At 34.4% G+C, this 120,114-nt stretch overlaps 10 protein-coding genes and 4 pseudogenes across 11 annotated transcripts; 7 read left to right on the top strand and 7 right to left on the bottom strand.

Annotated features, from left to right (window-relative positions):
- The first annotated feature begins 18,687 nt into the window (after positions 1–18,687).
- LOC120156400 lies at positions 18,688–20,064 on the top strand. The gene is made up of 5 exons (XM_039167713.1): positions 18,688–18,832; positions 18,964–19,151; positions 19,236–19,326; positions 19,416–19,541; positions 19,650–20,064. Exons 1-5 carry the CDS (start codon positions 18,730–18,732, stop codon positions 19,931–19,933), a joined length of 792 nt encoding a protein of 263 aa, XP_039023644.1. The 5' UTR covers positions 18,688–18,729; the 3' UTR covers positions 19,934–20,064.
- Positions 20,065–29,955: 9,891 nt separating this feature from the next.
- LOC120156470 lies at positions 29,956–33,129 on the top strand (annotated as a pseudogene).
- A 358-nt stretch (positions 33,130–33,487) lies between these two features.
- On the top strand, positions 33,488–36,161 carry LOC120156469 (annotated as a pseudogene).
- A 330-nt stretch (positions 36,162–36,491) lies between these two features.
- On the bottom strand, positions 36,492–39,989 carry LOC120156413 (annotated as a pseudogene).
- Positions 39,990–45,482: 5,493 nt separating this feature from the next.
- LOC120156430 (zinc finger protein SHOOT GRAVITROPISM 5-like) lies at positions 45,483–47,273 on the bottom strand. Its single transcript, XM_039167740.1, has 3 exons — positions 46,849–47,273; positions 46,368–46,767; positions 45,483–46,287 (listed from the first exon to the last, which is right to left on the bottom strand). The coding sequence occupies exons 1-3, from the start codon at positions 46,958–46,960 to the stop codon at positions 45,639–45,641; spliced, it is 1,161 nt and encodes a 386-aa protein (XP_039023671.1). The 5' UTR covers positions 46,961–47,273; the 3' UTR covers positions 45,483–45,638.
- Positions 47,274–69,044: 21,771 nt separating this feature from the next.
- On the top strand, positions 69,045–71,982 carry LOC120156468 (annotated as a pseudogene).
- Position 71,983: 1 nt separating this feature from the next.
- On the bottom strand, positions 71,984–72,823 carry LOC120156467 (putative clathrin assembly protein At1g25240; the record flags this gene model as incomplete). Its single annotated transcript, XM_039167789.1, has 1 exon — positions 71,984–72,823. A coding segment is annotated over exon 1 (840 nt), but the record flags the coding sequence as incomplete, so codon positions are not given.
- A 444-nt stretch (positions 72,824–73,267) lies between these two features.
- LOC120156466 (zinc-finger homeodomain protein 14-like) lies at positions 73,268–73,783 on the top strand. Its single transcript, XM_039167788.1, has one exon. It carries the CDS (start codon positions 73,268–73,270, stop codon positions 73,781–73,783), a length of 516 nt encoding a protein of 171 aa, XP_039023719.1.
- Positions 73,784–75,356: 1,573 nt separating this feature from the next.
- Positions 75,357–78,446, bottom strand: LOC120156465 (60S ribosomal protein L34-like). Its single transcript, XM_039167786.1, has 7 exons — positions 78,418–78,446; positions 77,895–77,958; positions 76,744–76,885; positions 76,559–76,638; positions 75,760–75,869; positions 75,518–75,653; positions 75,357–75,473 (listed from the first exon to the last, which is right to left on the bottom strand). Exons 1-6 carry the CDS (start codon positions 78,444–78,446, stop codon positions 75,560–75,562), a joined length of 519 nt encoding a protein of 172 aa, XP_039023717.1. The 3' UTR covers positions 75,357–75,473; positions 75,518–75,559.
- LOC120156504 (purple acid phosphatase 3-like) lies at positions 78,435–80,152 on the top strand. Its single transcript, XM_039167813.1, has 6 exons — positions 78,435–78,671; positions 78,779–78,935; positions 79,068–79,181; positions 79,261–79,388; positions 79,472–79,668; positions 79,757–80,152. The coding sequence occupies exons 1-6, from the start codon at positions 78,501–78,503 to the stop codon at positions 79,971–79,973; spliced, it is 984 nt and encodes a 327-aa protein (XP_039023744.1). The 5' UTR covers positions 78,435–78,500; the 3' UTR covers positions 79,974–80,152.
- A 681-nt stretch (positions 80,153–80,833) lies between these two features.
- On the bottom strand, positions 80,834–86,019 carry LOC120156423 (RNA demethylase ALKBH10B-like). Of its 2 annotated transcripts, XM_039167734.1 has the most exons (10): positions 85,896–86,018; positions 85,372–85,862; positions 85,332–85,341; positions 84,527–84,607; positions 84,057–84,151; positions 83,804–83,921; positions 82,423–82,542; positions 82,151–82,263; positions 81,910–82,064; positions 80,834–81,750 (listed from the first exon to the last, which is right to left on the bottom strand). In XM_039167734.1, the coding sequence occupies exons 1-10, from the start codon at positions 85,978–85,980 to the stop codon at positions 81,045–81,047; spliced, it is 1,974 nt and encodes a 657-aa protein (XP_039023665.1). In that variant the 5' UTR covers positions 85,981–86,018; the 3' UTR covers positions 80,834–81,044. The 2 variants fall into 2 exon arrangements, with proteins under 2 accessions (XP_039023665.1, XP_039023664.1); XM_039167733.1 differs by having other exon boundaries at positions 85,372–86,019.
- Positions 86,020–86,617: 598 nt separating this feature from the next.
- On the bottom strand, positions 86,618–89,090 carry LOC120156424 (probable xyloglucan endotransglucosylase/hydrolase protein 28). Its single transcript, XM_039167735.1, has 4 exons — positions 88,757–89,090; positions 88,562–88,662; positions 87,976–88,184; positions 86,618–87,287 (listed from the first exon to the last, which is right to left on the bottom strand). The coding sequence occupies exons 1-4, from the start codon at positions 88,950–88,952 to the stop codon at positions 86,801–86,803; spliced, it is 993 nt and encodes a 330-aa protein (XP_039023666.1). The 5' UTR covers positions 88,953–89,090; the 3' UTR covers positions 86,618–86,800.
- Positions 89,091–97,364: 8,274 nt separating this feature from the next.
- LOC120156406 (probable transmembrane ascorbate ferrireductase 3) lies at positions 97,365–98,618 on the top strand. Its single transcript, XM_039167717.1, has 4 exons — positions 97,365–97,641; positions 97,736–97,784; positions 98,021–98,220; positions 98,298–98,618. The coding sequence occupies exons 1-4, from the start codon at positions 97,468–97,470 to the stop codon at positions 98,553–98,555; spliced, it is 681 nt and encodes a 226-aa protein (XP_039023648.1). The 5' UTR covers positions 97,365–97,467; the 3' UTR covers positions 98,556–98,618.
- Positions 98,619–102,611: 3,993 nt separating this feature from the next.
- On the bottom strand, positions 102,612–105,712 carry LOC120156434 (protein OBERON 3-like). The gene is made up of 2 exons (XM_039167748.1): positions 103,750–105,712; positions 102,612–103,345 (listed from the first exon to the last, which is right to left on the bottom strand). Exons 1-2 carry the CDS (start codon positions 105,611–105,613, stop codon positions 102,756–102,758), a joined length of 2,454 nt encoding a protein of 817 aa, XP_039023679.1. The 5' UTR covers positions 105,614–105,712; the 3' UTR covers positions 102,612–102,755.
- Between the last annotated feature and the right edge of the window lie 14,402 nt (positions 105,713–120,114).

Below are 120,114 nucleotides of genomic sequence, written 5' to 3'. Positions count from 1 at the left end.
ATAATCAGATCCATTGTTAAGTTTGGAGCTGTCTGGGGTGATATGATAAGTACCACCTGAGTCTATAATCCATTTATCCGAGCTAGCAGGTGCTGAAGATGTGTTCTGTACTGGGGTACATGTATTATTATTACAGGTGTAGCAATCAATTTCAAAGTTAGTTACTTGTGTATTGTAAGACTCATGCTTATTAGCCAAGACTCCAGAAAATGACTGATCAAATCAATGCCAAATTGGATAAATTGAAAAGTTCAAAGAATTAATTAAAATGTTTTGTGTAGGAATAATTAACAAAGAGGGAGGAACTAAAGGGGTAAATGAGTCTTTTAATAGGGGAAATAATTAAAATATTAGATGTGGATATTTAAATCCACGTGGAAGGCAATTGGAGAGAAACAAAAAGTTTCCAGATTTCTCTTCTTCTTCACTTCTTCTTCTCCATCGTGAGACCAAGCTAAAGGTAAGTTTTCTTGTTGATCAAATTCTTAATGAATTTAAGGTTGCTTATTGATCCTTAGATGATAACTAAGCTTAAGGAAAGCTTAGATTATCTTAAAATCATAAGATGATGAGTACATGAAGAATTAAAGAAAGGAAGTAGAAAAGTGAAATCTTGGATTAGAGTTCATAATAAGAATTAGAAGTGGGATTTGACTTGTCATAAAGCTAACTAAGAAGTATGAGGTGTTAGAATTAAAATTAGAACATGTTGGAATTTGGGTTAGATTCTTAAATTCTAGATGAAGAATTGGATCTTAAGTTTTAGAAGTATGAAATAGATAATAATTAGTTTAAGTAAGAGTATTCAAGTTAGGGATATAAAAAGAGGGGATATATATAAAGTGTTAAGAAGATTAAGAAGAGATTTTTGTGCTTAAATGACATTTCTGGGCTATATGTATCGATGTACATTCAATGTGCACCGATGCATCAATGATAAATCCCAGAAATTGTTCAAGGTGTATCGATGCACATGAAGTGCATCGATGCACTCTTTTAAAATACAAACATCGAATGCCATCAATGTATCGATGCATAAGAAGTGCATCGATTCACCCCCTTAAATATAAACATCGAATAGAATTTATGCATCGATGCATGGTGTGGTGCATCGATGCATACCTTTATTAAAAGATGAAAATGACTTTTCTTTTAGCACAAGAAATGATAGTTTAGAATACATTAATTAGTATACTGATTAGCATCAATGAATTACTCTGTAGATACCGAGCCTAAACAAGTTTGAGAACAATTGCCTCGTAAGATCGATCGAGGAAAAAGCAAGGAAATATAGGTGAGTGCATATGCATAGCATGAATATGTATTCTATTAAGTTCTAGACTTGTGATAAGTCTAGATTCAATATTTTAATACATGATCGCATTTCATATTATGATACATGGCATGAATTCATACTATATGCATTCAGTGACATGAATATGCAGGAAATGTTATATAAGCTATCTGATAAAGTGATGGAACATGATATGTCTATGTGATAAAGATATGAAAATTATATGTCTATACAATATAAATTATGGGAATAGTGGAAGCCCATGTTATGTAGATGAGAACTATAGGTATAGTTGGCATGCCAAGAGTAGAGGGTCTATGTCCTTCGGGATATATATGTATTCTTTGGAACATGTGTGAGGTCTTTTAAGACACATGCTTGATCCTTGGCATATGTATATGATTCTTAAGGAAATTTTCTATGTGGTCCTTAGGGACAATCTTATATGGCACTACGATGCAATTCTACGCGGCACTACGGTGCAATTCTACGTGGCATTTCGGTGCATTTATACGAGCTGTGGTGACAGCATAGTGCACAACCTCACAGTACTCACATACCTTAGGTTCTCAGTATGGTATCATGGGCCAATAATCTTACTAATATGAATTCATGAATGTTAATATATTATGCTTACATGTAAAGAACATGGTGATATAAACTGCATGGTTAAGCATTTGATTTCATCTCATTCCATTTAATTATGACATTTTCATTACATTTCTTTGTTATCATTATTATTATATTACCTCACTAAGTCGATGACTTAGCGTGTGAGTGTTTCACACGTAGGATCGATAAAGTAGACGATCGAGGTTAAGCAGCTGGACAATATTACTCCTGTAACTATCAGATCAGAACCAACTTAATAGTATGCCATTTTGTTATGTAAATCAGTGTTGGCATGTAATAGAATGTTAAGTTGTGTATGCTCTGAGTATTTTGTAAACCTTGTATAAACCTCTCTCTCTCTATATATATATTTGTATTTTCTTAATAGAAGTTCAAATGTTTGTTATTTTGTAATAAAGGTATTTTAAAAAGGTAATGTGACACCTCGAACTAGTATCTGGGTCGGATACGAGTTGGAGGTGTTACATTTAATGGTATCAGAGCTATGGTTTAGCCGATTCTAGGCATAAACCAGAGTCTATAGAGTCTTTAAATGAATATATGCCAACAAATAGTGAGAACTTCTGATCTGGTATAGTATGAGTATGTTGTTTTGCTAATAGAATAATGTGTTTATTCTTATTAGATGTACGGACATAGTAGCTCCCGAAGTGAAGCGGGAGAAGATAGGCCTGCTGAAAGCAGTAATTCACCTGTCTTGGCCAGGCAAGGTGAAGAACATGCATCTCAAAGAGTGCATGTGCAAGATCAGAATACGTTCTTCAGAACGTTAGACGCTATTCTGACGCGTCTTCAACCTCCTGGTCCACCAACTCAATGAATGAATGAGCAAAGGAGTTGAGAGGTTTAGGAGCTCCCAAATTTAAGGGAGAAGCTGAGGAAGGTCCGGTTGTGGCGGATCTTTGGTTAATTGATTTGAAAATCATATTGGATGGTCTCTACTGTTCTGAAGTGGAGAAGTTAGATGGAGCTGTCTCCCAATTTGTTAAATGGTAAGGCAATATTGACCCCAATTTGTTTACAAACTTGCATCAATGATGCATGAGCAGAATGCCCAATCCTTTGATTCCACAAGTCATACATGTTTATGCTAGTGGCTACATTTACTATTATTGAATTCGACTTCTTGTTACAAGACGCATGATCAGTAGCAAACTGATACAAACCAGCAGTCTCCCATCCTTGCAGCAGCACATCTCTAGTCTTTTCATCCTTCACTAGGCAGTGACTTGCATGAAACTCAAAAAATACTCCATTCTCTCTAGCAAACTTAGAGACAGATAAACGATTATTAGTTACATCAGGAACATGCAGGAGATTATTAATGTAAAGTGCTCGAGACCTGGTTTGAATAAGAGATGAACCAGTCTTATATATATCTAGATTCTAGCCATTTCCCACAACCAACTTATCTGGTCCAGAATAGTCAGATCCATTGTTAAGTTTGGAGCTGTCTGGGGTGATATGATAAGTACCACCTGAGTCTATAATCCATTTATCCGAGCTAGCAGGTGCTGAAGATGTGTTCTGTACTGGGGTACATGCATTATTATTACAGGTGTAGCAATCAATTTCAAAGTTAGTTACTTGTGTATTGTAAGACTCATGCTTATTAGCCAAGACTCCAGAAAATGACTGATCAAATGGATGCCAGCATCGATCCACAGTGTGTCTTATCTTTCCACACAATTGACACTGCACTCCAGCTCTGCCATGGCCTCGTGTACCTGTTCGACCATGGGAGTACTACTGTGACATTCTCTCATTTCCAGTGCACTGCTGATCAGCAGATTGATTAGAGAATTTCCTTTGATTGTTGTTCTGCATATGTGCAATATTGGCACTAAGAAGTGGTTGAGACTGAACTTGAAAGCTTTTAATCTGAGCTTCTGCATCAATTAGTATAGACTGTACTCCATCCACCGTGAGAGCATCCTTGCTTGTTGTAATAACAATAACAAAAGGTTGATATTCAAATGGAAGTCTATTCAGAATTGTGGCTACCTGATCAATATCAGATATAACACTGCCACATACTGCTAAAGAGTCACATACTTCTTTGATTGAAGTGAGAAATGATCGCTTGTTCTCATCTCCTTTCTTGATTGATCGTAACTTACAATCCAAGCTCATTATGCTGGTAGTTGACCGATTTGAAAAGAATTTAAGGACTGTAGCCCATACCTCAGCAGCAGTTTCTGCCCCAACGAACTGTGGAAGTAGATGATCATCGATGGTGGATAATAGCCATGGCGCCAAGGAACTATCTTGTGCCACGAACACATCATACTCCTCATTGAGTACAAGGTTGCCATTTGCATCAAGTGTTCTCGCAGGCGGGGAGCTAAGATCACCGGTGAGCAATCTCTCAAGTCGATGACTTCGAACTGTTAAGAGGACTTGCTGCTTCCATCGAAGAAAATTCATTTCATCAAGCATGATGTTTACGCGTTTATTAGTAAACACCTTGCTAGGCCTTAATACTTCTGAGCCTCCAAGAATATTTCTAGAACCGCCAGATGCCATGACACCTGCTCTCGCAAGACAAAACCAGAATTCTTGCAAGACGAATTATGCAGCAAAAATGGAAATGAAGCTCATCCCAGAAACAACTGAGCGATTGATACCATGATGAAAATCTCTATATATGTAAAAATGAATATTGATTCTTGATGAATACAAGCTACATATGTTACATCCCAAACTACGAGTTAATGACTAAATTGTAAAATTTTAGAATATGGTGATTAAAGTAGAATAGTTAAATAGTTTAATGATTTATGTGGAGATATTTCCTGAAAGTTGTTAGTAAATATTAAATGAGTCAAAGGGCATGTAACATCCTCCATACCGGGTTAGTGATTAAATTGTGAGATTTAAAAATTTAGTGACCAAATTGGATAAATTAAAAGTTCAAAGAATTAATTAAAATGTTTTGTGTAGGATCAATTAACAAAGAGGGAGGAACTAAAGGGGTAAATGAGTCTTTTAATAGGGGAAATAATTAAATATTAGATGTGGATATTTAAATCCACGTGGAAGGCAATTGGAGAGAAACAAAAAGTTTCCAGATTTCTCTTCTTCTTCACTTCTTCTTCTCCATCGTGAGACCAAGCTAAAGGTAAGTTTTCTTGTTGATCAAATTCTTAATGAATTTAAGGTTGCTTATTGATCCTTAGATGATAACTAAGCTTAAGGAAAGCTTAGATTTTCTTAAAATCATAAGATGATGAGTACATAAAGAATTAAAGAAATGAAGTAGAAAAGTGAAATCTTAGATTAGAGTTCATAATAAGAATTAGAAGTGAAATTTGACTTGTCATAAAGCTAACTAAGAAGTATGAGGTGTTAGAATTAAAATTAGAACATGTTGGAATTTGGGTTAGATTCTTAAATTCTACATGAAAAATTGGATCTCTAAGTTTTAGAAGTATGGAATAGATAATAATTAGTTTAAGTAAGAGTATGCAAGTTAGGGATATAAAAAGAGGGGATATATATAAAGTGTTAAGAAGATTAAGAAGAGATTTTCGTGCTTAAATGACATTTCTGGGCTATGTGCATCGATGTACATTCAATGTGCACCGATGCATCAAGGATAAATACCAGAAATTGTTCAAGGTGCATCGATGCACATGAAGTGCATCGATGCACTCTTTTAAAATACAAACATCGAATTCCATCAATGCATTGATGCATAATAAGTGCATCGATGCACCCCCTTAAATATAAACATCGAATAGGATTTATGCATCGATGCATGGTGTGGTGCATCGATGCATACCTTCATTAAAAGATGAAAATGACTTTTCTTTTAGCACAAGAAATGATAGTTTAGAATACATTAATTAGTATACTGATTAGCATCAAGGAATTACTCTGTAGATACCGAGCCTAAACAAGTTTCAGAATAATTACCTCGTAAGATCGATCGAGGAAAAAACATGGAAATATAGGTGAGTGCATATGCATAGCATGAATATGTATTCTATTAAGTTCTAGACTTGTGATAAGTCTAGATTCAATATTTTGATACATGATCGCATTTCATATTATGATACATGACATGAATTCGTACTATATACATTAAGTGACATGAATATGCAGGAAATGTTATATAAGTTATGTTATAAAGTGATGGAACATGATATGTCTATGTGATAAAGGTATGGAAATTATATGTCTATACAATATAAATTATGGGAATGGTGGAAGCCCATGTTATGTAGATGAGAACTATAGGTATAGTTGGCATGCCAAGAGTAGAGGGTCTACGCTGTCCTTCGGGATATATATGTATTCTTTGGAACATATATGAGGTCTTTTAAGACACATGCTTGATCCTTGGCATATGTATATGATTCTTAAGGAAATTTTCTACGTGGTCCTTAGGGACAATCTTATATGGCACTACGGTGCAATTCTACGCGGCACTACGGTGCAATTCTACGTGGCACTTCGGTGCATTTATACGAGCTGTGGTGACAGCATAGTGCACAACCTCAAAGTACTCACATACCTTAGGTTCTCAGTATGGTATCATGGGCCAATAATCTTACTAATATGAATTCATGAATGTTAATATATTATGCTTACATGTAAAGAACATGGTGATATAAACTGCATGGTTAAGCATTTGATTTCGTCTCATTCCATTTAATTATGTCATTTTCATTACATTTCTTTGTTATCATTATTATTATATTGCCTCACTAAGTCGATGACTTAGCGTGTGAGTGTTTCACACGTAGGATCCAATAAAGTAGACGATCGAGGTTAAGCAACTGGACAACATTACTCCTACAACTATCAGATCAGAAGCAACTTAATAGTATGCCATTTTGTTATATAAATCAGTGTTGGCATGTAATAGAATGTTAAGTTGTGTATGCTCTGAGTATTTTATAAACCTTGTATAAACCTCTCTCTCTCTCTCTATATATATATTTGTATTTTCTTAATAGAAGTTCAAATGTTTGTTATTTTGTAATAAAGGTATTTAAAAAGGTAATGTGACACCTCGGACTAGTATCTGGGTCGAATACGAGTTGAGGTGTTACATTTAATGGTATCAGAGCTATGGTTTAGCCGATTCTAGGCATAAACCAGAGTCTATAGAGTCTTTAAATAGAATATATGCCAACAAATAGTGAGAACTTCTGATCTGGTATAGTATGAGTATGTTGTTTTGCTAATAAAATAATGTGTTTATTCTTTTTAGATGTACGAATATAGTAGCTCCCGAAGTGAAGCGGGAGAAGATAGGCCTGCTGAAAGCAGTAATTCACCTGCCTTGGCCAGGCAAGGTGAAGAACAGGCATCTCAAAGAGTGCATATGCAAGATCATAATACGTTCTTCAGAACGTTAGATGATATTCTAGCGCGTCTTCAACCTCTTACTCCACCAACTCAAAGAATGAATGTAGCAAAGGAGTTGAGAGGTTTAGGAGCTCCCGAATTTAAGGGAGAAGCTGAGCAAGGTCCGGTTGTGGCGGATCTTTGGTTAAATGATTTGAAAATCATGTTGGATGGTCTCCACTGTTCTGAAGTGGAGAAGTTAGATGGGTTGTCTCATTGCTAAGGGGTCAGGCGAGGATATGGTGGACGAACGTCACCATGAGGATGTCTAGTGACCAGTTGAATTGATCTTTGTTCTTAGAGAAATTTAAAAACAAGTACATTGGAGATCAATTTATTCGGCAGATGAAGCAGGAGTTTATGTATTTGAAACAGATGAACCGCTCTGTATATGAGTATGAATGCAAGTTTCACAAGCTGAGTAGGTTTGCATCTGAGCTTGTGCCTACTGAAAAAGAGGCTTGTGAATGGTTTGTGGAGGGCTTACACCCTAGATTGAAAGAGATGCTGATAGTATTGAATTTATCCTCGTTCCAAGATGTGATCAATCGTGTCAAGGCTCTTGAAAGAGCTCAGAATGAGAGATTTGGGGACTCAAGAGTTCAGACATAAAAAAGGACGGGTGCTTCTTCTAGCTCAGCACCACCAAAAAAGGAAGAGACTCCGGATTTCGATCACAAGTTAGATCAGAATCAGTTGCATCATCTTCTAGGGGAGCAAGTCAGGCAAGACCTAGACAGACACAGTCAGTGGGATCTAGTACTGGGAGATATAATCAGGGTCAAGTAAGATTGTTTCAGTATTGTGGGAAAAACCATTTCGGGGCTTGTCGGATGGCTGTTGGGACTTGTTTTCGAAGCGGAGATGTCAGACATTTTATCCAGGATTGTCCGTTGATGGTTGGTGAGCCTGCACCATCTGAAAGAGTTGGTTCTGGCTCACAGAGAGTACGAGGAAGAGGTAGAGGAATGAACCAGTCTAAATCCTTTGTTCAACCTAAAGTTCGGTCAACCGCACGAGTGTACAATCTAAATACAAGTGAAAACTGTGATGACCCTGATATTATAGCCGGTACTTTTCAACTGTACGATAAATTAGATTTGGTACTGATTGATCCGGGCTCTAATTATTCTTACATTACAAGTAAGTTAGTAACAGAATTGAGGAATCCCTTAGAAGCTATGAGTAATGAGATTATAGTAACTAATCCTTTAGGCCATAGTGCTCGGGTGAACAAAGTCTGTAAGGGGTGTCCCATAAAGATTCAGGGAATTGAATTCCCTGCTAATCTGATGGAACTACCTTTTGATGAATTCAAGTAATACTGGGAATGGATTGGTTGTTCCATTACTATGGAGATGTTAATTGCAGATCAAAAAAGGTAACCCTGAAGAGTATAGGAGGAACATAGATAAGTGTGAGTAGTGAAAAGTTTAATCCTTTAGTAAATATAATATCAGTAACGTCAGCTAAGAAGCTGTTGCTATAAGGATGTCAAGGATTTCTTGCAAATGTGATAGATTCAAGAGCTAAAGAAAAAGGGCTAGAGGAGATTCCAATAGTTCAAGAATTCCCTTATGTTTTCCCTACTGAGTTGCCAGGATTACCTCCAGATAGAGAGGTAGAATTTCAAATTAAAGAAATGTTAGGAACCGCTCCAATTGCAATGGCACCTTATCGGATGGCTCCGAAATAATTGCAAGAGTTAAAGAATCAATTGCAAGAGCTGTTAGAGAAGGAATTTATTCGACCAAGTGTGTCACTTTGGGGAGCTCCGGTGTTATTTGTTAAGAAGAAAAATGGGTCAATGCGTGATGCAGGGGGATCCGAGAAAGATGATGCTGAGCTGTCAGATTGCACCTTGATGGCGCTGAGATACCATGAATTGGCAGATCAGCGCAAAGGCGGGAATTGATTGTGACATGTTCCTCATTGGGGTCGTTTTGAATATGTTTCAGTCTTTTGGCCATAACTTTGGCTACAGGTGTCAGAATCGCGCATAAGACCCCAATCCGAAAAGCTCTTTTCGACGCGCACGCTCTCCACATCGAGATATGCTCCATGTGGCCTTTTTTTCAACCTCAAATTCTATCGTTTTCCCCTCTGAATCACTAGAATTAGATATTTTTTACTATTTATGGTAATATTTCGATTGTCAATTAGGAAGTCAATTTAAATCAGATTTAGGCCGGATTTTTTGGAGATTGCTTATTTTATTTCGAATTTCAATTTAGAGTGATTTTTGGGATTTTGCTATTTTTGGCAAAATTCGAATAAAGACAATTTTTGGCTATAACAGTCCGGCTTGTGGACTGATTTTGGGATTGTTTGATTTGATAATATTTTATTAAACCCTAGAGACTTTTTTCTCTAGATTTTTTTGGGCGAATTTTCTCTTGTGAATCATCTGTTGGAGCGCTTGCAGGATAATCACTATTCTGTCTGGCGTCAATGCGTCTCTGCATTGATTATCGACAACTAAATAAGGTGACAATAAAAAATAAGTATCCCCTCCCGCGCATTGATGACTTGCTTGATCATTTAAAAGGAGCTTCGGTATTTCCGAAGATCGATCTACGTTCGGGTTATCACCAATTAAAGATTCAGGAGAAGGACATTTCAAATGCTGCTTTTAGAACCAGATATAGTCATTATGAATTCATCGTAATGCCATTCGGAGTAACGAATGCACCTGTTGCTTTCATGGATCTAATGAACAGGATTTTTCAGCCCTATTTGGACCAGTTTGTTGTTGTCTTTATTGATGACATATTGGTTTACTCGAAGTCCATGGAAGAGCATAGCGCACATTTACAAACAGTTTTACAAATTCTTAGAGATAAGAAGCTTTATGTCAAACTATCCAAATGTGAATTATGGCTAAGGGAAGTAATTTTCTTAGGGCATGAGATCTCTATTGATGGGATTCGGGTAGACCCTCAAAAGATAAAAGCTATAATGGACTGGGAAGTTCCAAAGAATGTATCAGAAGTTCGGAGTTTCCTTGGACTTGCCGATTATTATCGAAGATTCGTTAAGATTTTTTCGATGATAGTGCTGCCCTTAACGAAGTTGATGAGAAAGAACGTATCATTGGTTTGGACTCTTAAATGTCAGGATACCTTTGAAGCTTTAAAGAAAATTTTGACAGAAGCTCTTGTATTGGTTCAACCAGAATCTGTCAAGAATTTTGTAGTATTCAGTGACACATCTCATAATGGTTTGGGTTGTGTATTAATGCAATAAGGGAAGGTGGTAGCGTATGCATCGAGACAGTTGAAACTACATGAAAAGAATTACCCCACCCATGATTTAGAAATGGCTGTCGTGGTGTTCGATCTCAAGATTTGGCATCATTATATTTATGGAGAGCGTTGTTACTTGTATACAGATCATAAGAGTTTGAAGTATCTGATGACTCACAAAGAGCTGAATTTGAGGCAACGTAGATGGGTAGAATTCTTAAAAGATTATGATGTGATAATTGACTATCATTCCGTAAAGACTAACGTGGTAGCAGATGCCTTAAGCAGGAAAATGTTTGCACCCTTACGAGCTATGGATGGAATATTATCTTTAACTGGAGACAGTGGTCTTTGTGCAGAGTTAAAACTTAAACCAGCATGGTTGAAACAAATAGGAGAATTGCAAGGTAAAGATGAAACTTGTTTGAAAAGAATTAAGCAAGTAAAGAGCAAAGAGATTAAAGACTTTGAGGTTAAGTTAGATGTAAATCTGTATTATAAAGAAAGAATTGTGATACCCGAAAATGAAGATTTGAAGAAAGAAATATTGACAGAGGCTCATTGTAGTCCATTAACGATACACCCAGGTGGAACCAAGATATATATGGATTTGAAGGATCGATTTTGGTGGTCAGGGATGAAATGAAGCATCACTGAATTTGTGTTTAAGTGTTTAATATCAACAAGTCAAAGCTGAGCATCAAGTTCCGTCTGGATTATTGCAACCACTTTTCATTCCACAATGGAAGTGGGAAAATATAACAATGGATTTGTTTCGGGGTTACCCTTGACTCCAAACAAAAGCGATTTAATTTGGGTAATTGTTGACCGATTGACCAAGTCAGCACATTTTCTTACTGTCAGAATATATTTCTCTATGGAAAAGTACTCGGAGCTGTATATTAGAGAAATTATTAGATTGTATGGAGTACCTGTTTCTGTAGTTTCTGATCGAGATCCTCGATTCACCTCGAGATTCTGGAAATCCTTACATGGAGCGTTGGGGACTCGTTTAAATTTTAGCACAGCTTTTCACCCTCAGACAGACGGACAATCAGAAAGAACAATTCAAATATTGGAAGATATGTTACGAGCATGTGTCATTGAGTTTAAAGGGTCGTGGGAGAAATACTTACCACTGACGGAGTTCGCTTACAACAATAGTTATCAGTCCAGTATTAAAATGGAACCCTATGAGGTGTTATATGGAAGGAAGTATCGTACGTCATTAAACTGGTATGAGCTCAAAGATCGAAGTGTACTTGGTCCAGATTTGATTCAAGATATAGAAGAGAAAGTTCGGGAAATTTAGCATAACCTAAAAGTGGCATTTGATCGGTAAAAGTCCTATTCGGACCTTAAAAGGAATGAGATTGAATTTGAAGTTGGGGATAAAGTATTTCTGAAGGTAGCTCCATGGAAAAAGGTATTACGATTTGGTCAGAAAGAAAAGCTAAGTCCTAGATTCATCGGCCATATGAAGTTGTTAAAAGAATAGGACCAGTAGCATATCAGTTATCTTTGCCACCAGAAATGGAGAAAATCCATAATGTTTTCCATGTATCCATGTTACGAAGATACAGGTCCGATCCTCTCATGTTGTTGCACCAGAACAAGTAGAAGTTCAACCTGATTTGACCTATGAAGAGGAACCAATACAAATTTTGGCTCACGAAGTTAAAAAATTGAGAAATAAATCAGTTCCGTTGGTCAAAGTTCTTTGGAGGAATCACAAGGTAGAAGAAGCCACGTGGGAACGTGAAGAAGATATGCGACTTCAATATCCCCATATGTTCGTACAATAAAAATTCGAGGATGAATTTTCTTAAGGGAGGGAGATTTGTAACATCCTCCATATCGGGTTAGTGATTAAATTGTGAGATTTAAAAATTCAGTGACCAAATTAGATAAATTGAAAAGTTCAAAGAATTAATTGAAATGTTTTGTGTAGGATCAATTAACAAAGAGGGAGGAACTAAAGGGGTAAATGAGTCTTTTAATAGGGGAAATAATTAAATATTAGATGAGGATATTTAAATCCACGTGGAAGGCAATTGGAGAGAAATAAAAAGTTTCCAGATTTCTCTGCTTCTTCTTCTCCATCGTGAGACCAAGCTAAAGGTAAGTTTTCTTGTTGATCAAATTCTTAATGAATTTAAGGTTGCTTATTGATCCTTAGATGATAACTAAGCTTAAGGAAAGCTTAGATTATCTTAAAATCATAAAATGAGGAGTACATGGAGAATTAAATAAAGGAATTAGAAAAGTGAAATCTTGGATTAGAGTTCATAATAAGAATTAGAAGTGGTATTTGACTTGTCATAAAGCTAACTAAGAAGTATGAGGTGTTAGAATTAAAATTAGAACATGTTGGAATTTGGGTTAGATTCTTAAATTCTACATGAAGAATTGGATCTCTAAGTTTTAGAAGTATGGAATGGATAATAATTAGTTTAAGTAAGAGTATGCAAGTTAGGGATATAAAAAGAGGGGATATATATAAAGTGTTAAGAAGATTAAGAAGAGATATTTGTGCTTAAATGACATTTCTGGGCTATGTGCATCGATGCACATTCAATGTGCACCGATGCATCAAGGATAAATCCCAGAAATTGTTCAAGGTGTATAGATGCACATGATGTGCATCGATGCACTCTTTTAAAATACAAACATCGAATGCCATCAATGCGTCGATGCATAAGGAGTGCATCGATGCACCCCCTTAAATATAAACATCGAATAGGATTTATGCATCGATGCATGGTGTGATGCATCGATGCATACCTTTATTAAAAGATGAAAATGGCTTTTCTTTTAGCCCAAGAAATGATAGTTTAGAATACATTAATTAGTATACTGATTAGCATCAATGAATTACTCTGTAGATACCGAGCCTAAATAAGTTTCAGAACAATTACCTCGTAAGATCGATCGAGGAAAAAGCAAGGAAATATAAGTGACTGCGTATACATAGCATGAATATGTATTGTATTTAGTTATAGACTTGTGATAAGTCTAGATTCAATATTTTGATACATGATCGCATTTCATATTATGATACATGACATGAATTCATACTATATGCAATAAGTGACATGAATATGCAGGAAATGTTATATAAGCTATATGATAAAGTGATGGAACATGATATGTCTATATGATAAAGGTATGGAAATTATATGTCTATACAATATAAATTATGGGAATGGTGGAAGCCCATGTTATGTAGATGAGAACTATAGGTATAGTTGGCATGCCAAGAGTAGAGGTCTACGCGGTCATTCGGGATATATATGTATTCTTTGGAACATGTGTGAGGTCTTTTAAGACACATGCTTGATCATTGGCATATGTATATAATTCTTAAGGAAATTTTCTACGTGGTCCTTAGAGACAATCTTATATGGCACTACGGTGTAATTCTACGCGGCACTACGGTGCAATTCTACGTGGCACTTTGGTGCATTTATACGAGCTGTGGTGACAGCATAGTGCACAACCTCACAGTACTCACATACCTTAGGTTATCAGTATGGTATCATGGGCCAATAATCTTACTAATATGAATTCATGAATGTTAATATATTATGCTTACAATTAAAGAACATGGTGATATAAACTGCATGGTTAAGCATTTGATTTCGTCTCATTCCATTTAATTATGGCATTTCCATTACATTTCTTTGTTATCATTATTATTATATTACCTCACTAAGTCGATGACTTAGCGTGTGAGTGTTTCACACGTAGGATCTGATAAATTAGACGATCGAGGTTAAGCAGCTGGACAACATTACTCCTGCAACTATCAGATCAGAAGCAACTTAATAGTATGTCATTTTGTTATGTAAATCAGTGTTGGCATGTAATAGAATGTTAAGTTGTGTATGCTCTGAGTATTTTGTGAACCTTGTATAAAATCTATATATATATATATATATTTGTATTTTCTTAATAGAAGTTCAAATGTTTGTTATTTTGTAATAAAGGTGTTTTAAAAAGGTAATGTGACACCTCGAACTAGTATATGGGTCAGATACGGGTTGGGGTATTACAGGGCAAATGAGTAATTGAACAAGGAAAATAATTAAATAATAATTAATGGGTATTATAATTCCCATGTAGAGAATGATTGAAGAGATAAGCTTCCAAGCAATTCTCTTCTTCATCTTCTTCTCTTCTCCACGTGAAAGCTCAAAGCAAAGGTGAATTATCTGATTTCTTGATTGTTTGTTGATTTTAAGCATGGGTTTTGATCCTTAGATGATAACTAAGCTTAAGGAAAGCTTAAGTTATCTTAAAATCAAAAGATAAATGAGTTATGATAGATTAAAGAAAATGGGTTTTTAAGTGAAATTTTGAATAAGAAGGTTTAAATGAATTTGGAGGATAAATTTGACTTGTCATCTATGAGAATAAGAAGTTAGAAGTGTTAGAATTAAGTTTGGATAACATGGAAAATTTGGTATGATTATTGATTTCTATATGGAGAATAGAATTTTGAGGTTTAAGATGAAATAAATGGATATAAATGAGTTTAAGCATGTATATTTGAGTCAAGAATATGAAAGGGAATGAAAGTTGAAGAATTGAAGTTGAAAGAGTGAATTTTCGTGCAATGAACAGTGATTTCTGGGTATGTGCATCGATGCATTAAGGGGTACATCGATGCATGGATATTTCGATGTTATTTTGTGTACCGATGCACCCATAGTGCATCGATACACTCCTAAAGGAAAAGTTAAAATTTGGTTTATTAAACTAGCTTGAGTTATTAACATCAAGTTATAAGGTTTAGGCTTTTGATAATCATCTTGGAAATTATATTTATGTAGATATCGAGCCTAAACGAGTTACGGAGCAATCAAAGAGTTAGGATTGAATCAAAGCAAGCAAGGCTAAGGTGAGTGCAATTTAATTTGTGCTTATGTTATAGAAGAACATTGGCTTGCGATGAGCCAGTGACGGAGTTACTATGGTAAGAAGTAACTCTTAAAATGTTATTGTATGTGAATGATCTACATGATTATATTATGTAATATGAATGACATGAAATGTATGTATGCTTGATTATATGAGTGTATATGTTAAATGACAGGTGCGAGTACATGTTAGTGTGATTGTGAATAGGTAGAAAGGAAATATATGTGAACAAAAATGATATATATGTTTATGTGAAACCATGCAAAGTGATACGATCTATGTAACATATGAATGAGAAATAAGTTATGTGATAAGGAAATAGAGAATGAAATGAATATGTGATAATGGAATATGAGAATATACGAGAAAGTCATGTGATATAAGATATATGGTTACACATACTATGGTATGTGACAGAAGAAAAGCAATATATGATTATAAGATCAATGATTACACGTACATGTGATACGTGACAGAAAAGAAGAGATATGTGTTTATAAAAGAAATGATATGAATAAGTGATGCTAATATGTGAACTGTATAAATGATAATGCCCATGTTATGTGATATGAGAGCTAGGGATATAGTTGGCATGCCAAAGGTCGAGGGTTTACCTATGTTCTTCGGGACATATGGACTGTTTACCTATGTTCTTCGGGACATATGGACTGTTTACCTAGGTTATTCAGAATCTATGGACTGGTCCTTCGGGACATTTATACGAGCTGTGGTGACAGCATAATTGTGCACAACCTCAATGTACTCACATACCTTAAGTTCTCACTGGTGTACATGGGCTAATAAAGAGTTTAAACAAATATATTGAATGTGATATGTATATGTAATTGGTTATATGAAAGAATATATGTTTTTAGTTATATGAATTGTATTATATGAATTATATGATGTTAATTGTATTTCTTTATAAAATGAAATATGATGGTATATGTGTATGTAGGCATTTTGATACATGAAATGTTTTATGATTTTATTATATGCTTATATGTCTCACTAAGTCAACGACTTAGCGTGTGATTGTTTCACGCGTAGGTTCCGAGAAGAAGAAGATTGGTAAAATTTTTGCAAGACATGTCAGTTTCTCCTTTCCAAGGATCAGATCAGAAAAGAAATGTATAGTATGTATTTTTTAATAAGGATATTGGTTGGCATGTAAATAAAGGTTTGAATACGATATGTTTTAATCAGTTTTGTTAAAATCATATGATAGAGTTTCGTAATATTTTAAACATGTTTATGTAAATGACAATTGTATAGTAATGAACGGTTAAATTTTACGAGTTTCATGAACGTTTTACGAAAGTCATTGTAGTAGTGCATCGATGCACAATTTTGCTTCGAATTTTTAGTGCATCGATGCACTGTAGCACTGTTCATTACTGTTCACGGTACTGTTCATACCGTATTTCACTGTTCATAAATACGTTTTTATCTCAAAATTTTATACCAAACACAATTGAACAATATATGATTGTATTTTCTTAATATAAGTTCAAATGTTTAGTTATTTTACAAGAATAAAGGTTTTGAAATGTTAATGTGACATCTCGGACTCGTATCCGGGTCGGGTACGGGTTGAGGTGTTACAACATAGCAGTTCTTTATATACATGAAATAGTAACCGTTTAACAGCTATAACAACTATAACAGAAAGCAATTATACTGCAAACTAACATCAACTGATAAGCAATGCTAAGCTGAACTACGCTGCACGCTCGTGCATGCTATACTCTATCCAATACATACACAAAATACAATGTGGGTAACACACATATTCAACAAAGTTTTTGGACCATGGAAACTCCATGGAGTGAAAAAGGTTTGGTCCCACTTCTCCACATCAATGGGTCATCATGTGCTTCTCCTCCTTGTACTTATGTTGCTGAAATGTTGCACATTTTTCATGGACCCCACAAGCATGCCTATATGTGGACCTCTATCCCCACCTATCAGACAAAAGTCAATAAACGAAGAAGAAAATCCCACCTACATGGATTCAATAAGAGGGTCAAAGATGATAAAAGAAGCCTCTAACCAACCGGGTTTGATGCATTTTCACAATGTGAACTAAACTTAGATGTTCTTAATTGAATGTGTTTTGAAATACTTTTTGATATTTAAGCTAATTCGAAATGTGTAATGGGGATGAGAAAAAAAAACACAATGTGAAATGAATGATACATCATATACGTGTTTTGTCTCTCGATCAGAAGTTATTCAATAATGTGATAAGTTGAACATATTATATTTAATGAATAAAATTATTATTTTCGTATAATACGAATGTTTAACGTCGGTCATTAGATATCATTTGTGTTTGTTCATTTCATTTTTCAAGCATGTAATCAGAATCTAATCTTTGTTTTTAAAATAAAACACATTTTATGATTAGTTATTTATCTTTTTAAAGAATATTATATAATAAATACAATATAAATATAGAGTTGTAATAAGATTTTATAAAGAGAGAAAAGAAAGACCCCCACAATGGAGAGAATGTGCAAAGGCAAAACCAAATGGAAAAGCTGCCTATAGGAGAAACGGTTGGTAATCATTTCAGAAGGAATGGAAAAAGAAAAGAAAATAAAAAAGCTGGAATTTGAATTATGTCTATCCATGTTTTCTTTTGTCCTTGTTTTTCCAATTTTTACTTTGGGTAAATTTTATTAGAGGTCATCAAACTATGTCAGAATGATCATTAAATTTATTAAATTATTATAAATAATCCTTAAATTTATTAGTATCTATAACATTGTAAGGACTATTTTATAATAATTTGATAAGTTTAATAAATATTTTGTAACATTTAAAAAATTATTGAAACAAATTACTTTGACATAGTTCAGGGACCTATGATGTACTTTACCCTCTTAATTTTCAATCTTCAAACAATGCCTTTGCTTTTACATGAAAAACAACACCAAATATGATATCATAACTTTTGCAATTATCTAGTCCCCCATATACCAAACCCCACATTTATGATTAAAATTCCAATCCCAACCAATTTGCAGAAACCCAAAAATCAATTAAAATTATATTTTCAAAAAAATAAGTTTCATATCCCAAGAAAAAACACACTTTTGCTCCCTCTCTCCATTGCCGTTGACTGAACATGTAAGTGATTTTAATCCTTTTCTTTTCTCTTTAGAACAACCCAATCAAACCTTTCAAATTTACACTAACATGGAACCATTGATGTGTGTGTTTCAGATGTTCATTTAGCTATTTAAGACAGAACCCTCGTCCCCAACATACATGACCGAGTTTCGGATTAACTCTATGGCTTATTACACTACTCCTACTTCCCTAGGTTGGGATCTTCAAAACCTTGGAGTTCTCAACGCAGACATGTCTTTAGGTATAAAAGCAGTGTCTTTTACTTTCTTTTCTTCTCTCTCTTTCACTGTAGTTTTTACTTTTGGTTTGATGTGTTTTTTTAAGTCATTTCTGGTTTAAATTGAGTTTCTGTCTCTGTGTGTGTGAATGCAGTAATGGATGGAGTTGGAACTGTTACTGCAACTGCAACTGCAACTTCCCCATGGTTTCCACATGCAGATTTATCTTCCGGGTATCTCGAAGATGCTTTGCTGGAATTCACCGAACGATCGAAACGAAGACGAGTGTTGCTGTACAATGATGATCATGATCAAATTAATGGTTTCAATGATCATGCAATGGTTATTTTTTTTTGTTTTTGGAAATATTTCAGTTTCTTGTTCTCTTTTAGTATGCTGAGTTAAATTTTTACTGCTATTTTGCAGCAAGGATACTGGAATTATAGCTGCAACTGGGGCCTCTCTGAGGATTTCACCTGCATGAGCCAGTTAACAACAAGCATTAATGGTGTTTCAGGTAATGATTATGAGAATTTTCACCATGCAGAGTGCAAACCAATCCAATCATGTACAATTTTCTAATATGGATATTTTTTAAAAAAAAAGATGAACCAATGAGCACATCGATAAAAACACCAGAAGAGACAATATCAGACAACCCCGAAGAAGCTTTTGATTCATCGTCTTTCTCATACAAACTCTCAACAGAGAAAACCAAGTCATTTTCTTCTGGTAAATTGCAAAGGAAATCCTCACAGTTTTGCTGTTGTTGCTGCTGTTGATGTTATAGTCTTATAGAGAAGTAATTTAATAGTTTGCTGATTGTTTGATGTTTTTAAGGAAGTGATGATGAGACGAAGAAGAAAAGGGTGATAACGAGGGTTGTTTATCCATTCGCATTGGTTAAACCCGGCGGCATCGATGGTGATACGACGCTAAACGACATCAACGAGAGGATACTAATGCCGCCGACAAGGCCGGTGAGGCACCCTGTCGGAGACTTCGCTTGTAGGCCATGCGTATCTGCCGATGGTCCCGGTCTTTCTGGAAAAGCTGTTGTGGCCCTCACCAAAATACACACTCAAGGGAGAGGCACCATCACTATTATTCGAACCAAAGGCTAAGGAAACACAATTTGAACTCTTTGTTGTTGCTTGTTTCTTTACTTGAGCATAGTTCATGCTTTTGTTTGAAAAAATTGTATAGGAGGAAACACATGGGGTTTATGAATCATGCATGAATGTAAAATATCATATCATCTTCCACTTTTGTTACACATTTCTTTTAATGATTTTCACGTTTAAATTTGTTTTGATGTAAAAATAATCATACTCCGGACACAAAATTTTATAATAGGAGATTTTAGAAATTATATATATTAGAAATTTAAGAGTGTGAAATTACAAAATTCGGGTTCAAAATCGTATCATCAGTAAAAAAATACAAAAAAAATATTTAAATTATATAGGAATTTGAAATTTCTATGAATAAAACCACACCCCAACATACCTTCGGTCCATCCCTGACCGTACTAATAGAACTAAGACTCAATTTGGTTCGTGTACTTTTGTGAGACAACGATATGGTGTGCTTTGAATCAAATGGAACGTGCAGAAGAAGAAGAAGCAAGAAGAAAGAAAAGATGGGGTAAAAAGAGGGAAAAGAAGGAAAAAGGAAAAGCTAAGGGAATTATTGGTTTTTCCAAATTTTGTTTAGACAAAGACATCAAACCAAAGCCAATTGTAGCTTGTCCCTTTGATGTCTGAAATTATATCATGAACCTTGACCATGTGTGAACTTGTCCAAATCGAAGCATGTGTTGGGCCTCATAAAGAATCGAAATCGATAAAAACATATCATCATTCAAGTAAGACGTTAATTAAATTAAAACCTGAATATTTATGAAAGTGCAAATAAATATCCAACCAACTAGAATCGACCTATCAATTAGTATTTACTACTTGAAACAATATCGTGGGATATGAGCAAGAATCCACTGTTGTCCTTGCCAACAAACAATAAGCACTACTAAATTCATGAATATGCTCCAATCATTAGTGTAATACATGCCATTGAATATATTTTTTATTGCTCTTAGCACAAAATTTTCAACATCTACCAAATGGCTTGGGATTTGTCTTGTTGTTGCTAGGTCAATACCCACCCATTTTCTACCTCACTTACCTGCAGACAAGAAAAATAAAACTTGGGACCCCAATATATCCACCATATCTTTCTTCTCACCTGCACTTTGAATCAACACCGTTCATTTCCTTTGACTTATCAATGTGGGGGAATTATCATGCAAATCCAACGGTTCTGATGAGAGGTGGAGCAACGAAAGAGAACGAGGGAAAGTAGTTGACCTACGTGGTTGGAAAAATAAAAGGGAGTGGAATGATGGGGAACTAGGGTTTTGAGTTTGTCTCTTTAAAACATAAACACATTGGTTAGGTGAAGAAGATTTTGACCTTTTTAGATTATGTATACCTATCCTCTTTACAATATCATATTTGGTAGGCTCCATTCAGATTTTCCCTAATTATCTTACTAATTTGAATTTTTTTAATAGTCTAGAGTAATTATAAGATAATCTTTATTCAATTTTTGTTTACAACGCACAACCTCCAGACGCAATTGTTTAAATATATGACATAAATTTTATTTTACCACTTAGAATACTTGATGAATTCAGTAATCTGAATTTTAAACTTCATTTATAACGACCATTAATTAGAAATAAAAAACAATATTGAATTCAATAAAGATGCAAGTAAATACAAAAGTTAGAACAACTGAATAAAACTTAGCAAATCCCTTTATATAAACATTATTTAACCAATCCTTTTTACTCATTCTTAATTTTTTAATTTTTGTTCGTATTTCTATGAGAAAAGGGCAAAATATAAAAGAAAATCATAGGTAGACGTGAGAGTATATATCTTACTTTTCTGCCTTTTTATCCTTTTTCCAAATCCCAAATTGTGAGAAATCCTTTATGAGTTTGTTTTTAAAGTAATTTTTAAAAGTTGTTATTTGATATATTATTAATACTAAAAAAATATAAATAATTTTTATACGATAATAAGTATTTTTTAAATAAATTTATTTTTTTATTTAAATTTCGACATACTTTGCATCATTTAAATTTTGATTGTGAAATTATATTTTTCATTATCATGCATGTGCTTAAGCTGTAAATGTATAATTTACACACAAATTATTAACAAATAAAAAGGCTTTGTTTATGTAGTTTCAAGTATGATACAAATGTTATGATAGTAATATTATAATAATTTATTGTTGTGTGTGTAAATCAATAATTTTATGATAAAATTAATGTATAATAAAATCATTGATATTATTCTTATGATATTAACCATTAAGTAATTGATGCAACTAATGAGAAAATATCAATGGTAGAGAGGGAGAGTAACATGTAGCTCACACAAAACTTCTATCAAAGAAGCCCAACCAAAGTAAAGATGGAGATAACACGTAATACATTGGCCCAACAAAAGTAAAGGGGGAGTAACATGCAGTTTACACAATTTCTATCGGCATCTATACGTAGGACTTTAAACGAGATCCTAGATAGTAAGTTAGTTAAGCTTGATTGTTTAAAATTCGATCAATATTTGATTTGAATATACTCAATTTGAGCTTAAGTTCTTAAAGAATCAAAATGAATTATTTGATACTTGGCTCAAAAAACTTTTGAAAAACTCAAAAAAATATTAACATTTTAATTTTTAAATTAAATTGTTAATAATATTGATAATGCTCAATCCCACGTAGAGTTGGAAATACTAGTGGGAATGATATTTAAGGTTTACATTCTCCATTCCCTTGTTGAGTGATAGAGAACACGATGTGGTAATACGTGTCTTTGATACGTCCACAAAGATACTATCGTTTTAGAGAAAATTAGTAAGGAATTTTTCTCCGAAAGATTAAATGAAAAATGTGAAAGATTCATCTGATATTTATAGGCTACTGAGACTGTTAAAGTTCGAATATTTCAGATGATAACAACTAATTATTAGTTGTCTGAAATTAAATAAATTAAACAGTTATTTTTCTAAATTAAATCAAAATTTAAGATGTATCTGGACCGATTTCAAACTTTGTTCATGGGAGAGACAAGCTGTTTATATCAGGAGTTACATGATTTAATTTTAGGAGTTATAACTGTTTAATTTTTATGCAATGAAAATTGACTCTTTTTTGAGTCAGATTCATCAAGAGGAGTTACAAAAGGGTTTAAATTCATAATTAAAATCAAATTTAATTTGATTTTCTTGTTGGACGAATTTACCCTTACTTCTAGCCTATAAATAGATAGCTGAATTCAGCTTCTTAACTCACACCTTTACAATTAGAATTCACTCTCCAAGTGCTTTCTAAAGTTTTTCTATATGTGCTTTCCAATCAGAAGTGCAATACCACCAGCAGTCCACTCTGGTTTCGGGTGTATAGAATTCGGAACGACCGTGTTAACCTCGGGGGCGATCCACCTACTGCAGCGATTACACACATCGGGGCGAATTCGTTTCTAAGGCAGTGGTTAATACCACGACACGATAATCGATTCTTTATTTATATATTTCAATATATATCTTTCATGTCAGTGCTAATGCTCGTTTTGCAGCAGTCTATTTTACTAACAATTTAGAAACGAATTCGAATTGATGCATGATATTTGTAAAAGGAACGATGAAACTACATGTTGGATTCGAGTTTGTAAGTGTGAACTCAAATGTCGGTTTAACCTTGCATCAAAGTGGTACGTACTACTTGATGCAAGTGAATTTTAGTGGTTTCTATGTTTTAATACTTGAATTATTAATATTTATGTGCTTTCAATGTTTTAAATATTAGTTGTTATTTGATGTAACAGTATGCTTAATGATTTTAAAATGGATATACGTTAGGTATATTTGAAAGCAATTATAAATATTTTAACTACAATCAACGTCCTATAATAAATGATTTATAAAGTTTAAAGGATAACAGTTTTATTATTAATTTGTAGTTTTAATGTTGTGTTATAAGCATTTGTGCATGATAATATGTTATCATGATTAATCTGGAACGTTGGTGTTTAATGTACATCGGTTGAGTATGCATTAGTAGTATTTTTTTTAATTGATGATTCATTTGAATTTTAAATGGATTAATATTGAATAAAAAATAAAAATATTCATGTGAGTTGTGAATAGATATTTATTAGAAATTATAGCACTTTAAATGCTATTGTGAAGAATGAATGTACATAAGTTATAAAATTTATAATAGTAACTTATATGAATAAATGTTTTTGACGTTTGCATTGTTTGCATTTATAAATGCATAATAATATATTAATCATGTGGTTTGAGAGATTAATATTATATTAATACATCATCAATTATGATAATCTTTGAATAATATTTACATGTTCTATCATGTGTTAGTTAAGTGAATAGTGATGACTGATTCATGAAAGACATGTAATTATTTATTTATGTATTGAGGAAATTAGTATGACACTTGAAAATCAAGGTGAAATAATTATAAATTATTTTATCATACTAATAATTTCATTTGAGAAATTTATTAAAGACAACATGATAGTTGTAATTTTGGAGAATCACGAAGATGATGATGTTGAATGAGAAGATTCTTCAAACTGAATAGTTATTAAATTCGGGTTTGATTCCATAATTTCTTGAAGATAAGGAACCCAAATCCTAAAGATAAGGAATCCAAATCCTAAAGATAAGGATCTTGTCACTATCAATAAATTATTTTAATTATTGTTAGTAAATTAATTTCGTGACTAACCATGTATATTCTTCATTTGACTTCAGAAGATACAAAATAGATGTTGGTTCAGATGAAGTGATTGTCACGATGGATGTTGGGATCATGCTGATTAAAAATGATGATGCAAAGAATGAAGTAGCATGCATGGTGAGGATGAACAAGTCTATTTGGAAATTATGACTCTACCTACGAGGTCATATTATTTAGACTTGTTGTTTGTTAATTCATGTTCTTTTAAATACATGAATTAGATTGCATGAGCCTTTAAGGTAGTCTTTAAAACTCAGTGGATACTATGAAATGAGATAAAATCACTAGTAAAGACTAAGGTAGTACTACTAAGGCTAAGGTGGTAATGTGAGGCCAAAAATATATATGCTTAATAAGATACTATTGTGAGTAAAAATATCAAGCATAATTCTTTAAGAAAGCCTTAAGAAAGAAAATCTATAAATAATTTATTGGAAAGTAGTGTGATGAGTATGAAAGTGCATGTCTAGGATTGGTTCTATGAAGACTTGGTATTTAAGTGTGCCTAGTGCACCACCTCTCTTTCATAGAAACCTACCTGGTGCATTGTTCATTACTATGCTCACTATTTCAATTTATAAAATACTATGACAAGATGAGAACTCTTTAAACTTAGTGTAGAAGTTAAAAGAGTAAAGATTAATTTGGTTGAGTGAAATACCAAACTTAGTCATAGTAAATAAAATATGTGATGATCTCTTTAAGGCTAATATGTTGAATATCATGAATGAAAATATGATGTACATTATTGCTACTAAGAGTGTGTTGTAGCTATTAAATCTCTTTAAGTGATTTTCCTAAGTAGAGGAAAGAAAAAAGATTATCTATTTCATAATGGTTTATGCATTTTAATCTTAACGATTTGTAACTTCTCAAAACTTTGAGAATATAATTATGTGTAAACAAAACTTGAGTTTGTTAAAATATAGTTTTATGGCTAAAACTCATAACAAACTTTACTCTAATATGATTGAGTATTTGTTTACACGTTTTACAAGACACTTATGGATATCCTAAAATGTTAGAAATGTGGGGTGTCTTAAAATGTAGATTAAATGCATAAACTCAAATAGAAAATATTCTATCCACTTCTTCTAGTATTCATGCTAGGTCTTCTCTAGAAATTGATTTCGAGACTAGAATAAGTAAAAGACTATTTGGACCAAATTTGATCACTTCCTTTATTTCTGAGATAAATGATTTAGACTCTCTTTCTGATCATATAACTTAAATATCATATGAGGATCCTAAAAAAGCTATAAGATCTATCAATGCTAGTTTCTAGAAAAGCGCTATTAATGATGAACTAGAATTGGTAATGTCTAATCATACTTGGGAATTAGTTGACTTGCCTAGAGGATTTAAACCAATATGTAGCAAATGAATCTTCTGGAAGAAAATGAGACCAGATAGTTTGATCCAGTGGTATAAGGCAAGGCTAGTTGTCAAATGGTTCACTCAAAAGTTTGTTTTAGACTACTTTGATTCTTACTCTCCCGTTATGAACATCTCAACGATCCGTGCATTATTTGTAATAGTCTATATTCATAAGTTGCGAGTACATAAAATAGATGTTAAGACTGCATTTCTGAATGGAGATCTAGATGAGGAGATATATATGGGAACAATGGTACAAGAAATTTCATAAAACTATACTTAGTTTTGGTTTTGTTGTGAATTGTTCGAATGCTTTGTGTATTCGAGGATGTTTGGTACTGATTGCGTCATCATAAGTTTTGTATGTTGATGACATGTTGATTTTCAGTTCTAACATTGAGTCCATTAACAAAACAAACAATTTCTTGTTCATTAAATTTGAGATGATGGATTTGGGAGAAGTCAATGTAATCTTAGGAGTCAAAATTATCAAAACAGAAAAGGGATTTTCTTTAGGTCAAGCACACTATCTTGAGAAAGTGTTAAAAAAATTTGACAGTTTTGATGTCGTCTCTGTTCAAACCCTTATGATTCTAGCATATATCTCTTTAAGAATAAAGGAAGTAGCGTTTCCCAAACAGAATATGCTAAATTAATCGGAAGCTTAATGTTCTTAATGAACTATACTCGGCATGATATTGCTTATGTTGTGAGTAGATATACTCAAATCTGAGTGGTGAACATTGGATTACTCTTAAACGCTTACTGAAGTATCTTAAGGGTACTTTGGATTGGAAACTTGAGTTTGTTGGCTTTCCTGTGGTACTGGAAGGATATTGTGATGCCAACTGGGTTTCTGATAATGATAATGTAAGCTCTACAAGCGGGTATGTTTTTACTTTAGGTGGAGCAGCAATCTCGTGGAAATCAACAAAGCAAACTTGTATTGCTCGTTCTACCATGGAGTCAGAGTTTATAACTCTTGACCTAGCTAGGCAAGAAACCGAGTGGCTCAGAAGCTTGTTAGCAGATATTATGTTGTGAGGAATACCGACTCCTCCGATTTCTTTGTTGTGTGATTCACAAGCTGTGATATGTGTACAATGGTAAGAAAAGACACATTCACATAAGTCATGAATCAGTTAGACACTTAATAAATAATGGAGTGCTCTTTAGAGTATGTGAAGTCGGAAAGGAACCTAGAAGATCCTTGGTCATAGATTCATCGAGGGGGATGGGCCTAAAGCCCATTGGTTGAGAAATTCATGGTGGATACCCAACTTAGTTATCTAAGTTCCATGTGGTCAAACGAAACCATGGAAAGACTCATAGTGCACATTCCTACTGCCTATCCCTATGATGAATAATGTGCATGCCCAGGATGAGCTTAATTGCTCTTAATAAATTCATAGCCCATGCTTTGGGTGGTTTTAGTGAGAAATACTTGATGAATTTACCGATTTTGGTTGAATATCTATTCTTAATAAGTTCATAACCCAAGTTGAGTGGGTAGTTCTAATCGCGAAGGACTAGATGAACTTACCGCTTGAGAGGATGAGTTTTATTAAACTCTTAATGAATTCAAACCCAAGAGTTTGGGAGTTCCTAGTGAGAAGGACATATTGAATTCACCAAATTATGAGGTTGAATATTTATTCTTAATGATTTATTAGCCCAGAGTTTGGGTGGTTCATTAATAATGAACTTGAAGAAAGTCACCATACCCTTGTGAGGTTGAGCTATTGTAAAAGCTCTTAATTATTTCATATCCCTGTTAAGGGTGGTTTATATCGAGATAAACTTGATGAAATAACCTATGTAAGTGAGAAGGGTTAGCCACCTTCAATGAAAAATGTTGGGCCATTTTTCTAGCATACTTACTAGAATCCTAAGGTAAGATGGCCAAATATATACTTTTGTATATATATATCTTACACATCGAGGACTCAGTGGATGAAGGGGTTAGTTGTGTATTATGAGTTTACCCCATCTTAGAAAGTTCCAGACTAGTTTCACTTATCTAAGAGAAGGATTGCTCATCATCACTATGTATTAGTTCCAGATACGTTCACTAGTGCTTAAGCAACTAATCTCGCTATTGCTCTTCTGGAAAGATTGTTTTCGAGTTTCATAAGAATTATTTCGCATTAGTGGGGGAATATTGGTAATGCTCAATCCCACATAGAGTTGGAAATACTAGTGGGAATGTTATTTAAGGTTTACATTCTCCATTCCCTTGTTGAGTGATAGAGAACAAGGCGTGGTAATACGTGTCTTTGATACATCCACACAGATACTATCTTTTTAGAGAAAAATTGTAAGGAATTTTTCTCCGAAAGATTAAATGAAAAATATGAAAGATTCATTTGATATTTATAGGCTACTGAGATTGTTAAAGTTCGAATATTTCAGATGATAACAGCTGATTATTAGTTGTCTGAAATTAAATAAATTAAACAGTTATTTTTCTAAATTAAATCAGAATTTAAGATGTATCTAGACTGATTTCCAACTTTGTTCATGGGAGAGACAAGCTGTTAATATCAGGAGTTACATGAGTTATATGATTTAATTTTAGGAGTTATAACTGTTTAATTTTTATGCAATGAACATAGACTCTTTTTTGAGTCAGATTCATCAAGAGGAGTTACAAAAGGGTTTAAATTCATAATTAAAATCAAATTTAATTTGATTTTCTTGTTGGACGAATTTACCCTTACTTCTAGCCTATAAATAGAGAGATGAATTCAGCTTCTTAACTCACACTCTTTACAATTAGAATTCACTCTCCAAGTGTTTTCTAAAGTTATTCTCTCTGTGCTTTCCGATCAGACAATACCACCAGTAGTCCACTCCGGTTTCGGGTGTACGGAATTCGGAGCAACCGTGTTAACCTCGGGGGACGGTCCGCCTACTGCAGCGATTACACACATCGGGGCGAATTCGTTTCTAGGCATTAGTTAATACCACGACACGATTAATCGATTCTTTATTTATATATTTCAATATATATCTTTCATGTCAATGCTAATGCCTCATTTTGCAGCAGTCTATTTAACTAACAAATAATATTAGCATTTATATATATTTTATTCAATATAATATTTTTATGTATTTAAAGTTCATGTTCAAATTTGAGCTTCAATCGAATTAAGTTGAAAATGTTTCGAGTTCAAATTTTTTTCGAATTTGAATCTAACTTCAATTTTTAATTTTTAATTTAAATCATATTTGATAATTTTAAATTCACGAACTTTAATTGAGTCTAGTTTAACTTTAAACTTTTTTGAATTAGAATGAGCTATGAACAATAGATTTACCGCATTTGCTTCATGATCCTGCCAATAGACCGGCAATGGGAGTTGGGCTTCGTGCTGAGTTGTTCTTTCTTATTAGGTTTCAATCTCATTAAGAGGCACTATGATTTGCCTTGCCTTCTTAGTACAAAATTTGTTACATTTCTCTGTCAAATCTCTAAAATGGAAGGACGAATATGGGTTACTGTCATGAACCATGTGATTTGTTGCCTCATCAGACCTTTAAAATGTGCAGTTTTCAGGTTCCATTCCCAAGTATCCTCGGGATGGAGACCTGTGGGATGAGACGAGTTTTTAATTATTTGATTTTAACTTAAAATTTTATAATTTTACTTTTAACATAATTTATTTTAATTTATACTGATTTCGACCCACGTAAAGCATAAACCGACACTATTTTTTTCAAATTACTATTTAAAAATGTTAAAAGTATCATAATAAAATACGTAATTATCATCGATGATAAAGGTGTAAACGAGGTAAGTCCACGAATCCATTCCTGCCACTGGGCCACAGCCGGTGGCCTGCGTCCTCTATATATTTCCCAGTTTGATTGTCCATGAATTCTGATACACACCAAACCCGCCAAAACTGCGTTGTATTTGCATACGGCAATGGATAGGCATTCAGCGGCGGCCGTCGCTCTACCTGGACTTGTTATTGCTTCTGCTTCGACAGCACTCATTACTTGGAACCACTTCAGTTCCCTCACCACAACACCACCGACACACTTGTGCTTCAGTCTTCCAACAAGAAGGTAGTTTTCTCTTACACCCACTTCTCATGTCATGTCTGTTACACGTTTAAGCTTTGGATTTAATCTCTGGGTTTCGAAATTTAATGGATTTTTAAATCAAATTTGTGTGTATGTTGGCCTGATTTTTCTTGAAAAATCAGGAGAGTGGTAAATGGAGCCATCTGTTACTTGCATACAAGACATTAGGAGTTGTATTTGGAGGGCTTGTGACATCCCCATTGTATGTATATCCATCAATGCATTTGAAGTCTCCAACTGAAGAAGACTACTTGGGGATCTATAGCATCATGTTTTGGACACTTACTCTAATTGGGGTTGTCAAGTATGCCTGTATAGCTCTTATGGCAGATGATCATGATGAAGGTATGTGTGTGATTCCTTTTCCAAAGATCAGTGTTTTAAATTCGATGTTCTTGTTTCGCTTGCCGGGTTTTAAGTTTTGTTGCCTGCTTATATGATTCATTTACAGCATTGTTTAGTTTTGTGGGTATGATTGAATTCTAGTTTTCATAAGATATTACTCAGCTTTCCGTTGAAGGGAGCTTAAAGTTTTGCATTTCTGTTAACTACTACTGCACATGCATATTCTTCATTTAGCCAAAAGCTGATTGTGTGCAGGTGGGACGTTTGCCTTGTATTCTTTACTCTGTAGAAATATGAATATCGGAATCCTTTCTTCAACACATTCTGATTTAAACTTGAGTCGATCACGTTTGTACTTAATGAGGACGACAACCAGAATCTAGACTCAGCAAAGTTTTCGAAAGAAGTATGGTTGCCAGAAGGGTGTTGCTTTTCATTGCTATGTTAGGTACATGTATGCTAATCGGTGATGGTATTCTTACTCCTGCAATCTCAGGTTTGTTTCCAGATTTATTTCTTTATTCCTCTTTTCTTAGTTGATTTAAGTTGAGTGTTTTTAAAATTTCACATGACCTGCAAATATTTTGACAGTGTTATCAGCAATGGATGGACTAAGAGCACCATTTCCTTCTGTCTCCAAATGCAAGTATCCAAGCTTTCAAACTGGAGTGTTAATGCGTTCTATATTTGAGTAAGTTTTTTCTGTACTAAAGCGTTTAATCAACAGTTTCATGATTTTCGTATTAATTTATATGTGAGTATTCATCCTATTCCTCCATGAGGTTTACAAGTTGCTTATTTGTGAATTGCAGCTTTAGTTGAAACACTTTCTGCAGTGGTTCTTTTTATTCTGTTCCTGCTGCAGAAATTCGGAACTTCTCGAGTGAGTTTTTTGTTTTCCCCTATCATGGGTGCATGGACCTTGAGCACTCCGCTTGTTGGAATTTATAGCATTATACATCACTACCCCGCATATTCAAGGCTTTATCACCACACTACATTGTCCATTTCGTTTGGAGAAACGGTAAAGAAGGCTGGTTGATGCTTGGTGGTACCATCCTCTGCATCACAGGTAATTGTTTCTACCACATATGTTTATTTGCACGAGACCTACCCGATTTTCAAGCATGGAAAACATTTGTCCCACTTAAAACTGATTTCAATACCCTTTTATCTGTTTTAAAATATTATAGGTTCCGAAGCGTTGTTTGCAGATCTGGGTCATTTTAACCGAAGTTCCATTCAGGTAAATTATTTGTATAATAACTTTTGTCATTTACCTTTTCCATGTCTGACATGGTTTCTCCCTTCTTTCCAACAGATAGCTTTCTTATTTACAATATATCCATCGTTGATTCTGACATATGCGGGACAAACAGCGTATTTGATTAAGAACCCCAACGATCATATTGATGGGTTTTACAAGTTCATACCGAAAACAATTTACTGGCCAATCTTTATCATAGCCACATCAGCTGCAGTCGTGGCAAGCCAGTCACTTATATCTGCTACCTTCTCTGTCATCAAGCAATCTGTCGTTCTGGATTACTTTCCTCGGGTCAAAGTAGTGCACACCTCTTCCAACAAAGAGGGAGAAGTCTACTCTCCGGAAGTCAATTACATCCTTATGATTCTGTGTTGCGGTTATACTCATATTTGGAGATGGACAAGATATCGGCAATGCTTTTGGTACGGTAAATAAACCTTCAACATTTTCCGGTTATGCAAGCTAAACATTCTAATGTATAAGATCTTGCTTTCAGGTGTTGTTGTTAGTCTGGTCATGCTCATCACAACTATATTATTGACACTGGTCATGATCATCATATGGAGAACGCCACAGGTACTGGTTGCAATGTACTTCATCGTCTTCTTTACAATGGAAGGTGTCTACGTGAGTGCGGTATTGACCAAAATTCCCGAAGGTGGATGGATACCATTTGCCATATCCTTTATTCTCGCCTTCATTATGTTCGGTTGGCACTATGGGAGACAGAGGAAGATACAGTATGAACTAACTCACAAGATTGACATGGGAAGACTCGGAGCACTATTGTCAGACCCGAGCGTGCAGAGGGTTCCCGGATTGTGTTTCTTTTACTCGAACATACAAAATGGACTGACTCCCATTCTCGGACATTATATTAAAAACATGAGATCACTTCACAAGGTCACTATTTTCACAACTCTCAGATATTTACTGGTGCCTAAAGTTGCTGCACAGGAGAGGATAGTGGTGGAGAAGTTAGGCCTTAAAGGAGTTTATGCATGTGTGATTCAATATGGTTATGCGGACTCACTAAACCTTGAAGGAGATGACTTCGTTAGTCAAGTTATGGATAGCTTGCGTGTGCATATCGAAAACAGCTCCGGTCGTTTTCCGTCCGACGTTACGCAGGGTCAAGAGGATATTTTTGAACTGGGAGAGGCAAAAGTTGCCGGTGTAATTCATGTTCGAGGAAAAGCAAGGTTTTACGTAGGGAAGAACACCGGCTTGTTTGACAGATTAATGCTTGCCTTCTACGAAGTGTTGCACAATAACTGCCGGTCTGCACTGCCTGCTCTCGGGGTGCCTCTACCGCAGCGTCTGGAGTCGGGATGTTTTACGAGGCTTGAACAAGTTCAGGTCCGATAAAATAAGTAATATCCTCATTTTTGTATAAATATTTCTTCGGTCAATATCCATTTTAAAATTAAACAAATTATATTCTAACTCTCAATTCTTAAATTTTAATTTGTCAATTAGACCATAACTTCGTGTTTATTATGCATCTTGATTATGTATCTAAACATATATTTAAATAATTATTGTAATTATTGTGAAGTATGAATGGATTAATATATTTTGGAACAAAACTAAATTTAAACTAGAAAATAATTTAGACCGAGAGCTTATATGTGAAATCTCAGAATTTTTACGAACTCAACCTTGTCATTAAATTTACGATTTTTTTTAAAAAAAATAAGAGAAAAATAATGATTTTTTTAAAAATGGAAATGCTGTTTTTCTCCATATATGATATGTGATGTATCCACCCAGTTCTATCTCTTCATGCTCTCCGTTCATATATACATGTCAATTTTCCTCGTTTCCCTTCACGCCTCTTACCGTTGCCCAATATGGAAAAATCGGCGCCAATTGTCCGGCGGTTTTAATCCTCGGAGTTTTGTTCATCTCTTGTCTTTCCCATGTTAGATCCGACGCCTCTGACCACAGTTACAAGGAAGGTGACCCTGTCCCTCTCTATGCCAACAAGGTCGGCCCTTTCCACAACCCCAGGTAATTAACCCTTTCATTTCCCTCTCTTCTTCACTGGATCTGAAAGTTACTCGCTTTCTGACTCAATGCCTTCTTTCCCATTTCACAACACTCGCGTTTCGAACATTTAGAGCTCGAATCTCATTACTTTTAGCATTTTGTTTTTGGCTTTTTATGCATTGGATTTATTCTTAAATTTGACATGTTTTGGTTTTGTTTGATCGATTGCAGTGAAACATATCGTTACTTTGATCTGCCTTTTTGTTCCCCGGTTTTTTTCTTTCTTTTGAATTAGATCTTTAGCAATTTAATACAGATTCTTTATAAAATGGGGTTGTTTTTTAAATGTAATTCAGATCATGTAAAGGAGAAGAAAGAAGCATTAGGCGAGGTATTGAACGGAGACCGACTCGTGAGTGCTCCTTATAAACTGAATTTTAGAGAGGAAAAGGATTCATCTGTTGTTTGTAAGAAGAAGCTTTCCGAGGATGAGGTCGTGTTTTTCCGAAAGGCGGTGGAGAAAGATTATTATTTCCAAATGTACTATGATGATTTGCCAATCTGGGGTTTTATTGGCAAAGTTGATAAGGAAGGGAAAACCGATCCCAGCGAGTACAAGTATTACCTTTACAAGCATATCCAGTTTGATGTGCTTTATAACAAGGATCGTGTTATCGAGATCAGCACAAGGATGGATCCGCATTCGCTCGTGGACTTGACCGAGGATAAGGAAGTAGATGCTGAGTTTATGTACACTGTGAAATGGAAGGAAACAGATATTCCCTTCGAGAAGAGGATGGACAAGTACTCCATGTCCTCTTCTCTGCCGCATCATCTGGAGATACATTGGTTCTCGATTATTAACTCTTGTGTGACGGTTCTACTTTTGACCGGTTTCCTTGCAACCATTCTTATGCGGGTCTTGAAGAATGATTTCATTAAGTGAGATCCATTATTTCTTATATATATCATTTTTTTTCTTTCATCGGCGTTGTTGGTTGGTACAAATATTTGATTCATCGTGGAAGGTATGGTCAAGATGAAGAAGCAGCAGATGACCAAGAAGAGACTGGATGGAAGTATATTCATGGAGACGTATTCCGTTTCCCAAAATACAAATCCCTGTTTGCCGCTGCTCTCGGATCTGGAACACAGCTTTTCACTTTGTAAGGATCCTACCTGCTGTTTTGTCTTTTGTGTTTATGTTTCATTCAGATTTGTGAAGTAACATTTAATACATTGTGATATATACGTCGATTTCTGGTGTCCCGTGCTATAATTTCTTTGAACCTTTGTATGTTTATCAGAACGGTCTTCATCTTTATGCTGGCATTGGTTGGTGTCTTTTATCCGTACAACCGGGGAGCTCTGTTTACTGCCCTGGTGGTCATATATGCACTCACGTCAGGGATTGCAGGATATGTAGCAACTTCTTTCTACTATCAGCTTGAAGGGACAAACTGGGTATGTATATATGGTCTTTTAGTATGAAATGTTAATGTGGCGCTTCTAAAATTTTGGTCTCTAAGTGGATTAATTTATTTGACATGATTTCTCTGATTAACAGGTTAGGAATCTGTTATTGACCGGCTGCCTTTTCTGCGGACCCTTGTTTCTTACGTTTGCTTCCTTAACACAGTTGCTATTGCATACAGTGCAACTGCCGCACTACCTTTTGGAACTATCGTAGTAATTGTCCTCATATGGACACTTGTGACATCTCCGTTGCTTGTTCTGGGTGGTATCGCTGGCAAAAATAGTAAAGCCGAGTTCCAAGCTCCTTGCCGCACAACGAAATATCCTCGAGAGATTCCGCCACTGCCTTGGTACAGGAGTGCCATTCCTCAGATGGCAATGGCTGGATTTCTTCCATTTAGTGCTATCTACATCGAGCTTTACTACATATTTGCCAGTGTCTGGGGCCATAGGATTTATACCATATACAGCATCTTGTTTATTGTCTTCATAATTCTTCTGATTGTCACTGCTTTTTACTGTTGCTTTGACATATTTCCAACTTGCTGCTGAAGATCATGAATGGTGGTGGAGGTACATAAACTCTCTCTCTCTGCATTCGGTCTCCCCATTGCTTTTCACGTTGCAATTTTGACATATCGTCTCATATCGTGTACTTAATTTGTAACAGGTCTTTCCTATGTGGTGGATCAACTGGTATCTTTATCTATGCCTACTGCTTGTATTACTACCATGCCCGATCCGATATGTCTGGTTTTATGCAAACGTCTTTCTTCTTTGGTTACATGGCCTGCATCTGCTATGGATTCTTCCTAATGCTCGGGACTGTCGGTTTCCATGCATCGCTACTCTTTGTCCGTCACATATACCGGTCTATCAAGTGCGAGTAGCAGGATTTGTTTTCCCTTGCCATTTGCCCACCAATTGTCATAGTAAAAATTCTATGATTTTTGTTAGAAAATTAAGTGGAAGAGTACCATAATAGTTGTTAGGTAGCAAATGAGGCATGCTTGGATCATGCCTAATAGGGGATCTACAAAATCATGTGTTTATTAATATTAGGGATTGTATATAATCAATTTCCATGTGACAGATTTGTCTAGTAGGTTGCTGTTGCTTTCATTTATACAACTTTGGCTCTTTTCAAGTATTTATCATATAATAGATTTGTTACAATAAATGCGGATTAGATTCAAATATTTATCATATGTTTTCTTTGTTATAGATATCTATCATCTAAGTAAGCAACTTGTCATGCAAGAAACTCGAAATAATTCTTTCCATTGCCAAAATATTACAAACTTCTATCCTCTTACATTAACCATAATGATCAAATTAAACAATGCCTTTATTATTCAAGCACTGTTACTGCTTCCATTGGCTGATTCAGGCATCAGCTTTCTTACAATGCCACCACCTGCAACATGTTAGGCCTTTTTGAAGGGAAGTCGTCAACGCATTGCAATGTTATCTCCAAGTATCTCATCATCTCTTTAACTTCTTCTGCTTCTGCTTCATCGGTTTCTTTTGTCGCCAACAATATTTCCGGGTCAATCACTTCCATGTGTTTTTGTTCTCTCACCTTCATTTTTACCCATCCAACCAAGTTGGTGTCCCCGAAATCCTCTTTATCGGTGGTACGCTTTCTGGTCAAGAGTTCCAGGAGTACGACTCCGAGGGAATAGACATCCCCCTTTGCCGTGCATCGGAAGCTTTGGTAGTATTCTGGTGGAACATAACCGGGTGTGCCTGCAAGTGTGCTCACACTTAAGTGAGTGTCAAGGGCACTTATGAGCCTTGCCATGCCGAAATCTGAGACCCTGGCTTCCATTTCATGGTCTAATAACACATTACTTGATTTCATGTGTCTATGTATAATATGAGGGAAGCAATTTGGTGGAGGAAACAGAGTCCTTTAGCTGCACCCCGGGCAATATTTTTCCGTTCCTCCCACGTTAGTACCCGTCGCTCTCTCACCTTTGCTCTTCCGTGGAGCATTTCTTCAAGACTGCCTTGCTCCATGAACTCGTACACTAGCAGCCTTTCCTCTCCAATCATGCAGTATCCCAACAATGGCACAAGATTCTTATGCTTTATCTACCCTAACGTTTCCATTTCCGCCATCGCAACACTCGAACTGTCCTTCAAAGTGGCTTTGAAGACTTCTCCGAACCCACCGCTGCCTATGAGACTTGATGCTGAGAAACCATTTGTAGCCTCAATGAGTGTGGAAAACTTTAGATTCCTTAACTGCCTCTGAAACGTAGTGACATTGATGCTCAGCGGTTCTTTCTCTTTCTCGATCTTCCATGTGGTAGTTGCATGAACTGCTTGCAACCTATTAAGCATCTCGACTTCCTGTGCTTCCCTCCGCCTTGCACGCATTGTGATCGCCCATACAATCAAAATGCATATAGATGCAATGGAGATAAGGATCCCAAGGACAAGGCTATTAGCCCATGAGACAGCAGCAGGCTTCCTACTTCTTTTGCCATCTAAATCTGAGCTTGTAGGAGCTTGATTGTTTCCATTTCGACATTCAGGCAATAGAACTCCACAAAGTCCCGGATTATTAGCATACTGAGATGCCGAAGTGTACTCAGCTGACCCCGTTGTGGAATTGGTCCAATTAATTCATTATAAGACAAGTCAATCTGCACCAGAATATATAGGTTCGAGAATGATTCGGGGATTTGGCCCTGCAACCTGTTATGTGATGCATCAAACACCCCTAAATTCCTCAGCTGGCCAAGCGACGAGGGAATCTCTCCGGATAGCTGATTATGTGCTAATTCAAGAACTTGTAAGGCCACCATTTCGCCTATTTCGGACATGAGTTTCCCACAAAGCTCGTTGTAGGAGAGATCCAAATACTCCAACGTCTGGTATTGTGTGAAAAGACTCAACAACGCACCAGAATACATCCTTGTAAAATCACAGCTTTTCAAATTGGGGTTCTGCAACAGTCTTTCGGGCTCATACTAGCAAACTCCAACAGCCCTCCTACACCTTTACACGAATTCCCAACATTCCGTACGAACACAAGAGTGTTGCCTGAAAGAATTCCACTCAAGGATTTCGCACCGAGCTGCCTGAGCTTGTTGCTGTTTATATCTAACCAAATCAAGCTGGTGCAGTTCCTAGCTCTCCTGGTATTTCCCACTCAAGCTATTGTTTGCGAGCTGAATAACTGCTAACCTTGACAACATGCCGAATTCTCTCGGGATCGAACCGGTGAGTTTGTTGCTCTTGAGAGATGTCCATTAGAGATTGCTGCAGCTGAATAACTCAACAGGAATCTCTTCACTGAGTCGATTGTTGTTAAGGATGAGATCTTTTAATTTACTGCATTTTCCCAATTCTTAGGGGATTTGTCCCTCCAATTCATTAAACCATGCTATCAGTTGCTCAAGATTCTCAAGTGTCCCCAACTCGGCTGGAATCGATCCGTTGAGATAGTTTAAACTCAAATCAACTGTCCTTAAATGTGGACATTGTGACAGTTGAGATGGGATCTGTATTGTTACAAGATTGTCTGGGATCTTCAGCTCTTCAAGTGCTGCAGCTCCAGGACATATATCAGGTGGAATGGTCCCAAAGAATTTATTCGGACTCAAATCCACAACTCTCAAGCTCTTAAAATACGAAATCGAAGACGGAACGGTCCGGATATGATGTTATTACTCAACAACAAGGTCTCTAATGCACAAAGATTATGAAGGATAGAATCCGGGAAAGGACCCGTTATGTTGTTATTAGAGAAATCAAGTACTTGCAGATAAGAACATGCAGACAATGAACCAGGAACAGGACCTGACAAGTTGTTGTAAGAAAGACTGAGTTCCAAAAGTGAGTCACATGCATTCCCCAACTCGGGAGGTATCCAACAGGTGAGATGGTTAGAAGAAAAGGACAAGCCTTTGTAAGCTTTTCAGCTCCCCGAAAGAGCTCGGGATCTCGCCGGTGAGAGAATTCGGCGACAGATTCAATACGGTGAGCTTCATGCAATTCGAGAGACGAACGGGAATTGAATCGATGATACGGTTACCAGACGAATCGAGAACCAACAATGAATTGCATGAGTTCTCCTATTTCAACCCTGAAATGGACCCTGTTATGTTGGAGAATGAAAGATCAAGAAACTGCAGCTTATCAGGGTTTGGTAACAAAAGATTAGCAGGCAAAGACCCTGTTAGATTACCATGGGACAAATCGACATATTTGAGATTCGGAAGCTTGGAGAAGATGGTATCAGGGAACGGACCAAAAAGACCGGCGTCGGACAACTCAAGACGCTTCAATCCATATGGAGGAACATCAAATTGGATGAATTTACACTGAACATATTCCCAGACAAAACCAAAGTAGATAACATGTTTAAAGAAACTAGAGGATTGAAAAAGATAGTCCCATAGAGGCTACACTGGTTAAGTTCAAGCTGAACGACTCGTCCTAGAGAACATTTAACTCCATACCAGACGCATGGATTCGTTGCAAGCTTCCAACCAGATAATACTCCTGTTGGGTCATTATCGATCATCTTCTTGAACGTGAGAAGGGCCACTGCATCGGTTTTGATCGACGGAACCACCGCCACGGAAACTGAAATGGAGACTGTAAAGATAAGTATCAGTTGGAGATGATAGTAAAGTTTAACTGGTTTGGTCTCCATTGATGAAAAACACAATTGAGACAGAGAGAGAGAGAGAGAGAGATGAAAAGGGATAGTGGCAATAAGAGAGTGGTAGTGGTGAATATGATGAGCAATTGTTGCGGATGCAAAGTGGAAGAGAAGCTTTAGAAAAAAGATGTTCCTTTTTCTAATATACAACTGGACTCAACAAAAATCTTTACTACTGGTTTCTCTCCATTGATGTATACGTCAATACCTTCATGGCTTCGGGGAAGTACTAGAAAACGTAGAGGAGAAAGCATGAAAAACGACTCAAAGTACTGATTTTGACAGATGGTCAAAAGGAGAAAGGACCGACAGACAAGATCTGTCATTAGATCGGCTTATTTTTATTAGAGATGAAAAAAGAAATGTTAAATTTGGAGAACGATGGGGGGTTGGTGATCATTGATGCAAGAGGCGTCGCTGTCTGGTTGTTTGTAAGAGAGGCGTGAGAGAATGTTTGTTTGCTTCATATGTGATCAGATGAAGAAGATTCAGTTCCATTGTTAGTGCACTGCCTCTGCTCCATCTTTCTTTGTTTCTCGTGGGAGAATAAAAATAAAGGCCAATTTGCTATTTTGCTTCTTTCTTCTTATTTTTCTTTAATTTTTCTCGCTAACCAAATAATTAAGGTTGTAAATAAACAAAGTGTTCGAATCATTCATATATTATAATATAATATTTATTTATTAAGTTAAATAAATAAGTATAGATAAATTTTTTATATTCATTTAAAAAACGAATGAACACGAATAAATGTATGCTTGGTTCATTTATGTTCACGAACAATCTTGGTTACCTAATTTTTATTTATTTATTTTTTTACATTTTAAATATTAATGAATATATAGACTGAATTGAACATAGGATGAACATTAGAGTTTAAACATGAAACCTAAGGAGCTGAAAAACTAATGGTGTAATTTTATCTTTTTTGAACATATAAACAAATATGTTCACGAATGTCAAATGAACATGTTCACAAACATATAAATGAATATTAAACGAATGTGTTCACGAACAATAAATAAACGAACACAAATAATTTAAAAAATAAATGAACAAACACGAACATGATATTAAAATTTTAAACGAATATGAATCGAACATGAATACCTTAAAAAAATAAACAAACAAATATAAACACAAACATAACATTATTCACTCAAATTCGATTCATTTACACCCCTACGAGCTTAGCTCCCCTTAATGTTAAAAAACATATGGTTTCCAAAAAAAAGTTTAGATTAGGTTAAAAGCATTTTTAAAATCTCGGTGTATAGGTTAAAGTTTTGTTATAGGGGAATATTATGTACAGATTTTCGGTTTAAATTATATTTTGATTTAAATATAATAATGTGTAGATTGTTTTCAAATATATTTTGATAAAATAATGTATAATGTTATTATTATTAGCGTTGAATATATCATAGAGGTGTAAATATTATATTAATTATTCTGCAAGGGGCCTATTTACATATGGCAAAGGGATAAAGTTTTCGGGTATTTTCTATTAATAAAAATAATATATTAATTAATCTTAAAGGTACCCAAGAATATTATTTAAAAACCCTCTTTATATTATATTATTTAAATATTATACAATATGCAAATATAAAGCTCCACGTCCATTATTTTTCATATTAAATGATTGGTTCAGCTGATGATTAAAAAGTATCTCATTATTATTTTCATATTAAATTTTATCACACCTTTCTCTAGGTAAAAAGGGTTCTTTTAAAAAATTAAAATTAAAATTAAATAAAAGTTCAATACAAATAATATAAATGTAATATATAAGGTAAATAGATTTTTTTTATAAATATCTAGAATCATAAATTCAGTTTTTTTCAAGATTTAATATTAATATATTATCGTCAACAATCAGTTGGTTTAATGAGATGAAATATTAGATTCTTTAAATAAGATTGTTCGAAGTGCATCTATTCTTAATCTATAAGATGATCAATGGTTATATTCATCACATGTTACTTAATATTTCATTAGTACAATATTAATCAAGAATGGAGTTTATACCCAGAACCCAGCTCACTCCTTTTCATATAATTAATAATATTATAAATCTATACTCCATCACTTAATTTCAAATGTTATCTAATAATATATGATTATTATTCATAAATAATTTTCATCTATATTTACTATCATTGATAATTTTATAACTTAACATTTAATGAATTAATTTCTTGACAGAGAATTAGCTCAAAGTATCATCCAAAAGAATCAAACATGCTTTAATATATAAATATACAAAACACATATTAAAATCCTTATAAGAAATCACTAATCAAAAACTAAATTAATTGAATAAGATTATACTGATAATATATTATAAAATTAATCGAGAATCGTTCTTTACCCTTTTATTCAATTTAAAATATAAGAAGGAAAAAAAAATACTACATGCAATAGTAAGAGACGTGAACAATACTTTTACCAAGATTTTAGTGTGATAGAATTTTATTTTTATTTGGGAGGTTGACTCGAAATAAAGGTTAGCGATGTAATAATTAAATGGTAAACTATAAGTTTAGTACCTAAACTATTACTTTTGTTCTTTTTTGGCACCTAAATTTTATTTTTTCCAAAATCATACCTAACGATTAGTTTAAGTTTCATTATGATATCCCATCGTTAAAAAATTAATGGTGGTGTTGACGTGTCACCATAAGATGATACTACATCATCATTGATTTTTTAAATGTCACATCAATAATTCTGTTATTTTTTTAAAGGTGAGTATCAAATTGATACCTAAACTAAACGTTAGGTATAATTTTTTTTAAAATAAAATTTAAATATTAAAACAAAACAAAACAAAAATAATAATTTAAATACTAAATATTGGTTTACTGTAATCAAAATATTCGATTCTTCATCACTATTGGCACCCAATAAAAACAAGTATTGTTGTGAAAGGGCTTTACAACAAAGGTGGTGATGAAGTTGAACCCCTTATGATGATATTTTCACATGACATACCCCACAAAACCATCACTAACTTAAGATTACCCATTTATTATTTTAATATTTTAAAATAAATTGAAATTAAAAACTCTAATTTAAGATTACCCATATATTATTTTAATAAATAAAAAATTGAAAAGGACAATGGATCCCGGGACGAGGTATAATTTAATCCTTGACCATAGGCCACCCCTATCATATCACTAAAATAAATTTTAAAAAGAAGGATTAAGTATCACTTTTATTTTTGTAGGAGTCTGAAATTATTATTTTTATTTTTATAATATTTTCACATTAATTTAACATTTAAAGTTGTTTAATTGAATCGTTCTATGCGTTAACTCTAACTTAAAATCCTAAATTACAATCTCATAAACCTTAAACTTTAAATCCTAACTTTAAGCCCTCAAATTAGGGTTTTAAATTAGGGATATAATATAGAATGATGCAATTAAACAATTATGAGAGTTAAATTAATGCGAAAATTATAAATTAGTCTACTATAAAGATAAAAGTTACTCTTTTACCTAATAATAAATATTTCTTTTTTCAATTTTCCAGATATATTCTAAAATTATATTAATATTTAAAAAATAAAAAAAATATCAAAATTATACCTAAACTTTGATAATAAAAAAAATTATACATCACACTACGCACCGTGTATGTGTGTAAATAAAACCCTAATTTTAAATATTAGTATGGATTCAATCTGTATGTTTATATCCGAAGTTAAAGGGCTCTTAACTATTAGTTGGCCCAACACTTGTGTTGTGGACCAAACATAGCCCACACTTTTGCCAGAATTTCGAAAAGTTTAGGGACATTTGCAAATCTTGAGGGAGAATACCCCTTTCTATATAAAAGAAAGTATTTATAGTAATATTAACGTGTAGAAATGAGGTCTAATTATTTTCATGTCTACTTATTTATAGTTTAGAATTTAACGAAATTATTTTATTTTTTAATATTTTTTTTGTTGGGGGCAACTAATTTATAGATTTTCGAAATTGTGGAAGACCCATTTGATATTGATTCTAATTTATTACTTAATTTTATTCGAGTTGCTTCAACTCAACTTAAATTTGAAAAGCAAAATAATTAAATTTAATAAATCGAATAACCTAATTCAGTTAATTTACAATTTTAGGTTTTTTTAATAATTTTAATCAAATTGAATTTTACTTGCCTTTATCAATAAATAGTCAATGAATTGAATATACTTATCTTGACAAATAATATGATGGGACTCAAATACAAAATTTTAAAGTTGCTAGAACCTCCTTACTATTAAACCAAAGCCTCACTACTCTAGTAAAAGGATATTCAACTTTATCTCTCACACTAAAAAGTAAAAGTAGGGATCATAATGGAAAGTGTATATTCATGGTTCCTGAATTTGAGTTCAAGGCTTAATTTTATAGTTAAAGTTTTTATCCAATCATGTATATGGATTTAACCTGATATATAAATTTAACTGCTCCTTTTAAATTGGTATTTACGATCAGTATCTAATTTGAACCAAAGGGAAATTCAAATATCTAATTAGAAAAGTATGAAACTACATTAAGCCTTGAAATCAAATTTGTGGACGAAAATGTATATGAACATTTCTTTATTTGTACCTTTTAGTCTTTTACCTCTCTTTACTTTCCCTTTCTCTTCATTTCATTTTCATCCCTGAAACAATTGAAAATAACGAAAGTGACATTCAATAGGCCATCCAATGAACAAAAAAGAAGAAGAAATGAAACTGCGTTAAAAGGTGGGGAAAGAGCTCTTCGTGGTCCCAAACCCAAAAACCTAATAACCCTTAAACCCACCTTCACCCTTTGGCTTGAACTTGATAAACGAAAAAACCCTATATATAGTGATTTCCCCTCATTCTTTGTTGTTTTGAATTATAGTTGAATTGTTGAAGAAGGTAAGTTTTGTCTTTAAAAAAAGTTGATGAAAAAATGGCTGTGTGTATGTGTGTGTGTGTCCCTCTGCCGTAGCTGCTGCGTTCTGCTACTGGCTGACCATTCTGATAGCTTTTCTGCGACTGATAAAGTGTGTGAATGAGAGAGAAAGAAAGAGTGTGTGTGCCTGTGTTTTTATGTGAATTGCATGTGTCGTTTATGTTTTGAGAAGGACTATTGCCTGACTATAACCATTTCAACTGTGGCACTGAAAAACATGGCGTTTTTCCTCTTTTTAATTTCTAACCATTTATAAGGGACACAAATGCAATGAAAATGACATTTCTTTCCCCTTCCCCTTCCCCTTCCCCGTCTCTCTCTTTCTTTTCTAATGTTCAATTTTGGAGTTTGAATCTATGGGTCGCCATCTTTGAATGGTTCCTTCCAATTTTCTAGCTAAAACGGTCCCCAATGGTAATGAAGATAAACTCATTTATACTTACTTAGGGTTCTATTGGGTTCGAGTTTAGATATAATCTAATGGTTCATATGATTATTGATGAGGGCCTTTGGCTAGTACAGATGTTCTAAAACGTTCACATGGCATAGCTGTAGATATTATAGCACTGCAATAAGATCTCAAAGGCATGATTAATTTGTTTATATCAGAATCTCAAATAGATTGCAATGTCTACTCTCTTTTTCTACTAAACAAATGAAGATGTTTGGAAAGACCCCTTTTCATTAATATCAGAATTCAGAAGTGAAAAAACTACTTGACAAAGCAAAGAAAAACTCAACATGTAGACCAAGAACAATGATATTTTCAAGGGCTAGTGGATTTTTTTTTATCATTCTCCTTCACCCTCTGTTGTGGTTTAAGACATATAACTCATAACAAGTGAGGTTTCATCGTCTGGGACAGCAGCTGTCGATGATTGGAACTGGTGTTTGCAAGTTTGACAAGTGATTTGCATGATAGTAGCACTTTTCTTCTTTGTCGCTTGATCTTTCAAGGCTTGAGCTTTCTCGAGTTTGGTTTGTGCTTGTTGCCTTATTCTCTTTGCACTTGCGAACTCGAGTTCGGCCATCTCGATCTGTCTCTTAGCTTCTTGTCTAGCCTTTTCGGCATAGGCATTCTCGGCCATGGCTAACTTAAGCTGTCCACTCACGAACTCTTTCATCCTATATGTTGTTTCACTTTCACTGCTTGCATTCTTTTCTTCGTTTGATCCTATCGATAGCTTCAAATGAGTAGCGTAATTCTCATCCGAATCCCTCGTCGGTAGAAGTTGGAGTTCAAGATTGTGTTGATGTTGGTGCTGCTGCTGATGGTCTGAAGTAGACGGGTACATGAAAACAGGCTCAGTTGATTTCAGCATCGGCAATCCACTCAACAGAGCGATGCTGAAGTTGGCAGCATCGCTCGAAGGACTAGTGCTCGAAGCCGTTTGAGACGCCTGCAACTGGTCAGGTTGAATCCGTCGAACGGTGCAAACATCTTGGTGTTCAATGAAACTCTCAACCCTGAAACGCAACAAAGAGACAGCATGAGATTACGTTGGATCATACAAACTAGGTTTCATGTATTGAAATTGAAAGCGAACCTGGAGAAGACACGGCCGCAGTCACAAGAATGGCCTCGGGTGCCACAGGTTTTGAGATGAGCCTTGTAATCCGAATGAACAGCGTACCCTTTGGAACATTTCTCGCAAACCCATTGTTTCTGATTGCTGTGCTTCCTCCTGAAATGTTTCTTGATCCCGACTAGATCTCCCAGAGCATGGAAAGGGTCATGGTGCAAGCATGTAGGTTCGGGACAAACAAAAACCCTCTTCTTCACTTCCTGTGATTCCCTTTTCAGCAACTTCCATGGCACCTTATGTCTCCTCCTATGCATTTGAAGGTTCTGGTCCCTCTGAAACCCTTGGTTACAGATCTCACAAACGTACCTGTCGGATTCCAACAACGTTTTCGGCGACAAAGATACCACCTGCGCATCAGGATCTACAACAAAACAACAACATGCATGAATAGGGTATCAGTCTTGATTAATTTAAAGATGAAAACAGTCCACTAGTACAAAACCTGGTGTGCCTGCCGGCTTCCTTTTTCTTTTGTGTGTGGCCCCATTTTCCACAGTGGAGGAAGATGGAACCGGAAGGGCTGCAACTGAAATTGAAGTGTTGTTGTCCAACATTATGGAGCTTGAGTGATAGATTTTTTGAAGTGAAAAACAAATCAATCAATCTTTCTTTTAGCTGTACAGGTGGTGGAGCTAGTGGGGGAGGGTGAAAAATTCAGCCTTTACTGATGGAAAGAGAGAGAGGGGAACATGGAGAAGAAGAAAAGCTATTGCTTTCTGCAAATATATCAACTTTCTTTGGGGGGGGAAAAAGGAGTCTTTGAGAAGCAACTTTGAAGGAGAGAAAGAGAAGAGAGTTTCAGACAGAGAGAGAGAGAGAGCCCACACCCACATAATAACACAGGCATTTCGACAGAAGCAAAAGAACATCCCCACAAGAAAACAAACAGTATTATTCAATCACACAGTATAATTTGCATGAATTTATATTTATAAATATATATTTTATTATATATATGATGTGCAGGCCATACCTCTCTTCTATTGCCACCTGACCTTTTCTTTGAGAAAAAAAATCTGGGGAAAAATTGGATTATTCTGTTCGGTTAAGAAGAAAATGTGAACTGAAAACCTAATTAGTACTTTGTTTTATAAAGATGAAGGAAACACGATTTGTCACTTTCAAGAAGGCTGCAATCACTTCTACTAGAGAATTTGCTTACTCTATTATTTCTATTTTTTAGAAAAATTTCTTTCAAAATAAAATTCGTCAACTCTTTCTTCAATAAAGGGAAAAGAAATTGGAACCCTATTTGGCAGAAAGTTACTCTTACTAATGAGTTGAAAAAATTATTGTGGTAGATGTAACTTTTTCATAGTCGGCCGACTTTTTGTTGGGATTAATATTAGTTCAGTTTTCGTTTATGAACAATTTTTAGTTCTATAAATTGAGATATGTAATAATTAAATCGAGTATATATAAAATTATAAATATGTTTTCTTATTTGTCAGTATTATAATTTAGACTCAATCTTAACTCTAAACCATTCGATATTTTAAACTCAACCATCATTTAGAGATGGTAGATTGACCCAAATTTGGCCTTATATGATGTGTTAGAGTTTGTATTAATTAGGCCTCAAAAATTTGTGATACGAATTATTTACTGAAGTAATGAAAGTTACAGTTATAAATTTAAACTATTATCGGGTGCATATCAAAGATTCTTATCACTTCTAAATGAATTTACAAACTCTTAATGTCTTAAATATTAATTTTAAGGTTGAGAATGAGTGTATTAGTAATTAGAACATCTTGAAATGGTATTTAAGAGCTTCTCAACCTTCAAATTAACTTACAACTCGAAACTGCGCACCATCTTTAACTTTTTCTCGTCGGCATGACATTGATATTTGTTTCGAAAAGGACTGGATCGTGTAGCTATCATTTTTAACAAATTAATAATTCATCTTCACCATTTGTTTTGAAAATTCAATGAATCGTATTAGACATTTCTTCACTGTACATACATATATCACAAGCCACTAAATGCCAACTGCCAAAAATATCACAGCAAAAAAAATTGAAAATCATAAAAGTTCAGGAAAAAATTCTAATGATTTGTGTACTAAATCATACATGAAATGATAAAAGAATTATGTTTAAGTGTTCTGTTGATACTTGTTGGATTAAATAATGACTGTAAATAAATTTTGATAAAAAACTGAAATCTTTATAAAAATATAGATTAATATTTTTAAAAGTAATATACTATTTTTAAATACAACTTTAAAGTAGAGGGACCTTATTGATGAATTCAACAAACTCCAAAGGCCGCCATGATATTACTCCGTTTCTATTGGAAGGTATGTTATAGTTTAATTAATTATTGTTATTGAGGAAGATCTGATTGATGTTTGGTTAGATTCTTTCAACATTCTCTTTCTCTCTATATATATATTAAAAACACCATAGGTACGTACAGTTTAAGAAACAAAATTGAATTATTTCCCTCTGGTTTCCATCTTCTCATGATGACCAAGTTGTACGGTACAGAATAATTAACAAAGGGGTATCCATAAACACAACTGGCTTAAGGATTACATTTCTTATTCTATTTGAATTTCTGATTGAATATAAAATATTTCATCTTTTAACATAAATTCTATCAAAATATTTGATTTCAGTCTTTAACAATTAAATCTAAATTTCAAATTCATTTTCTCAAAAATTATATAAACAATAGTTTTTTTATTTGGACGAAAAATTTGAACTTGAAAAGTTTTTTTTTTAAATGGATGATGATTACTTAAGCAGTCTAAGTTTGACTAACGTGTGCTTGATCATGACTCATATAAGTTGGAACCAAATAATTAAATATACTTCAAAAAAGTCAAAAATATAATATTATTTGTACAAAATAAAATAATGAATGGTATCTAAAATAAAGTTAAAAATGTAATTTAGTGCGATAATAAAACACAGAAAAGGAATAAGAGGATTAATTAATGGTTGAAGTTGAGTTGGACAGAATGGGGAGATGATGGAAGATTGATCCCCAACACATGCTCTAATCCCACAATAAAGCAACTCAGAGCTGCAAAGGCAATCATCTCCCCCAAGTGTCATGGATGAAATTAAATCGTTAATAATAGGATAGATAATTATTTATTTATATAAAATATTTAACTTCTTCAATTGTTGTTGATCAATCGTCACTCATCATCGACCGTTATTAATAAAAAAGATTGATACGAAAATATTCATATTTTACTCATTTCTTCTTTCTTTTGAATTAAGTTTTCATGAAAGCTACCCAAAATTAATGAAAATCATGTAAATGTTTGATATTCTACCGCTCTAATCTTCACCTACGATCTCGTCTATTGATGTTATATTTTGAGATATGTTATTCGTCTTCTCAAAATAATATTTCTCGTCGTTTTAATTTTCAAGCAAACAAACCCTCAAATTCGAGAAAAAGTCCCAAACCTCTCAAAATTGATAGAATTTTTTGAGGTTAATTTTGTGAGTTTTAAAGATATTTTGAAAAAAAGAAACTAAACCAACAGAGTGGTAGAGGACAATTAGATGAGTTCATAAACATCTAAGGTAGTAGCAAAAGACTTTAAAAATGATAGATTTCGACAACAACTGAAAATAGATGAAAGCCCTTAATTTTGGTGCGAAAAAATAATGGAGCGAAATGAATTTCTTTTTGACTTGGGCGTTAGCACCAAAATTGTTTCGAATTTAATGGTTCAATGATTTATTCAACCCTAAACCAAAATCTAATGCTTATATTGAAACATATTATAATTCAATATGAAAATCACTATAAAACCCAAAGTTTAGTAATAAACGATGTAGTTCATCCTTAAAACAACATGTGAAAAAAAAGCGCACTTTCCACCTTATAAAGCAGACTTTGGATTTATAGAAATTTGGTCATTAACTATAATTCGATTTTCAAATTGGTCATCAAAATATTTTGGTGACAGAAACCTAAATTATTAATTTATTCATAGTTAATTTTAAAAAATATATCAATTAATATGAACATGTCATGTGTCACATTTTTATTAGATATTGTGTAGTTAATTTAACTTGATATGATTTATTCTAAAAAAGTGTCCCTGTATATATAGAAATAGTGGAGTAAGTTGAAAAACATGGCACATAACAAGGAGTATTGAAGATGAGAGACATAATCGAGAGCAGATGTATATATGGCATTGTTCAATAATTTAATGATGAAGATGAGGTAAGAGTAATGGCCCCCCTTGTTGTATTGCACTGAAACCTGAGGGGTTTTGTCTGGTTTGGATTTGTCGGTGTCCAGAGAATTGGCATCTTATGTTTTCCAGACACTGAAACCCAGAAATCACACCCAAATCTGCAACAAGGATCTCTTATTAACCCTGCTTTTAAGCGATAAATCTGGGAACTTTCATTTTTGTTTTCTCGGCTTCTTTGTTTCATCTCCTGTCCTTTCTACACATTACCTGGAACATTGAGTTTCCATTATATTCATAATTATAACATATTAGATGTTTAAGCAATATACTCCAACTACAACCTTTAAACGTAAAATCTAAATCTTAAATTGTAAAATTAAGATAGGATTAGATGTAGTGGTGTAAGCATGATCGCATCTATTTACGTTTTTCACATATAGAGATAGAAAAAAGGTAAAATACACTATAAGTCACTCAATTATTAGTTTAGTTATAAACTGATATATGTATTTAAAAAAGTTACAATTAATCACTCGAATAAAATGTTGTTACAAATATGTCATTTCGTCAATAAAGTTAAAACATACGTCTGATGTATCATGGTATAATAATAATTTTAGTCCCAAAAGCTTATACATTCTACCAATTTAATCTTAATTCGAAACAAATCAACAAAATCATTCGTATTTTAAAACTTCATCAATTTAGTCATTTTTCATGGTATTATGAAACCAAGTGAGTTAATCAAATCAAAACAACAGCTAGATAACTATATTCTATCATAAAATAACAAGAAGTTACTATTGTAATGTAAGTATACCAAGAAACAAAAAATAATATAAAATTTATTTGAGAATAACAAGCAATTAGAAGAAGAACAAAGGCTAAGCTATTGATTTTTTTAAAATATGTAGGATTAAGTTTATTGAATTATTTAGAAGTATGATTAAGTTTATTGAATTATTTAGAAGTATGACTAAATTGATAGAATTTTTAAATTTTAGATTAAAATTATTATTATATCAAAGCACACTATATCTAATATTGACGGTCGAGACCTATTTATAATAATATTTTATTTAAATTCTAACTTAAAGAAAGTGACATGTTTGTAATCAACTAATAATTGAATGACTTAGGGCATATTTTACCCAAGAGGAAAGAGAAGAGAAAGGAGAGGGGTGAGGCTGACAAGTTATTTGGTGGGTACCGTCAGGTTTCTGAAAAGCAAAACGTGTCTTTGGTAATTATATCAATTACAAAGGGAAAAAGCTGCCTAAAAGGATAAAAAATTAAAAGAAAAAATGTATAAGCAAATCAAAGTAAAGTAAAATGTAAAGTAAGACAAGATCGTTAGGGGGTAACTCAGTTCCCACATGGTCAATAAAGTACTCTTTTTCTAAAAGTTTGGCCGGTCCTCATAGACAAATATACCTATTTCCAGGCCTTAATTTTACATCTCCATTACCAATTTAACCTCCAACACAACATTTAAAACATATCATTTTTACCCCTACCTTTTAAAGTTTTCACTTTTTACCCTCTACTTTATAGAGGTTGTTCTTTCAAGCAACTGTCAACTTGTTTGTAATGTCTGTCCATATACAATTAAGGGAAAGAGGTGAAAAGAGAGAGAGAATGGACCATGTGTTTTTCTTTTCCCCAATATCCCATTGTGTCCGGAAGTTATAAACATTAATAATTAGATCCGAAGTCAAATCATATTCAATTTTATTTTAGGGAATAAATTAGAAGATTTTGAGCTTAAGAAGTAATTTAAGACATTGACAACGAGATCACATATAAAATTATGAGTCAGGTCGAATCGGACTGAGTCTTTAGCTCATCCGAACCCTATTTGAGTATAATACTTCTATGCTTGTTGTTTGGTCCATATTGAGATTTAGGGAAGCATCATCCGGTTTGAAATTCGATCAAATTTTGGGGTGAAAACTCACATTTGACTTGACCAGACACACACAAACATATATACATAAATATATATGTAATTCTTATTTTTATTAGGTAAAATAGAGACCTAATTGAGGAAAAAATATAGAGAAGAGTATTATAACAATTAATCTAAATATATAAAGGTCAATTGTACTATTATTCTTGGATCAAGTAGGGTATTTTAATCATAAACCTAAACTTGACCTTATCCTTCAAAAAACCCTACCAACCCTATCTAAATATAATTTTTTGAAGAAAAAAATCGTACTCTATAAGATTAATTTGTTCAAAATCTATCAAATTCAAGTCAAATACCTATATTAGGACCATGTATATTACTTAGCTTGGGGTGTTCAAAATGAAGATATATTTGGGTGTTGGTCCACACGTAACCCAGAAACAAAAAGAGAGTTCTGAATGCTACTAATACGACTATTATTTGCAGCCAATATAAAAGGTGTCCGTACGACCCAAAATCTATGGCTTTACAATCACACACATCTCCACCGCCATGGCAGACAATACGTCTGCAACACCTCACTGCCTTCTCAATAGCCAAAAAAAAAAAAGAAACCTTTCAGTGTAAGCTTTACTCCCCCTTCACAAGGACCTACATATCATTCATTCATTCTTACTAGTTCAACTCATATCATATTTGTGGAGAGACACTATAAAATAGGTTTGTAACAGCGTTTGGAAAGTAAACGCCATTAATTTTATACATATAACGGCATTTAAATGTCAAATGCCACAAAATGGTAAAATTAGCAGCCTTTTCCCAGAATAACGCCGCTATAGCCTCGTCTTTTGCAGCGTTTTTAAAACAAATGCCGCAATAGAGTAGTACATTAGTGGCATTTTTAAATACAAACGCCACAATATGATAACATTAGCGGCCTATTCCCAGAAACGCCGCTATTAACTTGTCTTTTGTGGCAGTTTTATACAAACGCCGCAATAGGTTAGTGAATTAGTAGCGTTTTTAAATACAAACGCCGCAAGTTTTGGATATTTTATCGTACCAAACCGTTCAGCCCTATTTTATCTTTTTTCCCTCTTTACCTTCCTCAAAGGTTTCCTCATTTACCCAAACCCACAAAGCTGCTGTCACCATTCGACGCCATCATGACCTTCACCGTCACGTCCATCAAGATCTCCTCACCGTTCCAAGTCAGGCTAGCCATCCTCGCCTTCAGCGTCGTCAATTTCTTCTCTGTCGTCGCTGTTTCACCTTTGTGGTTTCTAGTTTTTGGTTTCTACTTCAATTTGGTTTTTGGTCGTTCATTTGGTTTTTTTTTTTTGCTTCAATCTGGTATTACACAGGTTTCTGGTTTTTAGCTTCAATCTGGTATTACACAGGTTTCTGTTACATCGATGCTCAAGACATCAAAAGAGAAAAATGGGTTCTCACCTACGAAGGTAAGAAATACGCTGTCGAAGGCTCCCCTGAAGTTCAACTCTTCCTAGCCATCCCTCAAGAAGGTTCAATTTCTAAAGATGAGTTTCAGGTCAATGTTGATGTTTTTTTTCTAACTTTTTGTTTGCATCCAAGGTTTCCAAGCTCTTTCATTTGTTACAAAAAAGCTCGAGACTTCAATTTTCAAAATTGGATGCTCATAAGTTGGGAAAAACAAATGGGTCGATATAGGAAAACAAGTTTAGAAAAAATAAATAGTTTTTTTGGCTAATGTTTTCATGAATTTGTTCATGTTTTTATGTAAATATGCTATTTCTCAATGCAATTTTTGATTTGTTTTAGGTTCAACATGTTGAAGAAAAAGTCAAGGATTTGCTTATTAGAGTAAAAAATGGATAGGCATGTCACCATTTTAATAAATTACCGGTCTTTATCTATTTTGCTTTAAGCTTATTGTATGAAATATATCTCATTTCTATCAATTCAATGATTAAACTTGATTTCTTTTACTCGAGGAAATCGGCAAAGATGATGTTAATTCACTTAAAGCAAGGAAGCTTATTGTTGCACATTGATCATCTAGTCCATTGCCCCATTCTTTTTCAATTTTCATTCAATGTTTGTGTATTTTGTTCACATTACTCATAGGGTCCCAATTACATGTTTTAGGATATGGAAATGTTCCTCAGTGAGAAAAAGGCCTAACAATGCCTCCAAAAGAAAGAAAGTAGCTATTGATTTACCGAGGTATCTCATAGCAGTGATAAATATGTTTGTGAAGATAAAATTTTGTTGATGAAGTGGAATACCTTACTTTTTTTTTTTTGTCTTATCATTTAGCTATTTTGCGTTGTTCCGTTGGGATGTTATTGAACTAATATTTATGCATGGTTACTTTCTTTTAGGGCTGACTAGAAGATTTGGAGTTCAAAGAGTATAACTTCAATGTTGAACGACCAACTGCTGAAGCTAGCCATCTTCATCCATTTCTCAAGGCAAGGATATGTCTAGATATTTATCAAATTCGTTTAGCTTTGAGCAAATGCGTAACCTTTAAAAATACAAATGAGAATATCAGCCTGTTTAATATATGTAGTTTTATGAATATTGTAGTCTTCTAATCATTTGCAAGTTACAACTAAATAATTGTTAAAAGTTTACGTTTCTTATCTGTCATAAAAATGGGTGGAAGAGACTAGACATTTTATGAAGATAAATAAACATTCTTTCTTTTTAGTCTGAGTTAGATAATGTGGTTATTCTTTGTGAAACCTATATTTCAATGTGTGAAAAATCATATTTTATGCATAATATAATGCAAATGGTTATCTTCCAAACTTATTTTTTCCATGCCTTTTATTTGATTGAATCGTCTTTTGATTGAAAAGACGATGGGTTGTCTTGCTCGTGTATACGAGTAAATATCTTATCATGCTTTTTCTTCTAGTTTATCTCCTTGTACTATATTGTCTATGAATCTATTATTTTCATTTTGTTTGAATTGAAGGTACATTCCTGATGAAAATGATCAACCGAAGTTGCAGATCAATACAAATTGCCACTAGAAGATTATTTTTTATTCTAGTGAACAATGTATTTTTTAATTAAAAGAAATAACCTAGACTAAATTCTAGTGAATAATTTTTAACTATGTTACATTTTAATTTAATTTTATAATTTTTGATTTATTTTTCTATATAATTTGTGTCCTAATTAAATTTTAAGTTTATTGTTATTAGATAATGCTATTGAATATTAAATTTGTGTAATATAAAGTAGAAAATGATATATGCGAAATCAGTTAATCATAGCGGCGTTTGTGAATAAAAGCCACCAGGAGTCAGATTCTTTTGCGGCGTTTTTTTAAGAAACGCCACTAATGACTTACACATTTGCGACGTTTGTAAAGAAAAATGTCACTATATACATATATAATAGCGGCGGTTTTTACCATAAATGCCGCTAAATATTATAACATATAGCGACTTTTATAAAACAAACGCCACTAAAGACAAGGTAATTAGAGGCGTTTTTCTTAAAAATGTCGGTATAGAGCTTGACCTTTTGCGACGTTTTTTTTCATAAACGCCGCTAACTATTGCGACGTTAGTTTTAACGACGTTTCTTGCAGCGTTTTTACATACACCGGGAATGTTTTTAACAGCACTTAAAAACACCGCTAAAAACATATTTTGTTGTAGTGAGATTTTCTATTCATTTAAGAAAAGTATTTGAAATATGATTTAAATGTATAAATTCTGGGTTTAAAGCTTTTAATGGAGAGGGAGATAAAAGACTCACTTGCATGTACTATAAGCGTATAAATTTTGGAAGAATTAGTGGTCAAAAACCTATACATATATGATATTTATTATGGCTACAGAATGATAAATAAGTTTTCCGTGTCGCCATGCAGTTGTCTTTTTACCCTGAGAGATGTATGCGGAGATGAATGGATATAACCAAAACAAATTTGAAAATCTGAAGACAAAATCTTGAGAATTGTGATCAGCAATCACTAAGGTAGTCGTTATGTCAATTTTATGTCTTCCATGCACGATACATCTACCTTGAAAATTTAAAATTAATATATATTTTAGAAATTTTAATGTATTTTCTATTAAAATTTATTTTTATTTTTTAAAAATTTTACAAGTTCATCATTTTTAAAAATTTTAGAAATTCGTCTCTCTAATATAATATTCTGTATCCGTCCTGCTTCCTTGGATTTGACCCCACTGTGTGTGATTTCAGTTTTTATGAATATCAGTCGCACGTGATATAGCTAGTAATTGTGTGTACCAGAAGAAAAACATGCATATCTTAAAAGACATTGAAGATTCAATTAATGGTTTTTCTTGTTTGGTTTCTCAGAAAAATTTTATCGGAAGGAAAAGGAAACGTTGTTGTAAATGTTGGTCTGTGTTTGAAGAAGGCATTATTAATGAAAGAGACTTTGCCTACTAATAACTGAGGGCAATAGCCCAAGGTTGAGCGAAGCCTGTGAACTGTTGCCTCTCAAACAATCAATTCTTCTTACAATTAATCACGGAGGGATATATAAATATTTTTTAGAATGAACACACAACACTATTTACAATGCATTTATCCGTGTCTATACGACGGAGAACGAGTCTGGAAATCTTCCAACAAGACGGTTAAGTTGTTTACAGTAGCAGCAGCTCAGCATGAGCAGAAAGATACTAACAAGGAAAACAAGTGGAAGAGCTTTCAACATTTTACTTGCTTAATTATGGCATCAATCAGGGGCTATGGAGGACCAGATAATCATTTTTATTCTCCAAATTGGTCCAAACGAAATAAACCAATATACTAGATTATAACATCTAAGTGCTTGATTTTGTTGTGGATATGTATGATAAGACCCGACCCTAAACAGAGGGGATTTTTGAATCATTTTTACATCGATAAGACAAATGAAATCCGAAATTGAATCTATTTGTCATATCTATTTCGTTCTCATTTTCTAACATTGATTGCATGTCGGCACAGAAGATCGGGGTTCGACGGAGAATCCAACACCGAGATCTCACATTGTCGAATCTGCAAACAAGTGATCAAACTTCGAATTGATGTTTTAGAAACTGTAACATGTTGGAGTTAATGGATTAATGCAAAACTGGATTTGAAGAAAGTAGTTGAGTTGTCAATTGCAGTCAAGTTTGATGGGAATGATTCAGAATTTTACTAATTTCAAGCATATACATTGTCAACTTGTAGTATATTGGCGGTTAAAAGTCTTAATCAAGTTATGATAGAAAGCAAATTTTATTTGCCTCTTTAACTTTATAAAATTGATTTTTTAAAAAGATATTAGATTCAAATTGAACATTTTGAAGATTAAAGTCTGTTTATATCGAAATAGGGTTTAGTGTGAAAACTATTTGACCCACTAATAATAGTATAATTGACATTTTATATACTAAGATATAATTGTTATATTATTCTCCTCTTTATATTTTTTTCAATCAAGTCTATATTTTATCTACTAAAAATGAAATATATATATTTGTATTAGATCAGATCAAATTGAATGTGGATATGTATTTTTACCCTAAAAATCAGATCAGGTGAAACTTTCTTAAAGATTGAATCGAGTAACGGGTGAAAAAAATATTATACTCGTATAAGGTCTGGGCATATCAAAAACTCAAATCGACCAAACTATTGACTATCCCTACTTATACATATAAATTTAGCCATCAAAATAAAATAAAAAAATTTATTAACGAAAACTTTTATTTTGATCATTAGATCCACCTCTGTTTTGAAAATCGGACCGGACCGGCCGGTTCAACCGGGAACCGTTGCTTAATCCGATTCAATCTAAACCGGTTGAACCGCTATTAGTGAACCGGCCAGAACCGCTGAACCGTTCGAACCGGACCGGCTGAAAATCGGAAAAAACCGGGAAAAACTCGGATTTTTGTTTTTTTTTTAAAAAAAATTAAACCAAACAACGTCGTTTGTTAAACGAGCCAAGTCGAACTCGAGTATTGCTGAGCTCGACTCGAACTTGAAAACTTTAAAAGTAAGCTCAACTCAACTTAAACTCACAAGCTAAAAATTATCAAGTTCAACTCAAACTCGAAATATAATATTGAAACTTGAACTCAAAAAGGCTTGAACTCAAAAAAAAATTAGAAGCTCGATTGAAGCCTAAAATTCGAGCTTGATTGAAGTGAAAGAATAGTTCACTCAATGCTTACCAAAATGTTCCATGATTTTGAATGTCAAATTATCTCTTTTATTTATAGAAGTTAGTTGTGATGCGCTTCTATGTTTCTTAGCAATGTGAGATTGTTTTGTTCTCATATTTTTTCTCTTTAGACTTTTGGGATGTTCTTCTATGTTTCTTAGCTATGTGGGATTGTTTAAAAAAAAAACCAAACAATATCATTTTGTTATGATTTTTTAACCCCAAATTTATTTTTTAATTATAGTTATATAATTATATTTATTATTTAATATGTTTTACCTTAAATATTATGTTGTAGTTAATTTGAATCATTTTGTTTCACTTGATTTTATGGTTTTTAACTTATATATGTTATGACTTGCTTTGAATATGACTTGTGATATAAAAATTATTTTTTATTAAATATTTTTGTATTTTTATTTAATTTTTTAAATAATTATGACGTCGTCCGATTCTTCCGACCGATCGGACGATTTGACCTGTTGAACCAGTGAACCGATAGCATGACCGGTTCGCTAACCGGTCCGGTTCTAAAAACCATGGATCCAACGCATATACATATCGTTCTTTGATAAATTAATGTTATTCAATAACACTTGTACGCATTCACCATTCTATTGGTGAGATTTAACCATTGAACCAAGTTCTTAACTTGATATGTTCTTTGCAAAATAATATTTGAAGAATGATATTGACTCTCTGTAAAACATATGAAGAATAGCCTTGGATGAGGTAGAGTTCTTAACGACAATTACTTCAATAAAAATTCTTCGATTTCGCTTATCAAAGTGAAAGTGCACCAAAAAGTTTAATAGTATAGTTTATCCTAATTTATATTTAAGTTTTATAATTTATAATATATTTTATTTTATTTTATATGTAATTGATATTATATATATATATATATTGATATTCTATGTATGAAATAATTTTATGATTGTGAGATAACAATAATCTAGTTTAACTATAGTAAAGGCCAATTTCTCATCTCTGATTGTTTGTGGGCCTTGTCACCTCAAATGATTATGATCCATAAGAGTTCTTTATTGGGTCCATATGTAAAGCTTTTAAAGGGTAAAATAGGTTTCATTGTTTCTTATAAATAATATTGTAATAATATAAATAAGAAAAATTACAAGCAATTCAAGTTATATAAAATTAATACTTCCTCCGTCTAATTATTTTTATATATTAATTATTCACATAATTTTAGAAGATAAATTTAACTACAAACCATGTTATATAAAAGGAGAAAAATAATAAAATTATCTTAAAAAGTAATTGATAAATTTGATAGATTTATTTTAATAAATATAAAAGAATAAAACATGCAATAATAAAATAAAAATATAAACATTTTATTTGTTATTTTTTAATAAAATATTTTAGATAAAATAATTTAAAAATCTGAAAAAGAACAACTCTATAAAATAAGAGAGTGTAAAAAAAGGAAAACGGATGTTGTGGTAGTGACATATGACCTACATCATCCAATGAATATGTCCACGTTATTTTTTTTAATTTTAATAAAAATAATAAATTAGAAAAGAATTTAAATATATATTATTTTTTAATCATTAAAAGAATCAAATTATATTAGATATATATTTATCATTTATTTTATTTGTCATTCATATTACAAATCAAATTAAAATTGAGAAAATAACTTTAGTGATCGAAAATGTCTTATAATATACGATTTTAACCAATTTTTTTTAGATTTGCAAAATAATCAACAAATTCACAACGCGAACTTCAATTTCGCAACACAATTTCCAAATTCGCAACGAGAATTTCCTAAATTCGCAACTCAGTTTCTGTAATCGCAACGCGAATTTTTTTCTCGTACGCGATTTTCCAAATTCACAACGTGAATCTGTAATTCGCAACACATAAGTCAAATTCGCAAAGCGCGTTTATTTTCGCAACGCGAATTTTATTTTCGAATTCAAAACACAATATTATTTCGCAACACAAATATAAACAGTATAATTGCAACTCATAACCTAAAACCCTAAATCACAACTTAGTCTCATCTCCATCTCTCACTCTCTACGACGACATCCGTCCCCATCTCCAATGACATTCGTCCCCATATTCGGTGACTCCCCTCTATCTCCATCTCTCAGAGCCACCTTCTCACAACAATTCACGGCCACAAATAAAAATCAACCACCAAGTGTTAGTTTTTTTAATTATTTTTATTTTAAAATTTTTGTATTATTATTAGATTTTTCATATTTAAATTGATGATAAATTTACTGGTAATTTCAATATATAGATTAACCATTTCACTTAGATTGCTTAGTAAATTCATTCGGTTGCTGCTAATACTGCTAAACTGTTTAGTCTTTAACCCTGTGAAGTTGTATTTGTCTTTTGATTGAAGTAATACAATTCATTCAAGTTTCAATTTGCAAAGAATAGTTTTTGAAACTTAAATTCTCAACACGAAAATGAAATTCAAAACACGAAAATCGCAATGCGAAAATGAAATTCGCAACGCGGTTTTAGTTTCGCGTTGCGAATTTAAGTTTCAAAAACTACTATTCTTCTACAAATTGAAACTTGAATGAATTGCAATACTTCAACAAAAAAACAAAGACAAATACTAACTTCACAGTGTTGCGAATTTAAGTTTCAAGAATAAACTACTACTCTTTATGTTGTCCTTGAACCTGCACTAAACCTATATGTTGTCCTTTTAAATGTTTATATAAGTGCTTACTTCTGGAATGTTATCTTATGCATTTTGTAAACTATGATAAAATAATGACTTGGGTGAATACCGGACTAGTTTGAAACATATTTGGCTATATTTCCATGTTTAATATCATGTATGTTTATAGTGTATAATTTGTAGTTTTTGGTATATCTAACTTTGTATGTTTATTGTTTTTGTTAGGAATTTTTTTCGGCTTCATTAACTTTAAGGAATAAATTAATCCTAGTCACTACAATTGCGTCGACACTTACACCTGTACAAAGAAATTTGTTTGAGAATACTTGTTTCGGTCATGGCTGAAAGTACAACATCCAGGTGGAGATGCTATGTTAACCCATTTGTTTCTTCAGACCATGACTAACGATCTACCCGAGGGGATACAACGTGGTGATGAAGAGATATGGTTTCATTTTCCACTAGCGTATACTCATTTTGGGCGGGAGGAGTTTTGCTTAATCACTGGTCTACGTTTCGGACGACAGGATGAAGTAGGTCCGTACACTAGTCATATCGCCCGCCCATCATGGTTATTTCAGGTTTTTCCTGAGCTGAAAAAGGTGAAGCCCAATTTACACGTCGACGATTTGAAAAGATTACTTCTTAAAGATGGTTTTACTCGGATGGATGACCTTAATGTTGTCCAAGTATGCCTTTTATTACTTTTGAATGCCGGCTTTTTAGCCAAAGAGGGCAGACAACCTATTTCTCATGTTTAATATTATTGGTAGAGGACCTAGATGCACGGAACGTGTTTCCGTGGGATTTATATCTATGGAAAGCTACCTGGAAAAAGATGTTGCCTGCCTTTGAGGACCGTCGTAGTTTGCGTGGCCATGGTTCCAAATATACTTTGGTAGGCTTTATTTGGGCCTTTAAGGTAAGAATTTCTATATAATATTTCCAAAATTATAATTAATTATTTAATAATTACTAAAATTAATTTTTGTGTATTATATTGTTTGTAGATTTGGATATTTGAGGCTTTTCCCAGCATGCGGACATATGCCATCAAAAATTCAAATGATATTCCTAGGGTATTACTTGGAGGAGGATCCGGCTGTTGGATTGGAAGATTTACTACCATATACGACGATGAATGATGTAAGTTAACACAAATACTACCATATATAAACAAGTTATTACTAGTAGGCAAACTATCCATTACAGAGGCTGACACCCACAGAGGCTGAGCTTGCCACTGATTGGTGGCAACCTAGTAGGCATTTTTTGATGGGACGGATGATGAGCACCCCCCACTTCGAGAGACATCACTTGATCGAGCCGATTATACACCTCCACACCGAGAGCCATCACATATTCTATCACATCATCGAGTCTCTTCTCCACCATCACCTCATGATAGGCGACCGAAAAAGATTCCACGACATTTATCTCCCCATTCTCCACCTCTACGGGATGAGTTAGGGGAGTTACGTGATGAGGTCAGTGTTTTGCGTGATGAGGTCGTACTTTACATGACGAAAATGGTGCATGGTGTGATGAGGTACGATCTTTACGTGGTGAGGTAGCTGTTTTACGCGATGACAATGGTGCTTTACGTGGTGAGGTATATATTGTACGTGATGAGGTAGCCGATCTATGTGAGATTGTTTTATCATTGCAGAATGAGGTTCATACTCAACGCAATAAGGTAAGTTTGTTTAATACTATACTAAAAATGAATATAACCTTTTTTCGGCATTATTTATTTATTTATTTACTGATTTATGTATTAATTTATTTTTAGCGGCCGATAAGGTATGTGTTTACGTTGGGACGGGGTTCACGCATCAGACATCGTGGACATGCCATTACATCTCCTTTCACCCCAGTAGTTCCAAGACTATGTAAGAAGAAGCCTAATTCACCTGTCATCATTCAAGAGGTCCCTCCCATCGTTTAAGAGGCCCTTTCCACCGTTGAAGAGCTCGGTTCACATGGCATACTATGTCGATATTGATAAACCCCCTCTCATGCCCGATATGATGGATCAGAGTTGATTTTCGTATCAGTTACCGGCCAATACCATTCCTCAATACGAGATGAGCACACTACCGGACACAATTATGGATAATACCCTTTGGGCTAAGACCGCAGTTGATTTTTATCTACATGAGCGGAGCCAGGGGTGCTACACTGACATATACAAAATCGATGATAATATACATTTGTTTCTTAAGCGGTCTTGGTGGGGTGTTTTATTAGGGGTTGAAGAGAATGGTTATTTCGAATGGGGGGTAAGTCTTATATTCTTCTTATATTGATTTTGATTATTTTTTTAAAATTTATTAAATTCACTAATATATGTATTTTGTTATAAAACAACATATTGATGCATAGGTGTCACGTCTTCTGATTATAAGGAAATTGAAGAAAATTAAAAAGAAGCGATGGACTATTATGTCTTTGCCTTTTCACGCAGCTCACTTGAAGGATCAGAGAGACGCTTCATATGCTTTGGGTAATGGAAAAACTATCATTTATCCTGCGTGGTGGGAGGTCGATAAGGTTAATATTTATTTTTGCATATTTAAATATATTCATAAATTTTATTTGATGTGCGCAATTGAATAAGTATTTATGATTACAGGTGTTTATCCCTGTTATAGAACGTCGTCGTTGGCTTCTCGTCGAACTTCAGCTCTCATCCCTGAAGATGATAATATATGACATCTTGTTGAATTACATACCATCGTCTGATTTGAAAGATATTAATTGTAGGGATGGAGCGATCATTTGGCTAAATACTTGGATGCGATTGATTATTGGACTAATTCAGGAAACAAGAAGCCAAATAAGTTAAAAGTTACAATGATGAGAGAAGAGACAGCGCCACAACAAACTTTGGGAGCAGAGGGGATTGTGGTTCTCTTATATGCGTGTGCTTGGAACGTAAGACGAGAGGAGATAAACAGTTTCTACCTCCCACATATAGAGATAGAGATGCAGTAGGGTTGTGGTTTCGGCATTTTAAGGCTAGAGAGATATATGCGAGACGTTGCCTACTTGCATCCGCGTGCTGAAAGAGTGCATAAACAACCATTTGTTATTGGTAAGTTTGAGCAAGTGTTGTTAATATATATACTCTTTGTTGGTTTGAAAATGTTTGGTTAAGTACCTAGAAATCAATAATTTTAGCTCATATTTGTTGGTTTTAGATGTGTACAAAATCAATCTCATGGCCATAACGTTTCTGAAGGTTAATCCTTCAAGTGAGCTGTGTGAAATTAATGTATTTGGATGTAAGCTCCCTATTGTTAAGAGCATTTGAATGTACTGTTTGGGGCTAATTGATGTATCAATGTGATGCCAAGTGTAAATAAGAATTGTTTTTTTAATTAATTTGTTGTTTAATTTCAATCTGTATTATGTTGAAGGCAAAAAAGACATGTTGAAGGTACACCACATTTAAGAAAATTAAATTCGCAACGCGAAAGTCAAATTCGCGTTGCGATTTTTATTTTCGCGTGTCGAATTTGATTTTCGTGTTGCGAATTTGATTTTCGTGTTGCGAATTTGATTTTCGCATTGCGAATTTGACTTTCGCGTTTCGAATTTGACTTTCGCGTTTCGAATTTGACTTTTGCAACAATCGCAACGCGAATTTAACTTTCGCGTTGCGAATTCAATGAAAACACCTTCAGAAAGATAACAGACAACAATCTGATAAGTGATCACAACTGAACAGATCATAGCAATATTCAAACTCAAGTTACTAATGCATGTCTAACTAAAAATGTATGCATTCACACATAAAATACACATAATACAACGTTTGCATTTAAAAATCACCTAAGTTAATAAGACCCAAAAGGTGAAGCCGGTTGTGATTGGGATTTTGATTTTGATTACGATTTTGATTTCGATTTCCTTTTGCTTGGCACCATATGAGCTTTGGATTTTGATGAGGATCCATATTTTGGTAGAGGAAAAGATGATTGTGATGGCACTGGTGATCCACATGTCAACCTTATATGACCACTTTCCTTGCACCGACTACATGTCGATATCCTCTTCTCTTTACCCTTAGACGGTATACGATCATGATTTTTTGGTCGGCTATGTAGCCTTCTGTCCATGACTGGTGGCAAAACTGTTTGTAAGTCATCTGGTATGTCCCACTCAGAAGGATGTGGAATAGGGTAGACAATCTCGGCATAAGTCTGTCGATATACTTCTGTAGTGTAGCAATCCATAGCATATGCGCTTGAATCATCTTGGTTTAGATGAAGAGCAACTTTTATAACATGGCCACATGGATAACCATATGTTTGTCATTTCATACAACTACACGTCTTTGCATTTAAATCAACAAGCTCATTTAAGTTATTATCCAATACTTCAAACAAAGTGTTTGAACATGGTTCAACTTTCCATGACGTTGACTTCACAACACGTTTCGTTATCTTTTTTTCAGTCCATGGTGTAACACGACGTTCCAATGTTCATATAAATTTAAATAAATAATACTTAGTGAAATATATTAAATATTATAAGTTACGAATTTATAGAAATAATACATGCATGGTTTATTTTCTTGTAGTATCACTGTTGAATAGAGGCTCGAAAAAACTCCATTAACATAGTAATGGGTAATTTTCGGGAATGAAGACTTAGAGCGTTGATTGATTCTGCACTATTATACCTCATGAAACCATATCTTGCTCCAAGTTGATGTACTCTTGATCATCTTTCAAAACTGACATCTTCTGGTGTTTGAGCACATTGAGGCAAAACACGTTTTAAACAATTTATATGCTTATTAAAATCCACTTCCCGATAAGCTTTTACAGCCTTCCAGTATGTCCATTTGTGATTTTATATACCAACATACCTTGATTTTAGATTTCTGTACAAATGAACACCACAAAGTCCATTAAAAACATATGGGAAACACATTCTAACAGCGTTGTCAATTGAGTTTGCCCTATCGGATATGATTGTCAGATTGTTAATAGGACCTATACAATCTCTAAGATGCCCCATAAACCATGTCCATGAATCAGAGGTTTCAAATTTTCCAACCCCGTAAGCTATTGGCAGTATCTCATTGTTAGCATCCATGGCTACTACTAATAAGTTTACTCCAAGGTATCGACCTTTCAAATGTGCTCTGTCAACTATAATAACTGGGCGCATGCAAGTAATAAACGAACGAATCTACAAAATAATAATATACACAAGAAATATAATCATTTAAATGTGAAATGCATGTAACTAACAAAAATGAGTTAACAAAATTATATTGATTTACTAACCGTAGCACCAATGGTGATAAACAACAACTCAAAACGTCCATCTCTAATTGTTTTGATATGAGTTACCGACCCATGATTTTTCAGCTTTAAATTGTGACAATAAGCCGTCAGTTGGGCAAAAGCTGCTTCTAGCGACCCCTCAACAATTCCAAGGCATAACATTTGGCTCTCCAAGCTTGAGAATATGGGATACTAATATTGAACCGAGCATTCATGTCAGTCATAATTTCATATCCCCGATATACCCTGCCATTCAAAAACATTAACTCAGCCAGAAAACCACCCAAAACCTTTTTGTTTGTCTGTCTATGGTGAGGAAAAACTTGGGTTCTTGAACATGTATGTTTATCAATAAAAGTCCTAACTTGAAACATTTCACAATCTTTTATCCTCTTTATAATCATACGTCACGTACAATTTTTGTCAATCATACACTTTGTTTCGAAACGATCTTTGCTTGATTTGTTAACTTTTAGTTGATAGTCATATTCTACACATTTTGTATACAAAGTTACCTTCAAGTCTTCTTTTGTATAAAAACAATCATCTTTCTTGATACGAATAACTTTTGTGTAACAATCAACTGATATCTTTACCAACTCTTCTTCCGATATCTGAAGTAATTCTGGCATATTCAGTTATACTCCCTTGGCATTTTCTTCTTTTTCTTTTCTTCGGGGACTTCTTTTTTTCTTCTTCAGGGTTATATGAATTATAGAATGGATGTCCAACATATTCATTCACAGTCGTAACTTCCTCCTCATTATCATCAACAACATCTTCCTCGGCAGTGGCTGTTTCATCATCAAAATTCGGATATTGACCAATATCAAAATCATTACACGCAAGGTCTGTTTCTTCTTCTGAAACATCATCAAAATCCGAGTATTGACCAAGATCAAAGTCTGGGTATTGGCCAATATCAATTTTCGAATACTGACTAGTACTCACAATTTTTTCTGTTGGCTCATCATCGTCTAAATCGGGATTTGGTGTTGAAAGTTGATTGGGATTTGGATTAGGGAAAGATTGTGGGTTTTGAGATTATGTTTGATATTGTGTTTGGTATTGGAAATGTGGTGGAAAAAATTTCTTAGTGATGAAATTGTGGTGGAACCATTAAATTTTGAGGTTGATAACAACGTTGTACAATGTGAGCACCCTAAACTGGGGTTGAAGAACTTAGTTGATTACTACCCGCTACTGACCCAACTTCACTACTTTTAGGTTCAACAACATACAATGTAACATCATCTTGCGAAACACTAATGTAAGCAATGAATCGTTCAACATCTTCATTGTCGGTTAACAAATAAACTTTACATTTTCTCTGATAAGATAGTCTAAATCCACTTAGAGGCTCTAAATTCAATTTCTTTGCAACACGTAACATTAGAGTTTCATAAGTTAACTTTTTTAATGACAGTTTTAGTTGAAGATTCATGGGTAAAGGCATATATTGTAAAACACCATTAACATTCTCTCATGACCCTCCAAAACACAAATCTATCCAAACATGATCAACATTAGATGATTTCATTCTATAAATTGTAAATTAATTTACTAAACAAACGAGCTATAAACTAGATATCATCACTAACTTAGAGAAAAACATACCTTTATTAAGTTGATAGTTGATAATTTGGGAGAGAAATCATTGAAAAATTATATAGAAATAAAATTATGTAAAAAAAATTAGAGATGGGGAAGGATGTCGTTGGATATAGGACGGATGTCGCCGGAGAGAGTGAGAGATGAGATGAAATGAGTTGCGATTTAAGGATTTAGGTTATGAGTTGTTGCTGCTGCGTAGTTTATATGCCCAAAACATTTGTATTGTGAAAATAAAAGCTGTTGCGAAATTAAAATTCGTATTGCGAATTCGAAAATCGAGTTGGGAAAACAAAATTCGTGTTGCGATTTAGAAAATCTTGTTGCGAAAAAGAAACTTATGTTGCGAAAAAGAAATTCGCGTTGCGTATTCAGAAATCGAGTTGCGAATTTGAAATTCTGTGTTGCGAATTTGGAAATCGCGTTGCGAGAAAGAAATTCGCGTTGCGATTGCAGAAACTAAGTTGCGAATTTAGAAACTGTGTTGTAAAATTAGAGTTCGCATTGCGAATTTATTGGTTATTTTGTAAATCTAAAAAAATTAATTAAAATTGTATATTATAAAACGTTTTAGATCACCGAAATTATTTTCTCAAATTTAAATATTTCTCAAATCTCTATATTCGGAGCTTCTCTCCCCCTCTCTCTTTCATTGCTTATTTTTTCCCTCTTTCAGGTTTCTCTCTCCTCTATCCCTCTTTATCTCTATTCAGAAAAGGCTGACCCTAAAGAGTCGTTTACATCATATTCTCTCTCTCTCTCTAAGATTTTCTCTTCTCACATCCTTTTTCCTTTTTTTCTCTTTCCTTTTGCTTTCTCTTTCTAACAGTTTTTGAATATATGGGCCTTTTACTTATTCTTTGTACTACTATTAAATGTATTTTGTTTTTAAATTTGTTGGTTTGTTTGTTTGAGCTTTTGAAGGTGAAATTTGTGAAAGGAGATCTAAGGATGATTATAAAGTCTCCATTTTTGAAAGCCCTGAAACTGCCATAAAAAATCCAAACTTTCTCTTTTTTCAAGTTTCTGCTTTGTGGGGTTTTTTGTCTGTATTGGTAGATCTGATAATGGGTTCCGATGCACGTAAAGAATGGACATTGGGGAAATGTGGGGAATTGGAAACTTGTTGGAATCTGATAGTTTCCATTTTCTGTTGGGATCATGTATATTTTTCCATTTATGTTGCTTTGGGAATCCTAGATTTTTTCCATTTCTGCCATGTTTATCAACTGGGGATTGGGATCTTTTGTTTCCTTATATTGGATCTGCGGAAATGTGAAAGCTGCCGCTTGAAATTTAGCTCATCGGGGGATTTTTCTCCTATTGAGAGTTTTGTTTTCTCGGAAACCAAACGGATTATTAGACATTCCTTTGAATTATGAATGCCGTGTTTATCTGCCTTTGACTGTATTTTGATCTGGTTATTCGAAGCATTGTTTTAATTCGAATATATGTCTTTGTGGATGGATTAACGTGAGTCATTGTTAAAAGTTTTATCTTTCTGTTCTTTGTCGGTGACTATGTATAGATTCATGGATGACGATGCGTTGAACATGCATAATTGGGGTTATTATGAGCCTTCCTGTGGAAGACATCTCGGTCTGCAACTTATGTCAAGCATGAGGGATCGAGACACGAAATCTTTTATTCCTATGCCGGATCCGAATCTTATGGTGTTAAAACTGTTATGAACACAGTTCAAAAACCAGAAATAAAAGGAGAGAAAGTAAAGGGAAAAACAGAATGTAGGCTAATCGAAAAATGTATTTAGCCTTGATCCGAAGATCTATTAATATAGCCACGCTGGTTGCTGAGTTACCACTGTGAGATTAACCCAATATACAGCTGGCTTAACCACCTAACAACCTTAACAGAAAGCAGTTATAAAATGCAGCAACAAACCAATCCAGTTGGCACACCTTCCTGCTGAAACTTACTCTCCAACATTCACCCTGCTTTTCAACTTCTTCAAGCATAAAGAACCTCAACATTTGTGCAACTGAAGTCTTTGCAATGAGAACACATTGAGCTTTTGGCGTAATTCCTGAAACCGAGTTGTAATTAACGGCTTTGTCAACACATCTGCAATTTGATAGTGTGCTGGAACATAATTGACGACAAGTTGTTTGTCCGTGACCTTTTCCCTAACAAAGTGAACATCTAAGTCCACATGTTTAACTTTAGCATGCAAGACTGGATTAGCAGCCATGGCAACAGTACTTGTATTATCACACCATATAACTGGAGCTTGCGACAACTCAACACCCATGTCAACGAGAACAACTTTTACCTAAAGAACCTCAGCAGTTGTATCAGCAAGACTGCGATATTCGGCCTCAGCCGTGGATCGAGATACTGACCTTTGCTTGCGTGAACTCCACGACAGAAGTGACTGCCTAGGTAAACACAGACCCGGAAACAGACCGCCTATCATCGGGGTCACTACCCCAATCCGCATCTGTAAACGCCTTTATCTGAAGTTGGCTTTGACCCTTGGTCAACCAGAGCCCATAATCCACTGTACCTTTTAAATAGCGTAGAATGCTCTTAACCCCTATCCAATGAGCTTCACAGGGGGACTGCATAAACTGTGCAACTTTATGAACAAAACGCAATATCTGGTCTGGTATGACACATATAATAGCGCACCAACCGCACTTCGATACTGTTGAGCATTCACAGGGGGTCCAGCATGTGTTGAACTCAACTTAGGAGTAATAGGTAAGGTGTATCCACTGGTTTGGCTTGCACATTAAACTTGTGCAGCAGTTCCTCCACATTCTTTTGACTTAAAAAAATACAGATGTTGTATGCACGGCTTCAATTCCTAAAAAATAGTGGACAAGCCCGAGATCCTTTAATGAAAATTTGTCGTGAAGTTGTTTCTTAACCACTGTGAGATTAACCCAATATACAGCTGGCTTAACCACCTAACAACCTTAACAGAAAGCAGTTATAAAATGCAGCAACAAACCAATCCAGTTGGCACACCTTCCTGCTGAAACTTACTCTCCAACATATGGTAACTCCCGATGCTGCCTTTCAATCACGGGACCGTGTTGTTTCAGAGGCTTCTATCCCCATGAATTATGTTAAGAATAGATGGATTGGCCAGAGGGAAGAACTTTTCAACATGTTACCGGTTGGGACCGTGTTGTTTCAGAGGCTTCTATCCCCATGAATTATGTTAAGAATAGATGGATTGGCCAGAGGGAAGAACTTTTCAACATGTTACCGGTTGTTTCTCCAGACTTTGGCGTTCTTTTGGAGACTTCGGTGGCTCATTCGTTGCCAATTCCGCTGCCGCCACAGCCCACACGATTCTTCAACAAGAGATGAGAGGGTGGTTGGCTGAGTTGAAGAGCCACCGGCTAGTAAGGAAATTGTTCAGTTGAAGAAAAGGCAGAGCGAGGCTACTCCGGAGATGCCGAAGACCAAAAAGCCTAGGAAGCCAAAGGATAATACCAATTCTTCCGTTGAACGATTGAAGACAGCAAAGAAGTGCATGGACATTAAAATCAATGGTTATGACATGGATATTTCTGGCATTCCGATTCCACTTTGCTCGTGTACCGGAACTCCTCAGCAATGTTATCGATGGAGCTGTGGTGGTTGGCAATCCGCTTGTTGCACCACAAATGTATACATGTATCCTTTGCCATTGAGCACCAAACGACGTGGTGCGAGGATAGCCTGACGGAAGAGGAGTCGAGGGACATCTCGAAGTCTTCCTCTGGAATCGCTGTAATCGTGACAACTTTGTTGGCTTTTAAAACACCGTATTCCTTGCAAAATTCGAAATATCGAGAGAGTTCTTCGCCTTGTATCGTTACCTTTCGAAGAATCTCGAGCGCCATTGATGCTTGAAGTTTACCTACGGATTGTACTTCTAATAAGACCTCTGCAATCTCACTGCATATCCTACCATAAATGTCAAAGATCTCGATGACAACACAATCCATGGCTTCGAGAATTAAGCAAACCTTCATTTTATCGGCTGGAGGCCTAATTTTAAGCAACATATCGAGCAAAAGCTGCAATTTTCGAAGCTTTGAAAGCTGCTGAACCATCAATGGGCTATCCTTTGCAGTTTCGTTTTCTTCCTCGAGCCAAATGCCACATCTTTCATCAAGAAACGCAAAGTACTGACGAATAAAAATATTGAAACCCCATGTTTTGCTTAAACTCGAATGTCCGTCTCCGAAACTCGACAAATCGAACGGCAAACCGTCCATATTTTTAATGGCCGGGATCTTACAATGAATAAGATCATGCATGAGCATCAAACCTTTGATGGCAACCACCCAACTCCGTGTCTTCTCCATCCTTTTAGACAAAACCCGAATGAGAGGACATATGTTGTTCGGAGAAGCTCGAATACACCAGAAAACCATCTGCGCATGGCTTTTACCGATGGCGTATTCATCATGACTTGTGGCCTTGATAATGGCAGCCTCGAAATCAAGATCCCTGTGGGAACTTCTCGTAGAAAAATAGGCGACGATTAGGCTTTTCTTGTCTTTGATAGCAGCGGCGGCCCTCTTCCATATACTCATTTTTTTCAAGTAGTCGGTAAAAAGGGGAAGATAAAACAGTAGATTTAAGGTGACGGGTCCCTTTATATCAGCTTTTGGATAGTTGTAACCACGCTTAGTTCTTTGTTTGTTTGTTTATTTGTTCAACCAAATTGAAAAACAACCGTCAATGATCGGACGCTTGCAGCAGTTACGGATTGCCATAGTACTAAAATTGCGGTTGCTGCCGCGGATATTGCCTTTGCAGTGACCTTGAAGAATGTAACAATGCTGCATTTTACACCAATGGCTCGTCACGAGGAAATCGAGAATGTATGACAGTAAGAGTTATCCCATTAGCCCTTAATGTGCCACTTTGCGGACATTCATGAGAGGAATCTACTGCTTTTGTAACGTCCTCTCAATATAATATTTTGTTTCCATGCTTTTGTCTCAACCCTCGGCAGAGAGATCAGTGAAGAAGAGATGGAGAAAGAGATTTACAGAGACTGCCAGAGAAACCATGCATGCTCACTTGGCGGCTACGTGATCGACGGTTGCACCGAGTTCATCCAAGGTAACAGCATCAGCAGTACCCATTGTGAAGCCTGCGGCTGCCATCGAAACTACCATAGGAAAGTCCTTGTAATAGACTTGGAAAAATCTACCGATGGCAAACCCTTTATGAACCTGAGAGAGGCGAAGAGGATGGCCCGGCAGCGCGGTGTTGTTGTCCCGCCACCACCGTCTACTTCGGACGAAGTGAAGGTGAAGCAGAGGAAATCGAAGTTCAGTCCGGAACAGAAAGAGGCAATGAGAGAATTCGCGGAGAGCCTTGGGTGGAGCATGCGGAACAAAAGTAGACACGAGGAGATCAACGGGTTCTGCGAGCGGATCGGTGTTAGCAGGCTAACGTTCAAGACGTGGTTGAACAATAACAAGAAGTGTTACCTCAAAGGAACGGCAACTGCCGCATGTGAAGCTGAGAATTCTGCTCCCTGAAGTTGTTTTCGTAGAGTTTTTTATGTTTGATTTCCATGTTGTTACCTTTTTCTCTTTGAATGTACTGCTTGTATGCATGGAATTAGCAAGTTTATTAAGGTTTTGTTACCTTAAATACTTCATCAATTAAATGTTGCATCAACAGTAAACATGTCCCATTACATGCCCTTAAGAAAGTTAATATCGAACCTATCAAGTGACTCAATAGTTAGATGAGTGTTGTTCTTCTTAAAAATTTTAGGTTTAAACAATTATATCAGCAGGAGTGTATGCATTGTTGACATACCTTATAATCAACCTAACTAAAAAAACCAATTTGTGTATATGGGTCCAATATCATGGAACAGGAAGCCATGGTTAAGACTTAAGAACCCAAAATGTATTAAAATATGGATATATAACTCTGTTAGTCGTAGAACCAAAAAGTGCAAAAACCATCAAGAGTTGCCCCAAAAGACACCTCGATGACGAGGGCATAGCAATAAAGTACCTTAGGGCCGGTGAAAAAAAACCCAATTATTATAACATGATCATTAGAAGTTAATTACATCATATGTTCTATGTCGTCATTTGTTTTAAATTGATCTTTAAAATTTTAAACATTCTGTTTGTTTCATTAAAAATAGTTTTCGGAAAATGAAATATGGAAAATCTTTTACAGGAATGTAAATCATTTTCTAGAAAATATTTTCCAGTGTTTAGATGGTACATTGTAAAATGTTTTACACTGTTTGGTTAATTTTTCTGAAAACAGTTTTTAGAATCTGTTTTTAATTAATATTATGTAGGTTTATTTGATATAATATTAATAATTGATTAAAAATAAAAATATTACTTGTTGAATATTTAATCATGTAGTAATTACCTAGTCATGAATCTGCCCCTCTTCCTTATCCAAGGGGAAATATTAATAAATTAATATATTCAATTAAAAAATGGAAAATAATTATACAAAATTTAATGCGAGATTTAATATTAATTGTGAATAAATAATCTTTTATCAGTACATTAAAGATCTGATTAACATAAATAAATAATGATCAATTAAAGAATAATTATTTTAAAATTTGGCATCAAAATTATAATAAAGAAGGTTTTACTCTAAAGGATTTGAATAGAAATCTGAACTTATTGTGCTGGTAATGTGTAAAATTAACAAAAAACTATTCAATCAAAGATCAATTCAAGTAAACATATTAAATAGGATGATATTGGAAGGGTGGTTTGACATATTCCTTGTTATATGTATTGTTTGTACAAGGATATTATATCTGAAAAATAGAGTTTACCAGAAAAAAAATAGATTTAATGTTCACATTTAGGGTGGAGTAGGGCTTAAACAAATGTGTTGTCTCCATACCATCAAACATAAGACCAATTCAAACCTTCACGGGCCGAGCAACGGTCTACAATGATCGAAACTCAAACCAGAACTGAAGATTCTTTTTGCTAAAGTTGACTCGAAACACCTAAAACCAGGGTTTAGGGTTTGGAGATTCAAAATCAGGGGTTGACACATCAGGGTTCAAGGAAGAAACAGAAGCAAGATTAGTGCCTAATAAAAGAAACCACGTCAACAAAATAACACCATCATTAAACGATAACTTATCGTCAAGTGAACAAGCAGCAAACTGGTCAGTAAGAAACTAACTAATAGGAAATAAATAGAAACTCGGTTCCACATTTTCATCAACCACCATGATAACAAAAAAGAATTTCTAACAGGCAAAGTCCAACAAACCAAACACAATTCGGCTTTCATCAGCAATAAAATTTCTAGCTCTTTGAGGATTGATTTTCCTTTGCCTTCTGGATATTGAGAACCTTCTTCACAATCTTTTGTTCTTCAACCAAGAAGGCCCGGATTATCCTTGGATAATAAAAAACAGGAAGATATAAATAAGAATATCATCAATTGCCTCAAACAAACAATCAATAACCAGTTATCAGTTGGTAAATAATGCAATTAGTTGTACCTTTCTCTAACAGCGCTGCCTGACAAAACACCACCATAGGCACGATTCACAGTCCTTCGGTTCCTAGGCAATCGCGATCGCTTGTATTCAGCAGGCCTCAAGTGAGGAATCTGCATAGAAGTTGTATAAGAAAGCCATGAGAACAAGCTCAAAACCTTGCTGCTTGAGTTCAATCAACCACATATTCAGAGAGAATCATAAAATAACCACTCAAAATGTAAAATAAATATGTCATAGCTTTAAAAAAACAAACCCAAACATCCTATACTGAAAAAAGGTTTTACATTTCTACAAGCTATACAACAAGTATAATAAAATCAAGAACCACAGTTCGTAAACTGCTTCATATTGATATGCAATAAAGCATTCCACCGTGAACAAATAAAAATGACTACAATGATCAACATTTAGCCCCATTTCCTATTTTTTACAAACACACCAGTATTTCTGGAATTCAAACCGTTAAACATAGTAAGCTATCAACTTCAACACTAAGCTCAAAAGAAAGTAGAAATCTCATTTATGACTAGTATTTCACATTCTATAGAGCTTAGAACATAAAAGTATAAAAAGAGAAGAAAGCTCAACTGTATCATTAATAAATGTTTAATTCGAAACAGAAAGTTCCAAGAGCAAACATGAAAAATGAACATAACAATATCATCATTTTCAGCAACCAAATAAACAAAAGGGTATCTACATTTCACACCTACTTGATTAACCTAACAATAAAAAAATGAAATTTCGAACTAAAAATTCCAACTTAAAAAAAAAAAAAAAAAAAAGTGAAAGAACTTACACCCTGAATTCGCTTTCCAGTAACAGGGCACTTAGGCCCACTTGCTCTCTTCTTAGTAGTCTGACAAACCAATTTCCCACCTTCTAAAAAAGAAACCCATCATTATTTTCATGCAAATACTTGGAAAAGAAAAAACGACAACAGAGCAGCCGAAGCGGCATCATTTTTGGAACTTCAAGACTTACCGGGGGTCTTAACGACACGGAATCGCCCGCCTCGCCGGTGAGAAGGAGGCCACTGGATCGATCGATTTTCCGGTGTGGAGCAAGGGACGGGAGAACAAATTTGTTTTCTATGTGGAGCAAGGGACGCGAGAACAATGGAAATCTACTTACCCTTCTCCAAACGGTAAGTCATTTTACCGTGTTTTTCTCTCACTGTTCCGTTGACTGTAAAACAAAATACGTTGACCATCGTGTTTTACGAGAACCAAACACAAGAAAACGGGAAAAACATTTCCAACCAAACGACTCCTAATTTCATTCAAATTGATTATCAAATTTTTGAATCTTCTAATTTTATCTCCGAATTTATAATTAATTTCAATCCCTGTGTAACCTAAATTTTATTATAGTTAAATGAACATTTTGTAATGTTTAAAATTTCAATAATTAAAACAATCGTTTGAGTATGGTTCAACCATCTACTTTATACCTTTTTCAAATGGATTACTTACAAAGCATAACATAAAATCAAATTACCAAATAACACTCAATTTTATCCAAAACTTGAGGCCAATAATACTGATCTTTACATAAATGAGCATTGGACAGTGGTCACTGCTCAATCAAAGTGGATAATCATGATAAAGCCAACTCTGCAAAACCAGTGGCTACATTATTGGAGCCTACTTTATTTGAAAATAACAGGATGGGCAATCAGACAGTTCTGTGATATCCATCCATATTCGGCAGAATCGTCCAAATGATATTATATAAAACAATATAGTGTTGGCTGACGGTTGCAGTGGTTGAGTAGCCTCATATCATTGTTCAATATTTAACTATTTTCTGGGGATTATCTGTTGGTAGGTTGTAGGAAACCAGGGTTCCCAAGATTTGGATAAGCGCTGAGAGTATCATACTGATTGCAGCAGGTTTCAGTGAATCTCTCCCATGGAAGCGGATACTGGATAGGATAACACTATGCTTTACAACCTCTTATTATTAGTCATTTACATGCGTCATGCACGTCGTTTTCGTTTTTTAATTATAATAAACATCAACATAATCAAAATGAATCCAAAAATGGTGTAAATTAAGTATTAAATGCATCCTGGATGTGATTCATCATGCACGTCGTTATGGCTTGTGGGGAAAGGCATGTGAAGTGAGACCCCATGAACAGACACAGTGCCGATGCCATCAGCCATGTGCCTGCTGATTGCTGCATAACTAAACCTGGTTTTACATGCATGAAGCAAGCCAGAAGCTCAAGCACTCGGGTTTCTTTTGATCCTCTAACTTTATTAATTTTATCATTTTAACTCTTAAATTTTTTTATTTCTTTTAGCTCGATTATTTTTACTGAAATAATCTTAATCTCGCCATCCTTACTAGCTAAGTTAATTTTCCTTAAAAGAAATCATCAAGCGAAAAACGTGGCTATCTTAATTATCAAGGAATATGAACCCTAACATATTGAATAAAGTTATATGTGTACAATTTGGGGGTCGAAAGGGATAATTACTGGTTTAGACCTTACAGTTTCGTTTTGTTAAGTAAGTCTTACAATCAGGTTAACTACATTATTTGGTGATTTATGGGCAACTTTGTTCATTTGTTTTACTATACGCAATGTTAGCCTAGAATCTTTAGTTTGTTTTTATTTTTTTTTAAAAACATTCGTATTATAAATACCCTGTCTGCATTCCATTCCATAGTCGCATCTCGCTTTCTGATCTGTTTTTCATTTTCTCCAAAGTTTCAACCAAGAGAAAGCTATGGAGCGAACGCTTGTGTTCACGTTGATTTTTGGGTTGTTCGTCGTCTCGTGTGTGGCGGAGCTTCAACGCTTTGAACACACCGCGAAACCAGACGGGTCGCTAAGATTCTTGGTGCTCGGAGACTGGGGAAGAAGAGGACTCTATAACCAATCTCTAGTTGCTCTTCAGGTCTTTGTTTTCTACTCTCTGTTCTCTCTTAAAACTATTTTATGAAGAACGTAATCAATGTTTATTAAATTATTCATGATTAACACAAAATCATATGTGTGTTGCAGATGGGAGTAATCGGAGAGAAATTAGATATCGACTTCGTAATCTCAACCGGAGATAACTTTTACGAAAACGGATTGACAGGCGTCGACGATCCGGCATTCCACGAATCCTTCACTGATATATATACAGCTCCCAGCTTGCAAAAACAATGGTACACTGGTACTAATCTTCAATCACCTTCTCTCTCGTAACGTATTTTCAATTTAATCTCTCGACTTTTACAATATCTTAACTTATTTTAATAAAAATAGTATCATCACAGTAATCTTAATTAAATTGTTTTGGTTGCAGTGTTGGGTAATCATGATTACAGGGGAAACGTTGAGGCTCAATTGAGCCCCATCCTTAGAAAGATGGATGGCAGATGGCTTTGTTTACGATCTTTCATCCTTAATGCTGGACCTGGTAATTAAGCTTTTACATTTATTTATATGTTTTATTTATTTTAACATTTTTAACATTTTTTCTCATTATTTATTGGCAGAAATGGCAGAATTTTTCTTTGTAGACACTACACCATTCGTGTCCAACTACTTCACTGATTCAGAAGAACATGTTTATGACTGGAACGGCATATTACCCAGAAAGAATTACCTCAACAATCTCTTAACGGTAAAATATCATATGATTCATATCTGAATATGTATCGAATATAAACATCGTAGTTTCGATAAGGTGGTGACGTTTTTATATAGGAAGTGGAATCGGGTCTAAGAGATTCGACTGCAAAGTGGAAGATAGTAGTGGGACACCATACAATCAAAAGTGCTGGACAGCATGGGAACACACATGAGCTTGCCGTTCATCTTCTTCCTTTTCTTCGGGCATACGATGTTGATCTTTACATCAATGGGCATGACCATTGCTTACAGCATATAAGCAGCATCGAGAGGTACATGCATGCATGCATACATTCGTATACGTACGTAGTATGTATGTATATGTATTATTATACTGAAAGTGTGTGATTGTGGTCCTAGTGGGATTCAATTCATGACAAGTGGAGGGGGGTCAAGGGCATGGAGGGGAGATGATGGTACTTGGAATAATCCACAAGAAATGAAACTCTATCATGATGGACAAGGTTTCATGTCGGTGGAGATGACTCAGACAGAACTCCACATTAAATTCTATGATGTTTTTGGTGATGTTCTGCACAAATGGAGCACTTCCAAACAACTTTCTTTGGCTATCTAAGCAACCAAAGGAAGAAAATTTGTTAATGTTGATAATATTTAACTATGTATTTAATTTTCCGGTATTGATGTTAAGATACGAATTTTAAATCTGTTAATTGGATGTTATTTTTTAATTAAACTAAATTTTTATTTTGTTGTAATTGATTGTGAAATTAAGATTATGTGGGTTGATTTGCAAGTTAAGCTATGTTGCTTCATGCTCCAAGTGTTTGGTTATCTGTCTCAGTGATGACTATTAGCATGTACTTAAACGGTAGGGTTTTATGTAATAATTAAGTTTGATAATTAAATTTAATACCCTAGACTCATAAGGCAAAGGAATTTGTTCACGGCACGTTAGTTGGACTTAAGGCTCCGTTATTATTATAGGTTACAATATGTTTCAAGTCCACGTATTCTTTCTAAGTTTAGAATTTAGTCCTTGTGCTTTTATTTTCAAGAGACTAGTCAACATAAATTTAGAATTTATTTAATGAATGATATCACAAGCATGATTCATGAGGGATTGTTGTGGAGAAAATTAGTCAGCAAAGCATTTATTAATTAGTGGATTTCGTTTGTTAATTAAAATAAACAAAGAAGAGAACCAGAAGCATGAAACTGATTGATCCTTCAAAAAAATTATATTCTGGGTTTGATGATTGAATGTCTGCAGTATTTCCAGTTGTCAGTTACGTCTTTCAAAGGTATAATTGCAGTATTTCCAGTTGTCAGTTACGTCTTTCAAAGGTATAATTCCAGGGAATATTCGGATGAACTCTGGAATATAGTTCTATATTTTAATAGGTCTAATTTTGCTCTTAGTCCCTGTATACATTTGAAAGGGGGAATTCAGTCTCACAGAGTAGCCTACAAATAATTTCGTAACAAAACTTGTAAACCAGATATAATAAGAACCAAAGTTAAATTAAGGATATGGAGTATCCACCTAGCGTGTGCTTTCATATAATAAGATAACCAAAAAAAAAAAAACATGTAAGTCTCAAATGTTGCCGCTCCTTAAACTTGTTGCAGTTCAGAGCCTACCTGGCTACCTCCTTTCCTTTCCCTCTTTCTCTGAACTGAACTACTAGCAGGTTTGCTCGACATTATTATCGGCACATTGTTGTTCTTCCTTCACGGCTATCCCATTGCCAGTTCCGTCTTCACTTCCATTGCAGTCTTGTTTCGGAGATTTTTCATCCAACTTCCCATTAGTTGAAGTTGTATGAAGATTGGCTTTCCCAATGCAGTTCTCTTTTTCTAGTTGGGAAGTTGTCTCTGCCGGGACATTGAGTTCAGTTGCAGTGGTTAACTCCTGCGCTGATGAATTACTGGAGCCTGGTGGAGGAAGGAAAACTCCAGTGCCAGGGATAGGTAGGCGAGGTGAAGGATGCATTGGAGGAGGAGCCGGCCACCCAGTTGATCCAGGTGGTATAGGAACCTGAGCATGAAAAGGTATCGCAGGAGAAACTGGAGCGGGCACAAATAAAGGTTGAACACCATTTGGAGGAGGAATTTGTGGGCGATTTAGTGTGGCTGGGAATACCACCGTTGTCAGTATTGCTGTATAAGGCTTGGCACCGGCAGAAGGGCGAAAATGATTGGGTGATTTGCTAGGTGGCGAACCCCATTTTGAAGGCTGAGAACCCGAAGATGAGGGAAGCCTCTGGTTGTCAGTCATGAATTTCTTTGGTTGATACTTTGTAAACGTGATAAGTACACGTTGCTTTCGGACGGAGGGAAGTGCATGTTTGGTGAAATCAGCTGATTTTCCTTGCATCATAAGGAGAGAACTGCATGATAGTTATGGTACAGATAATATTAGGAAAATGATCAAAATATGTAAACAGGAAAAATTTATATAGATATTATTTTTAAACATGCACTGTTCTCCAAGCACATTGAAGGGTTGTGAAAGTGATAGGATCGAGAGAAAACAGTTAAATAATTACCCCGGTGCAAGAGAAAGCTTTAGAGAGCCTCTAAAGTCCCCAAGATGATCAAATGCAATTACTCTTCCAAACGTAACATCACACTCGGTCAAGGACATGATGCAAACAGGTTTCCCATACCAAGGTGGTAATATGTGAGGCGGTGAATGATCCCCCTTGAATTTTGAAAAGAAAAACCTAGTATTAGTATTAACCTTGGCTCATTTCATGCAAAACCACCAGAAGCACCATCATTACCTACCTCATTATATATATCAATGATGCAAGAGTCCGGCTTTGAAGTTATAACTTGCAAGGCAACCAAACGTTCAATAACATCTTGCAGCAAGTAGGGAATGGCTTCGACTCTCCGCTCTGGTAAAGCTCAATCAAATTAGAATGCAATTGATGTATAGATACTTTATAGAGAATTTTAAAAGCATTTATCAGTCGTTAAATAAATATGTATTTAGTTACTTTCTTTGAACATGTGTGTGTTTGGGGGATGGGGGAAGGCACTTCACAGAAACATGCCTTTGGGAGTCCCTGCAGCAGTTTCATCATCTAGAGGTGCATCGGCGATTGGAAGGCCCAACTGGATCATCTCTCTACCATGTCCCTTCATTGGCTTTTTTGAAGCCACATATGTTTGACCTGCTTCTCGTAAAGTATTACTTAACAATTCAGCTTTTACTGATACCAGAATGCAAACAAATGTGAAGTAAAAGGGAACCAGCTATTCTGTTAGTCCTTTTCGGCTTGTCTAGGTCTTATTTTCCAATATTATCATGTTGTAAACACTTTTCTTTTGGCAGTTAGGATAGCTTAACTCAACATAAGTAAGTTTCTTGCACCATAGTAAGGGAAACCACGCTAAACAGTTAAAAATTCCAACCTAAGCAAGACTCTAATACAATTTTATAGGCTAATTATCATGACGGCCCTACAGAACTAAGTTCTAAGCTGAGGTTTATACAACAAAATAAACATGCATCGGTCAATTTACATGCAGGCAGACACCGTGATCATCATGAAAAGTCGTCGATTATTCACCTCTCTTATTATTCAATGATACACGCAAGCTAAGCTATGTATACCCTCACAAGTGGTTCAAGGAAACAGAGTTTTCCGATGCCCGCCACCAAGATGTCCTTTTTCTAACACTTTTTTGTCTTGTCATTATAATAAACAATGTACTCATCATGTTAATCCCAGGCAATTGATATTATGCTCGTTAGAAAGTGCTAGAATAGAGAAAAACCTACATGTTATAATGGAGCCAAACATAAAATAACCTTCAATTTCTATCCGTTCCAAGAAGGTATAGCATGCAAGAGCCAAGAATAATAGTAATAGATAAACAAAATGAAGCAAGATTTACAGTATGCAGGTAAAGTGAGTTAGTGCAGGAGATGCTGTAGGCCTGTAATATTAACTACATAACACAAGATTGACCCAACCTGCAAATAGCTCAATTTTGAGACCTATATTCAATGATCATGGTCTAGTTCTACTCGGAAACAAACTAGTGAGAAAATACAATTTCATAAAGGTCAGAAGATCATGTTTGCCAATAGGATAGCCAAGCTATGAGCCCTTTTGACCAACCACTCATATGGTCAACCCATGCATGCATTTAAAACATAAGTCCAAAGGAATAACAGCTCAGATATCATTCCACACTAAATAGGTGACTCGTGTAAAGGATACATCACATAACTAAATATGAACTTTTCTTTATGTGGAATTGATTATTCCTATTTCTTTCCATTCTCATTGCATCAGAAATTTGAAAAATCGACTCTATAGATAAAAGTAACCAACAAGTATAAGTTTCCAAGGAACAAATGTCATTTTTGAAAGTTTTTCCTTCTAGCTAGACCAAGAAAAAGAATGAACTTGCAAGATTACTTGCCTTGAAGTTGTCCTTTTTTCCCTGTGGCCCTTAAATCATTTACCAACAAGACAAGATTTGAAACTTCCTTCTCATCAAACAGTTCCTCGTACAATTTTAGCCCATCCACCACGTTGACCTTAACATAAAAATACAGGCTTATAAGAAGTTGAAACAGTAGGGGAGGAAGGGGGTGGGGGAAAGAGAGAAGCAAGAAGCTATTTATTCATCCAGAATTTCACAAAATATCATCATAACAATTCTAAAGAATTACCATTTTTCCATCAAACATCTCGTTGCAAACAAAAGTTTTTGGAGCCATAGCATTCTCCTTTCCATTCTGATTTTGGAAGGAATGTAAATCTTTCCCTAAAAGATCATTTATAGAAAAAAAAAATATTAATATGACAGAACATAGTGAAATTAGTGTTAAACCGCTAAGGAATTATTCAGAAAACCTGAAATATGAGTTCAAGCATTCAACATATGGTGAAGGTATTGAATCCAACGTGCAATAGCTAAATACCTTACCCAGTTAATTCTCACCCTTCCTAGAAAGAGATGGTTTTCTTTATTTTTTCTTCTAAAAATGGACAAATAAATTTGGAAAGGTTCAAGTCTTGGCCCAAAAAAGAATCAAATGAACCTTAAATGTGCACTTGATACTCATACATAGAGAAGCTTCCAAGTTCAGGATCTTCTAAGAGCTCAAAGGTAACCGATGACAAAAGTAAAAGGTGGTACCTTTATAGCTTGATGTGTATCCTCCATTTACATCCTGAGTTTCGGGTTCTGTATTATCAGCATGAGCTTTGGCACTAAAATCTGAGTACGATACATAATTACAATGAAAGAGTTAAAGATTATTAGCCAATGTGGTATCACAAAGAAAGCTTAAAATGAATCAAAAGAACCTTCGCCAAGAACAAAAGAAAAATTCCTTGGAAGCTAGAGGGAAAAGCAGGATGATTGCCTTCGGAACTGATATAAAATGTCCCATGCCAAAATACAATTCTAACTGAATTTATAAAGTCTCTATTGGGATACCTTAAAAGATAAAAGTATGTCAAACAAACACTTTTCACAACATGACACTCCAAGTTATTTACCCTCTACAAGATTTGGTAATAAAGTATGAATTTTCATCCTCTCCAAGATTGCAAACAAGTTAATTAAATGCGTGCCTCTTATATATTTTTAACAATCCCCAACTGTTAGTTAGGTATGTAGGTATATGAATATTCCAATTAGCAAATATGGAATGTGATAGCAATTTCCAATTAAAAAACATTGCTTTAAAATCCTTCAATTTTAATAGAAAATTTACCAAAAAACAAACTATTACTTTCTAGTTTAGGATAATTTGCCTAATCCAAGATAGCAGGCATATACAGAAACACCGTGCTTTTTAAGCAAGTAAATACAAATTCTACTCGTCTCCATCACAAACAGATGACCAAACATATCGAGCTAACAATATAATACATCATTCAATTTCACCACAATGTATGTAAAACATGTGAAAAAGAAACATGAGCCAAGTAGTTACCTTTTTTATCCTCTGTGACAACCGAGGACGTGCCCTTATCCTCCGTCTTTGCAACTCCACCAGTCGGTCTAACTTCCTCACTCCCTTTCTCGTTCCTGTCCGAAACTGCGGTGACAGTCGAATTCTCATTGCTATCCACCCCAGAATTCTGCACTTCTTTAGCCACTTCCATCCTATGCCCCTTAAACCCGATGCCGGATCTTCTAAATTCCTTTCCCCCAACCTTCCCTTGATCATAATGCCTTTGTCTCCGTCTCCACAAAACCTGTTGAAGCGCCTGCGAAACTTCAGCAACCGAAAAGTATTGCTGCATATGAAGCACGGGGTTCCAATGACATCTCCTTTGTTGAATGCAAGCTACGACGGCTTCATACTCTCCGACATCACCAATCTCACGCAAATGTTGACAGAGGAAGTCAATCATAGCATTGGCCGCCGCGAATTCCCCTCGCAACCAATAGATAAAGCCGTCACGCTCATCGGGGAGCCATTGCCGGAGTTGGTGCTGATGGATCTCTCCTCCACCTGCACCTCCACCAACACCACCTACGACTCCACCAGAACCGCCGCCACTTCCAGATCCGGCAGCTGCAGGCGCAGGAAACTGCATTTTATCAGATAAAACTACATTTCCCGATGGCATTGCCATTGAGAGAGAAAAAATCTCCCTAATTCAATCCAACAATAAACCCAGACTACTAAAAGAGCATATATGAGCTAAAATACCCGTAATCTGGATCTAATTGATATAAATCCCTTAAAATCAAATCGGATCACGGTAACTCTTAAATAACTCGACTTTAAAACAATTCCGTGAAACAAAAAACAAATGAGTTTCTTTTATTTCCTTGTTTGCTGGATTTAACCCGATCTAATGGAAGATTCGCAATGGGAAAAGGGTGTCGGTGAGTAAGGAGAGAAAGCAATGACGAAATAAAATATTGAAATTGGGGTAGGCTAGTTTAGTCAGATCTGGGGGAAAATGAGTCTTTGCTTGTGTTGTGCGTGTGAAGCTACAGTGGTTCAACACACGAACGTGTGTGCCAAAGAAACCTTTTTTAAAAGAAAACTAGAGATTTAGGGCAAGAAGAGCAAAAATGGCTTAGAGATCACGCAATCATGTGTATGGTCTTAAACGGTGGCTACAATCAAAAACTAAACTTCGTTTTTTTATTGAATATTTATATTTTAGAGTTTGATAAATTATTTTTTAAATAATTTGTGTATTACTCGATATATTTTATCGAGTTAAATAAATAAGTAACAGAAGATGTAACTTCTAATTTAGAAGGAAAAAAAGTATTTTATTGACCCCAATCTGTAAAAGCTATAGAGAGGTAACATAAATGATAAAAATGGATTGGGAAACCTAAAAACACGTGGAATATACGTTTGTATATCTGCTGTCACCTCTCTCTATACACAAAACTGATCCCCCCCCAACTAAATCATGATGGGTCTTATTTTTATTAAATGGAATCAGCCTCGGACCGGCCTGCTCGGATGCGGTGGTTTCGTTTCCCATGGTGGCGCCTACCTCCTCCAAACGTGACCGGATCAAACTTCTTGTGTCGCTCAGCTTCTTGGGGATTGAACAAGCACTCGGGAGGAGGGACTTTGTATCTGGTTTGATCATAGCAATAGGAGTATGTCATGTGCTTCCTCCTAAAGCTATCCATCTTGCTTCTGGTCATGAGTTTTTCCCGACTTGGAACGTTGTCGCACCTCTTTGACGAAAACTCGATCGGATCAACCGCACAGCCTTGAAGGATCAAATCGGAGAATTCAGCTACATAAGAAGCGTATTTGTAATTGACTCTATATTTGCCACCATTGGTAGCCCAATCGGATCCATCCCATATTGTAGCATACAAAGACATTGGCTTGGAGGGGAAATCTCCACCCATTGCAGCTGTTCTTTTGAACTCTCTAATGGGGATATTGTCTACATAAAATCTGCAAAAACAAAAACATATCCATGTCAAATACGTACACGTATCCGACACTCATTCACGATAAATGGACAATTTAGTTATGCTATTATAAGAAAAAAAAACCTGAGGGATGAAACAGGGGATGCCATTAGAAGCAAAAAACCAGAGTTCACATTGTGTAATATAATGAACATACCAAAATAAGAAACCCAACCCTACATTACAGTAGAAACATCAACATCAAAACCATACTCTTCAGAACAGCTAATCATACATTTCAGTGGTTAAAAATTGTTGTGGTTGGAGCAGAGATGAAAACTAAAGGATTTAACCTATAGTGGAAAATGGAAAGGAACACGACAACAAATTATAGGAGAGATAGTGAGAGTGTATGATATTCGGACTCGGGATGCGAGTCTGGACACATGTATTCGGAGGATCTTTAAGGGTAATATTCCCGTATCCATGTTCGTTGAATACGAGTTACTTGGGCATAGATTTTCGACGCTTACATGTTTAGTCCAGAGAATGGCGAGCTGATGGAAATCATCAGCAGGATCATAGGACAGAATGAGATGGTGAGAGCCTATGATATTCGGACTCGAGATGCGAGTCTCAACACATGTATTCGGAGGATCTTTAAAGCGTAATATTCCGGTATCCATGTTCATTGAATACGAGTTACTTGGGCATAGATTTTCGATGCTTACATGATGTGAGAATCAGTCCAGAGAATGGTGTACTGATGGAAATCATCAGCAGGATCGAACCAAAGATTGTATCTTTCTTCTCTGCCAACATTGGTGCTTCCATTGCCATAAACATTGGTCTGAATTCTCCAATCTTTACCTCTGATGTTACCCAAGAACTCGAAATCTATTTCGTCATGGTTCTTCTCGAATATATCACCATTTGACATCTGTTATCAATAAAAGAAGAATCCCTTTTTAGGACATTCATTTAATTTATTTTCCAGAAGTCGTCTCCTTGAAAATGAAAATCTCTGCAGCAATATACATATTGGGGAAAGGGAAAACTATCTGGAATTTATCATAAATTTCAATCAACGGAGACAACTTTAACATGTTCATAGTCATATCCATGTGGATTTTGATCGCATTCATGAACAGAAATCTGGGATTTTTTTTGAAGAAAAACAGTGACAAACTCATCGAGTCTAATTAGCTTGATCAGAATTTTAATCACTATCATAATTTTAAAAAAAAGATTAATTAACACTAAACAGCAACCATGAGATTATTAAAAAGGATTAATCAAGAACATAGATGAACTCACATAGAATGCAACCACAACTCCAGCAGTATAATCAGCAGGCAACTTGATCGAAGCACTGAAGTAACCATGCAAGTAAAGGTCTTGAGAAACAAATCCAGACCCTGTTTTTTCCCCACCACCATCAAAACAAATATCTGTGATTTTAATGAAACAATAAAGAGGGGGGAACAACAAAACAGCTAAAAAGAAACAAACCTGTTCTCTCATCCAAAGTCAAGTGAACAGCTTTACCATCTCTATGTAAAACTAGATTATCATCTCCAAACAACTGATTATACCCTTCATCGAATGTAAGAATCGGGAGCCCTTTTTCAGACCCAGAAGCAAGAACAGAAACCAGAGCCAAAACCAAAAACAAAGAATAACCCAGATAATATAACTTCATCACCATGTTTTTGGTTTTTTGCTTCTTGGAATTTGGCTGTAAAATTTTAGGTCTTTGAAAGTAGAGATTATATAAGAGAAAGAAATGAGTAATAAGGAAGAAGAAGAAGAAGAAAGGAATAATATTGATAATAAAAATAAAAATAATAAATTTGGGTCTTAAATATTCATGGTTTGGTAAAAGGAGGTTTGAGAAATCAGAGTAGAGTCGGACGAACTCAGACTTCAGGACATGGTCAGTAGGCATGAACCCTTTTGCAAGCATGTCCTAAAAACAAAAATGCTTGTTTTTATTTATTTATTTATTTTCCAGTAATTTAACGTTAATAAACAATTTTATATTAATAATTTCAAATGAAGTTAAAAGAAAAATTACTTTGAGTATTCCTGTTTTTTCTAATTTCTTATTGTATTTGTCCATTCAATATTACTTTCCAATTATCCAAAAAAAAAATACTTTCCAATACCAACTTATCACAGTCCTTTACAAGACTAATTTTATTTTCTAATTTTCATGTTTTAATTTTTTTACTATAAATAAATTGTTTAAGATCAAATCTAAAATTTAATATTGATTTAATTTTTTATATTAAAAATTAATTAAAGATATAAAATTGGATTCAATATATATACAGAATGATAGATATGCTTTAAAGTATAAGAAAGGGTCAACTTGTTAAATACAGCTCATTAAGGACACTTTACCTCTCTTTCAAGGCTTCCAAAGCTTGAAAATTGAACTTTGAAGCTTGGAAAGTGAGTGTAGATTGTCAAAACTTGTAATAATTATAAGTATAGAATAATAATAAAAAAGTGAACAATGACGATAGTGAGCACTGAGCAATGCCAAGAAAGTGTGATAAATGTAAATCATTAGGGGTTAAGATAATGATCATTAGGACTTTTGGGGCTTAATGAAAACATTTCTTTTAAAATTTAAATTTAAATTAAGAAGCTAACGAGACATTATAAGAGTCGATAGAAATTGAATTATCATGATGTTACGTATTAAATTTGACTCAGATCTACGTAAGTCATACATGAAATGTCTATAAATTTTATTTTGATTTAAATTCTATCATCTTCAATTAATTTTCCCTTCAATCTATGTAATAATGATTGATTCATATACTTGTAAATTCAAAAGAATAATACACTAAGAAAAATTAAATTTATTTGTAGATTTAGTCCAGTATTCAATAAAATTATCCTAGTTGACATAAAGTGATGTTATCTTACAATTATGTGATTTTTATTTTTTATTTTTTAATAGTTCAATTATGTGAATTTAAATAACATTATCTATAAAATTTTATTTTTTAATTAAATCAATCAGAGCTAAATAAATATATAATATATGAGGTAGAACTGATTTTCAACACGGAACGGAACGCTTCGTTGCTTTAGAGACCCGCCCCCACCGCGGCGCTGCGTGTCACATGATTCCTAAAATACCCTTCAATGTCCTACACATATTACTGATTTGCCCCAAAGTACGACTTTCCTATGGTATGACTGCACACTCAAGTGATGTTTGATTCAAGAATTATGGATTTAACCAAACGCGGATTCATATGAACCAAACGCTATTTAAAAAAATCTAATTACCAGGAGAGGGCAATTATGGAAACGAAGAAAAACCAAAACCAAAAGCGTGAAAGGTGGCCGCTGCGCCATCCACCTTGAATCCCATCAACAAAAAGAGAATCGCGTGGGCCCCCGTAATACGGCCTGCCACGTGGCTAAATATAAACGGGCTAAAATCGGCGCAGCGTCGTGTAGTTTCCAATGAAAATCAACGGTCCAAAAGTTCCCTCTTTTTGTGTGTGTGGCAATAAGAAAACGTTATTGCATTTAACCTTACATCTGGAACCGGACCGTTTCATAACTAAAGCCACCCGAGATTATGCTTAATTAAGTGCTAAGCTGATATTTATGAACTAAAATCGTGTAATTTATGAAAGTTTACCATAATCCTAGTAGTGAAAAAAGGTTATGGTAATGAGTACATGTATCTCAAGCAGGATGCAGGAATTGGATTAAATATATATATGATTTTAGTATTAGTGAGGATAATATTTGGGAAGTAACAATTATAGATGGTTCATTTTTTGATTTACACAAAGAATTATAATCAATGATTAAAGATGAATGTTTAGATGGTTAACGTCGTCTGATTTTGTATATAAGAAGAAAATGATCCAAATGAAAAAGAAGTCAAAAAGGCCTCTTCCTTTGTTTTGATTAAAAGATTTTATAATGTCAAATTGAAAAGACATGGTCACTTAATAATAGATTTGAATTTGACGGATCGCGTGAGCCTACGAGGAATCATGTCAAGATTAGATAATCAAACAGATGATGTAGAGTATTGAAGGGTCGACCTTGAGTAATATAGTTGAAGTCGGATGCTTTGGAGTATTAATTTTACTCAATTGTCGAAGCTTTTAATCTCACGATCAAATTAACATCATATATAAACATTGACGATTGAATTTGTTAGTGTCTAATTGATAATCTCACTTTTGAGATTAATAAGGACTAATTTAACAAAATTTAAAGGCAAAAGGATCTTAAAGATATGTTTCCACCAATAATATAGTCATGGGTTAATGTGATCCTAGTCACACAGTTGTAGGGTTCTCTGAGCTGACGTGACATCTTGTCTCCTTCCACGTCATCACCTACTAGCCGTTGCACTTTTGCCTGACAACAACAATAAATCTTTACCAATTGAAAATTTTCCATTGCCCACAACTCGATAAGACGAAGAGGAAGCTAATAATAATAATAACAGCGCAATTTATGGGCATGCATGCGATGGGTTAGGGCTAAGTCCCCTAATCAAATTTGCATTTACACCCGAACGTCAACACCGTTAATCATGGGGTCAATTGGCAATCATCATTCAATCCCACCGTTAAACAACCCTACTTGGCTTCCGGCCGAAAAGAACACATTAAAAAAAGGAAACTCACTCGATTCTTAACGTTTATCCATAACATGTCAGATTTTATAATATTTAATTTAATAAGCATTTCTTGAGGATTTTTATTTATTTTTTACTGCATAGGGTATGATGCTGATGTTAGATTCCATGCACGTGAGCTTGAAATCACCAGTTTTCCCACGATGAAATGATATCCCAAGTGTCAGATACTCTAGCCCAGCACAACCCTTGTTCTTTGCCTATTTTTGGGAATTTTTTTGAATATGAAAATAGATCTAAACTGATACATCATACTCTTATATGCGTGTAAAAAAGATAATAGAGATATTTGTGTAATGCATTAAGTAAATTGTATGGAGATGTCTCAAAATTATAGTGTGTCTCAACGGATAAGGAATCGATTTTGGTCATGTGGTCAATCATCTCATTAGTTGTTCATAGGATCGAATAGATCTCAATGAGCCAAGTGTTACTACAAATGTTAGTGAAGAATCTCACCAAAGTATAAAGACTCTTGGAAGAAGATGATGATAGGAGTTTAAGGACATCAATATTGTCCGTTTGAACCATTACACATTTAAAGCTATTTAATTTAACAAGTTTTAAACTCTCATAGGCTTTTCAAAACTCAGCCCGAAGACAACCTAAGATTTTTATTAAAATCCAAGATTAAACAAACTATCTTTAGAAATGTTTTCGGTGTGGGTAATCTTTTCTTTTTTAAAAATATTATTATTCGAATAACGTTATAATTTAATATTGACATTGTATAGTATTTGATAATAGAGTTTGGGGCATTATTGGAGTGCACCATGATGATTAAGCAACAAATATTTGGAGTAATTGTAAAATGAGGAGAAAGTGAAGGAGAGAATATTGAAAATGAATAAAATTAACGCAAAAATTGAAAAGACAAACGGTAGTATACTTGACAAATATGGAGGAATCGGACAAATATTGTCCAAATTTCGCGTCTAGAATAACGAAAGTAACACTAATAAAATTAGATGATGCTACCACGTCGATTGTGGATGGGTATAATTAACCAGAAACATCATTAAATTAATTTATAAAATATTAAATTATAACTTATAAAACATCATTAAATTATAAAGTATTAAACGTATAATTATAAATTAGTTAAAAATTTAAATATAATTTCAAATACAATATTTATAAAACATTAGTTTTTAGGGTTATATCATTGATCACCTAATTATTTACCCTTTTTACTTTAACCATCGATTCTTAATTTTGTCAATCGAATCACCTAACTATTTAAATCTTGTCAATCAAGCCACCAACCGTTAAATATTAATGGAGAAAATGAAGTGACAGTTAATAAAATTTGTATAATTACACATTTAGCCCTCATTACTTACACATTCTATTAATTTGGTCATAACTTTAATTTAATTGAATAAATTTAATTCTCGATCCAATGGTACACGTGACACCATTTGATTGGATGTAAAACTTATTTAATGAACGAAAAATAAGTTAAATCAATAATCGCTGGTGGTGAGGTTAGAACCTGGGACGCAAGATGAAAAACTGAGCATTCTAACTACTAAGCTAGACCACTAAATTTATTTAGCATACATAACATAATCTATATAATTTATAATAGAGTTAATGGTTATAAATGACCTTATAAGGACTCAAACATGAAATAATTGACTAGTATGACTATATAAAAATATATAAACAAATATTATAATTGATTAATAAATGATTATGTTTTATTTATATTTTAAATCACATTTAATGCAAAAATTAAAATAAAAGTGAATTTAATATGTTATAATTGAAATGCATAATTTTACATATTTTAAATTAATAATTTGTCTTCATTATTCCCATTTTATTGAACCGAAATGTATCCTATCTTATATTTTAAAACATTATAACGTCGATCAGATTCTAATCTTATTTAAAAACTCTATATTAAAATAGACTAATTCAATAAAATCAAGTTTTCCCTAAAATTTTCTTCAAATATATAATGGATAAATAATAAAATATAAAAATTTTACTCTAACCGAGATATAAACAAGTCAATGCATAAGTTAAAATGCTTACTACGATAAGTCCTCAACTATCAGGAAAATTATAAGTCAACGAAGCTCTTCGTTATATTTCAATTATAATATATTTAATTTTTTTTTATTTTTTCATTAAAATTATTTTAAATATAAATAAAATACATTCACATATTAATCAATTATAATATTTGTATATATATATCATATTATTGTATTATTCAATTATTCTATGTTGGAGTTCTTATTAGGTCATTTTTTGCCATTAACTATATATATTATGTTGTGATAGGTTTGTCATTTGAATGGTGCACCCTAGTGGTTGGGGCATTTGCTTAATTTCCTGACGTCTAAGGTTCAATTGGTGACACGTGACACCATTTGATTGGATGAAAAATTTATTAAATAAAATAAAACTATTAAGAAAAAAAATCTAATCACATAGTGACACATGTCACCATTTGATTGAGGATTAAATTTATTGAATTAATTAAAAGATAGGACTAAATTAATAGAATGTGTAATTAATGAAGACTAAATGTATAATTATATAAATTTTATTAACTGCCATGTCATGTAATCTGTTAATATTTAATGGTAGGTGACTTGATTGACAAGATGTAAATAGTTAGGTGACTCGATTGACAAAACTGAAAAATCGACGATTAAAGTAAAATGTGAAAATAGTTAAGTGATCAATGGTATAATTTACCTTAAAAACTAATGTTTTATAAATATTTTATTTTAATTAAATTACATTTAAATCTTTAACTAATTTACAGTCATATGTTTAGTACTTTATAATTTAACGTTTTATAAATTAATTTAATGATACTTATTGTTAACGGTTCCACGCTTGACAAATATTATATAATTTTTCAATAAACATCAACTAACATGCGCAATTAGTCATAAATTTGAGGACATGAGATTCACTGTCTTGCATCCTCGAATGTCCTAAGAAATATATATATATATATATATATATATATATATATATATATATTCAATTATTTATTATTAATAAAAATAATAAAAACTAAATCTTAATTTTTTGAAAAAAATAATGATAAATTTATTATTATAACTTATTTTTAAATAAATTTGAAAAAATGTAGATTAAATTTACAAAATTTAAGATATTTTTTGATAAAATAAATAATAGATTCATGTCTAAGAGATAAAAAATGAACGAACTAAAAATTATAGCTTCCAACAATCGAAGGACTGCAGGTTGTGAAGGCGGCTGGGGACGACTAACGAGGATTTTGATTGAATTCAATAGTCAAATTAATATTTTATCTAAATATCATGAAATAAATTAACATTTTATCTAAATTATAGGGTTAAATTAGTATTATATCTAAAATTTAAGGATTAAGTTTAAATTTAAAATTTTTCACTAATATGCTACATCATCAAACTAACTGGAGTTAACGATCTAATTAACACAAGACATATCGATAACACAAGTGAAAAAAGTCTATATTAATAACGTGAATTATCAAATGTTGTTTTTTAAAATCGATAATTAAAATAAGATAGACTAAAAACAAAAGAGATGATCTATATAGTTTAACCAAAAGATAAACAATTAAACAATATTTCAAGTTAATATTATAATCAAATTCTAACAAATAAATATTTACGAACAACAGTGATAAGACATCATCTAAGAGTGAGGCTAAAAGAGTCGAGAATTCAACATGAATCACATGACATCTACGAGTTTAATTATGTATTTGTCTAATGGGATGAAATTGAGGATTCAAAAAAATCTTATGAGGCTCTTTTCCCCTATTAGGTTTAGAGGAGTGTTTAATGAGGTATATTTCTTAAAAAAATCATAATATTGCGAATTAAATAAGTTAAATTAGAAGGATGATTCTATTATGACCTTATGTAGTACTTTATTTAAATTAGCTAATTGATAAATAAAAAAATCGACGATTATGTAGACGTGTTGGTTAGGTTTGCATCATTAACTAGTGGAATGAAGTTGCTAAATGGATAGCACTAATCATTCTCCATCATTAATTAATGGAATGAAGTTGCTAGATGGGTTTGATAGGTATGCATCATTACTTGACAATATTTAAACTTCGTTAATAGAGTTTAAAATTTACACAAATTAATATATTAAACATTAATCCCATTTATAATTTATATTTATTTCTCTATAGAATCATTAAATTTTCAAATTCATAATCAAAATCTTTCATGTTGAATTAATATGGTTCTTTAAAAAAAGTAAAACAGTGGACTTGTCAATCTAATTCTTTTATTAACCAAAATCGTAATAGATCAATTTAAATTAGTATAGTAAATAAGGTGTCGCTACACGTTATATAAATTAATGTTTTTTATTTCTTTTGAGTATGTTGGGTAAATATAAGGTAGTATCTATTTAAAAACTCTTAATTATTTGACATTGATGTTTATACCCCTATATACATGGTACTCGAACTTAAAATCTCAAACAATAACAATAATTCTTTAATTACTGAAGTCGTTTGATTATTACAACGTATTTATATATAGAGTAAATCTTGCGTCATCACTATTTTATGTATCCTTATGCAAGGGAAAGAAATAGGTTAAAGGATCGATACTTGAAGTGGGAAATAAACATGGAAATTACTAATATAAATTTGAAAATAAAATTACGTGGATTTTTAATATTTGGGGATGGAGGTGAATTATGTAGGGATAAATAAATGAAATTTAGTATGGGAAATATTTTCTTTTTTGTCATTTAGTAGGCCGGGCAGGTGTGGGCTTTGTGTGAGGCCTATGTCTGAAATTGTTCATATAGTAATTAGTGACTATTTCAATCGTCCTTATCACAGCTTGCCCAACTCCACATTCTAATAAAATTATTATCTTTTGCAAATAAAATCAATTAGCTTTAGATTATGAAAACTGCTTTATCAATCCGTTTGGAAATTCATTTTGTAATTGAAATTGCATATAATTATACCGTTATAATGTATTTACTCAGAATCGATTGATATAGTGAGATGTGATATTAGATTTCTTAAGTAAGATCAAATATTCAAATCTTAACGTTTGCAAATTGGGTTGAGAGGGCCGTACTCACTGTTATAGTACCAAATTCATATTAGTCAGATGTAGGTGATTATACCAAAGATATAATTGTAATATATTTAGATAATTATTATAGTTTATAAATTTTATTGAAATATACATTAAATCAGCCTTTTATTCAGCGTTATGTTAATCTCTGCAAAAGAATTAGTGACACTTCTAGTAACCGTGGGTATATGTATAGTAATATTAGTCCGGATTGTGCTTTGCCAAATCTCAAAGTTTTCCCACGTCGAAAGTGCCAAAACCCTACAATAAGCAACCCAAAAGTTGCAGGTTCCTTCTTTTTGTAAGGAAAAAAAAGTTTTCCCTAAGAAACCATGCCAGTGTATCAGAATCAATGTAATCATTATATATTTAAGCCCTCATCCTTTGTTCTTTCATGAAATCATCAACCTGACTCGCCGTGTTTTTCAATCACCATGCATTCCGCCCACCAAGTAACCGTCACCCATAATTATCGACGTTCAGCCTCTCGGCTAACGATATTTGCTCACGTCTTCGGGGTTTTAGCTTTCATCCTCATGCTGGTTTGGTTGCTGCATTATCGCGAAGGAATTGAGTACGATTCATACAATGGTTATCGTGTTTTCAATGCAAGTAAAAAAACAAAATCAATTATCTTTATATGTTGATTGTGAAATGAATTTTAAAGTTTTAAGCTTATTTTTAATGTTGTTTCTTATGTAGGTTCATCCATTTCTTATGTTCTGTGGATTCATATTCCTCTCCGGCGAAGGTAATTTGGTAAACCGATGAAAACCAGTTAAATTTTCGTTAAATAGTTGGAGTGGAAATACGAAACGCATTGTTGAAAACATGCAGCGAAAGGGATAGATGGAGAGGCGGACCGGGCAGTCTCCCTTATAAAATTTTAAATTATTATATATTTTAAATATATATATTTTAATATTTTCTATTGATAATCTATTTTCATCATTTCTAACCTAAAATTTTGAATCTATCTCTGTGCAGCGATGATGGTGTACAAGACAGTAAATGCGACACACACGGTCCAGAAGGTGGTCCATATGATGTTTCAGCTTGGGGCATTTGTGCTGGGTGTGGTCGGACTCTGTGCTGTGTTCAAGTTCCATGACATGTCCAACGTCGAAGATGTATACAGTTTGCATTCATGGATCGGAATCGCTACTATTTCTTTGTTTGCAGTACAGGTGAATTAGCTACTGAAATTTCCCAAACTTTGGTTAATTATTATTGTTATTATATGATCTTTGTGTTGGTGCTGCAGTGGTTGGCAGGGTTGATTTCGTTTATGGCTCCTCAACCGGAGGTGACAAGGCACAGCCTACTTCCGTGGCACATTTGCGGTGGCCGGACGTTGCTATATATGTCGATAGTGGCGGCGCTGACAGGGTTGATGGAAAAAGCTACGTTCCTGCAACTGCAAAGTAACCGTGAAGCTCGTTTGGTCAATTTCTTGGGACTGTGCATCCTGTTGTTCGGCATATTTGTTGATCTCAGTGTTGCTCTAGCACGTTATGTTTGATCATTGTTTTAATTAATTAATTATATATATATATATATATTGGATTGTGTGATTATTAATTTCTATTTTATGAATTTTACATTGGGTTGATGTTGTAATTCATATTCTATAATTAATCAAACCAAAATGGTTGTTACTTGCTACCTTGAATAATATACAAGATTCATGCTTCATTCGCTCACCACAACTTATCAATAGCTCTCGAACTCGCACTATTAATTATTCAATCATCAAAACTATTTATTCAGTACTCATTAAATTATAAAATTAGTTATATTATAGAGATTTTAAAAAACACCTTTATTTATATGCACTTAAATCATTAACTTCATATCAACATCATAGATTATCATATAAATATAGTAAATATTAGCATAATAATAATTAATAATTACTTTTATCGATCAAAAAATTAAATTGATATAATCCACTTGACCTTTTGTCTTTAGTTTTGTTGGTCGGCAATGACACTAACCTTAGTGTTGGTCGCCGACTGTCGATATTCATTCTATTTTATCTATTTTCTTATATCATATTTTTATTTTGTTTTTAAATTTCTAATAATTTTGCCTTTTCGATACATTTTTCTCTGTCGTTTGGCACGTTTTCAGTTTTCTCTATAGATAGTTTGATCTTTTTCGTTTAATTTTTTCAGGATTGGATTTAACATCGCATCGATTGATCAATATGGCTCTTTATTTGTTATTATGCTAATTTGCTCTGCTTTAGACCATCGGATGAATTTGGATATGCAATTTGTGTTCAGTGATAGTTTTCTCACGATGCTCGACAATGATTCGCGATTTTCAGTGGTCTTTCAGTCTATTGATCCCATGTTGTAGTTTGTTTGCCGATGCAATCAGATCTATTCATATCTTTATTTTGTTCGAGTTTGTTTGGATGTGTTTTTAACATTTTTCTTGTATGATCCTTATATGATCTTAAGTGACTAGTTTCATGTCAATGATTATAGGAAATGTTCTAATTATGGGTTTAGTTTACACTTATAAATGTAAATTATCATTGTAATTTTAGATTTTTCTTTTTCAATAAAACTAGTTGCTTCTACTTAGGGTCGGTCCTAGGCCAGGGCAAAATGAGTACCCGCTCAAGGCCCATAAATAAAAAAATATTGTTAGTATAATATTTTTTATTTTTGGTAAGAAATTTAAAAAAAATTGTAAAATAAAATAATAGAGCCCATAAGTTTATTACGGTATTAATTGTATTTATATAATTTTTATATTAATGTTAATAAATTATTCCACCTCCCATAGAACTCTAATTCAATATTTCTTTTTCATAATTAAAAAGAAAAATCAAATTGAACCTCTTTAATTTTGGTCTTCCCAAATTCTCACCATCAATGCATCAAATCTTTTTTCCGATTTTCCATGTCAATGAAAATTTTATTTAATGTTATTTTTTTCTCTTCAAAACTCAATGGGAGAAAAAAATTAAATATAGTTAGTATGCTTCTTTTCTCTTCCATATTTCACAATTCCTCTAAAAATTACTACTCTCACTTTTTAATTTTTAATATTTCTCACAAACACAAAGTCACAATTATTTATCATCAATTGTGGCGTTTGAATCATATTAAAAATTGTTCTTAAAATTCTAGGTAAAATCATGTTTCCAAATTATTTCTTTTGATTTTTTTATATTTTCAAATTATAGATAAGACCGTTCTTTTATTTCCAAATGCTATGTTATGTATTGAGAAAAATATGTTGAAAAGCAATGATGTTGACACTATCATCAATGATTTTACATCAAGAAATTATTTGAAGGCAATGTTTTTTTATAAGTATTTGCATGCTTAAATATACTTTTGCCATTTTTTATATTGTAATGAATTGTTATTTGTTTAATTTAATAATAAAATCTAATAAAAGTTTTATATTACATAATTTTTTAACTTCACTAGAATTAGTGGCCCATTTTTTTAATTTCGCCCCGGGTCAGGAAATAGTCAAGACCGACCCTGATTTTATTTGCATAAAAAAGATTAAGGGTCATTTGGTTTTAGAAAATATTTCATGTCTTTATTTTTCAGTTTTTTAAAAATTAGAAAACATGTTTGGTTAATATAAATGAAAACTTAAATTCAGAAATACAAATAGTGAAAATATATTTTGTATCTAACTTTTTTGAAATAGATATTAATAAATAAATATTAGATTATTAAATTAAAATAAAATTATTAAAAACAATTCATTTTATAAATTTAACATGTGAATTATGAAAATATAAAACAATAAAGTTGATAAAAAATTTCATAACACAAAAATTATTTTAGTTTATAATAAGAATATAATGTTAATGCATATTAGATATCAATCAAATTTTAAAAATATTTTAAAAAAAATGTTGTAGCAAGCAAAAGCACACAAAAGTGTCACTAAAATAAAAATATGTTTAGTGGTATTTGAGGCCCTCAAACTTTTTAAAAAAAATTAATATAACTCTTGAACTTTTTTACACTCAATGTAATTTTTAAATTGAGAAAAGAATCAATATAATCCTTTTACCAACGAAATTAAACGTTGACCGTTATCAATCTACAATGTTGATGACTTGATGTGATAATACACTATGAATGATGATGTGGTAGATGTATTTAATTGATTTTTAGCTAAGTTTCAGGATCTAATTGATTTTTTATAAAAATTTATGATTTATTTTCTATTTTCCAAAATAATTTTATTGAAAATGTTAAAAATATTTTTTAGATTTGCATATTTTCACTTATTTTTATTTTCAGAAATTATTTTCTATTTTACAACTAAATACATTTCCTTATTTTTTTTCTAAAAAAATGAAAATAATATATTTTCTATAACCAAACAAACCATAAATATCTCTAAACCAAAATAACAATGATAAAAGTTTAAATCAAAATTACGCGTTAAAAAGTTTTTGGATTAGTTATAGGCCGACTTAAGGACTCCAATTATGATATATTATAATTAGTTTGGGTTTCTTTTAGGGTAGGTTTTGTCCTTAGCTGGTTGTTATATCAAATAATACATTCTTTAAGTTTGTCTTTTTTTATTTTGTGTTTACACTGAAATTATTTAGGCATAGAAACAAATTTAGTTATCATTTATATATTTCATCAATTTAATTTTTTCTAATAAATTTGATTCTTAACCTTTTTATAAAGAGTCTAATTAACTTTTTAATGAAAATATTGATTAAAAATAATTTACGTACATTTAAATGTTGACGTGATATTATTTATGTTATATCATATATATTTTTTAATATAGTAACGAGGTCGGAGCTAATTTACGTATTTAAGCCCACATAAGGAGAACCGTCAGAATCATGGAGTGAGAGCAGGAGAAGTGTTGCAGATGGATGCTCGAAAACTTGTAAAGTTCCGGATGACATAGTCGTCAGCCTAACCATGTAATCGGCTACCATATTTACCTCGTATTTGATCAAATGGAATAACTTTAATGGGACGGAGTAAGTATCATAGTTAAAGATATTATTTGCTTGCGGGATTTGTTGTTGAACATCAATACATCATCATGAATCACAGGTGTTCATGGGGTGGCTCCACAAGTGAGCTCAAATTTCAAAGTGAAACTGCAGACAAGAAAACCAGATTCACAAGCTACAAACAAATGGTGTGTTGTCTTTTTCCATTTACAATTCAAAATTTCAATGGTCCCAAGCTTCTTAATTTGTGGGCGTCACCCGTTGATGCCGCATTTTTACCTCCCACCTATCCCTTTATTCTTCATTCCATCCATCAAAACATTTTCTCGCCAACCAATCACCATTCCTTCTTTCCCTCTTGGTGCTTGGGAAAAGCCAATATCTCTAAATATTTTAATATATGTATATATATATATATATATACACGAATCGACCGTAGATATTATATATTCTAATTATCAGTTCGATCATACTTTATAACTATTGATTCTGATGATAATTATCCGAACATGTAAATATTATTCTATATGATGACAGCAACAAGCATAAAATTTTGATATCCTTTCAACTCTCATCAATGGATATCCATTACGAAATGCAATATGGTTTACAATCATTCATTTCTCGTTGGGGGAACAAAGCAGAATCCATAAGGTTAAAAAAAAGCTTAAACAAGCTACACAAGTTCTAGATTTAAGTAACTGTTAAGCAATAAATTAGAAGAAAGTTTAAAGAAATAAAAAAAGGTTAAGCCCATTGTTGCTTGGTAGCTTCCATTCTCTCCAACAAACTGGCAATCTCTGCTTGCATTCTCAGTTTCATTTTGTAGTAATCACAGTGTGAATGTTCCAAAACTTTTAGTTCTTCCATTTTGTTCCTCCTTCTTTCCTCGGTTTCTTGCAAGCAAAGTTTTGATAGCTTCTCGGTGTATTCTTCTTCCAACTTTGCAGACTTTGTTCGGATCATACTCATGTAACTCTCGACTTCTCTCCGTGCTTCGTCTGCCTTGCTTTGGAACAATATCGCTTCTGCTTCCTTGATCCTTACCATGCCTTCTATGCTGTCGAATCCCTCAGTGTTTGATGACCTTCCGAACCGGTATTCATCTTCACTCATTAGGTCATTCATGTGAGAAGGTTTGAGACCTTTCTGACGGAGGTCGTTCTGAAGTAAATCGTGCCCACTTGAAGAGCTCGTGCTGTAAAACACGAGCTTCTGCGGACAAGAAGCACCCGGTGTCACAGATGATTCGTCTTTTCGAAGATCAACTTGAGTTGCTGTTAACTCTTTCGAACATGCACCAGAGGTAGGAGGGAAGTCTGATAAACCATCAATGTCTGTTTTGTGCAGACCGAAAAGGAAATTGAAGAAGAATAGTTGAGACTTGAATACCATTAATCGAAAGATGCATGAAAATAAATAACTCAAATTATCAGCAATATAACTAACTCGGTAATGGTAAAGTATGAAACGCATGTCTCCTAGGATAGATGTTTCGAGAAAGAATAAGTTCAAATCAACCAGCAAACTATAATCAAGACTAGTTATCAGGGATGTTCCTAATCAAAGCATATCACATTTCAAGCATAGGGACTTTGTTTTGCTAATAAGTTCACTCGATCATCAAAATCACTTAACTATAAGATTTGACAAGTTATCAGGAATTCGAGAAATTCGCATGATGTGCTTATAACTACAAGATGTTTGCAGAGAACATATAGACAGGGCAAATGATACATACGGTTGAAGAACTGAAGAATGATGCTGCAAGCGTCTGAAGTAGACATCGCTTCGTTCCGGAGCCAGTTGCACAGGTCATCAGCTTTGATGCGCAGCTCCTTGCCCTTTGAATCATCACTGCCCCTGAAAATCTTCCGAACGCAATCTAGCTCCTTTATCAGTGTTTCATGACCCCAGTCCTTAGCACAGTATAGAAAGACATCCTTAACGAAACCGAACATTTCTGAAGCATGGCCGCACCCCATGCAATGAAATTGCATTTCAGTAGTCCCGGATGGTCCCTTTATGCTAGGACCTGGTTTTATAAGGTTCCTCTGAATACCGCAGGCAACATGGCACCAATGGGAACAAACATCGCAACCGACCCAACTGCAAGTATTGCTAGCACAATCGAAAGTCAAGCAGACAGGACACATACAAGAACTGCAAAACCCTTTATTTCCAGAGCATATCTTGCAATCACAATCATCAACAGGCAGTACACTCTTGCAATTCAGATTCCTACATCTGGTAAACAAGAATATCTCCACCAGCTCGGTCATGGGAAGTCCTACTTTGCCGGACAAGAAGCTTTTAAGCCCCATTTTCACTGCAACTAAGATTTCTAGTTGACCCTTGCAGCACTTTGAGAGTGTCTCCTTGATAAGATCAGATCTCCTCTCAAGCCGGCTTTGAAGTACCACTAAGTCTTCCTTCCTCTCTGGGGTTGATATAAGATTCCTCAAGTATTCTTTGGTCAATTCAAGTGTTTCATCAGGTAGCTCCTTCAACATTTGAACCATGGAAGGTATCGACTCGGAGACGATTTCGAGAAGAATTCTTTCTGGTCTAGAAATCTTCCTGGATCTCCCTCCATCCATACTGTCCAAAACTCTCCAATTCTCTGAATCCCTCTTCCTAGAATCACCTGAATGATTATCTACACCCGGCTTAGCGAGCAATTCCGATGGGAAAAAGGAATGATTATCTGAACTAGTAGTCCTATGAAGACTATTGCACGAATCCTTATTCACATGACGGTTAGCCTGCATAATGGAAAAACCCCCACTAACACCAGCACCAGCCAAAGCAACTCCATCACCAATTGGCCTAAACCGACTATGAACCGATCCATTAGTACCCTCACCACCACACCAAATTTGATCATCTTTCCCAACAGAATATTCATAATTCTCGGTCGAATTCCGAGTTAACGAGCAGCTAGGATTATGCGAAAACGGCACAGAATAAGAATATGACAATGAAGCAGCAGTGAAATCATTCGAACAAGTGGTCTGCGTATTATTGGTGGTCGACGGTGCCAAAGACTGAACACTCCTACTAGGCCTTGACCGATGTTGTGTCGAAGGATCGCCATTTTGCAAAGCATTTGAAGTAGTTAAAGAGAGAGAGACATCAGGTAAAGCTAGAGAAAGATTCAAAGTCTCGAGCTTTGGCCTTTTCTCGCTATTAAAATTCTCTCTTTCATGAAAATCTTCCTCCACATCTCTTTTGGAAGAAATCCCTTTACTTTCACTCAAATTCAAGAAATCCCTTTCGACCCATTTCTCATCTTGATTTGAATTATCGGAATCAACAACTTCTTTCCCTTTGTAAGTTTTTCCGGCCAACTCTTTCTCGGAAACAAAACCCAGTTTAGAGTTCTCACAAAGGTAGCTAAGGGTGAGTTCTTGGGAAGATCTTGGTAAAGAGTAACCTCCATCAAGACCCACCTTTGATTCTCCGAGAAAATCAATACCCTTTTGTGAAAAACTCGTCTTTTCAACTGGACTCTCCTTGTTTTGAAACAAACGTGAAAGCTTGCTTTGAGAGCTTTCATCTCTCACACAAGGATGATTACTTGAGAGATCTTTCTCTCCAAACATGGTCTTATCACAAGCAAAAACGGAAACAATAAAGCCAAAAGGAAGAGGAAGTTAACTTACCAGAAAGAAAGGAGGTGATAGAGCAGAGAGAGATGAAGATTTTTGAAAAAGAATATGAGGTATGCTTTATTTTTGGCTTTTGATCAAGCACGGTAGCACGCCATAAGACTCTGCAACAATGCCTGGAAACTTCAAAGTGTTCACACCATTGACAATAGAATGGTTTCTTAGGCTTGCTGTAAAAATTAATCCATAACATTTATTTTATTTTAATACTTTTTTAGTATTTTGATTCATAATATTTTATTTTGAGACAAAATTTTTTCTATAAATAATAATTTTTAATTAATAAATTATTAATGTTTTGAAATAAAGACTTTCCACTTTAAAATGAAATGTTGAACATATTTTAAAAATAAAAAAATAACAAAATAAGAGCCAAAGTATTTATTTAATTAAACAATAAGGACATTTTTATCTTAAAATAAAACTTACAAAATAAATAAGAGTCAAAATCACCATTTAACAGGTTTTTTGGAATTATGCTTTCTTGAGTTAGTTTATTGTCTTTATAATATCAAAATTCGGTTTAGATATTTTTTTTAATTTGTGTTTAACGTATATATTTTATAAACAAAGAGGATGCACTAAGTCCTTATAGAATCAAGTGTGTCTCCGTTGTTTTAAAAAGTAGTTAAATTTAATTTAATAAAAAGAAAAAATTTTGTATTCTCATCATTTTTAAAAAAAATAATATTAAAATTTTAGACTCTATTTTTAAAATTTTTTGATACGCCACTATTTATAACTATAATTGCTCAAATTCAGGAGCTTCAAATATAACAATATTTTTCTTTAGTGCTAACAACTCTTAATAGATTTTTTGTTGTTGTTTTCTTGCGATTCCAAGGGTTCGTCTTGACTAATTCGTATCGACTGTATCGTACACCTAGCTTTTGTAAGTGAGTCTCCTAGCAGAAATTTTCTGCATACACAATGAATCGATTAAATACCTTGCTTAAATGATATCAAGTTGCTTACCACTTAAATCAATCTCAACTGGTAGATTTATATTAATATATGAACTAATAATTCTAGAAAGATATTATTTAAAATATTTTTTATAAACAGAATCCATTAAAACTTAAAAAATATAAACCAATCTTTTTAATTTTAATAACCTTAAACCCTAAGATTAAAAACTACATATGTATGCATATATATTAACCAGAGGTAAGGGCGGCCAAAGACATTGGCTTTGGACATGATCGGACCATTAACAAATAAGATATATTTCATAATTTTTAAAAGTACTAGTGAGCGTAGCTGTCATGTCTACCTGTCTGATATACTTTTAAATTAGAGAAAATAACTTAACTGACCAAAAATCCCATATAATATACGATTTTAATCAATTTTTTTTGGATTTATCAAAATGACCAACAAAATCGCAATGCGATCGCTAATTCGCAACGCGATCTCCATTATCGCAAATTCGCGTTGCATTTTCGCAATGCGATAGTTGAAAATCGCGTTGCGATGGTCTACAGTATCGTTGCGATTTTCTCAAATCGCAATGCGAATAAGTAAATCGCAACGCGAATTGGGAAAATCGCAATGCGAATAAGTAAATCGCAACGCGAATTGGGAAAATCGCAATGCGATACTGACTATCGCAATGCGATAATAAAAAATCGCAACGAGATACTTAATTTCGTAACGCGATTTACATAGCGCCATTCGTATTAACGCGTACTTTTTTTTTCAAATTCCAAACAAGTATTTTTTCTTAATAAATCGGAAAATGAACCGTCCACAGTAATCGCAACTCATAACCTCAAACCCAAAAACACAACACTCAGTCCCATCTCCATCTCTCACTCTCTACGGCGAAATCCGTCCCCATCTCCGAAGATTTCCGTCCCCATCGCCGGCGAAATCCCTCACAACCATTCACAGTCAAAAATCCCTCACAATCATTCAGAAATGGAAAATCAACCTCCGAGAGTTAGTTTTTTTATTTTTATTTTGAAAATTTTGCATTATTTTAGGTTTTTCATATTGAGATTGATGATAAGTTTACTGGTAATTTCAATAATAGATTAACCATTTCACTTAGATTTCTTATTAAATTCATTCGATTGCTGCCAATACTGCTAAACTGTTTAGCCTGTGAAGTTAGTATTTGTCTTTGCTTTGTCTTTTGGTTGAAGTAATGCAGAAGAAGAATAGTTTCGAGAATGAAAATCGCAACGTGGAAATAACTATCGCAACGCGAAACCAAAATCGCATTGCGATTTTCATTTCGCGTTGCGATTTTCATTTCGCGTTGTGATTTTTATTTCGCGTTGCGATTATCTGGTCGCGATAGTCATTTCGCGTTGCGATTCTCTCATTGCGATAGTCATTTCCGCGTTGCGATTCTCATTATCTCGTTGCGATTTTCATTTCAACCAAAAGACAAAAACAGTGTTGCAAATTTTAGTTTCAAGAATAAACTACTATTTATGTTTATTGTTTTGTTTTTGGTATATCTTGACAGTGTAATTTTTGGTATATCTAACTTGGTATGTTTATTGTTTTTTTGTAGAAATTTTTTTCGGCTTCATTGACATTAAGGAATAAAGTTAGCCTAGCCACTACAATTGCTTCGAAGCTTTCGCCTGCACAAAGAAAATTGTTTGAAGAAACCTGCTTCGGGCCATGGCTGAGAGTACAACATCCGGGTGGAGATGCTAGTTTGACACATTTGTGGCTTCAGACCATGACTAGCGATCTACCCGACAGTATACAACGTGGTGAGGAAGAGATATGGTTTCATTTTCCACCGGCGTATACTTGTTTTGGGCGGAAGGAGTTCTGCTTAATCACTGGTCTACGATTCGGACACGATGATGTAGGCCGGTACACTCGTCATATCACCCGCCCATCATGGTTATCCAGGGTTTTTCCTGATGAGTCAATAGAGAAGCCGAACTTACACGTCGACGACATGAAGAAATTGTTTAATAAGAAAGATGGTTTTACTCGGATGAATGACGTCGATGTTGTCCGAGTATGCCTTCTACTACTTTTGTATACCGACTTTCTAGGCAGAGAGGCCAGACAACCTATTCCTCAGGAGCTAATATTATTGGTAGAGGACCTAAATGCATGGAATCTGTTTCCGTGGGGTTCGTATATATGGAAAGCTACCTGGACTAAGTTGTCGTCTGCCTTTGATGACCGCAAAAGTTTGCGGGGCGATGGGTCGAAATACACTTTGTTAGGCTTTGTTTGGGCCTTTAAGGTAAGAATTTCTATATAATGTTTTCAAAATTATAATTAATTATTTAACAATTACTAATGTTTGTTATTATATTGTTTGTAGATTTGGATATTCGAGGCTTTCCCCAGCATGCGGACATATGCATTAAAATCCTCAGATGATATTCCTAGGGCTATTTCCTGGAAGAGGAAACGTATGTTGGATTGGGAAGACTTAATACCATATGCTACAATAAATAATGTAAGTTAACACAAATACTATCATATATAAACAAGTTATTAACAGTAGACATTTAACTTTGTTTTAGTTTTTATATTTTTAGGAGGCCAACACTCCATTAATGAGACTGACACCCACGGAGGCTGAGCTTGCCACTGATTGGTGGCAAGCTAGTCAGCGTTTTTTTGATGGCACGAATGATGAGCAACCTCCACTTCCTCCACTTCGAGAGCCATCACCTCACCCAGAGCCATCACCTGATCGACCCGACTATACACCTCTACAACGAGAGCCATCACCTATCCCGTCACATCATCGAGTTTCTTCTCCACCATCACCTCATGATAGGCGACCGACAAAGATGCCACGACTTCTATCTCCCTGTTCTCCACCTCCACGGGATGAGTCAAGGGAGTTACGTGATGAGGTCAATGCCTTGCGTGAGGAGATCGGTACTCTACGCGATAACGATGGTGCATGGCGTGTGGAGGTGTCTACTTTACGTGAGATGGTAGTATTGTTGCAGAATGAGGTTCATACTCTACGCAACGAGGTAAGTTTAAGATTTTCCATATTTAACTTGATGATAAATTTACTCGTAATTTCACTTAAATTAACCATTTCACTTAGATTGCTTAGTAAATTTATTCGGTTGCTGCCAAAACTGCTAAACTTTTTACTTTAACACTGTGAAGTTAGTATTTGTCTTTGTTTTGTCTTTTGGTCGAAAGTTTGAAATATATTTATCTTTGTTTTCACTGTTTAAATATCATGTCTGTTTATTTACTGATATTTGTATTTTTATTTAGCGGACCGATAAGGTGGATGCTTTACGTCGGGTTTTTCTTGCACGACAGAGTTCACGCATCAGACGGCGTGCACGTGCTATTAAGTCTCCGTATACCCCAATAGTGCGAAGACACCGCAAGAAGAAGCCCGACTCGCCTATCATCCCTCAAGAGTCCACTCCTATCGTTGAAGAGGCCCCTATCATTCCTTGAGAGTCCCCTCCCACCGTTCAAGAGGCCACTGTCATCGTTAAAGAGGTCCCTCCCACCATTCAAGAGCCCGATTCACATGGCGTCATATGTAGGATTCTTGAGAAACCCTCTGACGTGCCGGACATGATGGATTCAAGTTGGCTCTGGTATGAGTTACCGGCCAGTACCATACCGATATCTGAAGAGGAGAGGAAACAACTACCGGACACAATTCTGGATAACACCCTTTGGGCTAAGACCGCAGTTGATTTTTATCTACATGAGCGAAGCCATGGGTGTTTCACTGACATATGCAAGCTCAATGATGATATCTATTTGTTGCTTGATCGGTCTTGGTGGGGCGTATTATTAGGGGTCGAAGACAATGGCTATTTCGATGGAGGGGTAAGTCTTATATTTTTCTTATATTTTCATTTGATTAATTTGTTTAAAAATTAATGTAATTCACTAATATATGTATTTTTTTGTAAAACAGCATATCGATGTGTGGGTGTCACGTCTACTAATAATTAGGAAACTTAAGGAAAATAAAAGAAATACATGGTATACAATAATGCCGACGGCTTTTAACGCAGTTCACTTGAAGAATCAACGAGATGAATCATTTGCGTTGGGCAATGGACAAGCTAAACTTTATCCTGCATGGTGGGAGGTCGATAAGGTTAGTGTTTATTTTAGATTGAGTTTAAAGGTATTCATAAATAAGTGCGCAAATGAATGAATTATTACTTATGATTGCAGGTGTTTATCCCTGTTTTGGAACGTAACCATTGGCTTCTCGTCGAGCTTCAGATCCCATCCCTTAAGGCAATAATATATGACAGCATGATAAATTACATATCATTGGCTGATTTAAGAGATATTATTAAGGGATGGAGCTCTTATTTGGCTAAATACTTGGATGCGATAAATTATTGGACTCGTTCTGGAGACAAGAAGCCAAAGAAGCTCAATATTACAGTTAGCAGAGACGAGACCGCACCACAACAAACGAAAGGACCCAGAGGGGATTGTGGTCCTCTCGTATGCTTGGTGTTGGACCGTTTGATCACAGGAAGTATAAAGTATCTACCTCCCACCGATATAGATAGAGCTGCAGTAGGCTTGTGGTTTCGACATTATATGGCTAGATCGATATATACGAGACGCTGCCTACCTGCATCCGCGTTATAAAAATGTCCATAAACAATTGGTATGTTTATAGGCTTGTGGTTTGAAAATGTTTGGTTAAGTACCTAGAATTCAATAATTTGCTGTTTGTAGGTTTTAGATGTGTAGAAAGTGTTGTTTGAGCAAATGTTTGGTTTATGCAGGTTAATCTCAGAAGTGAGCTGCGTGAAAATGATGTATGGCTGCAAAAGTTGATTCAATAGTAGAAGTGTTATTTTCTCTAATAATTATTGCTTATTTTTTGATTGTTTAATTGATTTGTAAAAGGTGATTTGTAAAAGTTGATTTGTTTAATTGATGTTAACATAATTCTTATTTGTGCTTGTTTAATTGATTGAAATGTAATGGTTGATTTTGTTGATTTCAATCTGCATTATGTTGAGGGCAAAAAGTACTATCGCAATGCGAAATGAAAATCGCAACGAGAGAATCGCAACGCGAAAATGAAAATCACAACGCGAAATTAAATTCGCGTTGCGATTTTCATTTCGCATTGCGAAATTAGCGTTGCGATTTTCATTTCGCATTGCGATTCTCTCGTTGCGATTTTCATTTCGCATTGCGATAGTAATTTCCGCGTTGCGATGGACATTAAGATGATTGCCTATTAAGTGATAACAACTGGAACATATCATAGCAATTTTCAAACTCAAGTTACTAATACATGCCTAACTGAAAATGTTAAAAGTTCACACATAAAATCTACATAATACAACGTTTGCATTTAAAAATCACCTAAGTTAACAGTCCCAAAAGGTGAAGCCAGTTGTGATTGGGATTTTAAAGATGATTGCGATTTTGATTGCCTTTTCTTGACACCATATGAGCTTTGGATTTTGATGATGATCCATATTTTGGTAGAGGAAAAGATGATTGTGATGGCACTGGTGATCCACATGTCAACCTTGTATGACCACTTTCCTTGCACCGACTACATGTCGATCTCTTCTTCTCTTCACCCTTAGACGGTATACGATCGTGACTTTTTGGTCGGCCAGGTAGCCTTCTGTCCATGGCTGGTGGCAAAACTGTTTGTAAGTCATCTGGTATGTCCCACTCAGAAGGATGTGAAATAGGGTAGACAATCTCGGCATAAGTCTGTCGATATACTTCTGTAGTGTAGCAATCCATAGCGTATGTGCTTGAATCATCTTGGTTTAGATGAAGAGCAACTTTTATAACATGGCCACATGGATAACCAGATGTTTGCCATTTCATACAACTACACGTCCTTGCATTTAGATCGACAAGCCCATTTAAGTTATTATCCAGTACTTCAAACAAAGTGTTTGAACATGGTTCAACTCTCCATGACGTTGACTTCACAACACGTTTCGTTATCTTTTTTCAGTCCATGGTGTAACACGATGTTCCAATGTTCCTGTAAATTTAAATAAATAATACTTAGTAAAATATATGATAAGTTACGAATTCAAAGAAATAATACATGCATGGTTTCTTTTCTTGTAGTACCACTGTTGAATAGAGGCTCGAAAAAACTCCATTAACATAGTAATGGGTAATTTCCGGGAATGACGACTTAGAGCGTTAATTGATTCTGCACTATTAGACGTCATGAAACTATATCTTGCTCCAAGTTGATGTACTCTTGACCATATTTCAAACCCGACATCTTCTAGTGTTTGAGCACACTGAGGCAAAACACGTCTTAAACAGTTTATATGCTTATTGAAATCCACTTCCCGATAAGCCTTTACAGCCTTCCAGTATGTCCATTTGTGCTTTTTTATACCAGCAGACCTTGATTTTAGATTTCTATACAAATGAACACCACAAAGTCCATGAAAAGCATCTGAGAAACACCTTCTAACAGCGTTGTCAATTGAGTTTGCCCTATCGGATATGATTGTCAGATTGCTAATAGGACCTATGCAATCCCTAAGATGCCCCATAAACCATGTCCATGAATCAGAGGTTTCAGATTTGCCAACCCCGTAAGCTATTGGCAATATCCCATTGTTAGCATCCATGGCTACTGCTAATAAGTTTACTCCAAGGTATCGACCTTTCAAATGTGCTCCGTCAACTATAATAACTGGGCGCATGCAAGTAATAAACGAACGAATCTACAAAATAATATACACAAGAAATATAATCATTTAAATTTTAAATGCATGTAACTAACAGAAATGAGTCAACAGAATATATTGATTTACTAACCGCAGCACCAATGGCGATAAACAGCAACTCAAAGCGTCCATCTCTATCTGTTTTGATATGAGTTACCGACCCAGGATTTTTCAGCTTTAAATTGTGACAATAAGCCGGCAGTTGGGCAAACGATGCTTCTGGCGACCCCCTCAACAATTCCAAGGCATAACATTTGGCTCTCCAAGCTTGAGAATATGATATACTAATCTTGAACCGAGCATTCATGTCAGTCATAATTTCATGTCCCCGATATACCCTGCCATTCAAAAACATTAACTCAGCCAGAAAACCACCCAACACCTTTTTGTTTGCCTGTCTATGGTGAGGAAAAACTTGGGTTCTTGAACATGTATGTTTATCAATAAAAGTCCTAACTTGAAACATTGCGCAATCTTTTATCCTCTTTGCAATCATACGCCACGTACAGTTTTTGTCAATCGTACACCTTGTTTCAAAACGATCTTTGCTTGATTTGTTAACTTTTAGTTGATAGCCATCTTCCACACATTTCGTATACAAAGCTATCTTCAAGTCTTCCTTTGTATCAAAACAATCATCTTTCTTGATACGAATAACTTTTGTGTAACAATCAACTGCTTTCTTTGCCAACTCTTCTTCCGGTAACTGAAGTAATTCTGGCATATTCCAGTTATACTCCCGTGGCATTTTCTTTTCTTTGGGGACTTTTTCTTCTTCTTTTTCTTCTTCAGGATTATATGAATTACAGAATGGATGTTCAACATGTTCATTCACAGTCGTAACTTCCTCCTCATTATCATCGACAACATCTTCCTCGGCAACGGGTGTTTCATCATCAAAATTCGGGTATTGACCAGTATCAAAATCATTACACGCAGGGTCTGTTTCTTCTTCTGAAACATCATCAAAATCCGTGTATTGACCAATATCAAAGTCCGGGTATTGACCAAGATCAAATTTCGAATACTGACTAGTACTCACAATTTTTTCTCTTGGCTCATCATCGTCTAATTGGTCAATACGAAAACCGGAATTTGGTGCTGAAAGTTGATTTGGATTTGGATTAGAGAAAAGATGTGGGTTTTTTGACCCACTTAGTTGATTACTACCCGCTACTGACCTAACAATACTACTTCTAGGTTCAACAACATACAATGTAACATCATCACTTGAAACATTAATGTAAGCAATGAATCGTTCAACATCTTCATTGTCGGTTAACAAATAAACTTTACCATTTCTCTGATAAGATAGCCTAAATCCACTTAGGGGCTCTAAATTCAATTTCTTTGAAACACGTAACATTAGGGTTTCATAAGTTAACTTCTTTAATGACAGTTTTAGTTGAAGATTCATGGGTAAAGGCATATATTGTAAAACACCATGAACATTCTCCCATGACCCTCCAAAACACAAATCTATCCAAACATGATCAACATTAGATGATTTCATGGTTGTAACTAAACAAACGAGATGCGAAACTAAGACCTGTTGCCGGATGGGGAAGGATGTCGTTGGATATTGGAACGAATGTCGCCGGAGAGAGTGATAGATGGAGATGGAATGAGTTGCGATTTAGGGATTTAGGTTATGAGTTGTTGCTGCTGCGTATATATATACACTCAAAATTTGGCTTGCGAAACTAAAACCTGTTGCGAACTTTGAAACTCGCATTGCGATTCTGTATTATCTCGTTGCGAAAGTCAGAATCGCGTTGCGAAAGGCAATCATTTGACCATCGCAATGCGAAATGCAAATCGCAACGATAGAATCGCAATGCGAAATGAAAAAGGCAACGAGGATTAACATACATAAACTTTTAACAATTATTATTGAATTCTAGGTACTTAACCAAACATTTTCAAACCAAAAGGAGTATATATGTTAACAAAACTTGCATTTGACTTACCAATTAACAATGGACACTTTCATAACGCGGATGCAGGTAGGCAGCGTCTCGAATATATTGCTCTAGCCATATAATGCCGAAACCACAAGCCTACTGCAGCTCTATCTCTATCGGTGGGAGGTAAAAACTCTGTGCTTCCCGTCGTCAAACGCGCCAAGCAAAGGCATACGAGAGGACCACAATCCCCTCTGGCTCCCGGCGATTGCTGTGGCGCGGTCTCGTCTCTGACAACTGTGACATTGAACTTCTTTGGCTTCTTGTGTCCAGAATGAATCCAATACTTAATCCCATCCAAGAATTTAGCCAAATGAGAGCTCCATCCCTTGAAAATATCTCTCAAATCATACAGTGATATGTAATTGATCATGTTGTCATACACTATTATCTTCAGGGATGGGAGCTGAAGTTGGACGAGAAGCCAGTGACGACGTTCCAAAACAGGGATAAACACCTGCGATCATAAGTAATAATTCATTTATTTGCGCACTTATTTATGAACACCTTTAAAAAAATTTAAAAAATAAACACTAACCGTATCGACCTCCCACCATGCAGGATAAAGTTTAGCTTGTCCATTGCCCAACAAAAATGATTCATCTCGTTGATTCTTCAAGTGAACTGCGTGAAAAGCCGTTGGCATTATTGTATATAGCGAATTTTTTTTATTTTTCCTAAGCTTCCTTATTATTAGTAGACGTGACACCCACGCATTGATATGCTGTTTTACAAAAAAATACATATATTAGTGAATTACATTAATTTTTAAACAAATTAATCAAAATCATATATAAGACAAATATAGTCTTACCTCCCCATCCAAATAGCCACTGTCTTCAACCCCTAATAGCACACCCCACCAAGACCGATCAAGCAACAAAAACATTTCATCGTTGAGTTTGCTGATGTCAGTGTAACACCCTTGGCTCCGCTCATGTAGATAAAAATCAACTGCGGTCTTAGCCCAAAGGGTATTATCCACAATTGTTTCCGGTAGTTGTCTCCTCTTCACTTCAGATACCGGAAGGGTACTAGCCGGTAACTCATACGAGAGCCAACTCTCATCCATCATGTCCGGAACCGGTGGGGGTTTCTCAATACTTCGATATATTACCCCATGTGAATCGGGCTCTGGAATGGTAGGAGGGACCTCTTCAACGATGACAGTGGCCTCTTGAACGGTGGGGGGGAATCTTGAGGGAGAATAGGGGCCTCTTGAACGATTGGAGGGGACTCTTGAGGGATGACCGGTGATTCGGGCTTCTTCTTGCGGAGTCTTCGCACCATTGGGGTGAACGGAGACGTAATAGCACGTCCACGCCGTCTGATGTGTAAACTCCATCGTGCAAGGAAAACCTGACGTAAAGCATCCACCTTATCGGGCCGCTAAAAAAAATTAATACATAAATCAGTAAATAAACAGACATGATATTAAACAAAGACAAATATGTTTCAAACTAGCATTGTATTCACCCAAATCATTATTCTATCATAGTTCACAAAATGCTCAGATAACATTCCAGAAGTAAGCACTTATAAACATTTAAAGGACAACATATATAAACATTCCAGAAGAAGAATAGTTTACTTTCGCAACACGAAACTTAAAATCGCAACGCGAAATGACTATCGCAACGCGGAAATGGCTATCGCAATGCGAAATGAAAATCGCAACGACAAAATCGCAACGCGAAACATAAATCGCATTGCGATTTTCATTTCGCGTTGCGATTTTGTCGTTGCGATTTCATTTCGTATTGCGATTTTGTCGTTGCGATTTTCATTTCGCATTGCGATAGCCATTTCCGCGTTGTGATAGTCATTTTCGTGTTGCGAAAGTAAACTATTCTTCTTCTGCAAATTGAAACTTGAATGGATTGCATTACTTCAACCAAAAGACAAAAACAAAACCAAAAACAAATACTAACAAAAACAGTTTGGCAGCAACCGAATGAATTACGAGTATGAAAAATCTTAAACTTACCTCGTTGCGTAGAGTATGAACCTCATTCTGCAACGATGCTACCATCTCACGTAGAGCGGCTACCTCACCGCGTAATGTAGACACCTCAACACGCCATGCACCATCGTCTTTGCGTAAAGTACCGACCTCCTCACGCAAGGCATTGACCTCATCACGTAACTCCCCTAACTCATCCCGTTGAGGTGGAGGTGGAGAACAGGGAGATAAACGTCGTGGCATCTTTGTCGGTCGCCTATCTTGCGGTGATGGTGGAGAAGAGGCTCGATGATGTGACAGAATATGTGATGGCTGTCGTTGTGGAGGTGTATAACAGCCGGGTCGATCAGATGATGGCTCTGGGTGAGGTGATAGCTCTGGGCGAGGTGATGGCTCCCGAAGTGGAGGCTGCTCATCAACCGTTCCATCAAAAAAACGCTTACTAGCTTGCCACCAATCAGTGGCAAGCTCAGCTTCCATGGGTGTCAGACTCTGTAGAGGAGTGTTGGCCTCCTAACAATATAAAAGCTCAAACAAAGTTAAATGTGTACTAGTAATAACTTATTTATAAACATATGGTAGTATTTATGTTAACTTACATTATTTATTGTCGTATACCGTAGTAAATCTTCCCATTGCAAGGTTCGTTTCCTCTTCCAGGAAATAGCCCTGGGAATATTATTTGAAGTTTTTATTGCATATGTCTTCATGGCGGGAAAGGCCTCAAATATCCAAATCTACAAACAATATAATAACAAACATTAGTAATTGTTAAATAATTACTTATAATTTTGGAAACATTATATAAAAATTCTTACCTTAAAGGCCCAAATAAAGCCTGTCAAAGTGTATTTGGAACCATCGCCATGCAAACTTTTTCGATCATCCAAGGCAGACGATAACTTATTCCATGTAGCTTTCCATAAATACGAGCCCCACGGAAACAGGTTCCACGCATTTAGGTCTTCTACCAATTTGATTAGATTATTTGGAATAGGTTGTCTGGCCTCTCTGCCTAAAAAGCCGGCATGCAAAAGAATTAGAAGGCATACTCGGACAACGTCGACGTCATCCATCCGAGTAAAACCATCTTTATTATTCAAAAATCTTGTCAGGTCTTCTACGTGTAGACTCGGCCTCTCCAGCTCAGGAAAAACCCGGGATAGCCATGATGGGAGGGTAATGTGTCTACTGTACCGACCTACATCACCGTGTCCGAAGCGTAGACCGGTGATTAAGCAAAACTCCTCCCGCCCAAAACACGTATACGCCGGTGGAAAATCAAACCATATCTCTTCATCACGACGTTGTATAGTCTCTGGTAGATCTCTAGTCATGGTTTGAAGAAACAGGTGTGTCAACATCGCATCTCCACCGGGATGTTGTACTTTCAGCCATGGCCCGAAGCATGTATCCTCAAACATTTTTCTTTGTGCAGGTGAAAGCTTCGACGCAATTGTTTTGGCCAGGCTGACTTTATTTCTCAAGGTCAATTGAGCCGAATAAAAGTTCTACAAAAACAATAAGCATACTAAATTAGATATACCAAAAACTACACTGTGAAAATATACCAAAAACAATAATAAACATAAATAGTAGTAGTTTATTCTTCAACTTAATATGCAACACTGTGAATTTCGTATTTGTCTTTGTTTTTTGGTTGAAGTAATGCAATTCATTCAAGTTTCAATTTGCAGAAGAAGAATAGTTTCTGAAAATGAAAATCGCAACACGAAAATGACTATCGCAACGAGAGAATCGCAACGCGAAACTAAAATCGCGTTGCGATTTGCATTTCGCGTTGCGATTCTTGGTTGATTTAATAAGCAATCTAAGTGAAATGGTTAATCTATTATTGAAATTACCAGTAAACTTATCATCAATTTCAATATGAAAAACCTAATAATAATGCAAAAATTTCAAAAAGAAAATAATTAAAAAAACTAACCCTCGTTGGTTGATTTGGTTGATTTTCCATTTCTGATTGTGAGGGTGGCTCTGAGAGATTTAGATAGACGGATTTCGCCGGAGATGGGGACGGATTTCGTCGGAGATGGGTGAGAGAGTGAGAGATGGAGATGGGACTGAGTTGTGATTTTAGGTTTTAGTTATGAGTTGCAATTACGGGATATACTGTGGACAGTTCAGTGTTCCAATATATTAATATTCATGTTTGGAATTTAAAAATAAAATACTTGGCCAGGATACTAATGGCGCTTTGAAAATCGCATTGCGATTATGTATTATCGCGTTGCGAAAGACAGTATCGCGTTGCGAAAGTAAGTATCTCGTTGCGATTTTTTATTATCGCATTGCGATAGTCAGTATCGCATTGCGATTTTCCCAATTCGCGTTGCGATTTACTTATTCGCATTGCGATTTTCCCAATTCGCGTTGCGATTTACTTATTCGCATTGCGAATTGGGAAAATCGCAACGATACTGTAGACCATCGCAACGCGATTTTCAACTATCGCATTGCGAAAATGCAACGCGAATTTGCGATAATGGAGATCGCGTTGCGAATTAGCGATCGCATTGCGATTTTGTTGGTCATTTTGGCAAATCCGGAAAAAGTTGGTTAAAATCGTATATTATATGGGATTTTTGGTCACTGAGGTTATTTTTTCTTTAAATTATTATGTTATTGTTAATGTTGATTGACTTTTAGGGTTTGTTTAGTTGAGGGAAGCCATATTTTATGGGAATAGAATCTACATTTTTCAGTTTGGTTGGTCGAAAATGTTATTTTCGATAATCTTACATTATCAATAGTATATTTTTTGGAATATATTATCGGAAATGTCATTACCTCACTTTCCTTAGG

Source organism: Hibiscus syriacus, unplaced genomic scaffold (assembly GCF_006381635.1).
Source record: "Hibiscus syriacus cultivar Baekdansim isolate YM2019G1 unplaced genomic scaffold, ASM638163v2 tig00111220_pilon, whole genome shotgun sequence".
Taxonomy (NCBI): Eukaryota; Viridiplantae; Streptophyta; class Magnoliopsida; order Malvales; family Malvaceae; genus Hibiscus; species Hibiscus syriacus.
This window is presented reverse-complemented; position numbering and strand designations above follow the sequence as displayed.

What these genes read in the sequence shown, in the direction of transcription:
- LOC120156400 (XM_039167713.1), top strand. Translation starts at nt 18,730, where the DNA reads ATGACCGAGTTTCGGATTAACTCTATGGCTTATTACACTACTCCTACT. An exon ending in GTTTCAATGATCATGCAATG is followed by an intron (nt 19,152 to 19,235) that starts GTTATTTTTTTT and finishes GCTATTTTGCAG; the next exon opens with CAAGGATACTGGAATTATAG. An exon ending in AAGCATTAATGGTGTTTCAG is followed by an intron (nt 19,327 to 19,415) that starts GTAATGATTATG and finishes TTAAAAAAAAAG; the next exon opens with ATGAACCAATGAGCACATCG.
- LOC120156430 (XM_039167740.1), bottom strand. Translation starts at nt 46,960, where the DNA reads ATGTTGGACAACAACACTTCAATTTCAGTTGCAGCCCTTCCGGTTCCA. An exon ending in GAAGCCGGCAGGCACACCAG is followed by an intron (nt 46,768 to 46,848) that starts GTTTTGTACTAG and finishes GTTTTGTTGTAG; the next exon opens with ATCCTGATGCGCAGGTGGTA. An exon ending in TGCGGCCGTGTCTTCTCCAG is followed by an intron (nt 46,288 to 46,367) that starts GTTCGCTTTCAA and finishes GTTGCGTTTCAG; the next exon opens with GGTTGAGAGTTTCATTGAAC.
- LOC120156466 (XM_039167788.1), top strand. Translation starts at nt 73,268, where the DNA reads ATGGAGAAAGAGATTTACAGAGACTGCCAGAGAAACCATGCATGCTCA.
- LOC120156465 (XM_039167786.1), bottom strand. Translation starts at nt 78,446, where the DNA reads ATGCGACTATGGAATGGAATGCAGACAGG. An exon ending in GCACTGTGTCTGTTCATGGG is followed by an intron (nt 76,886 to 77,894) that starts GTCTCACTTCAC and finishes AAGGGTAAGTAG; the next exon opens with ATTTCCATTGTTCTCGCGTC. An exon ending in CTGGAAAGCGAATTCAGGGT is followed by an intron (nt 75,870 to 76,558) that starts GTAAGTTCTTTC and finishes ACTTCTATGCAG; the next exon opens with ATTCCTCACTTGAGGCCTGC.
- LOC120156504 (XM_039167813.1), top strand. Translation starts at nt 78,501, where the DNA reads ATGGAGCGAACGCTTGTGTTCACGTTGATTTTTGGGTTGTTCGTCGTC. An exon ending in AATCTCTAGTTGCTCTTCAG is followed by an intron (nt 78,672 to 78,778) that starts GTCTTTGTTTTC and finishes TGTGTGTTGCAG; the next exon opens with ATGGGAGTAATCGGAGAGAA. An exon ending in ACCTCAACAATCTCTTAACG is followed by an intron (nt 79,389 to 79,471) that starts GTAAAATATCAT and finishes GTTTTTATATAG; the next exon opens with GAAGTGGAATCGGGTCTAAG.
- LOC120156423 (XM_039167733.1), bottom strand. Translation starts at nt 85,980, where the DNA reads ATGGCAATGCCATCGGGAAATGTAGTTTTATCTGATAAAATGCAGTTT. An exon ending in ATACACATCAAGCTATAAAG is followed by an intron (nt 84,152 to 84,526) that starts GTACCACCTTTT and finishes ATGATCTTTTAG; the next exon opens with GGAAAGATTTACATTCCTTC. An exon ending in GAAAAAAGGACAACTTCAAG is followed by an intron (nt 82,543 to 83,803) that starts GCAAGTAATCTT and finishes TACGAGAAGCAG; the next exon opens with GTCAAACATATGTGGCTTCA.
- LOC120156424 (XM_039167735.1), bottom strand. Translation starts at nt 88,952, where the DNA reads ATGGTGATGAAGTTATATTATCTGGGTTATTCTTTGTTTTTGGTTTTG. An exon ending in GACTTTGGATGAGAGAACAG is followed by an intron (nt 88,663 to 88,756) that starts GTTTGTTTCTTT and finishes GGGAAAAAACAG; the next exon opens with GGTCTGGATTTGTTTCTCAA. An exon ending in TGGACTGATTCTCACATCAT is followed by an intron (nt 87,288 to 87,975) that starts GTAAGCATCGAA and finishes TTGTTTTTGCAG; the next exon opens with ATTTTATGTAGACAATATCC.
- LOC120156406 (XM_039167717.1), top strand. Translation starts at nt 97,468, where the DNA reads ATGCATTCCGCCCACCAAGTAACCGTCACCCATAATTATCGACGTTCA. An exon ending in ATGGTTATCGTGTTTTCAAT is followed by an intron (nt 97,642 to 97,735) that starts GCAAGTAAAAAA and finishes TTTCTTATGTAG; the next exon opens with GTTCATCCATTTCTTATGTT. An exon ending in CATATTCCTCTCCGGCGAAG is followed by an intron (nt 97,785 to 98,020) that starts GTAATTTGGTAA and finishes ATCTCTGTGCAG; the next exon opens with CGATGATGGTGTACAAGACA.
- LOC120156434 (XM_039167748.1), bottom strand. Translation starts at nt 105,613, where the DNA reads ATGTTTGGAGAGAAAGATCTCTCAAGTAATCATCCTTGTGTGAGAGAT. An exon ending in CATTCTTCAGTTCTTCAACC is followed by an intron (nt 103,346 to 103,749) that starts GTATGTATCATT and finishes TGCACAAAACAG; the next exon opens with ACATTGATGGTTTATCAGAC.